This window comes from Pteronotus mesoamericanus, unplaced genomic scaffold (assembly GCF_021234165.1).
Source record: "Pteronotus mesoamericanus isolate MK-2021 breed Mesoamerican mustached bat unplaced genomic scaffold, CSHL_Meso_final scaffold_83, whole genome shotgun sequence".
Taxonomy (NCBI): Eukaryota; Metazoa; Chordata; class Mammalia; order Chiroptera; family Mormoopidae; genus Pteronotus; species Pteronotus mesoamericanus.
The window spans coordinates 1,869,530-1,989,331 of record NW_026555328.1 but is presented as its reverse complement, the minus strand read 5'-3'; the positions used below and the strand labels follow the sequence as shown (position 1 = coordinate 1,989,331).

At 41.3% G+C, this 119,802-nt stretch overlaps 3 protein-coding genes across 4 annotated transcripts; 2 read left to right on the top strand and 1 right to left on the bottom strand.

The window, feature by feature from the left end:
- Positions 1–6,288: 6,288 nt before the first annotated feature.
- LOC129062726 (glycine N-phenylacetyltransferase-like) lies at positions 6,289–57,013 on the top strand. Of its 2 annotated transcripts, none has more exons than XM_054563751.1 (6): positions 6,289–6,676; positions 38,334–38,429; positions 41,859–41,966; positions 53,709–53,835; positions 54,687–54,849; positions 56,519–57,013. In XM_054563751.1, the coding sequence occupies exons 2-6, from the start codon at positions 38,352–38,354 to the stop codon at positions 56,919–56,921; spliced, it is 879 nt and encodes a 292-aa protein (XP_054419726.1). In that variant the 5' UTR covers positions 6,289–6,676; positions 38,334–38,351; the 3' UTR covers positions 56,922–57,013. The 2 variants fall into 2 exon arrangements, with proteins under 2 accessions (XP_054419726.1, XP_054419727.1); XM_054563752.1 differs by lacking the exon at positions 6,289–6,676 and adding an exon at positions 36,659–36,836.
- Positions 57,014–60,398: 3,385 nt separating this feature from the next.
- GLYATL2 (glycine-N-acyltransferase like 2) lies at positions 60,399–66,918 on the bottom strand. Its single transcript, XM_054563635.1, has 5 exons — positions 66,841–66,918; positions 65,613–65,720; positions 63,749–63,875; positions 63,484–63,656; positions 60,399–60,797 (listed from the first exon to the last, which is right to left on the bottom strand). Exons 1-5 carry the CDS (start codon positions 66,916–66,918, stop codon positions 60,399–60,401), a joined length of 885 nt encoding a protein of 294 aa, XP_054419610.1.
- A 42,891-nt stretch (positions 66,919–109,809) lies between these two features.
- On the top strand, positions 109,810–115,382 carry LOC129062683 (serine protease FAM111B-like). Its single transcript, XM_054563709.1, is given in 6 exon segments — positions 109,810–109,850; positions 110,272–110,358; positions 110,625–110,752; positions 111,329–111,411; positions 111,413–111,499; positions 113,247–115,382. Coding segments are annotated over 6 exon segments (2,562 nt in total).
- Positions 115,383–119,802: the final 4,420 nt, after the last annotated feature.

Here is a 119,802-nt window from a genome sequence, read left to right as displayed (position 1 = left end):
GATAATACTGTATTGCGGGGCTGAAATTTGCTAAGAAACACAGAGAACATACGATCCAGTAGTCACAGTAACCATGATGTAGGTCATAAGCATTTTTACAAAAGAATAAAGTATGTTAGGTGATGGATATGTTAACTGAATTGTGGGACCCTTTTCCCCGTGAACGTGCACATCAAATTATCATATTGCACACTTTATATTTTACAACTTTGTCAATAGTATCTCAGTATAACTGAGATGAGGAAAAGGGATGGCAATGAAAAGAGACGGAGTAAGTTACACCACCCATAATACACCATCTTGAGAAACTGGCAAAATAGGCCCACTGGCGGCCTGTCCTGTGTGACATGCGTCCAAGAGAAGCAGTCCGGTGGCGTGCGGCCTGATAAAGAGTATCCCTGAGATCCAGGAGTGTAGGCGAGACAGAGGCTGGAGTTCACTCAAGCGATGTCTACACACGCCAGGGGTGCTGGACCCAAAGCCAAACCCACGAGTGACTTTCAAGCAGGGACAGCGTCAGTCCTGTTGACCATTCACGCTGCTTCCTCGGAGCCCAAATCAAATGAACTCCTTTAATGACGGTCATCATTTATTTTTAAACAACATACAGTGTTTATTATAGTTTTCCGTTACCGTTTAGTCTCCAGGTACTGCCCCCAACCCAGCAATCACCACACTGTTGTCCGTGTCCACGGGATTGATTTTTTTACCTCCCTCCACCCTTACGTTCCTCTTGCTACAGGACTGACTCCCCAACACTATCTTCTGTTCAGGGCTGCTTCAAAGAGACGCATGTTTCCACTGGTTCCAGCTCCAAGGCATGAGAATAAAAGGCAGATTATCACTGGCTTTTTGTGTGATTTTGTTGGCTCTGTTTGTATGCTATGATATGGGGAAGACGAGTTTCTCCAGAGCCCGAGTGCAGGCAAACACGATATGGGATATGGGGCCCTGGCCTGGGACACAGGCACGGTGGCTCCCGTCCGCGTCTCTTCTGTCTGATCCCTCAGGGCCCAGCACACGGGGTTTCCCTCAGGCCCCAGCAGGCAGAAGGTGGGGAAGTTCTGGATAGAGATTTAAATCACTATTCAATTTGTGATTAAGGAAAATTTGCTGAACTAGGTATTTGTATGTTGCATTACGATTTTGAATCAACCACACATGCACCGGTTTCGAAAGCAGATTCTATGTTCTGAAATCATCGGGAGAAAGAGTACTATTATCAAAGGAGAGCTAACTTCTTCCATCGCAAGAGTAAACCTTACTCTATTTTAAAGAGTCTCGGAAAAAATGATTTATGAACACGACAATACTGAAATCGACAAGGTAACCTTGTATTAGAGTTTTCACATATATATGATAATGCTATACAAGATGAAGGTACCCAGTGTGTTTGAAATAGGAAACACAATGCACTATTATTTAAAAATTCCAACACACCTGAAATGCAAAATTTCTTCAAAATGACCTTCTCAAAGTTAGTGCATCAGAGATGGGATTATTGGGAAATGAAGGAAGGAGTTAAAGAACAACCCAACAAGGGTAGATTAGCTGAAACGCGTTAAACGTGTTAAATGCAGTGATATTTAGCATCAATGCCACTGGCAATCACTGCATGGAAGGTCAATTAAGAAACAAAAAATTTTTCCCATTCTTAGATTTCGACATTGAAGTTAAATAGCTTAATTATGCTTTCTGTTTAGTTCACTACTTTCTAAAAAGTACTGTACACTTAAATTATATTTGTGTACCTCCGGTTCAGTAGGCCTCAGAGGTAGACGCGGTTTGCCACTTCACACAACCACAACAAAATTGCAGCTAAAAGATAGAAAGCCATCACTCAGAACTGACGGGAGTCAAACTGAATGGAAGTCTGACAACAGTGGAATAAAAGAAACCACATCCATCCGGACCGATCTGGCAAACTGGCGCCGTATCCAAGATTCCATCAACCTGGCTAACACTGTTTGACACATCTTGAGGATCCCCAGAGACATGGCCTCACCCATCTTATGGGCCCACCCCAGCTTATTTCCCACAGGAATGGCTGGCCTTGACTCATGCTTCACAACTTCCTCAATCCTTTCCAACAAGCAGCAGCTGGTCTCAGCGAGTCCCAGGCCCTGAACTCCCAGCCTCCATTCACAGTGTGGCTTCTCCTGGAAATCTCCAACCCCAACACAAGCAGCAGCGTCCATCTCAGATAGCTTTATAATTCAGACAGGGCGGCCCTGGGAAAAATATAGGTAGGGGCTGATCTTGGCCGGCCCCATCCAGGAAACCGCAGGGCTAGCCCACCCAGTGGACAGCTACAGACCAAATTGGAGCGCCATCACCCAGTCTCCACACAGCTGGTCCTCCACAGAGGGTGGACGTTGGTGGTAAGTAGTCACAGCAAATCCTTGCAGCTGACTGGCTTGGGTAAATCCTTCCCATTAATCTGCCAACAGCAACCAAATCTCAGCTACAAGGGGAGGGTGTCCTCAGCCCACATGAAGGACAAACCTCAAGTACCCAGCTTGGATGATATGGGAGGCTGTGCTACTGGACTCTGCAGAATACCTACCACATTAGACCATACTACCAAGACACGGGGTTGAAACAATCAAAATAAGAACAAAGCTCTAAGCAAAATTTGATGAAGTCTCACAAAAAGTAACAGGATCTGAACACAATCCCAATGTCCATCAACAGGGGACGAAAATGTAAAATATGATCTCTTGGGTTGATGCAACCCTAGGACATTAACAAAATAGATGTACATAACATGAAGTGATCAAATGCAATGAGAAAATGTAGAACATAGAATAGATCGTAGACCACACTGATCACCAGCCTTTAAAAAAGAACACTGAATATAATCATGGACAACAGTGTGGTGGTTGTGGGGGCAGAGAGGGGATATTAGGGATAAATGGTAATGGAAAAAATATGATTACAAAGTTTTAAAAATAAAAATGAGGGAGAAAAGAGAACACAGACAAGTAAAGAACTAGATTGTGGTAATAGCAGTAGAGGTAAAATCTTTAAAGTAAATTTGTTTATTATATGATTTAAATAAATTATAAGTTTGGTTTGTATTCTTGTCTTTTTTCATTTATGTATTTCCTCTTTGACTTTAATTACAGCAACCTTCTTATCATATAGTAGAAAAAGAACTTACAGAATTGTGTCACCTAATAGCTACATAATTTTATTAACCTTTGTCACCCCAATACATTCAATTAGAAATTAATAAATATCAGCAAAAATGTTGCTATGTGGGGTGTCTGAATTTTACTGCCTGTTTTCTTCTAAAATTTTTTTTGGTTTCATGACTTACATTTAAATATGTTATCCATTTTAAGTTTATTCTTGTGTACAGTGTGAGTTGGTAGTCCTTTTTTATTTTTTATTTTTTGACAACTACCATATGACTTCACCCACATTGGAATCTGAAAACAAAATAAAACATGTGAATAAAAAAAATAAACAGATGGTTGCCAGAGGGGGGTTGGAATGGGATTAATGCTGAAAAAAGTGAAGAGGACTAAGAGGTACAAACTTCCAGTTATAAAGTAAATGAGACACGGGGATATAATGTACAGCACAGAGAACATAGTCAATAGCATTACAACTTTGCCTATAACAAATGGTTACTAGACATGTCATAGTGATCACATCATAAGGTATACAAATGTAGAATCACTGTGTTGTACACCTGAAGCTAAAGGAATGTTATACGTCAACTGTCATTGAAAAAAAAGGAAAAGATCACGTATGCATTTTTTAATTTTGATTAGTGATTACTCATAATATTATTACTTTTCCTTAGGGTAATGACCAGCTTACCTGATCCTTAGCAATGTATTGGCTAATCCCCATCTTGGCCAAGAGAGCATATTATCAATTTGAGAGGATTTCTGTCAGTCTACTAGGTAAAACGATGTAAGAGTTATTATTTTTTTTGTTTCGAATTACACCCATTTATTATCTCACATTGTTTTAGGTCAGAAGTCCAAAGAAGCTTGACTGGATGCTCTGTTTAGTTAGGGTAAAATTAATGTGTTAGCCAGGAATGCACTTTTTATTTGGGTTTGTAGTCCACCTCCAAAGGCACTGATTGTGGAACAATTTTCTTCTCAGAATTCACAGGTGATCCTCTTTACTTTCCAGTGAACAACAGGAGTTCTAGTCTTCTCATGCTTTTAATTTCTCATTTGTCTTTGGCTACCAGCCAGAGAAAGATCTCTGCTTTTGAGGGTAATCCATAATCTCCCTGTTTTATAATCAGCAGATTATTAGTTTAAATTAGATCTCTTAAGTCTCTTTGTCCATACAACATATTTCCATTGGATTCCTGAGACTAACACCAGTGGGCAAAGGTCATGGAACTACCATAGTTTCTGTATATTTGTTTGGGGGTGGGAGGGAGCATGAACATGCAGGAATAAAAACCATTAATATATATTATAACCTAAGTTTAATTACATGAAAACCCTTTTATATGAGGAAAGTAAGCATCTAAGTATCATTTCCTTCACATATTTGACAAAAAATCCTTGAAAAACAAACAAAAATGTGACTTGACTTATTAGTGCTGAATAAAATTAAATTTATACAAAAGCTTGATATTATTTCACATTCCTCCTAATGAATATCACAGAATTTTGCAAACATTATTCACTAAATAAATTATTAAATTGCTATATCTGAAGGCCATAAAAAGGGCAACTCCATAGTAGATGATATTTTCATGGAACTTTATCAGTTTTAAAATTAAAAATTCATATGAGACTCGTTCTTTCCAGTAGCTTTCTTTTGCAAATTACAATGAAATTTCCAGAGGCATTAATGTCATGTATATTACTACATAATATAAAGAGCATTTGTATGTTTTTACTCACTGTATCAAATTGGAATTCTCAAAACTATCAGATCTAAACATGCTGACTAAAAATGGTGGTCCAGGGATCAACAAGCATTTTGCTTAAACTCAGTGAGATTTCAGGAGGGGGAGGCGCTACTTCCAAGGGAAGCTCACGCAAGGGAGGGTTCCTGCAGGAGGCTGCGCTAGAGCTGGCCATCGAGGCGAGGATGGCATTAGCCGCCACACTCCTGGGAAGCACTGGCTGACTCTGTCTGCTTGGAACTATGAGCAAGTCTTCTTGTGAGGCTGGATATTGTTAAAATTGGATGTGAAAAATCCTATTAATATCAGGAGAAAATCATTGTTGTCTAAGTTCATTTGCCTACCTACTTTCCCAACTGTTTTTTTTAAAGTTCACCTTTCTTCTGTTTTCGGTGTCTATAACCTTTTGTGACGTAGTATTTACTTATGGAGAAGTACTGGACACAATCTGTTTCTCTTTGGAAAGATAATTTACCGAAATAATTATCTATCATTTTTTTACTCCTCTAAAGCCCATTCACATGAAGTTATGATATGTATGGTGCTCTATGACAGAGTCTTTTTGAAAAAGGTACAAAAGTGATAGTTCAGTTGAAATTTTTAAAATTAATTTCTTTTGAATGGTTTCAGGTTAACAATCTCATCTGTATTGTACTAGAATCTACCTTGTCCTTTGGAAACTTTAAGCAGGAAACTTCCTTTTCCTAGTCATTATTTATCCAAAGACAAACAACTGACTGCCTTAGATGTTACTAAAGATTTAGTAAGGTAACATTTGCATAGTATATCTACTCACTGTGCTATATATAAATGTCTCCTGGACCAGTATATTCTGTTGCAGAGGCTGTTACATTTTGTCTTGCCTGCCTCCAATGATGAGCTCCCAAACCTTTTTACATTTATTTGCCAATTCAGAACAAGAGCCTGACTTTACCAGTCAAGAATTTCTCACAGAACTAAGGTACTGCCCTATACACAGTAGATTCCTGAGGCAGATTTCTCAAATGGAAGAGCTTTCTTTTCCTTGACAAAGTTCTCAGTACAAATGAGCTGAGAAATTTTTATCCACATCTAACAGTAGCACTGAGTCATTTTACTCCAGTGGGGAACCAAATGACAAGGGGTCCCAGTGAAATGATTCTCCTTTGTTCTCACCTGCAAAGCCATTCTCTTTCAGTATCTGCAGAGATCCTCAGGTAAAGACAATAGGCAGCAGATTATTCCAGAAGATGAAATATATTGTCTAGAGGTCTTAAAGAGTGTACTTTGATCTGCTTTCTCCCCACACAGATGAGCTGACATTCTTAATTGGACCCATGGAGCACATTGCGCAAACTTCTGGCAGCAGGGCGTGAGTCGGAGGACCTCCCCCTGGGTCCCATGCTCAAGGACGTGGCTCTGTCACCAGGTGGTGCCACCAGTCTGTTGACCCTTAAGCTTAAATTAACTTTCCTGTATTATCCTCAACATATCCCAGGACACAAGCAGGGTGAATTCTTCAAGAGAAGACAAAAACTCCAAGAACAGCTAGGCCTGCTGCCAGGACCCAGATAAGAAACCCAAGGACCACAACAGTGAAACTGGTTTGCACAGGGAAGATCCAAGATAACATCTGAAACCCCTTTTCCAAGAGACCTTTTGATGACCTTTCCTTCATAAGCATACTAAAGACACACTCAAAACAGTAGCCTTGGGCTCAGGCACTGGATTGTCCAGAGCTGAAGAGGTCCACAGAAGCCGTGGAACACAGGTCAGATTCTTCGGCAATTTCCAGGAGCTTGGGAGGTAAGTACTATGTATTTCATCATATTCTGGCGATGTGATCATACTATAAAAACCATACTCACTGTTCCCAGACTGATATGTGAAGGGCATACTCCTACTCATAACAACCTCTCTGGGTTACTGTGGTACCCAATCCAGAGGGTACCCAGAACTCATTGAACCCACCAGCCACTCAGCAAAATCTTGAGCTGCAGGCAAGGAGAACACAGAGCTTCAGCCCTGCTATGCGGAGATCCCAGAGTCAGCCTAGCTATTAATCCGAGCATGAAGGAGAAAAGGAAATGAAGGAAGGAAGAACAAATCAGGAAAGCTCAAGAGAGGATGAGAAAAAAGTAGGACCCAGATAAGAAAAAGCTAAAGGAGCTCATCACCACCAAACCAGTGAGACATTTTCAAATTATTTTCTTAGAGGCTATGTAATTATTAAAAATTTTTATAAGTTCATCTATGTTTTTTACAATTACCACTCCCTGGGACACTCCGCTTCCCCCAAGTTAAGGGCATGCTAAATGACTTTGCATTGAAGTAGCCCAATTACTCACAAACCACATTCATAGCGCCCCCTGGTGGACATGATGCTCTAATAGACCTTGTAAACTCTTGCACTTGGATGAATTAGAAATAGCATTCCCAGTCACGCTACTGTGGTTCTCACCCCATCTCTGCCCTCAGCCATCTTCTTAATTTTCTCTGCATTTTTATGTAGTTGTGTGTTTGTTTCTCACAAAGTGTTGGTGAAGCTATCAGAGAACACAGGATGGGGGCACAGGGGCCAGGACCCAGAAGTTTAAGAGTTTTACTCGAGGTTCTTTCTCAGACTCAGCGCAGGCCATGTCTGTTCTGCAGGTCTCTGTTCCTCTGCAGTCAAACAGGAGAGGTAGCTGATCTCCCAGGAGGCTTGCGGCAGTACAGTGCAGTGTGGTAAAGCTTGGACTCTGGGGCCAGGCCAGCTTGGATTTACATTTGAGCTTAGAACTTGAGGCCTTATTTCACATCCATGAACTTTAACTTTCTGATCTGTAAAATGGGGATAATGATGATAACGGCTGTTCTTGGGGTTGTGGTGAGGTCAAATAGGAGCATCTATGCAAAGCCCTGGCTCAGGGCTGGCACATTCATCAGCATGTTCAGTGTTCCGTTGGTGGCAGTGGCTATCTTCATTAGTGCCACGATGGTCCTCCAGTGACATGGTCCATGGCATGACTTTTGGTAAGAAGTAGCCGAGGGAACATTGCCTTCAGAGTCAATCTTTGTTCCTTCCTCCTCTTCATCATCTAATTTTTCCCATCCTTCCGGGTCTAGCTCCTGCCCCTATAAGACATTTTAAAGGGACTTTTTGAAGAAGGAAAAAGAAGAGGGAAGAGGGAGAAAAATCAAAATTATCAGTAAGAAAATGGCAATAACTATATACCTATCAATAATTAACTTTAAATGTAAATGGAGTAAATGCTCCAATCGAGACATAGGATGGCTGAATGGGCAAGAAAACAAGACCCATACATATGCTGCCTGCAAGAGACCCATTTCAGATTGAAAGATGCACAAAGACTCAATGGAAAGGGATACAAAAAGATATACAAACAGAACTTTTTTAAAAACTAGGATGGCAACACATATCAGACAAAATAGACTTTAAAACAAAGGCTATAAGAAGAGGGAAAAAAAGGACGTTACATATACCATAGCCAAGACATAGAAAGCAACTTAACTGTCCATTGGTAGATAATTGGATAAAAAAGAGGTGGTACATGTGAAGTATGAAATATTACTCAGCCATAAAAAAGGAAGAAATCTCACCGTTTATGAGAACATGGATGGACCTAGAGGGAATCAGGTTAAATGAAATGTCAGGCAGGAATAGACAATACCATATAATTTAATTTATACGTGGAATTTAAAAACTAAAATAAATGAACAAACAAAACAGAGTAAGACTCATAGATACAAAGAACAGATTACAGCCTGCCAGACAGGATGTAGTTGGTGTTGTTGAGTAAAAAAGGTGAAGATTAAGAAGTACAAATTGGTAGTTACAAAATAGTCACGGCAATGTAAAGTACAGCACAGAGAATATAGTCAATAACATTGTAATGACGATGTATGCTGCTAGGTGGGGACTAGGCTTAACAGAGGACTATTTTCTAAGTTATGGAAACATCTAGTTACTTTTCTGTACTCCTGAAACTTATATAATATTGAGTGTCAACTGGAAAACGTTTAAAAATGGTTTTAATAAAATAAAAATGTAAAAGGAAAATGAGAAAAGCAACAGTTTTTTAAAAATGGCAGGGGAGAAGGAAGAAAAAGAGAGGAAGGGAAGTCTTAATTTTCCTGAAGTTACTTGCAACAAATAACTCTATGATAATGGGCTGTATTATTCCCAAAAAGGGGGTAATATAATTCCAGGGACTATCAATTTTGGGCAGAAAGTAAGGAAATTTAGGAGGAACATACGCAGACGAGTTGGCCACAGTCTGCTGCTGCCGCTATGACAATGACCCCCAGGCACCTCCATATTCTGCAGACGAGTTCCCGCCCAGGTTCCAGGAAGGAGCCTCCGCGTGGCCTGGACCTCGTGCTCACTGCTTGGTGCACTTGGCCAGGATGATGGAAGACTGGCACCTTCAAAATCTAAACTGAGACCTGTGACCTCTAAAAAGAGTATTTAAACATGAATGCTAGTTCTGGCTGTAAATCCCACTGGGAATTCTCCTGCCTATGCTGGAGAGGAAAGCTTGATTTGCTAAAAGAGAAGGGCTTAGCAGTTTTCTTGGCTGGTTGCAGTGAACTCGTCTCAAACTGGAACAGAAATAAATAGCTTGACATTTCAAAAAAATATTTACTTATTTTTATTTATCAATCTTTATTTTCCAGGGTAAGGGTAGGAAGGTGGGACTGGAGGCACCTAGTCACCTGAGTCCCAATACAGCCCTTTGCGGGCTGGCCCCAGGCCCACTGGGCTTCTTGGAGGAGGCTGGCCGCGGGGATCTAAGTCGGAGGGCCGCGAGGAAGGGGGATGCTCAGGGGCCTGATCCACCCGCTCGCCCGCCCTCCAGCGCCGCAGCTGCTGCCCAAGTGCGGTCTCTTGGGGGTTTGGTGCACTTGAGACACCGCGCCCCAGCCTGCGAGCCGGTGACCATAATGGCGGAGGCTGCCCAGGCCCAGCCCGACCCAGGCTCACGTTTCTTTCTTTCTTTTAAAAATGTGGTTGTCGATGGTTTATTGATAATATCACAGCACAGCAGAAGGATTCAAACAGCTCCATGTGGTGTTTTGGAATTTATCCCAACCATAGGCTGAGAGGCCTGCAGTTTGGACAGACTGCCGAAGTCCAAGAGCTTCAACGTCTCCCTAATGTCAGGATCAACTGCAGCGATCTCCCGACCCAGGACTGAGACCTCAGGAACGCAATTCCCGCTCCCTCTCCTCTTCCTGAAGCTTGATGGAGATGTCTCTCACGGGGTCGCTCTGAATCTGTTTCATCATGCGGGACATAACCCGCCATCTTCTTTCGGAGCTTCTTGCTGGGCTAATGGCTCTTTCACCAAGGACCTCCCAAGATGGGCTGCGTTTGCACCAAGACTTTGCAGAAGGTGACCCAAATTATCATAGAGAAGTATTACACACACCCGGACAATGACTTCCACACCAACAAGCGCATGTGCAAGGAGACTGACCCAGCCTTGACCACTGGCTTCCGACCCCAGCCTGAAACCAGACTCCCAGCAGTACCTCAGCTCCACCTGTGGACCCCGCCTGTGACCTCTCACTCACCACAAGGCCTGTCTGCTGGCCTTGTGGCTGAAGGCCGGCCGGGGTCAGGGGGTGGAAACCGGGTGATCCAGGTGGCGCTGTTGGGGCCTGAATAAACAAATGGGACCTCATCAAAATAAAAACTCTGCACAGCTAAAGTAAACATAATCAAAATGAAAAGGGAATCAACAGTATGGGAAAATAGATTTTCCAATGATACCTCAGATGAAGGTTTGATCTCCAAAATATATAAAGAACTCACATGACTCCACTTCAGAAAGACCATCCAATTAAAAGATGATCAAAGGACCTGAACAGACACTTCTCCAAGGAAGACACACAGAAGGCCCATAGGCACATGAAAGGATGCTCAGCATCACTAGCCATCAGAGAGATGCAAATGAAAACCACAATGAGAGAAAAACCCACACTGATAAAAATGGCCATTGTAAACAAATCAACAAACAAAAAGTGCTGGCGAGTTTGTGGAGAAAAGAGAACCCTAGTACTTTGTTGGTGGGAATGCAGACTGGTACAGCCACTGTGGATGGAAAACAGTGTGGAATTTCCTCAAAAAACTACAAATGTAACTGCCTTTTGACCCAGCAATTTCACTGCTGGGATTATACCCTAAGAATCCTGAAACACCAACACAAAAGAACCTATGCACCCCAATGTTCAGAGCAGCATTATGTACAATAGCCAAGTGCTGGAAGTAACCCAGGTGCCCATCTGTAAAGGAGTGGATCAAAACACTCTGGTACATTTACACAATGGAATACTATGCAACAGAAACAAAAAAGGAGTTCCTACCTTTCAAGATAGCATAAACTGAACTGAAGAGCATTATGCTAAGAGAAATAAGCCAGGTGGTAAAAGACAGATGCCACATGATCTCACCTATCAGCGAAACCAAATCAACAAAACAAACAAGCAAGCAAAATACAACCAGGGACATTGAAATAAAGAACAAACTGAAAGTAACCATGGCAGGGAGGGGAATAATGGGGAAAAGAAAGGGCAGGGTCATCAAAGAATATGTACGAAGGACCCATGGACAAATCCAAAAGGGTAGGGCTGAGGGGGGGAAGTAGGGGAAAGTGGTGGCAGGAAAATGGAGACTACTATATTTGAACAACAATAAAAATAAAAGGAAAAAAATCTCAGCTGAACTGTCATTATTCTTTTTCACATTCATTTTAAACGTCTCCCATATAGCACCATACATATATATCATAAATTTCATGCGAATATGTTTCAAGTAGCAAAATAGTGATAGATCCTTATTTATGTAAGGTCTCTTTATAAAGAGAAACAGATTGTGTCCAATACTTTCTCGTAAGCTAATAGTACTTCACAAAAGTTCACGAACACCAAAAGTAGAACAAGGGTGAAATTTAACAGAACGGTCAGGAAAGTAGGTAGGTAAATGAACTTAGACAACAATGACTTTCTCCTCATGTTAACAGGGGTTTGTACATCCCAATTTAACACAATCTAGTCTCACAAGAAGACTTGCTCATAGTTCCAAGCAGACAGAGTCAGCCAGTGCTTCCCAGGAGTGTGGCGGCTAATGCCATCCTCGCCTCGATGGCCAGCTCTAGCGCAGCCTCCTGCAGGAACCCTACCTAGTGTGAGCTTCACGTGGAAGTAGCGCCTACCTCTCCTGAAATCTCATCGAGTTTAAGCAAAACACTTGATGATCCCTGGTCCACCGTTCTTAGTCAGCGTGTTACGATCCGATAATTTTGAGAATCCCATTTTGTACAGTGAGTCAAAATATAAATGCTCCATATATTATGTAGTAATATACACTGTATGCACCAGACTCTTAGGTTTAAGGAAGGGATAAGGCTCAAGAAGTGGTGAAGACTAAGGTTACGGTAAGGCAATCAGTTTTATTTGTATTTATTTTTATATTTTGGGGAAAAACCGTTTTAAATCACATTAATAAGAAAAATGATTTGTATTTTAGACTACATCAAAATGTCCCCTGTAAACATGGCTGCCTCAAAAATGTCACAAAATGCACAGTGTACATATGAAGTAAGTTAGTTCTTTCTATGGGGCTTCTTTTCATCATGCACATGTTTAACATCTTTTATTAGAGAATGAGTTTTTTGGTAACAGGAAATCTATGTAGTCTAGTCTATTCTAAGCTCACTGTTACTCAGACTATTGATCGGAGTTAAGTGTATCAGACAGGGTCCAGAGAGAGAAGCAATGGTAGATTTGTTACAGCACTCTGCACTTCTGTGGGCTAGTTAAGCTAGTTTCTGTAGGGCTGTTATTCCTGCCTGAAGCTGAACATTGAACTACACAGGAGAGGTAATTGAGAAAGAAAATGCTTTTAAAGTGGGAGAGGTCAAGAGCAATCTGAACCCACAGCAAAAGCTGGGACGTACTGGGACAGAAATCTTTTTAATTCTTGCTGACTTTGACCTTGGAGGATGGGGATCCTATAGAAGCCAGGTTCCTTCTTTAAGAGGCTAAGCATTCAGGCCCAGATGACAGAAGCTGAAGGCAAACCCAGGAGACAGTGAAGCCCTTGCCAGCCCAGCCATGGTCTCATGTCATGAATTTAGCTATGAAAAGTCTGCTGCTTCCACTCTGCCCTTCAAGTCTCCTGTAGGAACCCCATAGGACCGCCCTAACTGGAAACGTGCAGGGAAGGGAATCCCAGGAAACGTAGTACAGCTGAGTAAGGGGGCACCTTATATAGCCAACCGCAGTTGAGTGCTCAGTCAGCAGTTTGGTATATGGTGGTTATCGGAGGGGAGGGACCGTGTAGGGCAGGTGGTAGAGGGTTACGGGGGATAAAAGGAGACAGGAGATTAGACTTTGGATGGTGAGTGCGCAACACAATGTGCAGATGATGCACTGAAGAATTGTGCCCTTGAACCCTGTAAAACATTATGGACCAGTGTAACCCAAATAAATTCAATTTAAATATTCTCAATCAATATTTACTGAATGAATGAATAAATGAATAGACTGATACTTAGATTTCCAGGCTAGTCACAAAGTCCATTTACTTATATTTTTAAATAATATTTTATTGATTGTGCTATTATAGCTGTCCCGATTTTTCCCCTTTTTGTCCCCCCCACCCAGCACCCCTCAAACCCTCAGGCAATCCCCACACGATTGTTCCTGTCCATGGGTCATGTGTATAAATTCTTTGGTTACTCACTTTCTTATATTGTACTTTACATTCCCATGGCTATTCTGTAACTTCCTATTTGTAGTTCTTAACCCCCTAAACTTTCATCTTTTCTCCCACACCCATCCTCCCATCTTTTTATCTTTAACCTTTGGCATTTTAATTATGATGTGTCTTGGGGATGTGTCTGTTTGTGTCCATCTTGTTTGGGGCTCTCTGTGCTTCCTGGACTTGCATATCTATCTCCTTCACCAAATTAGGGAAGTTTTCTTTCATTATTTTTTCATATATATTTCTAATTTCTTGGTCTTTCTCTTCCCTTTTTGGCACCCCTATAAAGCGAATGTTGGATTGCTTAAATTTGTTCCACAATCTGCTTACACTATGCTTGTCATTGGATTCTCTTTTTTTCTTATTCTACTTGGTTGTTTTTTAACTTCCTCACGTTTCAAATCATTGATTTGATTCCTGGCTTCATCCACTCTATTGTCATTTCCCTGTAAATTGTTCTTTATTTAAATTAGTGTATCCTTCATTTCCGAGTGGGCTTTTTTGATGCTGTTAGGGTCCTCACTAAGTTCCTTGAGCATCCTTATAACCAGTGATTTGAGCTCTGCATCTGATAGATTCTTTATCTCAAATTTGTTTAGCTCTTTTTCTGGAGTTCTGATCTGTTCTTTCATTTGGGCCATGTTTCATTGTCTCGTCATTTTGGCAGTTTCCTCATGTTTCTTTCTATGTATTAGATAGAGCTGCTTTGACCCTGTGCCTTGGTAGTATGATCTAATGTGGTAGGTATTCTGCAGAGTCCAGTAGCACAGCCTCCCATATCATCCAAGCTGGGTACTTGAGGTTTGTCCTTCATGTGGGATGAGGACACCCTCCCCTTGTAGTTGAGATTTGGTTGCTGTTGGAAGATTAATGGGAGGGATTTACCCAAGCCAGTCAGCTGCAAGGATTTGCTGTGACTACTTACCACCAACGTCCACCCTCTGTGGAGGATCAGCTGTGTGGAGACTGGGTGATGGCGCTCCAATTTGGTCTGTAGCTGTCCACTGGGTGGGCTAGCCCTGCGGTTTCCTGGATGGGGCCGGCCAAGATCAGCCCCTACCTATATTTTTCCCAGGGCCGCCCTGTCTGAATTATAAAGCTATCTGAGATGGACGCTGCTGCTTGTGTTGGGGTTGGAGATTTCCAGGAGAAGCCACACTGTGAATGGAGGCTGGGAGTTCAGGGCCTGGGACTCGCTGAGACCAGCTGCTGCTTGTTGGAAAGGATTGAGGAAGTTGTGAAGCATGAGTCAAGGCCAGCCATTCCTGTGGGAAATAAGCTGGGGTGGGCCCATAAGATGGGTGAGGCCATGTCTCTGGGGATCCTCAAGATGTGTCAAACAGTGTTAGCCAGGTTGATGGAATCTTGGATACGGCGCCAGTTTGCCAGATCGGTCCGGATGGATGTGGTTTCTTTTATTCCACTGTTGTCAGACTTCCATTCAGCTTGACTCCCGTCAGTTCTGAGTGATGGCTTTCTATCTTTTAGCTGCAATTTTGTTGTGGTTGTGTGAAGTGGCAAACCGCGTCTACCTCTGAGGCCTACTGAACCGGAGGTACACAAATATAATTTAAGTGTACAGTACTTTTTAGAAAGTAGTGAACTAAACAGAAAGCATAATTAAGCTATTTAACTTCAATGTCGAAATCTAAGAATGGGAAAAATTTTTTGTTTCTTAATTGACCTTCCATGCAGTGATTGCCAGTGGCATTGATGCTAAATATCACTGCATTTAACACGTTTAACGCGTTTCAGCTAATCTACCCTTGTTGGGTTGTTCTTTAACTCCTTCCTTCATTTCCCAATAATCCCATCTCTGATGCACTAACTTTGAGAAGGTCATTTTGAAGAAATTTTGCATTTCAGGTGTGTTGGAATTTTTAAATAATAGTGCATTGTGTTTCCTATTTCAAACACACTGGGTACCTTCATCTTGTATAGCATTATCATATATATGTGAAAACTCTAATACAAGGTTACCTTGTCGATTTCAGTATTGTCGTGTTCATAAATCATTTTTTCCGAGACTCTTTAAAATAGAGTAAGGTTTACTCTTGCGATGGAAGAAGTTAGCTCTCCTTTGATAATAGTACTCTTTCTCCCGATGATTTCAGAACATAGAATCTGCTTTCGAAACCGGTGCATGTGTGGTTGATTCAAAATCGTAATGCAACATACAAATACCTAGTTCAGCAAATTTTCCTTAATCACAAATTGAATAGTGAATTAAATCTCTATCCAGAACTTCCCCACCTTCTGCCTGCTGGGGCCTGAGGGAAACCCCGTGTGCTGGGCCCTGAGGGATCAGACAGAAGAGACGCGGATGGGAGCCACCGTGCCTGTGTCCCAGGCCAGGGCCCCATATCCCATATCGTGTTTGCCTGCACTCGGGCTCTGGAGAAACTCGTCTTCCCCATATCATAGCATACAAACAGAGCCAACAAAATCACACAAAAAGCCAGTGATAATCTGCCTTTTATTCTCATGCCTTGGAGCTGGAACCAGTGGAAACGTGCGTCTCTTTGAAGCAGCCCTGAACAGAAGATAGTGTTGGGGAGTCAGTCCTGTAGCAAGAGGAACGTAAGGGTGGAGGGAGGTAAAAAAATCAATCCCGTGGACACGGACAACAGTGTGGTGATTGCTGGGTTGGGGGCAGTACCTGGAGACTAAACGGTAACGGAAAACTATAATAAACACTGTATGTTGTTAAAAAATAAATGATGACCATCATTAAAGGAGTGCATTTGATTTGGGCTCCGAGGAAGCAGCGTGAATGGTCAACAGGACTGACGCTGTCCCTGCTTGAAAGTCACTCGTGGGTTTGGCTTTGGGTCCAGCACCCCTGGCGTGTGTAGACATCGCTTGAGTGAACTCCAGCCTCTGTCTCGCCTACACTCCTGGATCTCAGGGATACTCTTTATCAGGCCGCACGCCACCGGACTGCTTCTCTTGGACGCATGTCACACAGGACAGGCCGCCAGTGGGCCTATTTTGCCAGTTTCTCACGATGGTGTATTATGGGTGGTGTAACTTACTCCGTCTCTTTTCATTGCCATCCCTTTTCCTCATCTCAGTTATACTGAGATACTATTGACAAAGTTGTAAAACATAAAGTGTGCAATGTGATAATTTGATGTGCACGTTCACGGGGAAAAGGGCCCCACAATTCAGTTAACATATCCATCACCTAACATACTTTATTCTTTTGTAAAAATGCTTATGACCTACATCATGGTTACTGTGACTACTGGATCGTATGTTCTCTGTGTTTCTTAGCAAATTTCAACCCCGCGATACAGTATTATCAACGGCAGCCACCATGTTCTACCTCAAATCCTCGGAACTTATTCATCTTAGGACTGAACGTTAGTACACTTCAACAAAACTTTTATGTCCTCCACATCTCACCCTGGCAGCCACCATTCTCCTCGTGTGTTAATGAGTTTGACTTTTCTGTTTTTAGATTCCACATGTGAGTGATGCCACGGAGCATTTGTATTTCTCTGTGTGGCTTGTTTCGCTGGTTTACCAGTATCTTTTACTACATATGGCGGTTAAGGAAAATATTCATAATTGACAAAGAATACCCAGAACCCATTATTCTAGTAGTGCCATTTGTTTTTCTTTCTAGCAGCTTATTTATCCTATTTTAGGCTATGTCTGTGGGATGCAGGGCTAGAGAATGAAGTACCATGTTATACTACAATACAAAGACAATTGAACATCTTGAGATTCAGAAACAATAGGCATGCGACACGAAAACTCTGCAATAGTTATTAGTCTATGGAGACAAAGTAGTTTAAATTTAAGGTAACTCAGGGAATTGTAAAATAAGGTAAGTTGTATATAATCTGTGAAATTTTGTTGCACACATTTGTATTCTGTGTACTAAATTAAACCAAGTTTTGCATATAACTTTTGCTAAGTGGACATGTTAAAACACTGGCATGTTATTGACTTGTTCCAAGTTGTAGCATGAACATGAATTAGACAAGACTACTCTGGGTAGAGAGGGCTCTTATCAATGGAGCTGTCTGTTGTGTGTGAGGAGGATATATTGTTAATAGCAGCGATTATTCTTATACCAATCTCAAGATATTTTCTACAATGTAATAACGGATATAATATGTTGAATATAACCTTCCAACTAACACTGCACGGTATGCGTTAATGTTTTGTGCAGTTCCAGAAAATTAAAGCCTCAGAAATGTTCAGGAGGGTGACTTTACACTCAATCTTCTCTTGTAACACAGCCCACCATTCTAAAACTTCAGGAAGTAAGCAGAAAGGATTTTGCATTGATGTCATATATAGGTTTAAACTGATAAACTTTTGTCTTCCTCACAAGGGAATTTGAGAATAGGATAATGCGTTAATTTATTAACATGTCCACAAGCGAAACAACAACAGAATTCTCACATCTTCCATGAACTGGTGGAACACAGGTATGCGTATCAGAGGAGATAGACACTGGGGATGTACAATGGTAGAGAAAAACACAGGATTCTCCAAGATGATGCATCCAGGAAAAAACAAGGTGACCTGAAACTCTGCTGGCCTAAGCTCTTCTATATAACATTTGTGATCGTCATTACAACACTGAAATTTTCTGAATACTGGGAACACAAAACAGCAGAGATGCCAGTGATAAATTTTACCCGTGGTTTATCTTATCTGAAAATGTCTTGAGAGGAGTTTTAAGATGGCAGCAGAGTGGGTGGATCTTTCTGGCACCTACTCACAGACCGAACTGGAAATAAAACTAAGGTGGGGAATAAACCCCCTGAATTACCCACGAAGGCCAGATGAAGGTTAAGACGTTTAACCAGGCTCTGGCAGAAGAGAATGCCACAAGGCTACACTTGTACAGCAGCTTGCATGCCGTGGCCGGGTTTGAGCCTCACAGCCAGCCTTGTCCCCATTGCTCACTGCCTTGTCCCCATCGCTCCAGTTACAGGTGTCCTGCCTTTTCCCCATTGCCCTGTCCCACCCCACAGTCTATTCCCCCACCACTGTCTGTGCCCATGAGCCCCTTTCTTCCCCCTCCCCTCTTCTTCCTCTGTTATCCCCCCCGTCCCCTCTGGTCCCGGTGCGTTTGTTCTTTATTTCCAAGTCTCTGGTGCTAGTTTGCTCACTTGTTTTGTTGATTAGGTTCCACTTGGAAGTGAGGTCATGTCTTTCTCCACCTGGCTTATTTCACTTGGCATAATGTTCTCCAGTTCCACTGATGCTGTTGCAAAGGGTAAGAGTTGCTATTTCTTTCTGCGGTGTAGTATTCTTTCATTGTGTAAATGTACCTCAGTTTTTCTTTAACCCACTCACTTACTGATGGACACTTAGGCGGTCTGCAGCACTTGGCCACTGTAAACAACGCCGCTATGAACATTGGGATGCATAGGTCCTTTTGGGTGGGTGTTCCAGGATTCTTAGGGGATCGTCCCTGCAGCGGGAGCGCTGGATTGAAAGGAGGCAAGCAAGTTACCAGAATCAGAGTTCAAAGTAATGATTTTGGGGATGCTCAATCACATGAAAATTAAGAATAACACATCAAGTAAAGAACACCCTGGAGGGAATAAACAGTTAGTCTGGATGAAGAAGTGGCTCCAATCAGCAATCTGGGAGACAAGGTGAACAAAACAATCAGAACAACAAAAAGAAAAGATAATTTAAAGAAACAAGCATAGTTTAAGACAACCTCAGTACAACATGAAATGTAACAGTATCCGCATCATCAGGGTACCAGAAGGAAGAGAACGTGAAAAAGACATAGAGAACGTGATTGAAGAAATAATGACAAAAAATTTCCCTATCCTGGCGGAAAAAGGTACATAAGTTCAGGAAGCGCAGTGAGTCCAAAAGAAGTTGATTCCAAAGAGGAACACACCAAGACACGTCATAATTAAATTGCCCAAGATTAAAGATCAGGAGAGAATCTTAAAAGCAGCAAGAGAAGAGGAGAGAATTACCTACAAAAGAGTTCCCCTGAGGCTGTCAGCTGATTTCTCAGAAGAAACCTTAGAGGCAACAAGGGGCTGGAAAGAAGTATTCAAAGTCATCAAAGGCAAGGACCTACAACCTAGCTTACTCTAGCCAGCACAGCTATCATTTAGAATGCAAGGGCAGATAAAGTGCTTCCCAGATAAGGTCAAGTTAAAGGAGTTCTTCATCTCCAAGCCCTTTTTATATGTAATACCATGGGTCCAATCTAAGAAAAAGAAGATCCAAACTATGAAAAGTAAAATGACAACCAACACAACAATACAACTGAAACTAAAAAACAAAAACAAACGGAGCCAACAACGAAAACAGGAACAGAATCACAGAAATGGAGATCACATGGAGGGTTATCAGTGGGGAGATGGTAAGGGGAGAATGCGGGGAAAAGTACAGGGAGTAAGAGGCGTACCTGTTGGGTACAGAATAGACAGGCAGAAGTTAAGAACAGCATAGGAAATGGAGAAGCCAAAGAACTCACATGCACGACTCATGGACATGAACTAAAGTGGGAGGGGAGGGGAAAAAAATGAGACAACTGTAACATCATAATCAATACAATATACTTAAAAATAAATAGAATAAGATATGTATTGAAAAAAGAAGTGCCCACACTGAGTCCTTGCTGGGGCGCTTAGCTGCAGCCTGAGAATGGGCAGGGGAGAGGGCACAGCTTATGCTGGAAAAGAAGGATCCAGCAGCTTCAGTCATGCCACACAGGTGACTTGCCGTCGTGCATGTGTGTGAGAACATAGGTCAGGCTCTGCACACCAGCTCTCCCCCATCTCTTCCCTCCCGCTTGCTCTTACTGCGGGAACAGGAGGAGGGGAAGGGAAGGAAGAAGGTACTGTCTGTACACTGACTCTCCTTCCAGTATCCAGCGGTTGGTTTCACACGTGTTGCAGAGCCTGTGCGGGCAAAGAGCGGCCTGGCTAACAGGTTGGGGGTGGGCTCAGGTGGCCCACTGTCAGCCTCTGAACCTTGCGCAGTCAGCCCCTTTACCATGGAAACCTGAGAGGAAGGGATGGACTTTACAAGAGCTGACACTGGAAGTTTTTGCTTTGTGCAAGGTCCACCTTACAAGCCTCAGCTCAGCAGTTCCTGGAAGGGACATACTTCAATGCACTGTGTAACGCCCAATTGAACCACATGCATTAGAAAGGAAGTTCACCATTGAAAACTCCGCCATTGTTATCTGTTCCTGGGGACACCTGCAAAGATCGGTGTGGAGACAGCTCCCCAGGTAAGGACTCATGCCCCTCTTATCGCCCCCAAAAGATAACCATTGCTTTGTCACACCCTCTCCACTTCAGTGACACAGATCACAACGTGCATGGTGTGCATGTTCAGTGTGGCCATATAGCTAAGTAAAAAACTAACTTCAACTTAAGAATCGAACATCTGGCACTGCTCTGTAACGGGCAGCTCGATAGGCGGTATGAGAGATCTCTTGCAGGTTTCTGATCTGAACTGATAAAGGCATGAGGAGAGGTCTGGGGGCTTTCTGGAAGCAGGTGGGTGAATGGAGCCTTCCTGCGCGGAGACACTGAAACACGACCGCATTCAATCCTTCTGGTTATACTACGTTGTTTGTTTGTTTGTTCAATGGCTTTTACTTGCATCATAAGTTACACAAAAAGAAAAATGTACTAATTGAACCTGTTTGGAGACGAAGGAAAAAGTTGACCCTTTTTTGCCTCAGGACATTTAACTTTAGGAAAAGTTCAAATACGCTCTAGTAAGGAGAAAAGCAAATATCCTCTCTTCGCCAACAAGATTCTGCGCTGTTTGCTTGAGCTCCCTGTACCTCTTTCCTCTGCTACCGTATTGTAAAGCAAATCTCAGACACGAGTACTACATATTTCAGTAGTCGTTGCTAACAAACTTAGAGTGCTCATGTGTCACGAAATGTCACTGTCCCCAAAACCAATATGAATGCATTTTTAAGTCTTTTCCCCCAAATAAAATGGGGATCGTTTTGTGAGGTTATTTCCGTGGCAGGCTGTCATGGCTGAGTGGTTCTCCTGTCACCGCCGACGAGTGATCTTCCATTTTAAGGGCTGTGATTCATTCCGAGTCAGGGCCTGGAGTGGACATGCCGTCCTGCACCCCTGGAATGCCACCCTGTAGCTCTGCGTAGCAGAGCAGAAACCTGCGTGTGTGGCCAGCGGTAGCTGTTTGCTGGAGTTTCCCTGTAAGATTGTGAGCTCCCAATCCTAATCAGAACATTTACCCTCAAAGGCAGTTCTGTACATTTCATTCCCAAATAATACCATACTATAGATGGGGGGGTGTTCTTAGTACATTAAAATGTAGTTTCAGAAAGGAGCTAACTTTTTTTGTGTGTTTATATTTATTTGTAGGGTCCTTTTAAATCATACCCTTTATTTATGTATTTATGTACTCATTGTTCATTTTATTCCACTTGTCCCAATTTTTCCCTTCTTCACCCCTGCACACAGCCCACGCCCACTCTACAGTCGACCTCCACCCCGCTGTCCCTGTCAGTGGGTCGTTCATACTTGTTCTCTAACGAGACCCTTTCCCTCTTTCCTCTCTTATCACCATCCCTCTCCCCTCTGGTCCCTGTCAGTCTGTTCCTTGTTTCCATGCCCCTGGTGATGTATTGCTTGCTTGTCCGTTTTCTTCATTAGATTCCTCTTACAGGTGAGAGAGTATGGTGTTTGTCTTCCCCCCTCCGGCTTATTTCACTGAGCATAATGCCCTCCAGCTCCATCCATCTGTCTCAAAAGGTAGGGGTTCCTTCTTTCTTTCTGCTGGGTACTATTCTATTGTGCACATGTACCACAGCTTTTTGGTGTACTCATTTTCTGATGGGCACTTAGGCTGTTTCCAGCACTTGGCTACTGTAAATAATGCTGCCAAGAACACTGGGGTGCATGGGTTCTTTTGATTTGATGTTTCAGGATTCTTAAAGTACAATCCTAGAAGTAGAATCTCTGGGTCAAAAGGAAGCTCCATTTTTAGTTTAGTTTTTAGTTTTTAGTTCCATACCGTATTCCATGGTTGCTGCACCAGTTTGCATTCCCACCAACAGTGCACTAGGGTTCCCTTTTCTCCACAACCTTGCCAGCACTGTTGTCTGTTGATTTATAAATGATGGCCATGCTGACTGCTGTGAGGTTGTCTCTCACTGCGGTCTTCGTTTGCATCTCTCTGATGGCTAGTGATGCTGAGCATCCTTCCATGTGCTACGGGCCCTCTGTAGGTCCTCCATGGAGAAGTGTCCATTCAGGTCCTTTGCCCATTTTTTAATTGAATTTGTTGTCTTCCTGGAGTACAGTTGTATGTGTTCTTTTGTATTTTGGAGATAGAACCTTTTTTGGAGTTGTCATTTGCAAATATGTTTTCCCATACAGTTGGTTCCCTTTTCATTTTGCTGATGTCTTCTTTAATCATGTAGAAGCCTTTTAATTTGATGTGGAAATGGGTTGAAGAGGTGGCAGACACTTGTTACTTGGTAAGAGGAGCATTTCTGCAGATAAGACTGCCTTCATGTTTTAGTTTGAGCTCAGACATGACTGTAAAATGGTCTTTTTTCTCTGTTGTTCCATTTTGGTAGCAGGATGACCTTACCTGTGTGGCTCTTCTATGAAAGTGTTATGTTTCCGGGGCAGGTTTTTCTTTCTTTCTTTCACAAATTCAAAAAAGAGCCAAAGTAAAATGAGGAGGTATCTTATTTTTTATTTTAAAAATTATTACAAACCCTTATATACAAATAGTATAATTAATATAGCATAACAATTTCTTTTTTTATTTTTTTAATTTAATTTTTTAAATTTATTTATTTATTTATTTATTTTTTAATTAATTTATTTACTTTTTAAATACATTTGTCTCTGCCTTCCCCCCACCTCTTTCCCTTGCCCCCTCCCACCTTCCCTCCCTCAGCTCTTCCCCTTTGGTTTTGTCCATGAGTCCTTGCTATATGTTCCTTGACTTTCCCCTCCCCTTCCCTTTCCCTGCCCCCCACCTTCCCTCTTGTCTCTGTTGATTTCTTTTCCTTTCAGTGTTGCTGGTCATATTTTCCTTGCTTCTTTGCATTGTTGGTTGGGACTATACCCTGAGAACACCAAAACGCCCATACAAAAGAACCTATGCACCCCAATGTTCATAGCAGCACAATTTACAATAGCCACGTGTTGGAAGCAACCTAAATGCCCATCAGTAGATGACTGGATCAAAAAATTATGGTACATATACACAATGGAATACTACGCAGCAGAAAGAAAAAAAGAAGTACTAAACTTTGCGACAGCATGGATGGAACTGGAGAGCATCATGCTAAGCGAAATAAGCCAGGGGGCGACAGACAAATACCATATGATCTCACCTATAAGCGGAACCTAACCAACAATGCAAAGAAGCAACAATTTCTAATAAAATGCAAATGTCCCTGACTTAATCTCTCCACACAGCTCTGCGATCTGTAACATCTATATAAAATAAGTTAGGTTTTGGTTCTCTGTTCCAAACTTTTTTTAAAAATTATACTTTACATACTATATTACATGAGTTTTAGATGTACAACATAGTCGACATTTACTTACCTATGAAGTGATCACAGCTGTAAATCCACTAAGCATCTAACTCTGTATAAAGTTATTATGATAAAATTGACTAAATCCCCATGACTTATTTATTTTATAACTGAAAGTTGTAACTCTTTTTCCCCTTTACTTTTTCACACATTCTCCCATACTTCTCTGTGGCAACCATCAGTTTGTTCTCTAATATCTATGATTCTGTTTCAGTTTCTGTGGCATATTTTGTGCACTTGTTTTGTTTTTTAAGCTCCACATATAGGTGAAATCATACTGTACTTGTCTTTCTCTGTCTGACTTATTTCACTTATCATAATACTCTCTAGGTCCATCCACACTGTTGCAAATAACAAGGTTACATTCTTTTTATGGCCAAGGAATTTTTCCTTGTATATATGCACCTCTTCTTCTCTGTCTTTCATCTATTAATGAACACTTAGGTTGCTTCCATACATTGGATATTGTAAATAAGGCTTCAATGAACATAAGGGATCATATAGCTTTTCAAATTAGTGGTTTTCTCTTCTTCAGAGAGATTCCCAGAAGTGGAATTGCTGTGTCATACCGTAGTTCTATTTAGAATTTTTCAGGAAAACTGCGTATTGTTTTCCATGGAGCCTACACCAGTTTGCAATTGCACCAGCAGTGCATGGGGGTTCCCCTTTGTCCACATATTTATCAATACTTGTTATTTCTTGAGGAGGGGGAAAGATGGCGGAGGAGTGAAAGGGAGTCACGCTGACCTCCTCCCAAAGCCAAACTGGAATTGCAACTAAATAATGGAGTAATCACCTGGAAAGCAGTGGAGCGATAGTGGGAGAGGAGCCTTGGTGCCGCGGACAGCGGATTCTACTCTCACACATCCCAACGGGTGAGAATTGCGGTGGAGGCTCGAGAGGGTGGGCTGGGTGCCCACGGGCACTGGCACCAGAGGGACATTGAAACGGCCAGTTAGCGTCCCCACGAGAAGAACGGGGTCTGAATCATAAACAGGAACCCCTAAACTACAGCAGCTAAAGCCGAGAAAATACAGACAAAACGCAACCCCAAAAAGCTTAGGGGTGCTCTCTGCCAGAGACAGGTGGCTGGGGATGCAAAAAGACATTTAAAGGGCAAATGCAAAAGTTGCAGCGGCAGCCACCCTCCTTGAACGCTGGGTACAGGCGGCAGCAGGGTGGGCTGGTGCCTGGGAAAAGACTGGTGAGGAAAACTTTGTGAAGAGAACTGACTCTGCGGCCGGTGGAGCCCGGGTGATAACGCACTTCCCACTCTGCAGCTACCATCTCGCTCAGGCATAAGGGAATCAATTAACCTGCCTTTTGTGCACTCCGCACACAGCTTGTACGCCTGTGAGCTACGGGGCTGAGTGCAGACTGGCTGGGAGAACCTTGAGGAGAGACTGGAGACGGAGGCGTTGGGGAAAGAACGGGAGGAGGAACCGGGGAGTCCCGACTCCCTCCCCATTCGGTAGTCTCCATTGTGGGCTGGAAAGGCGCGACCCCAAAGAGGCAGAAGCGGGGCGCGCAGGAACCAGACTGCCTGCGATTGAAACGCAGTCCGCACAGGGGTTGGATCCTCGGCCGAAGGGGTCACAGAACTGCCCAGAGGCCCCTGAGGGGAGACTAGAAACGGAGGCGTTGGGGAAAGAACGGGAGGAGGAACCAGGGAGTCCCGACTCCTTCTCCTTGCCGAAGTCTCCATTGCGCAGGAAGAGGCCACACCCCCAAAGAGCCAAAAGCCGAAAAGCAAACATAGACACCCACAAAACACCCAGAGCAGGCGCGCACACTTGCGCCAAGTGACCGGCGAGGGTTGGCGAGTGTGTGTGTGGCCCACGCGGGCTGGCGAACTCTTGCACCTGCCGGCAAGGCCTCACACACACTGGCGCCCATACGGCCTGCGAGGGATTGCACAGAGGGGCAAGGGCAGGCATAAATTGACCTACCCGCCGTGATTGCGGAGCGGCCCACAAAATAAGTAGAGCTGCCCAGAGTCCCTGGAGGAGAGACCAGAAACAGGATTAACCAGAGAGTCCTAGAGCTGATTTCCTCCCATTTCCGTAGTCCCCATTTGGCGAGGGCAAGCAACGCACCCAAAGAGCCAAAAGCGGGGAAAACACACAATAGAAGACCCTAAACTGACCAGTGCCGCGAAGCTCGCGTGCCAGGGAGGCCAGATGAGCACGGGAGGTCGCGAATAAGCCCCCTGGTCTGGGGCAAACACATGCGAGCCCAGGCAGGTGGGGGACCCTGCTGCGCTGGGAACGCGCTCAAGGAGCCCGCGTGAGAGCGCAGAAAGATCCCCAAAAATAGCTCAGCCATGACCGAAGGGGTCACAGAGCTGTCCCAAGCAGGAGTCAGACACCGGCATTAGACTCCTGAAAGGCTCAAACAAACATACCAAGGCCCTATAGAGTCAACAACTGACATCATCAGAGGCAAGCCCAGAATGAAAAGTAAAGGACAAAAATACTTAACAGACTCTCACAAAAATGGGAAGTAAGAGAAGTTCCCCTCAAATGAGTGGAAAAGGGGACTCCCCACAGAGAGAGCTCAATGAAATAGAGGCAAGGGAACTATCAGATATGGAATTCAAAACAATGGTTCTAAGGAAGCTCAATGAGCTCAGCCAGCTCAAAGAGAACTATGAGAAACTGCAGAGAAACTATCAGGATCTTACAGCAAACTATATCAGCCTGGAAAAGGACATAGAAACTATCAAGAAGACACAAGAGGATATGAAGAATACCATTTCTGAACTGAAGAACACAGTAGAAGGAATCTAAAGCAGGCACGATGAAGCCGAGGATCGAATCAGTGAGATGGAGGACAAGGTAGAAAAAAGCTCCCAGAAAGAACAAGAAATGGAAAAACGGCTCAAAAAGAATGAAGAAGCATTTAGGGAAATGCAGGACAACCTGAAACGCAATAATATCCATATAATAGGGATGCCAGAAGGAGAAGAAGAGGAGCAAGGAATAGAGAACCTCCTCGAAAAAGTAATGATGGAAAATTTCCCTAATTTGAGGAGAGAAAGCCTCTCATGGATCCAGGAGGCACAGAGGACCCCACTCAAGAGGGACCCAAGGAGGTCCACTCCAAGACACATCATCATTAAAATGGCAAATGTCAAAGACAAAGAGAGAATCCTCAAGGCAGCAAGGGAGAAGGAGAAAGTAACATACAAGGGGGCCCCGATACGCCTAGGAGCTGACTTCTCAACAGAAACACTACAAGCCAGAAGGGAATGGCACCAAATATTCCAAGCCATGAAAAGCAAGGGCCTACAGCCAAGGCTGCTCTACCCAGCTAGGCTCTCCATTAAAATAGAAGGAGAAATACGGAGTTTCCCAGACAAAAGAAAGCTAAAAGAATACATCTCTACCAAACCAGCACTCCAAGATCTGCTAAGGGGACTGGTTTAAGCAGATGAAGGAAAAGAATGAGACAGAGAGGAACACAAGTACAAAGAGAAAAGATGAGTAAGTTTCTATCAGTAATAACTCTCAATGTGAATGGACTAAATGCCCCAATCAAAAGACACAGGGTACCTGAATGGATAAGAAAACATGACCCACACATATGCTGCCTACAAGAGACCCACCTCAGAGCAAAAGACCTACACAGATTGAAAGTAAAGGGATGGAAAATAGTATTCCAAGCAAATGGACATGAGAAAAAGGCTGGTGTTGCCATACTTATATCAGACAAAGTAGATTTCAAAGCAAAGGCCATAAAGAGAGACCCAGATGGGCACTTTATCATACTTAAAGGAAGAATCTATCAAGAAGACATCAACATTGTAAACTTATATGCTCCCAATATAGGAACCCCCAAGTTTATAAGGAAAGTGTTGGATGACTTCAAAAAAGATATAGACAGCAACACACTGATAGTAGGGGATTTCAACACCCCACTGTCAAAAATGGACAGATCTTCCAAACAAAACATTAATAAACATATCGTGGCGCTGAATGACACACTGAATCAAAGAGACTTAACTGACATATATAGAACCTTACATCCCAAAGAAGAAAAATACACATTCTTTTCAAATGCTCATGGCAGTTTTTCAAAGATAGACCACATGATAGGACACAAAGCAAGCCTCAGCAAACTCAGGAAAATTGAAATAATACCAAACTTTTTCTCAGACCACAAGGCCTTGAAACTCCAAATCAACCTCAAAGAGAAACTTCAAAAACTTGCAAACTCATGGAGACTGAACAGTACACTATTAAACAATGAATGGGTCAATAATGAGATAAGAGAAGAAATCAAAAAATTTCTGGAAACAAATGAAAATGAACAGACAACAGTCCAAAACCTATGGGACACAGCAAAGGCGGTCCTGAAAGGGAGTTCATAGCAATACAGGCTTGCCTAAAAAAGATAGAAACATTTCAAATAAAAGACCTAACACTACAACTTCAAGAACTGGAGAAACAACAACAAATAAATCCCAGAGCAAGTAGAAGGAAGGAAATAGTCAAGATTAGAGCAGAACTGAATGACATAGAGACAAAAAGGACAATTCAGAGGCTCAACCAATCCAGAAGCTGGTTCTTTGAAAAGATTCATAAAGTTGACAAGCCTTTAAGCAGACTCATCAAGAAAAAAAGGGAGAGGACCCAAATTAATAATATCAGAAATGAAAGAGGAGAAATAACAACTGATACCACAGAAATACAAAGGATCATCAGAAACTATTATGAACAATTATATGCCAAGAAATTTGAAAATCTTGATGAAATGGACAAATTTTTAGAAAAGTATAATCTTCCAACACTGAAGGAGGAAGAAACAGAAAGCTTGAACAGACCGATAAAGCTGGGGAAATTGAAGCAGTCATCAAGAAACTCCTGGCACACAAAAGCCCAGGGCCGGACGGTTTCCCAGGAGAATTTTACAAAACATTTAAGGAAGAGCTAACCCCTGTCCTTCTCAGACTATTCCAAAAAATCCAAGAGGAGGGAAGACTCCCAGACTCCTTCTATGAGGCCAGCATCACCCTGCTCCCAAAACCAGATAAAGACCCTACAAAGAAAGAAAACTACAGGCCAATTTCGCTGATGAACATAGATGCTAAAATCCTCAACAAAATATTGGCAAACCGCATCCAGCAATACATTCAAAAGATTATCCATCACGATCAAGTGGGATTCATCCCAGGGATGCAGGGATGGTTCAATATACGCAAATCAGTAAACGTGATACACCACATAAATCAAAGAAAAGACAAAAACCACATGATCATCTCGATAGTTGCAGAAAAAGCATTTGACAAGGTACAGCACCCATTTATGATCAAAACACTCAGCAAAATGGGAATCAATGGGGCATTCCTCAACGTAATAAAGGCCATATATGAAAAACCGACAGCCAATATCATACTCAATGGGCAAAAAGTGAAAGCGTTCCCACTAAGGTCGGGAACACGCCAAGGATGTCCGCGCTCACCGCTTCTTTTCAACATCGTATTGGAAGTCCTAGCCACAGCAGTCAGACAAGAGAAAGAGATAAAAGGCATCCAAATAGGAAAGGAGGAAGTAAAGCTATCCTTGTTTGCAGATGACATGATAATGTACATAGAGAACCCTGTAGACTCTACCAAAAAACTCCTCAACCTAATAAGTGAATTTGGCAAAACAGCAGGATACAAAGTCAACATTCAGAAATCAAAGGCGTTTTTGTACACCAGCAATGCAATAGAAGAAGAAGAAATCAGGAAAAATATACCATTCGATATAGCACGAAAAAAGATAAAGTACCTAGGGAGAAATTTAACCAAAGACACAAAAGACCTGTATGCAGAAAACTATACAACATTGAAAAAAGAAATTAAGGAAGACACAAATAAATGGAAGCATATACCGTGCTCATGGATTGGAAGAATTAATATCCTCAAAATGTCCATACTACCCAAAGCAATTTATAGATTCAACGCAATCCCTATTAAGATACCAATGACATATTTCACAGAAATAGAACAGACATTTCAAAAATTTATGTGGAACCATAAACGACCTCGAATAGCCACAGCAATTCTGAGAAAGAAACACAAAGTAGGAGGGATCACAATACCGGACATCAAACTCTACTACAAAGCCACCATACTCAAAACAATCTGGTACTGGCACAAGAACAGACCCATAGACCAGTGGAACAGAATAGAAAGCCCAGAAATAAGCCCAGGTCTCTATGGACATCTAATATTCGACAAAGGGGACAGAGGCATAAAATGGAGCAATAAGAGCCTCTTCAACAAATGGTGTTGGGAGAGCTGGACGGCTACATGCAAAAAATTGAAATTGGATCATCAGCTGACACCATACACAAAAATAAACTCAAGATGGATCAAAGACTTAAATATAAGTCACAACACCATCAAAGTCCTCGAGGAGAACATTGGCAGGAAACTCTCAGATATCCCACGCAGCAATTTTTTCACTGATATGTCTCCTACAGCAAGGGACATAAAGGAAAGAATAAACAAGTGGGACCTCATAAAAATAAGAAGCTTCTGCACGGCTAAAGAAAACATCAGCAAAATGAAAAGGGAGCCAACCCTATGGGAAAATATATTTGCTAATGATACATCAGATAGAGGTTTGATCTCCAAGATATACAAAGAACTCACTCGACTCTACTCCAAGAAGACAAACGATCCAATCAAAAAATGGGCAAAGGATCTGGGCAGATGCTTTTCTAAGGAGGAGATACAGAAGGCCCAGAGGCATTTGAAAGGATGCTCTGCATCACTAGCCATCAGAGAAATGCAGATCAAAACCACCATGAGGTACCACCTCACACCGGTCAGAATGGCCATCATAAACAGATCCACAAACAACAGGTGCTGGCGAGGCTGTGGAGAAAAGGGAACCCTAGTCCACTGTTGGTGGGAATGCAGACTGGTGCAGCCACTATGGAAAGCAGTGTGGAATTTCCTCAGAAAGCTGAAAATTGAACTGCCTTTTGATCCAGCGATTCCCCTGCTGGGACTATACCCTGAGAACACCAAAACGCCCATACAAAAGAACCTATGCACCCCAATGTTCATAGCAGCACAATTTACAATAGCCACGTGTTGGAAGCAACCTAAATGCCCATCAGTAGATGACTGGATCAAAAAATTATGGTACATATACACAATGGAATACTACGCAGCAGAAAGAAAAAAAGAAGTACTAAACTTTGCGACAGCATGGATGGAACTGGAGAGCATCATGCTAAGCGAAATAAGCCAGGGGGCGAAAGACAAATACCATATGATCTCACCTATAAGCGGAACCTAACCAACAATGCAAAGAAGCAAGTAAAATATGACCAGCAACACTGAAAGGAAAAGAAATCAACAGAGACAAGAGGGAATGGGGAGGGGCAGGGAAAGGGAAGGGAAGGGGAAAGTCAAGGAACATATAGCAAGGACTCATGGACAAAACCAAAGGGGAAGAGCTGAGGGAGGGAAGGTGGGAGGGGGCAAGGGAAAGAGGTGGGGGGAAGGCAGAGACAAATGTATTTAAAAAGTAAATAAATTAATAAAAAAAATAAGCATTCAAAAAAAAATACTTGTTATTTCTTGCCTTCTTGAAAATAGCCCATCTGACTGGTGTGAAGTGATGTGTCATTGTGGTTTTGATTTGCATTTTCCTGATGATTAGTGATGTTGAACATCTTTTCATGTTTCTCCTAGCCATCCATTGTCTTAGTAAAAGTGTCTCTCAGGTTCCCATTTTTAATTAACTGGATTGCTTGTTTTTGTTGATGTTCACTTGTAGGAGTTCTTTATATATTTAAATATTGATGCTTTATTGGATATGTCATTTGTTGATAATTTTCTTCACTGTGCAAAAACTTTTTATTTTGATGTAATACCATCTTTTATTTTTGCTCTTGTTGTCCTTGCCTGTAAAGACATATCCAACAAGATATTACCTAGGCCAATGTTAAAACGTTTACTGCCTGCATTTTCTTCTAGGAGTGTTATGGTTTCTGGTCCTACATTTATGTCTTTAATCTATTTTGAGGTTATCCCTGTACATGGTATAAAAAAGTCATCCTGCTTTACTATTTTGCATGTACCTGTCCAGTTTTCCCAACACCATTTATTGGAGAAAGTATCTTTCATTGCCTCCTGTGTCATAGATTAATTGACCACGTAAGTGTGGGTTTAGTTCTGTGTTCTCTACTTTTTCTTTTTCTTTTCTTCTAGAATGTCAAATTCCTACTGTTGTCTTCCGCTGTAAAAATTTGGGTCTTTCAACTCCAACTTTGAAAGGTTACAGGCAGGAAGTTGTCATTTCTGAATTTTGCTTTTTATACTATTAAATATAATGGGGTGACATTGGTTAATAAGATCATATAGGTTTCGAGGGTACATTTCTATGACACATGATCTGTATATTGCATTGTGTGTGCACTGCCCACAGTCAAATCATTTTCTGTCACCATTTATTTGGCCCCTTTTATTCTTTCCTACCTCTCCCCCCTCCCTCTATTAACCACCATACTGTTGCCTGTTTCTTTGAATTTCAGTTTATGTCACACATATTTGAGGGAAATTATATGGTTCATAGATTTTTCTGACTGACTGACTTCGTTCAGCAGAATATTGTCAAGGTCCCTCAATGTTGTCACAAAAGGCAGTATTTCATCTTTGCTTATGTCTGGGTAGTATTCCATAGTCTATATGTACCCTGTTTTCTTGATCTAGTTCTCTCCTGATGGAGACTTCAGTTATTTCCGCATCTTGGCCACAATGAAAAATGCTGCAATGAATGTAGAGGTGCGTGTATCTTTGCAAATAAATGTTTTTGAGTTTTTCAGGTAGATACTCCAAAAAAGAATTACTGGATCACATGATAATTCTATTCTTAATTTTTTGAAGAAGCACCTTTTAAACACCAAATTTTTAAAAGGATTTTATTCATTGATTTTTAGAGAGAAAGGAAGGGAGGGACAAAGTGAGGTAGAGAAACATCAATCTGTGGTTGCCTCTCACACACCCTCTACTGGGACCTGGCCTGCAACTCAGGTATGTTCCCAGACTGGGAATCAAACTAGTGACCCTTTGCTTTGCAGTCCAGTGCTCAGTCCACTGAGCTACACCAACCAGGGCCCCCTGCCCAGTTTTAATTGGACTCTTTGTTTCTTTGGTGTTTAGTAGTATGAGATCTTTATATATTTTGGATACTAACCCTTTCTTCAGAGCCATTGTTTGCAAATATCATGTCTTGTTGGTTGTTGTCTCTTTGTTTTGTGGGCATTATCTTTTGCTGTGCATAACCTTTTCAGTTTGATATAGTTTCATGTATTTATTTTTGCCTTTAACATAAAATATTCTCTATGACCAAGGTCCTTAAGTTTAGTACCTGCGTTTCCTTCTATGTAATTTACTGTTTCCAGTCTTATAGTTAAGTCTTTGATGGATTTTGAATTAATGTTTGAGCATGGGAACAAATAGTAATGTACTTTCATCTCTTTGCATATGGCTTTCCCACTTTCCTTGCACTATTTATTAAAGAGGCTGTCTTTTCTCCGTTGCATGTCTGTGGCTTTGTCAAAAATTACTTGTCCATATGCCTGTGATTTTCTTTCTCAGCTGTCAATTTTGCTTTGTTGGTCCATGTGTCTGTTTTTACGCCATTATTCTGTTCTGACTATTGTAGATCTGTCATATAATTTGAAGTCAAGTACTGTGATACCTCTGGCTTCATTTTTGTTCACAAGGTTGCTTTGACTATTTGGGGTATTTTGTGGTTTCATACAAATCTGGTAACATTTTGTTCTATTTCTAAAGTCAGGTTCTTATTCTGAATTGGTAAATAAACGTAAAAAGGTTTGGTAAAAGGAGAAAGATTTCTACGATCTGAAGAGAAACCAGAGTATATTAAAAAGGTTTGGGAACTCACCATTGGAGGTAGGCAGCAAAGAATGTGACAGCCTCTGGAATGGAATATGCTGGTCCAGGTGACATTTATATAGCACAGTTTATAGACATACAATGCAAATTTTATCTCAACCCTTAATCACATCTAGGTGATCAGGTACTTTTCCTTGGATACACAATGACTAGGAAAATGAAGTTCCCTGTTTAACTTTTCAAAAGAACAAGATATGTTCTAGAACAAGGACTACAATACACATCAGATTAATTGTTAACTTGAAACTATATTTTTTTTTCCTTTTTTGTTTGTTCCGATCAGAACGAAACAAATGTAATTTTAAAAATATAATAAGAAGTGTAATTTTTCTATCTTTTTCACGTTCATTTTAAACGTCTCCCATATAGCACCATATATATATATATCATAAATTTCATGCGAATAGGTTTCAAGTAGCAAAATAGTGATAGATCCTTATTTATGTAAGGTCTCTTTATAAAGAGAAACAGATTGTGTCCAATACTTTCTCGTAAGCTAATAGTACTTCACAAAAGTTCACGAACACCAAAAAGTAGAACAAGGGTGAAATTTAACAGAACGGTCAGGAAAGTAGGTAGGTAAATGAACTTAGACAACAATGACTTTCTCCTCATGTTAATAGGGGTTTGTACATCCCAATTTAACACAATCTAGTCTCACAAGAAGACTTGCTCATAGTTCCAAGCAGACAGAGTCAGCCAGTGCTTCCCAGGAGTGTGGCGGCTAATGCCATCCTCGCCTCGATGGCCAGCTCTAGCGCAGCCTCCTGCAGGAACCCTACCTAGTGTGAGCTTCACGTGGAAGTAGCGCCTACCTCTCCTGAAATCTCATCGAGTTTAAGCAAAACACTTGATGATCCCTGGTCCACCGTTCTTAGTCAGCGTGTTACGATCCGATAATTTTGAGAATCCCATTTTGTACAGTGAGTCAAAATATAAATGCTCCATATATTATGTAGTAATATACACTGTATGCACCAGACTCTTAGGTTTAAGGAAGGGATAAGGCTCAAGAAGTGGTGAAGACTAAGGTTACGGTAAGGCAATCAGTTTTATTTGTATTTATTTTTATATTTTGGGGAAAAACGGTTTTAAATCACATTAATAAGAAAAATGATTTGTATTTTAGACTACATCAAAATGTCCCCTGTAAACATGGCTGCCTCAAAAATGTCACAAAATGCACAGTGTACATATGAAGTAAGTTAGTTCTTTCTATGGGGCTTCTTTTCATCATGCACATGTTTAACATCTTTTATTAGAGAATGAGTTTTTTGGTAACAGGAAATCTATGTAGTCTAGTCTATTCTAAGCTCACTGTTACTCAGACTATTGATCGGAGTTAAGTGTATCAGACAGGGTCCAGAGAGAGAAGCAATGGTAGATTTGTTACAGCATTCTGCACTTCTGTGGGCTAGTTAAGCTAGTTTCTGTAGGGCTGTTATTCCTGCCTGAAGCTGAACATTGAACTACACAGGAGAGGTAATTGAGAAAGAAAATGCTTTTAAAGTGGGAGAGGTCAAGAGCAATCTGAACCCACAGCAAAAGCTGGGACGTACTGGGACAGAAATCTTTTTAATTCTTGCTGACTTTGACCTTGGAGGATGGGGATCCTATAGAAGCCAGGTTCCTTCTTTAAGAGGCTAAGCATTCAGGCCCAGATGACAGAAGCTGAAGGCAAACCCAGGAGACAGTGAAGCCCTTGCCAGCCCAGCCATGGTCTCATGTCATGAATTTAGCAATGAAAAGTCTGCTGCTTCCACTCTGCCCTTCAAGTCTCCTGTAGGAACCCCATAGGACCGCCCTAACTGGAAACGTGCAGGGAAGGGAATCCCAGGAAACGTAGTACAGCTGAGTAAGGGGGCACCTTACATAGCCAACCGCAGTTGAGTGCTCAGTCAGCAGTTTGGTATATGGTGGTTATCGGAGGGGAGGGACCGTGTAGGGCAGGTGGTAGAGGGTTACGGGGGATAAAAGGAGACAGGAGATTAGACTTTGGATGGTGGGTGTGCAACACAATGTGCAGATGATGCACTGAAGAATTGTGCCCTTGAACCCTGTAAAACATTATGGACCAGTGTAACCCAAATAAATTCAATTTAAATATTCTCAATCAATATTTACTGAATGAATGAATAAATGAATAGACTGATACTTAGATTTCCAGGCTAGTCACATAGTCCATTTACTCATAATGAAGCTACACCAAAGTATTGCTAAGTAGAAAACAACTCCAGACATGGGTGAGGAGAGAATTTATTTGAAAGGATGATTGCAAGGCATGGGAAAAAGGCTGTTATGATAGGGAGAGGGGACTATTTCAACAAGGAGAAGCCCAGAGCACCTGAAACATCAGGTAGAAATGACTATTCTTTTGTAAAGAGGAGTAAGCAAGGTACAGGGAGTGTCTTTCTGCTAAGGATGGCCTTTCTGCTGCATCACTGGCCCTGACTGCGTGTGGGTCAAAGTTCAGTCCTGTGCAGAGGAGGGAAGCTTAAAGATTGGTCATGTCCACAAACATTTTGTTAACATGCCAGAAGTTTGTTCTGGTGGAATGGTGGAGTTAAAGGGTCAGGTTAACCATTTATGAGGGAAGAGGAAACAGGGCTCTAGAGAATTCAGGGGTAGGGGGAGAAGAGTGGAATGAAGGAGAGGCAGCGTGCCAGCAACTCAGAGAATGTTTTACCCTGGGTTCAGCCTCTTCCTGGTAGAGGTAAGAGGGGGGTTTCATGCTGACTCAACACACGGGAAGGAGAGAAACTTAACTCAAGTTTGGTTAACAAGCACTTTGTGCTGAAATGTCACTGGCGAGCCACAGTTCGGTTACTCAGTTAGAGGCAAAGGCCGGGACTTTGGAACATCAAGTCTGATTTTTGTAGAAGTAAAGAAGGAGAACATCCATCAGATGGGGGAAGGCTGGTTCTCTGCAGTGAACCATTTCAGGAACACAATGACAGTGGAAGACTTTCTTTAACCATTCACATTGTCCAGGACAATGGGACATGGGTCAAATTCAATGTAGTCCACCCACCAGAGAACTGCATCTGTTAAAGTACACTTTGATCATAGCATTTTGGCCTGCTTTGAGAAATAGCCCTACAGATCTTGTTTTGCTGAGTTGGAGGGTATTGTTGAGGGTTTTAACTACTACATCAATGGTTCTGAATATGGCTGCACAAGAGAATCTTCTGGAGAGCTTTTGGAGAGAATGTGGAGCACAGGGGTGCTCCTCCACTGCTATGGGACATAAATGTTAAGAAAACACTGGCAATTTCTTTTATGAAGTTCAACATTTGCTTACTGTGTAACCATGAAACTGCACTTCTATGCATTTACCTGCAAGGAATAAAAGCATATGTTCTAATAGTTGTACACAAACGTCCACAGCAGTGTTAGTCATAATTATCATCAACCAGAAACAAGAAAAGATATCCTATGTTTAAGTTATAGTGATAGCAATGATTAAAAAATGGCTGACATGTACTGGTGACCACTCCATTCCAGGCACTCAGCTAAATATTTAAAATTCATGATCTCATTTACCATGTGCCAGATTATATGAATTACGCCCCCCCGCCCTGCATTTAGTCTTCACCACTAATTATAGTGCAGAAGAAGAGTCACTGAGTGGACTTTTTGGGAGGACACTGGGGGTTAATTGTTGCTTCTACTAGTGAAAATAAAAAATGATAATCATTAATTGAGTGCTTACTCTGTCCCAGACACTGTTCTGAAAACCTTACATGTATTGAACTATAGTCATTGTCATTTGTATTAGATGAGAAAACCAAGGCACAGAGCATAAGTAACTTGCCCAGTGTCACCTAGCTTCTAATTGGCAAAGTCAGGCTTGTCATGAATGGAAGCTCAATTTCGAAGGATGCTCATTCAGGCTGAGAGCATATATTTGTTAATCTCAGTGAATCTTGAAATACTAGAATGCTGGATGATGTGAAAGTCAAAATGAAAATTTCAGAAATATTTTTTAAAGTTTGAAAAATATTAAAACTAATTTCAGAATGAGGCATCTGTGATTTCAGCCTGACTGATCCTTCCTTGGAGGTAATGAGGGGCTGAGTGGATGAGGCGCCAACGCAAAGGCTAGAATAAAGGCCAGTCCATTGGCTACAACCGCCTCCTGGGTCTGTTTGGTGGTGTTGTACATCTCCCAGGACTTCTCTTTCCTTGATGTTTCTCAATTCCTCTTTAGGCTGAGGTACCTGCCAAGATGTTCCGGTTACAAGACCCACAAGTGCTGCAGATGCTTGAGAAATCCTTGAGGAAGTTCCTTCCCGAGTCCTTAAAGGTGAGAGTGGAGCCTTCTTAGGGGAGAAAAAGGACTAGCAACTGCCTATGAAAAAGAGAATTAGCATTCACTGAACACCTGTTCTGTGCCAGACACTCACTCATCTTGCATCTCATTTACTTCGCACTGTCTTGCTGCAAGGCAGGTATATTACATCCATGTAAGGAAAGAGGAGCTGGATGGAGGGTCAGTTCTATGACTTGACCCAGATCACACCAGTAGCGAGTGGCCATGCTATGTCTTGAATCCACTATGATCTTTGCCATGTAATGACCCAAAATCATTCCCTTGTGCCCTTCTAAGAATTACATCAGATAATAATGAAAGTTTTTCCAGAATGGCAAAGTTAACTGAAACTAACACATTAGTGTTTATATTATTCCTTCTAAACAATCAAGTTGCTGATGAAAGGTTAACCATTATGATTCTTTTCTGTAATTAATAACAAGTCAACTTCTCTTTTGTCAAATGTGAATGGATTATGTTTAATTTGGGGTGAGGCAGAAATTTAGGTTTAGAAATGCATCGGTGACATTTTGCAATAGCAAGGTTCTTTTTTATCTTTTTCACCATTGCTCTTTTTTTTTTTTGTAATAATATATGTTTCAAAAGGACTTGAATATTACCAGGGATAAACAGTGCCATTGTCTCTTGACCAAGTTATCAGTTCACAAAAAAGACCAAAAAATGCAAAAATCTAAACACCTAACAACTGAGGCTCAAAGTACATGAAGTAGAAACTGATAGAACCAGAAGAGGAAATAGGTGAGCTTACAGATATAATTCAAGACTTCAACAATTTTTTCTCAATAATTTACAGAGTAGACATATAACCTGTAAGTCTATAGAGGCATTGCACAATACCATGAACCAAATCCGCCAATACATATTATATTTAAATACACATTGAAGATTTACCAGGATAGACCATTTTTTCAATAATTTCAAGAGAATTAAATTCATATTGAGTATGTTATTGATCAATATGGAATTAAACTTAAAAATTTTAAGAACTGGAGAAGTATCTTGAAAATACCCAGATGTTTAGCAATTATTCAACACACTTTACATAAACCATACTTTAAAGTGAAAGAAAAATTAGGAAATATTTTAGTTTATTGAAAATGGAAGTACAACATATCAAAAGTTTTGGGGTACAACGATAGCAGTGATAAGCAAGAAATACATAACATTACATGCTTGTACTATAGAAGGAAAATGGTCAGTCTCAAGTCAATGCTTTAAGTTTACACCTTAAAAACTGAAAAAAAAGAGTAAATTAATCCTGAAAAAAACAGAATTAAAGACATTATAAAAGGGAAGAGCAGAAACAATAAATTTGAAAGAACAATTAAGAAAATCAATGAGTTCATTATCTTGTTTTTTTAATAAGATTAATAACCAAAATAAACATCTGTCTATATTAAAACACTTAACTGTCTTCAGCCTACAATCTTATGTAGTGAATTAACACATCATACAGTCGATGAACTTTTTTTTTTTTTTAAGGAGGAGAGGTAGTTAATCAGTTAGGTGTTCTTCAGACTAGAACATTTTGTCTTGAGTGGTTTCCATGAAAGTTTTCCAGGTTAAATTTTTTCCTTCATGCTGTGTAGGGCAGATGTCTGGTGTTTGAATTGTTCTTGTGTTAAGTGGGTCTTAACGTTTTGGGGAAAATCTGTGACACTACCTTTAGACCAACTCTAATGTGAGGGAAAATCAGCTTCAGTATTAGATCCCAGCTTAGTGATACTATCATATTCAGAGAAAAAGAGCGATTTCACTTATTTTTAATCTAGTACATGTATATGAGTATCTCTGGTTTCAAATGCCAATGTTTGAAAAATTTACCCTCTTTATTTGTCCTAAAACTGCATTTAATATTTATATTGAGCCCTTCTTGATGGCAGAAATTTAACTTCATAGAAACTTAGTAAAGTCAGCTTTTGCCTCCTCCTCTTTCTCCTGAGCCTGGCACAAACATTTCATGGCAACAGCAGGAAAGCACAGGGAGAGCTGTGGTCTTCCGTTATTGAATTGTTCATTACTCTATTAGTCCAGGCCTTTGGCATCTTTCCACATTATGTGCAAAGGCTCATGTTTCAGCTGCACTGAGGTCCTGAGGTTGTCCCTGGTGTGTACTGCTGTTTCAACTGTCCCCTCAGCCACAGGGCCCCTTCCAGCTTAGAGGGTCTTTCTTAGCCTCTTCAATGCCCTTCCTGATAGCACCAATGATTCAACACCTGCCTGTGAAAAGTCTAAACAGATGTCCCAATGGGTTATGTTCTTGGACTTTGTTCACCAAACATTATGTTCTGCCTTGTTAAATAGCAAGTGTTTATTGAACCTTTCTTTTTTTAAAAAAAAAAAAAAAATCTTCTATATACATTTTTTTCATTTTTTAAATTTATTTACTTTTTAAATACATTTGTCTCTGCCTCCCCCCCACCTCTTTCCCTTGCCCCCTCCCTCCTTCCCTCCCTCAGCTCTTCCCCTTTGGTTTTGTCCATGAGTCCATGCTATATGTTCCTTGACTTTCCCCTTCCCTAACCTTTCATGAAACTAATTTGGAGATACATGTAATTAAAAAATCGTTAAATAACAGTTGATCTTTGTCTCAGAAATTTCCCTTCAAAAATGTGTAATAATAGGCATATTTGTAAAGATTTTTGCAAAATAAATGTTCCTTGAAGAACAAATGTTCCTACTGTTAACTGATAGGAAGAGAGAAGATGACAACAATGGAGGGGGCAAGCAAAGAGAAAAAGGACTCGTGGTATGGACAACAGCATGCTGACTGCAGGTGGCGGAGGGTTTAAGGGGCTTAATGGAAAATACAATAACAATTTTTAAAAAGAATAAGCTATAAACTATAAATATTAGGGAAAAAGTAAAATGAGCAACGATAGGGGATAGAAAAAGTAAATTAGAATTTTTCCATGTAATGGATATTATGCAGTCATTAAAAATGATTTTTTAGATGTGTTTATTGACAAGAAAATATGCTTATTGTATAGCATGTGTGTGTGGAAGGGGTGATTATTAAACCAATATATATAGGTAATTTGGAGATATTATTTAAAAATTATGCATGACTATGTAAGTAGAATTAAATAGAAGGACATATCACTAAATTCTACAATGTGATACTGAATGATTTTTAGTTAATTTATTTTATTTCTCTGGATATTTAACTACATCCAGAGAATATATAATATAATATATATATTTATATAATGTTGTCATGGTTTGACCTAATAATTTATTTACATTTGGAGGACTAAAGTCATACCTGGAGACTATTGTAAGTAGATGCCTTACCAGTTACTTACTGTGATTTCATTGAAATAATCCTTGTCCTGATCAAACAAAGTGCTGGGCCACCTCTTCCTAATAAGCTAACCCTTTCACTTTCTCGTGATGCTATAGGTTTATGGGACTGTCTTCCACATGAACCAGGGAAACCCATTCAACCTAAAGGCCTTGGTGGACAAGTGGCCAGATTTTAATGTAGTGGTTACCCGTCCTCAGGAGGAGGTAAGGTGCCAGATATAGAAATCATAATAAATGAGTAATTAAGGTTAACTTGCCCATAGTTGCACAGTTATTTCTATGGAGAGTCAGGATTATGACACATGGATGATTCTAAAGCTCATGTTCTTTTCACTTTTTAAAAATAGGTACTTCCAGAGGGGAGGTGGGAGGGCATAACAGGGGAAAGAAGGAGAAGGGTCATCAAGGAACACGTATAAAGGACCCATGGACAAAAACAAGGCAAGGGGGTGGTAAGGATTGAATGTGGGAGGTGAGGGTCGGTACGGTGGGGGAAAGCAATGGGGGGAAAATGGGGACCACTGTAATTGAATAATAAAATGATTTTTTTAAAGATAAAAAGAAAGAAAGCATACACTTCTCTCTGCTCTATATGCCTACCTTGCACCCAGCAATGGAGAGCCATGGGACACAGACGTGTATGTCAGTGATGATGAACAAGTTCTTGTCCTCAAGGAGTTCACAGCCTGGAGGAAAAGATACTTAAGCAAATAAATTAACACATAGTATGAAAATGTGCACAAACATACAAGAACTTACAAGCTTCAGAAGCAGCACTGGCCAGGGGGTGATTAAAACTATAGATGTCATATAGATGGATATACAGGGAAAGGATCAGAGAAACTTCCTGGTAAATAATTCACCTAAACTGGATTTTGAAGATAAATAGGTTTTTGATACATTGACAACAACAGAGGATGCATTCAAAGCAGAGAAAATAACACCTAAAATATGTAAAGTTATATATGAAGAATGTTAGGGAAATATAAAGAATGAATTGCACTGCCTGCATTTGGGAATATATTTTCAGTACCAAACTTTTAAAAATCACTCAAACTCATATATGACAAACCCACAGGAACAAGACAGAAATGTCTACTTTTACCACTATTACTTATCATAGTATTGGAAGTCGTAACCACAGCATTCAGACAAAGAGAAGAAATAAAGTTTCCAAATTGTAAAAGAAGGGGTATAATTGTCATTATTTCCAATGACATTATACTTTATATAGAAAACCCTAAAGGTTTCATGGAAAAAAAAAAGACCCTATTAAAACTGATAAATGGACTGAGTAAAGTAATGGGATACTAACTAAATATCCAGAAATTGGTTGCACTTTTAGATGTCAATCATGAATTACCATAAGAGAAAACTAAAAATTTTCCATTTATGATGGCATAAAAATAACCTAGAAATAGCAATTTATAGATTCAACACAATTCTTATTAAAATACCAGTGACACATTTCACAGATATAGAACAAACTTTTCAAAAATTTATATGGAACCATAAACAACCCTGAATAGCAGCAGCAATTTTGATAAAGAAAAACAGAGGAAGAGAGATCACAATACCTGATATCAAACTGTATTACAAGGCCACTGTAATTAAAAAGTCTGGTACTGGCATAAGAATAGACACATAGATCAATGGAACAGAATAGAGAGCCCAGAAATAAACCCATGTCTCTATGGTTAATCAATATTCGACAAAGGGGCAGGAGCATAAAATGGAGTAAAAACAGCCTCTTCAACAATGGTGTTGGGAGAGCTCACAGCTACATGCAAAAAATGAAACTCTACCACCAACTTATAGCATACATAAAAATAAACTCAAGATGGATAAAAGACCTAACTATAAGTCATGACACCATAAAAGTCCTAGAGGAGAACATAGGCAGAAAATCTCAGATATCTGTACAGCAATATTTTCACCAATATGTCCCCTAGAACAAGGGACATAAAGGAAAGAATAAACACATGGGACTTCATCAAATTAAAAAGCTTCTGCACAGCTAAAGAAAACATCAGCAAAATGGAAAGGGGACAAACCATATGGGAAAATATATTTGCCAATGATACCTCCGACAAAGGTTTAATCTCCAGAATATGTAAAGAACTTATATGACTCCACACCAGAAAGACAAACAATCCAATTAAAAAAATGGGCAAAGGACCTAAACAGACACTTGTCCAAGGAGGACATACAGAGGGTCCAGAGACATATGAAAGGATGCTCAGCATCACTAGCCATCAGAGAGATGCAAATTAAAATCACAATGAGATATCACTTTACAACAGTCAGAGTGGCCATCATAAACAAATAATATGTGCTGGTGAGGTTGTGGAGAAAAGGGAACACTGGTACACTGTGGGAATGCATGCTGTTGCAGCCACTGTGGAAAACAGTGTGTAATTTCCTCATATAAATATACTACCAGACTCTAATAATAAAAAAAAAGCATGGTGGAGGCATAAAGGCAAATAAATAGATCAATGGAAATGAATAGAGAGCCCAGAAATACACCCGTGCCTCTATTGTCAATTAACATGTGACAAATGGAGCAAGAACATATAATCAAGTAAAGAAAATCTAGTCAATAAATGGTTTAGGAAAATTGGACAGGTACATGCAAAAAAATTAAACTATACCACTCTCTTACAACATATACAAGAATAAATTCAAAATGTATTAAAAACTTTAATGTAAGACTCAAAATGATAAAAATCATAGAAGAAAACATAGGCAGTAAAATCTCTGACATTTCTCTTAGCAATATTTTTGCTGCTATGTCTCCTTGGTAAAAAGAAAAAAGAAAAATAAAAAATATGTACAAATGGGGCAAAATTAAACTAAAAACATTTTGCACAGCAAAGAAAACCATCAACAATATGAGAAGACAACCTACTGAATGGGAAAAGATATTTGCCAATCATACATCTGATAAGGGGTTAATAGCCAAGTTATATTGTATAAAGAACTCATAAAACTCAACACCAAAAAAAATTTAGTTTAAAAATAGGCAGAGGACCTGAATACATACTTCTCCAAAGAGGACATACAGATGGCCAATAGACATATGAAAAGTTGCTCAACTTCAGTAATCATCAGAGAAATACAATTAAAGCCACAATGAGACGTGGATACATGGAACAGACTGACAGCTGTCAGAGGGCAGGGGAGAACAGAATGAAAGAAGGTTAAGGGATTAGCCAAAGAACATGTTTACATAACCAATAGACACAGGTAACCGTGTGGGGATGGCCAGAGGGAAGGTGGGGGTGCAGGCTGGGTGGAGGAGGTGGAAAGAAGAGAGAAATGGAGGCTCTTGTAATAGTGTCAACAATACAAATAAGAAACCAACAGAGACGAGGGAAGGAGGGAGGGGTGGGCGGGGGAAAAGGAAGGGAAGGGGCAAGTCAAGGAACATATAGCAAGGACTCATGGACAAAACCAAAGGGGAAGGATTGAGGGAGGGTGGGGGGGGAAGGGACAAGGGAAAGTGGTGGGGGGAAGGCAGAGACAAATGTATTTGAAAAAATAAATAAATTTAAAAAAAGAAAAACAAAAAAAATACAAATAAAGGAAAAAAAGACAATGAGATGTCACCTTCAGCTATCAGAATCATAATCATCAATAAATCAACAAACACCTAGCATTGACCGGGATGTGTAGCAAAGCAAACCTTAAGTAGGAATTTATATTGGTGCTGCCACTATGGAAAACAGTATGGAGTTTCCTCAAAAAACTAAAAGTAAAACTGCCTTATGATCCAGCGAGTTCACTTATGAGTATACAACTGAAGGAGCTGTACATGTGTACAATGGAATGTTACTCTGCCATAAAAAAAGAATGAAATCTTGTCATTCGTGTCAGTGTAGAAGGACCAACAAGGCATTATGCTAGGTGAAAATCAGTCAGTCAGAGAAAAAAAGTTACTGTAAGATTTCACTATAGATACAGAGAAGACTGAGGGTTGCCAGAGGGGAGGGGAGCTAGCATACAGGGTGAAAAAAAGTGAAGGCATTGAGGAGCACAGATTAACAGTCACAAGGATGTAAAGTGAAGCATAGAGAATGCATTCAATGATATTGTAATGACTATGTATAGTGCCGGTAGGTACTGAAAGCGGTAGGTACCACTTTGCAAAGGATGTGATTGTCTAACCCCTAATGCTGTACACCTGAAACTAATACAAAATAACATTACTTGTAAACTTTAATTAAAAAATAAAATTAAAAAAGAAAAAATAAAATTACATTAAGCAGCTCATTTCAGATACATGTTATAAGCATATTAGAAAATACATGTCTACGGCCATACCACCCTGAACATGCCCGATCTCGTCTGATCTCGGAAGCTAAGCAGGGTCGGGCCTGGTTAGTACTTGGATGGGAGAAAATATAAAGAAAAATGTATGCCTGTAAGACAGTGTAGCCGTATATCATTTTAATATAAAGTATTTACAAACAAAATGTAAATTTATAGTGTTTTTTAAGAAAATATCTACAGAGGCATGGATACATGGAACACACTGACAGCTGTCAAAGGGAAGATGGAGGGAGGAACTTAATGGAGGAAGGTAAAAGGATTAGTCAAAGAACATATATGCATAACACACAGGCACGTGATGGCCTGAGGGAAGGGCAGGGCCACAGGCTGGGTGGAGGTAGGCAAAGAAGGAAACAATAGGGATATCTGAAACAGTGTAAACAATAAAATTAAAGTTAAAAAAAATACCAAACTAAAGAGAATACAAAACAAAGATATTCAACTTAAAGTTTGAAATCTAAAAATGGAAATTTTTTGTCTGTTTAAATAGATATTAAAAGCAGTGATTGCCAGTGATATTAATTTTGAGTATTAGTGCATTTCTGTGTGAAAATTTTCAGCTATTTTACCCTGGTTGGATTGTTATTCTCCAATTCTTTCCTTCATTTTCCAATAATCCCATCTCTGGTATATTAACTTTGAGAAGATATTTTTGAAGAAATTTTATGTTTCAATTTTGTTGGAAAGGCAAATTACTTTTAAAATAATAGTGCATTGTGGTTTACATTTGAAAAAGATTAGGTGTCTTTATTTTGTATAACATTATCATATATATGTAAAACAAATTTTAGGGAACTTATTATACTTATTTTATTTCTTTTTTTTTAATGTTGTGAAATTCAGTTGCCCCCATTTTCCACCTATTACTCTCCCCTGTCCTACCTCCCCCATTGTCTTTATCCATGAGTCCTTCATACATGTTCCTTGATGACTTTCCTCTCCTTTGCCCCATTATCCTCCTCTCCCCTGCCTTCTGGTTACTATCAGTTTGTTCTTTATCCCTGTGTCTCCAGTTAAATTTGCTCACTTGTTTTATTGATTAGGTCACTTATAGGTATGATCATATGGTATTTGTCTTTCACCATCTGGCTTATTTCACTTAGCATAATGCTCTCCAGTTCCATCCATGCTGTCGCTAAGAGTAGGAGTTCCTCTTCTTTCTGCTGCGTAGTATTCCATGTATAAATTCACCACTGTTTTTTGATCCACTCAAATTCTAATATAAGGTTACTTGTTGATTTTAATATTGCCATGTTCATAATCCATTTGTTCTGAGACTCTACGATAGAGTAAGATTTACTTTTGCAATGGAAGCTAGCTTTCCTTTCATAATAATACTCTTTTTCTCCTAAGGATTTCAGAATTATATAAGAATGCTTTCTAAATGAGTGCATGTGTGGTTGATTCAAAATTACAGTGCAACATATATCTAGTTCAGCAAGTTTTCTTTTTTTAGTATATTTTATTGGCTATGTTATTACAGTTGCCCTATATTTTCTCCTTTATCCCCCTCCTCCCTGTATCCCCCTCCCTCCAGCATTCCCACCTTAGTTCATGTCCATGGGTCATACATATAAGTTCTTTGGATTCTCCATTTCCTATACTATTCTTAACATCCCCCGTCTATTCTGTACCTGCCAATTATGCTTCTTATTCCCTGCACCATTTCTCCCATTCTCCCCTTCCCCCTCCCCCCGATACCCATCCATGTGATCTCCATTTCTGTGATTCTGTTCCTGTTCTAGTTGTTAGCTTAGTTTGCTTTTGTTTTTAGGTTCAGTTGTTGATAGTTGTGAGTTTGTTGTCATTTTACTGCTCATCGTTTTTATCTTCTTTTTCTTAGATAAGACCCTTTAGCATTTCATGTAATAAGAGCTTGGTGATGAACTCCTTTAACTTGACCTTATCTGGGAAGCACTTTGTCTGCCCTTGCATTCTAAATGATAGCTGTGCTGGATAGAGTAATCTTGGTTGTAAGTCTTTGCCTTTCATGACTTTGAATACTTCTTTCCAACCCCTTCTTTCCTGCAAGTTTTCTTTTGAGAAATCAGTTGATAGTCTTATGGGAACTCCTTTGCAGGTCACTGTCTCCTTTTCTCTTGCTGCTTTTAACATTTTCTCCTTACCTTTAATCTTGGGCAGTTGAATTATGATGTGTCTCGGTGTGTTCCTCCTTGGGTCCTGTTGGGAAATGCCCGGTCTGGTTTCAGAAGCTGTAAACCTGCCAACAGGCTGGAGGGCCCAAGGCTGGAAATACTCAGGAGGCCTTGGAGAAACAGGCTCCTGAGGAGACCTGACCTATCCCCCCAGGTGAGCTTTGCCTTGGGGTGGTCTCTGCCAATGACAGGTAAGACCCCTTGGGAGAGGGACAACCTAAGACAGGCATTGACTGATAAAGGCAGCAGACAAGAAATTGGGGGACTTGGAGAAGGGGCAAAAAGGCCCCCACACCTCTCGGATTGGCTTGGACATGGCCAGAGTCCTCACTGCAGCCGAGAAGCAGTCTCCTTATCTCTTGGTGGTTCCCTTCCCACACCTAGCTCAGGCTTGAAGCAGGGTAGGAATCAACCCTAAATCAGGCCTGGTGGTTGCCAGGGAAATCAGGCCTAAAAGTAATTTCTTTAAAGTGTGCTTGGTTTTTTCCTCAGATCTCTGGCCAGCCCATACTGTGAAGGACCTTCACATTATTTACACTGCTTACCCTATATCATTAAGGCACTTGCCCTTATCTTCATTCTCTTTTGTTTATACTGGTCTCCTCTCAGACCCATGTAAATCAGTGAATTCCTGTCACTTGTTTTCTTAAAAGTATCTATTCTCTGTGAAACTTAACATGCTAATGTAACGAGTGTATGTATGCATTCCTGTTACCTAGCCCACTGATAAGTTTTTCAATAAAAGCCTTGGAACAAAGGGCGATGGGACCTTCCCCACTGGAGGGATGTGCCGCGGCCTTCTCTGGTAAGAGGGAAGTGCCCCCGTCAGCTCTCTCGGCAAACAGAGAAATGTTTGCGATGTTTTGTGTTTACTCCCCTTCATCTGTAAACCCCGGGACCGGCTCTGTGGATTTCAGAGCCCTGCTCCCACCTCAGCTGGTCCCAGCTGGTTTCCCTCAGGTTCAGGGAGCGCTGTGCTCTCTGCGGCGCTCCCCTGTGGCAGAGTGCCCCCTATAGCCGCAGCGCAGTGCGACAGGGTCCAACTTCTTTGAGGCTTTCTGAGCTTTCTGAACTTGCATGTCTATTTCCTTCACCGGATTGGGGAAGTTTTTCCTTCATTATTTTTCAAATAAGTTTTCAATTCTTGCTCTTTTCTTTTCCTTCTGACACCCTTGTGATTTGGATGTTGGAAGGTTTAAACTTGTCCCAGAAGTTCCTAAGCCTGTCCTCATTTTTTGGAATACTTGTGTCTTCATTTTGTTCTGGTTGAATGTTTATTTCTTCCTTCTGCGCCAAATCATTGATTTGAGTCCCAGTTTCCATCCCTTCACTGTCGGTACTCTATATATTTTTCTTTATTTCACTTTGTACAGCCTTCACTTCTTCCTTTATATTGCGACCATACTCACATTTCTGTGACAATCCTGATTACTAGCATTTTGAACTCTGCATCTGATAGGTTGGTTATCTTCTTGTCACTTCTTTTTCTGGAGTTTTGATTTGTTCTTTCATTTGGACCATATTCCTTTGTCTCGGCACACCTGTTATGCTATAAGGGGCAGAGCCTTATGTATTCACCAGAGTAGAGGAACTTATTTTGCTGCAATGTGGCACTGTATGTGGGGGAGGTGTTAGATGGGGAACAGTACCACTTGCATGGCTCTCGCCCTGCTTTCAGTCACTTCCCCAGCAATACAAAAGCAAATTGAACCGTTCTTGTGCTGATATTGGGTGGGTGAGTTTGTGTACATTCTAGGACACTGTGAGTTCCCCCAATGGACTCTCCTGTGAGACTGGGCATTTCTCCTGCCACTACAACCCTTACAGATTTTTACAGCCAGGGGTTTTGAGGCTTTATTTCCCTGTGATGAAACCTTGGGTTGGTCTCGCTCCCCGGTTGTTCCTCCTGGTTTATCTGCAGGTGAATGTGGGACCTCCCAGTCCATTAGCTGCCACATTGCCTTCCCAGTGTGCCAGTCACCGCCTTGCTGCACATCCTCGCTGCCCCAGCTGCTCATCACCTGTGTTGCAACAGTTTGGGGCTGGACAGCTTCATGGGATTGATGCATATGGAAGAACATGCAGGGAGCTGTTGGGATATGTGACATGCCTTTATGCAAGGATGGATGATCCATGCATGCTGCAAGCTGCGTGTCACACTGCATGTCACCTGTCCCCTCTGCTTGGCACCCACTGTGGACCCTTGCATTCTCCCTGTGTGTCTATATCTGTGCTCCCAGTGAGATGCTCCTACCTTCTTAAGTACTAAAACAAACAAAGCAGGCAGGGTGCCAACAGACCTTATGCAACAGAGCTTCATAGTATGCATGTGAGCCCACTCAAAGCTATCGGACCCATACTCAAGACTATGAAACCCAGCCTCAAGGCTATAAGAACACTACTTCCTCAGACCCCTTCAAGGTTGTGAGAAACTGCTTCCTTTAATTACCCAGACACCTGGGTGAGGAAGCCAGACTGCCTCCATTTACCCTACAGCGCCCATCCTGCCAGGCTGGATGAATGTTTCTTCTTTAACTCCTTGGTTGTCGGACTTCCATACAGTTCAGATTCGCTGGCTGTTCTGTTTGGTTTTTGTTTTTAAATTGCTGTTGTCCTTCCTTTGTTTGTGCAGGGGAGCAAAGCATATCTACCCATGCTTCCACCTTGGCTGGAAGTCAGGCTTAATAGTAAATTCAATCCATGAGGTGGTCCCATGATGTAAATCAGCGATCCCCAACCTTTTTGGCACCAAGGACTGCTTTCATGGAAGCCATTTTTTCCATTGATGTGGTTGGGGGAAGATGGTTTCAGGTTGATTCAAGTGCATTACATTTATTGTGTACTTTATTTCTATCATTACTACATTGTACATTGTAATATAAAATTAAATAATTATACAACTCATGATAATGCAAAATAAGTGGGAGCCCTGAGCTTGTTTTTCTGCAACTAGATGGTCCCATCTGGGCATGATGGGAGGCAGTGAAACCTGAAGCATGTTGTGTATGTCCAGTCTACTCTGTAATCTCATTTTGGTTGCTGTCACTGCAGAAAACCCTGCTTGACAAAGATAGAATGTTGGAAATGTAAGCAGGCTCTTCAATGCCTTTGCAGCAATCTCAGGATGTTCTGTTTTGACTTTAATCCAGAATGTATGGAGATTTGAAGTTGTCTCGAACATACTTTTAAGGCCTCTTTCATTGATGATCTCAAGCAGCTGATCCTCTTTAGCACGGACAAAGTCAATTCACCTAGCTTATTCACAAGTGGGTCATGGATCCATTCCTTCCCTATTCGGGGGTCTTTCATGGTCAGAAAGTAACGCTCAAACTCCTGAAAGCTGAGATAAATGGTCATGTACCAGCTGGGAAAAAGAAGGCCCTGGCTCGGTTTCTTTCAAAACCTCTGCTAATGTTTGAAACATCAAAAATGCCAGCGTTCACTTGTCGTCCCCATAATTCCAGTTTAGTTTTGAATGCAGTCACTTTATCTGTGACTTGAACACAGCTGTTTTTCCCCCTGAAGTGGCAAATTGATTTCATTGAGCAGGTTGAGTATGTCACACAAATAAGCAAATTTTGCGACCCGTTCTGTGTCACTGAAACGTGCTGCCAGTGGTGACTGTTTTTCTAAAAGAAATCTCTGGAGCAGCTCTCCTAATTCAAAAACTCTGGCCAGTGGTCTAACTTTAGAAAACCATCTCACTTCTGTGTTTGAGAGGAGACGTGTGTGCTCTGCATGAACAGATGAGCGTTAAGGGCAGGTATTTTAATGTGTTTGATCATTTTAATCACATCCTGCAAAACGTTGTGAAGTTCAGGTACATTTTTCAGCTAGCCAGCATTTTTCTATGGATGACACAGTACATTGACTCACATTCAGAAGCGACTTCTTTGACCTGAATAGCAAAACCATATGGCCACCCAGTCATGGCAATCGCTCCATATGTGCATATACTGACACCAAATGGCCATTTCAGTTTTCCTGATATGTAATCATTCAAAGACTTGAATAGTTCTGCAGCTGTGGTGTTGGTTGGCAACAAAAGTGCACATAACATAACCTCATGCAAATCCTCCTGAAAAATCTATCACACAAAAACAAGTATTGCTGCCTTGTTGTCAACATTGGTAAACTCATCAACCTGGATTGCATATCACAGTGACTCATTAATCCTCTCTAAAAATTGTACCTCAATATCCTCTGCTATTTCTTCAATTCATCTAGTTGCGGTGCTAGCTGAAAGAGGGGGAAATGTTATCTTTGAACTGCAGCCTCTCCTAAAATGTCATGACAAACGTCCTTAGCAGCAGGCAGCATCAGCTCTTCACCAACAGTAAAAGGCTTCTTAGCTTTGGCAATGCAATTAGCCACTAAGAATGATGCTCTCAGTGCAGACACATTTGACAAAGTGGCGGCCTTCAATAATTGCTTCTGTTTTTTGTGTTCACATTTTTTTCTTTGGAAAAACTCCAGGGTCTTGTCTTTTAACTCACGGTGCTTGGTCTCCATGTGGATAAGCAGTTTTGAAGTTTTCTTGGCTTTACTGAATAGCTTGTTCACCACATATTCTAAAACGCGGGCTTGAAGAATGCCAATCACCTGTTGCAATGAACCTGTAATTAAAGTAGGACTCTTGGTATTTTATTTAAATTCAGCTTAATTTTGTTGGCAGTCTTAGACTATCCCACTGTCTCATCAATGGGTCTTTCCCCCTTTTCAAAGAGGCTTTCCAATAATGTTGGTTTTTCACTCATTTTGGCAAGGGTTAGCATGTGGGCTTACCAAAACTGTGAGAGGCTAGTGTGCAGTGCAAGAAAGAGGTGTGGATGGAAGAGGTAAATAAAATAATGGTCAGGCCATGCATGGACTAAACTAATGTTGGATTCTGACTTAATGCCTGCTTCTAGGTGCAGCTGTGCAATCGAAGTACATCAACTCACTTGCCACTTTAAAGCTTGCCAGCAGGTGCAGTTTAATTATCACTTGCCACTCACTGATAGGGTCTTGATATGAGTCAGCACTAGCACCACCACCTTAGCTGCACCTCAGGTCATCAGGCATTAGATTCTCATAAGGAGCACACAGCCTAGAGCCCTTGCATGTACAGTTCACAGTAGGGTTCACACTCCTATGAGTATGTAATGCAACCACTGATCTGACAGGAGGTGGAGCTCAGGTGGTAATTTGAATGATGGGGAGCTGCTGTAAATACAGATGAAGCTTCACTCTCTCACCCACTGCCCACCTCCTGTTGTGTGGCCTGGTCCTAACAGATCCATGGCCCAGGGACTCTGGACCCCTGACAAAGATGACTCAGGAATAGTGATAATGTTTTAAAAAAATCAATACTTAAGTTTGTAAAAGAGTAAAGTGTACTGAAATTCTTAAACTCAAGTATTCCAATCACTTGATCTAATCAGTTTGATTTATTCCACATTATTCAACGAAACAGGACATGAGAGATGATTTTGATCATTACACCAACACCTACCAAATCTATTCTAAGGATCCCAAGAACTGTCAAGAAATCCTTGGCAGGTCAGATGTCATCAACTGGAAACAACATTTACAGATCCAAAGTAAGTAACATCTGGGAGGTGTGTCAGTGGCTGGAATTGCTCGCGTCTATACCTGCCGGGTCACTTTTCATCCCAAGCACACGCTCCTGTTACCTTTACTTCCTTCCACAAAAACCCAGACACTCAAATTGATGTTCATTCCTTGCAGCTGGTGCTACCACCTCTTTTTTTAGTGGAGTAGAATTCAGACATTGCACTTTATGGAGTTAATATGAAAAACTGTGAGTGATATAATTTCTTGCTATCTCGTTATATTTTGCAGTCGTATTCAGGATCTCTTAGGTGATGAAGTGTAAGAGCAGAGCTCACCCTGTGGCCTTCAATTCCAAGGATACGAACAACTCCTCCTTGTGCCCTAAAGCACCTCCCAGGTCACAGGGACCTGGGACCGCCATGGTTATGAGCATGCCCTCCAGAGTCAGCCTCCCTAGGGGGGCATCCTTACTCTGCCAGTTACTTGCATTGTGATCTTGAACAAATGATATAACTTAACCATTATTCAGTTTCCTCATATTAAAGAAAGAGGAAATAAAAGTACGTAACACACAGGGTCAATGTAAGGATCAAATGTGGTATTAGACCAATACCTGGGCATGTCTAATGGGCCCATGTAAGTTTGGCTGCGGTTCTTTGAATTGCACTTCTCCCGTGATTTCACAGTGATATGGTCAGGATTTCTAGTAGTATCTCTGATTTGCATAAAAGAAAACATGCTCAGGCAGTGACACAGCCAAGGTCACGTGCTCATCGACAACACGGGAAACAACATTGCCTGGCTTTAAATCCTGCAAACTTCTACTGGGAAGCTTCTTGTAGCATCTCACTTTTCTCCTTACTTTACCCCTTTCTAGGTTCACAGTCCAGCCTGAATGAAGCCATACAAAAACTTGCAGTTATTAAACAGGTCCAGGTCAAGCAAACACAATGCATCCTCTACATGGAGTCCAAGACGGCAAGAAGACTGCTCCCTTCTCTGCCAGAGACAAACATTAAATTTAGCAAAGTCAAAGCCCTGTGAGTCTGAAAAAAGATGCTCTCACTACTCACATCTTTCACTACTTCCCTCCCTACATTCATTCTTGCCTCCCTGCAATCCATTTCCAGAGTGATTCTTTTATTGTAATAGGTAACCTGGACCATATCCGTTCATCCACTGGAAAGCTATTGCTGTTTCTCAGCTGGACTTTCAAGGTCCTGCAAGGCCCGGCATTTATCACCTCTCAAACTTCATCTTGTCTGTCCTGCTTACTCCAACCAGTGGCTCTGTTCTTTCTGCAACTTCATCTCATAGACTCACACATGCCTTTGGGCCATTGCATTTGTTCTTTGTCTACCTAAATGCCCCTCCCTATAATCTTCACATATTTGCCTTTTTTTTTTTACATTTATACCCTTAAATGTCATTTTCTTAGAGAATTCTCAGAGCACCATGTCTAAAACCACCTTCTGACATATTCTTCATCACATAATCCAATTTTTATTTTCTTTGTTGGACTTATCATAATCTGAAATAGCTTTCTTTGTGTATTTACATGCCTGTTGCTTCATCCTCTTCTGTGATATTTCAAACTTCACAAGAGCAGGTGCCCTTTTTATGTTGTTCATTGGTAGATCATCAGTAGTGAGAACACAGCACATACTAGATGCTTGATAAACACTCATGTGATGAATTCACAGTGCATAAGTTTTCCATTCATGATAACTTAAGCAAATTCTGACTTTCAGTCCAACACTGAGTATAACTGAGCAGTGATGGTGGAGATCTCATCTGGAGATGCCCAATTGCATGGCTGCCCTTCTGTGTGTCAATAAGCATAGAAAAGCTTTATTCACATTGCATCACATATTACACCTGAAAGACATCTCCAAATGTATAATCTCATTGGATTGTCTTGTTTTTCCCATGAGATACACAAGGTAGGAGATATTATCTGTCTTTATCTGACAGAAAATAGGGTCAGATGTGGAAATAGCTTGTTCAGGTCACCTGAAACCATAACTGGGGATTGAGTCTCAATTTCCAGTTCTATATTGTGGGCTCTTTCCAGGACACTTACTGAAGCCCCTTTACACCACAGCAGACGCCTTCAGGCTTTGATGACCTGTACCTGGGGTGCCGCCTGCACTCCATATCACTGTCCCTCTGTGGACTGGGGCCTCCCCGCAGTGACCAAGGGCCCCCTCCCACCAACATTCAAAGAGTCCATGATTGTCAGCTCTGGTTTTGCACATTGCTAGCATGTGCTTTGGGACCCTTGTTTATTTTCTGTTTACCTGTTTTTCTTATCTGCAAAACAGGGGTGATAGCAATTACCTCATCTTAAGTGGAATGTCACAGCAATGTCCAGAAGAACAATACTTAATTTTTATGTAATTCTTATTGTTCATGGGACATAAGTCCTATACTTAAGCAATATCTCATGTAATATTCATAACCTGCCATTCAATGAGGATGCTATTAATATTCCTGTTCTACAAAGGTAAAAATGGAGGCAGAGAGACAGTGTGTTGCCTGCTCAGGATTGCACAGCTAGTCAGATTATGCTTCCAGGACTGCTGGCTGCAGGGTCTATACCTTTACCTCTGCTCTTATTCGCATTGTCTAAACACAATTTGAGGGAAAATAAACGTAGTACTCCAAATGCATGTGATATAATTGGCTCTTCTCCCTTGTTTCCAACAGCAACAAAGACATGTTTCAAATCTCATCCCTCAATGTTGCCCATGCTGCTCTGGTGAATGAATTCTGGCATTTTGGTGGCAATGAGAGGAGCCAGAGATTCATCGAGCGCTGCATCCAGAACTTCCCCACGTCTTGTCTGCTGGGGCCTGAGGGGAACCCTGTGTCCTGGGGCCTAATGGACCAGACGGGAGAGATGCGGATGGGAGCCACCATACCTGAGTACCGAGGCCAGGGTCTCATTTTCTATGCCATGTCTGCTGTTTTTGAGATTCTGGGGAAACGAGGCTTCCCAATATATTACCATACAGACAAAGCCAACAATATCATACAGAAAGTCAGTGATAATCTGTCCTGTATCCTCATGCCTTGTGACTGGAACCAGTGGAAATGTGTGCCTCTGTGAAGCACCCCTGAATACAAGACAATGTTGGGTGGGCTGGTCATTTAGCAAGAGGAACATTAGGGTGGAAGGAGAGAAAAAAATAAATGATGACCATCATTAAAGCAGTTCATTTTATTTGGGCTCTTGGGGAGTGTGTACGGTCATAGGACTGACAATGCCCCTGCTAGCAAATGGAGTACAACAGTATGTTAAAAATCATCACAGTCAAGTGGGGTTTATTCCAGGGACACAAGGATGCATCAACATGCACAAATCAATCAAGGTAATACACCAAATTAACAAAACAAAAGATAAAAACCATATGATCTTATCAATAGATGCAGAAAAATCATTTGATAATTATATCCATTTATGATTAAAAACTCAATAAAATGTGCATAGAAGGGAAGTATCTCAACATAATAAAGACCATATATGAAAACCCCTCGGTCAATATCGTACTCAATGGTGAAAAATGGAAAGCTTTTCCTCTAAAGTCAGGAACAAGACAAGGAGGCCCACTCTCACCACTCTTGTTCAACAAAGTTCTGGAAGTCCTAACCAGAGCAGTCGGGCAAGAGAAAGAAATAAAAGACATCTAGATTGGGAAAGAAGAAGGAAAAGTATCAATTTTTGCAGATGATATGATTCTGTATATATAAGAAACCCTAAAGACTGCACCAAAAAACTATTAGAAACAATTTTAAAAATATAGTAAAGGTGCAGGATACAAAATTCATGTACAAAAATCCTCTGCTTTCCTGTATACCAACAATGAAAATTCATAAAAATAAATGAAAAAACAATTCCTTTTGCACTTGCAACCAACCAACCAAACAAACAAACAAAAAAATCCCCTAGGAATAAACTTAACAAATGATGTGAAGGACCTGTATACTGAAAACTACAAAGTATTAATAAAGGGATTTAAAAAGACAGAGTGAACTGGAACAATATTGTGCATTCATGAATTCTAAGAATCAAGATGGTTAAAATGGCCAAATTACTCAAAGTCATATACAAATCTAATGTACTCCTAATCAAATTTCCAAAATCAGTTTTTAAAGAAATAGAACAAAAAATCACCAGATTTGTATAGAATCACAAAAGACCTCGAATAGCCAAAGCAATACTGAGAAAAAAGAACAAAGCCAGATGTATCACTACCTGACTTCAAATTATACTACAAAGCTACAATAATCAAAATATTATAGTACTGGCAGAAAAACAGACACACAGACAAATGGAACAGAACTGACAGACCAGAAATAAAACTACAAGAATATAAGCAAATAACTTTTGACAAAGGAGCCAAAAACACACAATGGAGAAAAAAGTCCTCTTCAAAAAATGGTACTGGGAGATTTGAAATACCACATGAAAGATAATGAAACTAGATTACAGTTTGTCCCCTTGTACAAGAATTAATGCAAAATGGATCAAAGACCTAAATATAATACCTAAAACAATAAAGCACATATGAGAAAACATAGGCACTAACTTACAGACCTTGGTTAGAGAGAGCATTTTATGAATTTGACCTCAAAGGCAAGAAAAGTAAAGGAAAAAAAAATGAACAAGAGAAGATAATTGCAAACAAATGCTCTGACAATGCGTTAATACCCAAAATATATAAAGAGCTCATACAACTCAACATCAAACAAACAAACAATCCAATTAAAAAATGGGCTGAGGACCTGAACACTGTTGGACCCTCATTCACTGCTGGTAGGAATACAAACTAGTACAGCCACTATGAAAAACAGTACAGCATTTCCTCAAAAAATTAATAATAGGGTTATCATATGACCCAGCAATCCTCTTCTGGGTGTCTACCTGAAAAACTCAGAAGCATTTATTCATGCAGATATATGCAGTAATATGTTTGTTGCAACATTATTCACAGTGGCCAAGACATAGAGACAACAAAAGTGTCTTTCAATAGAGAGATGAATAAAGAAGACTTAGTACCTCTATATTATGGAATATTACTCAGCTATAAGAAAAGATGAAATACTACCATTTGAGACAACATGAATGGGCCTGAGAATATTAGGCTAAGCAAAATAAGTCAGGCAGAAAGAGCTAAGAACTATATGATTCCACTCGTATGTGGGATATAAAACTGAAACTCATGGACAACAGCATGGTGATTACCAGAGGGAAGGGGGTGGGGGGTAGCAAGGGCAAAATACACGAGGACAGAAGATGATTTGACTTAGGCTGATGGGTATACAATGTCATATAAAGATCATGTATCATAGAAATGTACACTTGAAACCTATATGATCCTATTAACCAATGTCACCCCAATAAATTTAATAAATAACAATAAAAGAAATGCTAGTTAGTCTCAAACGGGAAGCATGAGGTTACTCTCCTCATGGAGAAACATGAACTTGATGCTCATATGTGGTTAAGCTAAATAATGACTCCCAGTGATATCCAGGTGCCAATCCTTAGAAGCTCTGATTGTTAAATTATATGACTTTACAGCGGTGACTAAGTTAGGCATTTTGACATGAGGAGGTTATCCTGGATTGTAAGTAACCCAAGTGGGCCCTAAGTGTGATCACAAGTGTCCTAGGAAGAGGGAGGAAGGAAGACCTGAATACAGAAAAGAAGGGTAAGTGAAGTGGATGGAAATAGAGGGAGAAAAGGTCGTGTGACGCAGGACCCCCGGTCAGGGCATGAGGACAGCCTGTACACGCTGGAGAAGATGAGGAAACGGATTCTTCCTGAAGAACCTCCAGAAAAAACAGGCTGTGCTGGCACTTTGATTTTTATCCCATAAGACTTTTTTTTAGATTTCAGACTACTATAAATATAAGGCAATACATTTGTGTTGCTTTAAGCCACCAAGTGTATGGTAATGTTTTACAACAACAGGAAAATAATACCACATAGATATGAAAACAATATTGAAAATATGAAGTCACACAACTCAAACTACCAAACCCTGTGATAAAGAGCTAGTCAGAAAACCAAACTGTCACTGACAGCCACATACATTAATTCAGGAGAGCGTCTTAAAGCTCTTTAGAAGACACCCAGGACCAAAAGAAATGATGCTGAGTGAAAGACACACCTTTGAAAGATCCTTTGCAAAACTTTGTAAGAGGAAAGGGAGGATACCAGAGGAGACACTTTTCAGAGCGACTTTTTATTGTCAAACACAGAAGCATAAAAAAAGCAGGATTCCTTTCACAAAAGACATCCTCTTCAAAGAAGAAAATATTGCTTTTAAAAGGTTCTCTTGGCACTAATGATTGACATGGGGCAGTTTTAATTCTGAAATGTCTGTCACCACAGAGGAAAAGTATGGCATCAAAGGGTCAAGTTTCTAATTTTCTATAATATGAATGAGAAGGAAAACTAAAGTATTACATAAGGATGGGCTAAAGCAATGCATGCACCCCAGATAATTGGATGCTTTTTTGTGTTTGTACTGGTGTATTTTCACTGATAAGAAAGGCTTGAAATGGACAATGGCACCAATCAGCAATATTTCTTGGGGATGCACTTCCACTGATGCCAACCACAAGGATGACTCTTAAGTCCAAAATTTATCCATTTCTGTACAATAACTTCATACATACTTGCCACATGAAAATAACATGGATTTTTTTTCTGAGTAAGATACTCTGCCACTTGGACATAAATTTGCCACATGTTGCCTTTTTTGCGATATTCGGGGGCCGTATAGCCCATCCTCAGCTCACAGGACTGTTCCATCACAATCCAAGAAATAGGGAGCCCCTCTGGACACAGCAGACCAAATGATGGGAAATTCTGGAGGCAGCGTTCAACGTATTTCAAGCTCCTCTCATTTTTTCCAAAGTTCCACTTCTCATTCACAAGCCTTGCATATGAAGTATCCAAGATGATGTTTGAAAACTTTCCCTCCCTGTCAAAAAAAAAAAAAAAAAAAGAAGAAGAACATTCATTCAGCCAACTCTTACCAAACACTAGAGTTGCAGAAAATGAATATGACACCATTCCTTTTCTTGAGGCTCCCACAGCCTGGAGGGGGAAACAGATGCACCCCCAAAAGTGTTATATTTATGTCTGCTTTAAAATCTCCCCAAATAATCAAGAAGGAGGAAATCCTAATAGCTTTATGATGCAGAAAGTACATCCCCCCCCCCCAAAAAAAAGCAGTCCAAGGAAATACCCCAAGGAAGAGAAGATGTGCTGAGTTTTCTTTGAAGGTCCACATGTGAAACACATGGGCTCTAAATTCTACTCCACAAAGTATCTAAATACACAAGATATGTCTTTTAACAGATATTTCAATAAAATATATGTGACAGGAAGATGAGAGCAATGTTAGTCTTACAGCTTCACGTATCCTAAAACCCATCACCACACGCCTCTAGGGAAGTACCAAAAGGGCTATTTAAGAAGCACTGATACACGTAGGAAAATTGGATTTCGTGGTGGGAACAATCAGGATTTTAATCCTCATTCCGCCCTTGGATAAATTGTCTGAGACTGAGTTTTCTCATCTGCAAAATCAGAATAACACCCTCTATGGGTAGGGGAGGTTGGGGCAGGTGGAAGATCCCAAAGAAGTTTTTGCTCCTCCCCAGAGAGAAAACATTCTCAGGAACTTGCCAGTTTTGAAGTTGCTCTCTGTTTGCTAGTGGGTGAGGTCACTGAGCACTAACTTCTGTGCACGCGGATGAGGCTTTCTTTTGCTCTCTTCCATGCCTGACCCCGTCCTAGTCCTTCCTCAACAGTCTCATGCATTGTCACCTGCCCTCCCCCGGTGGGATAGCTGTGCATTTAGGCTCAGAGGAAAGAAACATCTTAGGACAAGTTCTTCAGTCCAGATCGCCAGCGTTATAATATTAAGTATATTCACTCTTCATTTACCATTTTCCCCTGTTTATCTTAAGATTCTCATGGAAATACAGCTGGTCCAAAGCACGATTTGAATGTTGTTTGCTCTGAGCTACATCAATTGCATGTGTGAGTGGGTGTTTAGATTTTAGTTATTCTTTTGAATTAGTAATACACAACTGTAAAGCATAAATTGATATTAACCAAGAATAATTACGTCGTTCTCTGACCCCCTATTACCCAATTATCTTCTCTAGCAGCAACTGGTGATGCAATATATTTATGTAATCTTCTAGAGGAACTCTGTGCAATTCTAGATGGGTACATGCTGTGATAGCATACAATGTACAGTGTTCTGTCTATCTTATTTGTTTCTTTTTTTTTGCTTAGCAATATATTTTGGAATTTTTATCAATTCATATAGAGTTGCTTCTTTCTTGCTAATGGTTGCATATCATTCCATTGTTTGGATTATACCTTAATGAATTTATCCATGCCCCTACTCATGGACACTTAGGTTGTTTCATATGTTATGCTATCACATATTATATTAATCAAAGTTTCTTACCATCTAATTTGGTGATATTTTCACTTAATATACATATTTTTGACCCTACTATTTAAATTCTAGGAATCAATCTTTCAGAAATATTTATACAAATTGTGCCATGATCTACTTATGAAGACATTTATAACAGAATTTTTGTGTTAATAAGGGAATATATAAGTATGTATCTCCCTATTATAGAAATCTATGCAGCTACCAAAATAAATGCAAAGTATCCATGTGAGCTTACATAAAAAAATGTATATATAACATATTGCTGAGTGAAAAAAGCAAGCTGCAGTACAGTATGCATGTATGTTATTTAAAAAAAGAACAAAAATGAGGGAGCCGTGAGAGCAGGGTCAAAGCTGAGGATAAGGGAGGAACTAATACCAAGAAAAACATATCAGGGTGCAGCCCCCATGCAGCTGGGCCAGAGTCGACAAGAATGAGGAGGAGGCATAGGGCAACGGTTGAGCCTTGCCTCAGATAAACATCCTGACCAGAGAAAGACAGAAGAGGGGGGGCCCAGTAACAGCCTTGAACCCAATCAGCAGAAAAGAAGCTGCCTAAAGTAGCCTATCGCTAACTGCCACTTCTCGCCCTTGTACCCTGCTTGCTTGCTCCGCTTATGTATAAAAACCCTAGTGCCTTAGCAGCGGCGCGCCCTTCGTAGGTGGAGGGTCTGCTCCTGCGCAGGTAAAATTTGGCCAAACAATAAAGTGTGTGTGATAAAACTCTGAATTCTGAGCTCTTACTTGCTGGGATTGTAACAAAAAACACACATAGTACTAAAAGCATATACACCAATATTAAGAATATTTATACCTAGACAGGAAAATTGTGGGTAATCGAAGTGTGCAAACTTTTACCTCTTACTTTGAATATTTGTATATTGTATATAGCATTGTAGCATTTTTGCAAAATTCAGTAAAGATTTTTCAGTGCCACCATGAAGTCCAGTGCCTTCTCAGGAATTCTCTTGTGAGACCTGAGTAAGTTAATATATGTAAATTACCTCATCCAATGAAAGCCCTAGCCATGCTCAGTAAACAAAGTTCTCTTCTTTTATCCATGCAACCATGTACCTCATCATAATTTAGTCTTAAATCCTGTATTTCCAAGTCTGGCCCTTATGGCAACTTAATGATTCTGTTTGAGAAGAATAAAAGTAAAACCTCACCTTCTAGCTCCATTCTCTTTGGATTGTTTAAATATCTGTGTCATATCCTCCTTGCCATCACTTGACGTCTCGCGTTTCCCTGGTATTTGTAGTGAAAAGAGTATGGTCTTCGTGTAATCCACCTGCACTGATTTTGAAGCTGAAATCTTTCTTATTGCCTCACCCAGGTTCTCTTGGCAACCTGGAGGGAGGAGAAAGACAGGCTCTGTATCACCGTCCATGTCTGCTGTGAATAAACTAGGGGGTCTTTGCCTTTTAACTCAAACCAATTACCTTGGATCTGGAAGACTTGTTCCCAGTTGATAACCTGGGGGCATGCCAGGACTTCCTCTAAGTTGTCAGGAGCTTTGGTGAAGATGTGGTAAGTATTGGTATAATGATCCAGATCATTGTTCATCTCCTGACATAACAAACATCAATCACATTTACATTGCACTATAATTTACCAAATGTTCTTGCATATGTCTGCAGTGCTAGACTCGATTGTTTGATATGCTCTTTTTCTGAGAGAGGTACATAAAATGGCTTTGCCATTCTTTGACACACTGAAGGTGTTTCCTCTCTGATGATGCGCTAAAGTCAGCTGTCCTGGGGAGAGTGAGTAAATAGCTCCATTCTCTGGGATGGAAGGGGCACCAGGACTCATTAAGGATCTAAAAGAGAGAGTGCTTCCAGCATAGAAAGTAGTATGAGGAACAGGGTTGGGGGGTCAACATTCTGGGACTGTGAAGAGGTGATGACTAAGCTAATTCTGACCCACCACTCTGGGGTGACTGACTCTTGATGTAAATGTGAATAAAGAGGACTTTGAGAAAGATCCATCATGCTAGAGCACACAAAATCACCTGGAGTTCAAGGCCAAGACTGTCACTTCCTACCTGCTATCTTTCTGCTATTGACACTCTCCTGGGGATCCTGCGTGTTAATCGTAGGTGCTATTGTTTTCTAATTCCCCTGATTACTATGTAAATAGAGGGAGGGTAAAATATACCTACTCTGGGATGAAAAAGATTCACTGCTTATACCTCCTAAACTTGGAAGATGGGGAAGACATTCTTATTAAATATACATGATTTGTCTATTGTTTAACAATTCTCTCACATGCGAGGGGAACCCAAAAAAACAGAATTGTCTTCTGGAGGACAAGCCTCTTCTAGTACAGGCTTCCCCTGCTAGGTGAGTATTCTAGGAACCCATCTATATCAGTGTACCCACTGGCGTTGTTGAGAGAGGCTGTGTTCACCTTTAGTGAATTTTTCTGAAGACTCTTTCAACACATTTGCCCATTTCATGATGGATGATTTATGAGCGCACCTGCCTACCCCATGCTGAGTGTTCAGCAGTTTTTAACCAAAAAGTGAATGACCCCCCATGCCCCACCCTTCCTATTCACCTGATCTTGCCCTGAGCAACTTTTTTTGTTTGTTACCCCAGATGGAAAAAGTCCTCAAAGGGAAACATTTTGCTGATGTGGAGGAAGTGAAACAAAAAATGACAGAAACTCTAAAAGGCATCAAAACTGATGAGTTCAAAAACTGTTTTCGAGCAGTGGAAAAAATGTTTCAATAGGTGTATTGCATGAAATGGAGAGTGCTGGTATTTTGAAGGGGACTGAAGTTTAAACATGTAAGGATAAATACACATTTTTTAATAAATAAATTCTGGGGTTTTGGGGTCCCCCCTTGTAGTAATTTTATCAATCTCACTTTTCATAGCTAAGAGAGCAGTCACCTTCCCAAGGTCACACAACTAGTCACTTGGCAGGTTCAGATCTCAAACCCAACACTGACTCAAATATTATTGGATTATGTTCAATTAGTCATAGAGAAAGAAAGACATTTTCTAACCACGTCTAGTCATAGGTGTCTGTGCTGAGGTGTATGCCTGTGACCAGAAGCTTAATGGAAAAGAATTGACTAGATGGGATCCTCATGTTATTTACAAGGCATGGACTATTAGCTATTTGGGTTACTCCCATGCCTTATCTCACCATCCTACCTTCTCCCCCAAGCAGTCTTTCCAAAACCTATATGAATCAGGGGTGCCACGGTTCTTCTCCCCAGCCCCCACTTTCAGTTCCTTGATTCCCACACAGAGAATATCCGGAGCATGACTGGCCTTGTATTGGAGGTCTCACCTCTTTCTTAGGCCGAGTAATAACTATCTGATAATCTGGCCAGGCATCCACGAGCACCTCCAGGTTGAATGGGTTTTTATTTATAATGTGGAAAATGGCACCATACACCTACAAGGGCAACAGAACAAAACAGGAGAGGATGAAGTGTGTCTTCAAGATGAGGTCTTGGATGTGGTATGGGAAATAAAACCAGGAGGAGGTAGGAAGATTGGACAGGCTAGAACTAGGGCTCCCAGAATGGTTCATTGGACCATTTATTGGAAAGTATGCTGTGAAATGGTCCAGCGAGGGTCCACAAAAAATCCAAGCCAATAGCTGAATCATTAGGAGCTACGTCCCATGACATTCATTCATTCATTTTTTAAAAATTCATACCATTTTTCCCATTTTAAAATGTTATAACATATCATCTATTTGGCATCTATTATATATCAGTTGTATTTCAAGTATAGAGAATTCAAAGGTGAATTCAAAAGCAAATTCTAGAAGGATAGAGAAATACACAGTCTGATCATAACGGGACACACGTTCTGATGAATGTATGCGTGTGGTTGTGTGGAGGAAGTGGTGGGTGACTGACAGGAGGCATCACATTTGAACTGGTGATTCTTGTAGGATAAGTAAAGTTTTTCCCTGGCAAAATAGAGAGAAGCAGGGCAAGTAATTTCAGGTAGGAAAAAAAGCATGAATAAATGCTTGAATGAGTAACAGATTGTATCATACATCATACCTGCTGAACTGTGAGGGGCTCAATAATTGTAGCATGTAGCACATGGCAGAGGAATGTTGGGAGATGGAGTAGAAGGGGCTGGGATGTTTTTAATAAGCCTTTGTATCCCCAGTTAAGTGTTGTCGACTTTATGCTGTGGACCTCTACTGCACTTTTAAAACAAGGGAGTAATATAATTATATTTTTTCTGATAAATGACTCTGGTCACCAAGTTGCAGGTGGGATGGTAATATTGAAAACAGGGAGATATTGCAATAGCTTAGAGCAAACAAAGGAATTTCATTAGAGATAGCATAGAGTGGAGTCAAAAGATGTTTAAAAGGAAAAAAAAAAAAAGAAGTGAAGGAGGCCAGTAGATATGGGTATTGATGTCATCCCTGGAGGAGTAATCCCACTTTAAACTTGTGCTTCCATCTGCCCTGGAAAGGTTCTGAGCCCTGAAGCTATCCTCCTCACTCAGAAGCCCTCTCTCTCCCCATATCACCCTTCCTCCCTCACCTTATAGGACTCAGGGATGTTTTTTTCCAAAGATTCATACAAATGCTGCAGCTTCTGGGGCTCTTTGATCACAAACATTCCGTGTAGCACCTTGGTCCCCTTCACTCAGGAAGATGATCTAAGGAAATAAACATATTAACAAAAATACCTGGAGAGATGTGATAGGGGTCCAGGAAGAAGAAGTCACCTAGGAGACCATACGCTGTCAGAGGTAAAGGGCTTAAGAAATTATCTAGCCCAAACCTTCATTTTACAAGTGAGAAACTAAAGCCCAGAGCTGCAACTGGACCCCAGGGCCCCTTGGTGATTTCTCTACAATTCCAAAATAAGAAGTACCATTAACATATCTCGTGACACAAATCTCCACAAGCCCATTTGATTCAAATCAGGACAAGAACCTGAGAGGTGAATGTCTTGAGCTGTTCAGATGCAAATGAAGAATAATGCATCTCTTCAGAAGCTGTCCCTAAGGATCCCCAAGTCCCCTAGGCATTGAAACACCCATGCTCCAACATTGCTATAGCATCAGTAATATTTTTCAGCCATCATGAAATAATAAGATCTTCTGGAAAAGATCCTGAAGAGCATATTGTGTGTAGTCCTTTTTTCCCAAGGAACAAAATCATAGGAGGGAAAATTGTTGATTAGTGATGATACTATCCAAGTATAAATTGGCAAAATCTACAAATTATATCCTAGCAACCTTAAAAACAAAGCAAACACTTCTAATCAATAATTCCACTTCTAGAAACTCATCCCAAGAAAGAAAATGATAGATATTGATAAAGGTATAAACACAAAGAAAAGAAACCAACAGAGACAAAAGGGAAGGAGGGAGAGGTGGGCCGGGGAAAAGGAAAGGGAAGAGGAAAGTCAAGGAACATAAAGCAAGGATTCATGGGCAGAACCAAAGGGGAAGGATGGAGGGAGGGAGAGGGGGGAGGGGTCAAGGGAAAGTGGTGGGGGGAAGGCAGAGACAAATGTATTTGAAATAATAAATAAATTTTTAAAAATTAAACAATAAAAAATGGTATATTCCAGAGAAAACCCACAAGGAAATCCATTGTAGTGTTAACGACATAGTAAGTTTACAAATAATACAACATTTATCATAAAGAAATGGTTAAGTTAATGACAGTATAACTAAATAATGGGTTACCTTGTTGCCATTAAAATGGTGTCTTCAAAGTGTGTTAATGACATAGGAAAAGTCCAAGTTATAAAGTCAAGAAAATATATGATATAATCCCAAATTAGTAATATAAAAATGGATAGATGAATAGTTATCTGTGTATATGTATGTGTTTGTACAATTAATTCAAATTTTTTCTGAAGCAAAGTAGTATATACTTTTTTCTAACATTATACACATAAATATATGACTATATATAATTATATTATATATTTATATTACATATAATGATCAAGGTATATATGATACTTAAAGACCTTACATAATAGTAACTATATCTTTAAAACCCCACAAATACAAAAAACTCAAAGCAATTCTGATGGCTTCATTTTTTTTCAATCATGATAATCCTGGAAAATCCAGCATCAGTGCACATGTCTGCATAAGTGTGTATGTGTATGTATAGCCAAACCATAGGTCCAGAGCAAGCCAATACGTTTCCTGAGTATGCTAACCAAATGGTAGATAATTCTCCTCATTCTTCAGGCCCTTTGTAGCATATTTTCCAAGAAGAGTATCATTTACTGAGAAAGTAGGATCATGTCTTATTCTTCTTTATAGCTCAAGCATCAAGCCTTGGCATAAGATAGATAGACATTAATGAACTTCTGTTCAGTGAATGAATGAATGGAATCAGTGAAGCATAGAGAGGGAGCCCTTGGGATATTTTCTTTGTTTTGATTCCAGACTTAGTCAAGTTTGTAAGGAAACTGTGGCTGCTGATAGAAACTTTCAGATAAGAAAATGTCTACCTGTAGGTTGTTCTGAGCACCTACTGGTATGAGATATATAAGATGTAGAGGGATGCATTGAAAAAGGATGGGAGCAAGGCTGTGCATAGCTTTTGTTTTCCGCTGCCATGGGCCAATATCCATAGCAATGCTCTTCCCCCTCTCTGCCATATTATAGACACTACCCTCCATGGCAGGACCCTGGCTCAGCTCCCACCAATTAGGATAATTTATTTCTAACTCAACCTGGAGCCTTCTGGGAGAATTTTTCTGGACTAATCTGATCCAATAAACACTGTGTTCCGATCATACATAAACACAAGTTGAAGACTATAAATGTTTAACAATATCAGAGAGGAAGAGGGGCCAACAGAGGAGATTGAGGAAAAAATGGTCAAAGAACAGTGTGAAAAATAAGATAAGAATCTCAGAAGTCAAAATAAGAGAAGTTTCATTTTAAAGGAGAGTGACTAGAGGAGTCAAATGCTGTGGGGAAGCTAAGAGAGATGAGTACTAAAAATGTCAATGCATTTTGGAGTTAGGAACTGATTTCTAATTTGGTGAGATATAAGTCATAGACTGATGGAGGAAGAAATCCAAGTTAAGGGAATTAGAGAATAAATGAAATGTGAGGAAATGAAGATAAGCCTTCCAAAGAGCTTCACCAGGAAAGGAAGGAGAAAAATATGAGTGTATGAAGAAGGGATAGAGGGTATAGGTGCTCAAAGGAAGTTTCTTATTAGATGAGAGAATTAGGCATATTTATGCTAACTACAGGAAGCAGTTAAGATGAACCATAATTGATGGGCCAGTGGATATAAGAGATGGAAAGTGGAAAGAAAAATAGCTAAATCCATGGACTAGATCCTGTTTCAAATCCTCTATATTTATTCATTTAATTTTCAATCACATTCCTAAGTGTAAGTGTTGGGATTAGTTTTGGACAGAAAGAAAACCTCTTCTACATAATGGAAAAGAGTTTAGTTTAGCTGTGTATGCAAGTATATGTACATGAGCATTTGGGGTTAGAAGAAAGATCAGTAAATTGACATGTTATCTTTTAATATCTGTTTACTGGAAAAAATAGAATGGGAAGTCATCTTTTGGAAGTGAGTAGGGTGAGAAAGTGCACCAGAAGAGTGTGTAGAAAAAAGAACAGGGTTTTAATGGAAACAATTAAGATTTAAATGGCTTCTGATGTTAGTTGGAGAAAATGCAGACTAGGATTACATAAAGGGATTGCCAGGCATTGCTTAGGACCAGGTGCAGGTGGAAAACCATCATCTGAAAATGGTAGCCATCCACATGTATGAGTTCAGCACCCAGAGGCCAGAAGGAAAGACAAATTGAAATGAACCAGAATTCATTTTTTCCAGGCTCAGACCAGCAAATAAGATAAGAGGCAAAGTTTTCAAAAATGAGGAAATGAGATCCTTTAAACTGAATTAAAATTTTGTGATCTAAGAGAGAGGAGGGAGTAAATTAGCATGGAGGTCAATCAAGAGGGAAAAGATGAAGAGAGCAAGGGATGAAAGCACTTTATGAAGTCAAAGAATAGCAATGGTGTTAGACAAGGGGAATGTATTCAGAGACTAGGAGACTGGGATTAGAAATTGGGCTATTAGAGGTATTTCAGAAGTAAATCAGTTCTGGATATATGGCTGTTGACTTCAAGTCAATAAAGAAGAAGTCAACAAGGGGATGGGTGTTGCCGGTGTCATAGACATCACCAGGATGTGACAGGAATTTAATGAAGAGAAACGTCTGTAAGCTGGGTGCCAAATACATCAAGGTAGCATTTCATCTTAACCATATGGTACAGCATTCAAAGACAGGACAGTTTTTCTATGTAAATGGACAAGCAATACGTTAGAATCATAGATTGAAGGCCAGGAGAATGCCTTTGTTTACTCACTGTGTTATTTTGAGTGTCTGGAGGATAACAGGAAAAGGTACATACATATCAACAACTTATAGTTCAAGGATAGGATTTGGGCAACTTATCAATTCAAAATAACACACACTGGTTCTGTAGATTTTTTAAAGTATTTTCCTCCTCCAGGGACCTACAATGTTCTGAGGAATTGGTTCTTAATATTGAACTCTGGCGAGTGCTCCTTCCAATGGTTTGCAGGGAGAAAAAAAAATGAATTAACAAATACAAATTTTTGGTGGGGGAGGGGATTTCTACAGACTTTTATTTATTTTTTCTCTTTTGACTTTAAATTACTTTTTGTTTTTCAATTGCATTTGACATACAATATTTTATTAGTTTCAGATGTACAACCCAGTGATTAGACATTATATAACCTAAAAGATCATCACAATAAATCTCATACCCATCTGACACCATACATGGTTATTACAATATAGACTGTTTAGAATCAAAGGACATATAAAGAGCTTCCCAAATAAGAAGAAACTAAAAGAGTTCATCCCCAACAACCAGTATTAGATGAAATATTAAAGAGAATTCTTTAAGAAGAAGAAGGAAAAAAGATAAAAGATATGAATAATAAAATAACAGTAAGTACATACCTATCAACACCTGAATTTAAAAAACAAAATAAACAAACAAGTAGAACAGAAACAGACTCAAAGATACAGAAGATATTTTGACAGTTGTCAGATGAAAGAGGGTTTGGGGGCAGGTGGGTGAAAAAGGCGGAGAGATTAAGGAGTACAAATTGGTAGTAATAGAATAGTCACAGGGACGTAAAATACAAATGCAAATTCTTTAGAATCAGGATCCTAATTAATTGAAAGGCTGAAAAACACAAGAGACTGGCTGTAGAAAACAGTTCTGCTTACCTGAAGTTTTCTTGTAGACCTGTATGCACACCACCTTCTGTAATCACTCAGTGTGGTAATGAAGAAGCTTCTGTGGATACCACCTTATAGACTCAACCACACTAAACTGGAACTGTCACTGTTTAACATAAATCTCTAAGAAGTTCTAGGTTCCCAAAGAGCAAACTAGAGGAACTTTCCATTGACATGAAATCAGAGACTTTGTGGACTGGAAAGATAGGATAGGTGCTCAATATTGGGAAACTTCTACAATTATAAAACATTTCCCACTGAAGTTTTTAATTTATACACTGTCCTTGTAACAGACTGGCTATTCGAAATCAATAATAATGAGACAATGTTATGTAGTTGGCAGAAATCGTCCAGCTTCAGGGCTATTTAAATGATATCATTAGGTATATTTAAATGATATCAAACAAAAGATTGAAAATTTTGGCTTCCCTTCATAGTGCCAGGTCAAAAGCCCTCAACCATGTTAGCTGGGAAAAGACAAGAAATACTCAGGGAAGTTGCTGTTAATATAAGAACTGAGCATTGTACATGTTGCCCTTTGTGTAGTTTAAAGTGAATGGGGACAAATAAGAGAGCAGGGATTGCAAACACACACACACACACACACACACACACACACACACACACACACACATAGTTATTGGACAAAAGTTTGGAAGGGATTGGAATTCATTTGGAGAAAAACAGAAGTAAAAATTTATTTCTTAAAAGTGTGTTCTTAAGACCATCCATATCAAGATCATCTGGGCTGGCTTGTTAGAAATGCAGGAACTTCTGCCCTGGCTGGTGTGGCTCAGTGGATTGAATGCTGGCCTGCAAACCAAAGTGTTGCTGGTTCAATTTCTAATCAGGACACATGCCTGGGTTGTGGGCATGTGAGAGGCAACCACACCTTGTTTCACTCCCTCTCTTTCTCCCTCCCTTCCCTTCTCTGAAAATAAATAAATAAAATCTTTAAAAAGAAATGGTAAATACAATAGAGAGCCCAAAACCACTCAATGCAGGCGTGCACACTTGCACCAAGTGGCTGGCGAGGGTTGGCGAGTGTGAGTGTGGACCCGCACGGGCTGGCGAGGCCTCCCACAGGTTGGCACCAATGGGGCCTGCGAGGGAGTGCGCAAATCGACCCGCGCGGGCCCGCGAGTGCAGAGCAGCCTGCAGAAATAGTGGATCCCGGGCCGAAGCGGTTGCAGAGCTGCCCAGAGTCCCTGGAGGAGAGACTGGAGACAGGATTGACCGGAGAGTCCTGGAGCTGACTTCCTCCCATTTCCGTAGGCTCCATTTGGCAAGGGTAGGCAACGCATCCAAAGAGCCAAAAGTGGGGAAAGCACACAATAGAAGACCCTAAACGGACCAGTGCCCGGGTGCCCGCCGGCCTGGGGGTCCAGATGAGTAAGCGGGGCCTCGAAGAAGCCCCCTGGGCTGGGGCAAGCTTGCACGAGCCCAGGCGGGCAGGGGGATCCTGCTTGGCCGCGGAGCACGATCAAAGAGCAGGCATGAGAGTGCAGAGCGATCCACAGAAATACTGGATCCCTGGCCGAAGGGGTCACAGAGCTGTCCAAAGCAGGAGTCAGACACAGACGGTAGACTCTTGGAAGGCTCAAACAAATGACCCAAGGTCATATAGGGTCAACAACGGACATCATCAGAGGCAGGCCCAGAAAGAAAAGTAAAGGAAAAAAATAAATAAATAAACAAACAAACAAACAAACAAATAAATAAAAAGACCTGCCTACTACCATAGAAGTTTAATCCACAAAGTCAGGAAATCTAGACAGCCCAATTGAAGCAGAAGCAAAAATAAATAAATAAATAAGTAAATTACTTAACAGACTCTCACAAAAATGGGAAGAAAAAGAAGTTCCCCTCAAATGAGTGGAAAAGGGGACTCCCCACAGAGAGAGCTCAATGAAATAGAGGCAAGGGAGCTATCAGATATTGAATTCAAAACAATGGTTCTAAGGAAGCTCAATGAGCTCAGCCAGCTCAAAGAGAACTATGAGAAACTGCAGAGAAACTATCAGGATCTTACAGCAAACTATATCAGCCTGGAAAAGGACATAGAAACTATCAAGAAGACACAAGAGGATATAAAGAATATCATTTCTGAATTGAAGAACACAGTAAAAGGAATCCAAAGCAGGCTGGATGAAGACGAGGATCGAATCAGTGAGATGGAGGATAAGGTAGAAAAAAGCTCCCAGAAAGAACAAGAAATGAAAAAAAGACTCAAAAAGAATGAAGAAGCATTTAGGGAAATGCAGGAAACCTGAAACGCAATAATATCCATATAATAGGGATACCAGAAGGAGAAAAAGGGGAGCAAGGGATAGAGAACCTCCTCGAAAAAGTAATGATGGAAAATTTCCCTAATTTGAGGAGAGAAAGGGTCTCATGGATCCAGGAGACACAGAGGACCCCACTCAAGAGGGACTCAAGAAGGTCCACTCTAAGACACATCATCATTAAAATGGCAACTATCAAAGACAAAGAGAGAATCCTCAAGGCAGCAAGGGAGAAGGAGAAAGTAACATACAAGGGGGCCTAGGAGCTGACTTCTCAACAGAAACACTACCAGCCAGAAGGAAATGGCAACAAATATTCCAAGCCATGAAAAGCAAGGGCCTACAACCAAGGTTGCTCTACCCAGCAAGGCTCTCAATTAAAATAGAAGGGGAAATAAGGAATTTCCCAGACAAAAGAAGGCTAAAAGAATACATCTCTACCAAACCAGCACTCCAAGATATGCTCAAAGTACTGGTTTAAGAAGATGAAGGAAAAGAGTGAGAAAAATAAAAACACAGGTACAAAGAGAAAAACATGAATAATTTTCTATCAGTAATAACTCTCAGTGTAAATGGACTAAATGCCCCAATCAAAAGACACAGGGTAGCTGAATGAATAAGAAAAGATGACCCACACATATGCTGCTTACAAGAAACCCACCTCAGAGCAAAAGACCTACACAGATTGAAAGTAAAGGGATGGAAAACAATATTCCAAGCAAATGGGCAAGAGAAAAAAGCTGGGGTTGCCATACTTGTATCAGACAAAGTAGATTTCAAAACAAAGGCCATAAAAAGAGACCCAGAGGGGCACTTTATAATACTTAAAGGAAGAATCTATCAAGAAGACATCAACATTGTAAACTTATATGCTCCCAATATAGGAGCCCCCAAGTATATAAGGAAATTGTTGGATGACTTCAAAAAAGATATAGACAGTAGCACACTGATAGTAGGGGATTTCAACACCCCACTGTCAAAAATGGACAGATCTTCCAAACAAAACATTAATAAAGATATTGTGCAGCTGAATGACACACTGAATCAAATAGACTTAACTGACATATATAGAACCTTACATCCCAAAGAAGAAAAATACACATTCTTTTCAAATGCTCATGGCAGTTTCTCAAGATAGACCACATTATAGGACATAAAGCAAACCTCAGCAAATTCAGGAAAATTGAAATACTACCAAACTTTCTCTCGGACTACAAGGGATTGAAACTGGAAATCAACCTCAAAGAGAAACTTCAAAAACTTGTAAACTCATGGAGACTGAACACTACACTATTAAACAATGAACGGGTCAATAATGAGATAAGAGAAGAAATCAAAAAATTTCTGGAAACAAATGAAAATGAACAGACAACAGTCCAAAACCTATGGGAGACAGCAAAGGCGGTCCTGAGAGGGAGGTTCATAGCAATACAGGCTTACCTAAAAAGGATAGAAACATTTCAAATAAAAGACCTAACACTACAACCTCAAGAACTGGAGAAACAACAACAAATAAATCCCAGAGCAAGTAGAAGGAAGGAAATAGTCAAGATCAGAGCAGAACTGAATGACATAGAGACGAAAAGAACAATTCAGAGGATCAACCAATCCAGAAGCTGGTTCTTTGAAAAGATTCATAAAATTGACAAGCCTTTAAGCAGACTTGTCAAGACAAAAAGGGAGAGGACCCAAATTAATAATATCAGAAATGAAAGAGGAGAAATAACAACTGATACCACAGAAATACAAAGGATTGTTAGAAACTACTATGAACAATTATATGCCAAGAAATTTGAAAACCTTGATGAAATGGACAAATTTTTAGAAAAGTATAATCTTCCAACACTGAAGGAGGAAGAAACAGAAAGCTTGAACAGACCGAAAACAGCTGGGGAAATTGAAGCAGTCATCAAGAAACTCCCGGCACGCAAAAGCCCAGGGCCGGACAGTTCCATAAGAGAATAGTTTCATAGTTACTTTTAATACGATGGTTACATTGAGAAGGTGACTTTTAATTTACTGATGTTCAGTTTCAGTTGTCCGGCCATTTTCCTCATCGCTCACTGCCACCCCAGGCCCTGCCACTCCCACACTCAAGCCCCCCCATAGTCCATACCCATGAGTCTTCTACTCGTCTTCCTTTGCTTGCCCCTCCCTCTTCTTCCCCCTGTCATTCCCCTTTCCCCTCCCCCCGCCCCTCTGGTCACTGTCCATTTGTTCTTTATTCCCATGTCTCTGGTTCTATTTTGCTCACTTGTTTGTTCTGTTGATTAGGCTCCACTTATACGTGAGATCTTATGGTATTTGTCTTTTACCCCCTGGTTTATTTCACTTAGCATCATGCTCTCCAGTTCCATCCATGCTGTTGTGAAGGGCAGGAGCTCCTTCTTTCTTTCTGCTCCATAATATTCCATTGTGTAAATGTACCACAGTTATTTGATCCACTCATTTACTGATGGGCACTTAGGTTGCTTCCAGCACTTGGCTATTGTAAATTGTGCCTCTATGAACATTGGAATGCATAGGTTCTTTTGGATTGGCGTTTCAGGATTCTTAGGGTATAACCCCAACAGTAGAATTGACAAGCCATAGCCATACCACCCTGAAAGCATGTGATCTCATCTGATCTCCGAAGCTAAGCAGGATTGAGCCTGGTTAGTACTTGGATGGGAGGAAATGCCTTTTGATCTCGTGATTCCACTGCTGGGATTATAACCTAAGAATCCCGAAACACCCACTCAAAAGTACCTATGCACCCCTATGTTCATGACAGCATCATTTACAATAACCAAGTGCTAGAAACAGCCTAAGTGCCCATTAGTAAATGAGTGGATCAAAAAACTGTGGTACATTTACACAATAGAACACTACACAGCAGAAAGAAAGAAGGAGCTCCTACCCTTCACAACAGTATGGATGGAACTGGAGAGCATTATGTTAAGTGAAAGAAGTCAGGCAGTGAAAGACAAATTATGACCAATTTTTTTAAAATCAAATCAGTTTTTATACATCCATGAAATTTTCTTTCAAAGTACAGGGCACATAGAAAATCACTTGAATACTCTGTTATTGTTACTACCTTGAACTCTAAGTTTCAATCCCACATTGTATTTTATATTGGGCCATCGTCCTCTACTCGCCTAACCAAATTCCACATCACTTTGTGATGTTACAAAATTTAAATTTACTGTTTAAACAATGCTTTGAGGAAACTCCACAGTGTTTTCCACAGTGGCTGCACCAGTCTGCTTTCCCACTAACAGTGCGTGAGGGCTCCCTTTTCTCCACATTGTCTCCAGCCCTTTGTTGTTTGTTGGTTCATTGACGAAAGCCATTCTGGCAGGTGAGAGGTAACATCTCATTGTCGTTATAACTTGCTTCTCTCTGGTGATTACGGATGTTGGGCATATTTTCATATGTCAATTTGCATTCTGCATGCCCTCTTTAGAGCGGTGTGTATTCAGATCATTTCCTTCTTTTTAGCTGGATTGTTTCTCTTCCTGGTGTTGAGTTCTGTATGTTCTTTAAATATTTTGGAAATTAATCCCTTATCAGATGTATCATTGGCGAATATGTTCTCCCATACAGTGTGTTCTCTTTTCATTTTGTTGATGACTTATTTTGCATTGCAGAAGTTTTTTCATTTGATGTAGTCCCATTTGTTTTCTTTTGTTTCCCTTGCCTGAGGACATACATGGGCAAAAATATTGTTATTAGAGACATGTGAGATTTTACTGCCTATGTTTTCTTCTAGGACTTTTACGGTTTTGAGACTTACGTTTAAGTTTTTATCTATTTTGAGTTTATTCTTGTGTATGGTGTAAATTGGTGGTCTGCTTTCATCTTTCTGCATGTACATGTCCAATTTTCCCAGCACCATTTATTGAAGAGACTTTACTCAATTATATGCCCGTGCCTCTTTTGTCAAATATTAATTGACCGTAAAGGTGTAGGTTGGTTTCTGGACTCTCTGTTCTGTTCCATTGATCTCTATACATGTTCTTAAGCCAGTACCAAGATTTTTTTATTACAATGGCCTTGTAGTATAGTTTGATGTCAGGTACTGTGGTACCTCAAACTTTGTTCTTTTCTCACAAGATTGCTGTGACTTTTGGGATTATTATTTTTTTTTTGGCCCTATATAAATTTTTGGAATATTTGTTCTAGATCTGTGAACTATGCCATTAGTATTTTAATATCAATTGTGCTGAACCTATAAATTGCTTATGGTAGTATGGACATTTTAGTGATGTTAATTCTTCCAACCTATGAACAAGTTACATGCTTCCACTTAATTTATATCTTCCTCAATTTCTTTTTTCAATGTCCTATAGTTTCTCGAGGACAGGTCTTTTACCTTCTTAGTTAAATTTATTCCTAGGTACCTTATGTTTTTGTTGCAGTAGTAAATGAGATGGTTTTCTTAGATTCTCTGTCTGATAGCTCATTATTGGTGTATACTCCCTTTTAACCCAGCAATGCTACTTCTGGGAATATATCCTAAGAATCCCAAAACACAATTCAAAAGCATGCACGTACCCCTATGTTAATAGCAGTGTTTGTTACAATAACCAAGATCTGGACGTAGCCCAAGTGCCCATTAGCAGATGAATGGAAAAAAAATCTGTCGTACATATATACAATGGAATACTACACAACCATAAAAAAGAATTGTACCTTTTACAACAGCATGGATGGACCTGGAGATTATTATGCTAAGTGAAATAAGTCAATCAGAGAAAGACTAATACCATATGATCTCACTACATGTGGAATCTAAGAACAAAATAAAGTGACAAACAAATTGGGAACACAAGTATAGATCCATGGAACAGCCTGATAGCTGTCGAGGGGAGGCGGAAGAGAGGGGCTGGATGAAAGGAGGTGAAGGGTTTAACTAAAGAACATACATGTGTAATCCATAGACACAGACAACAGTGTAGTGATGGCCAAAGGGTGGGCCAGGGCTGACTGGAGGTTGGCAAAGAGTGGGGGGAAATGAGAACATCTGCAATCGTGTTGACAATAAAAATAAAGTCGAAAAATTCAAATTTACATGCAGAAACTTTACTCAGAGACTATCTAAATAAGTTTCCCACAAACAGGGATGTTATTTTTTTTCTAAAAAAAAGTCAAAATGCTATTGACAGCTGCGGTATTTAAAGAGGAAATAACCCATCAGTGGGTAAAACTGAAACAAGATTGATCATGTGTTGATAATCATTGAAATTGAGTCATGGGTATATTGGGATTAATTATACTTTTCTATTTTTGTGTAACTTAAACATGTTTTATTATAAAATGTTTAAAACAAAATAAAAAATTAAAACAACCAAAAGTTCTGTTAACTTTTTCATCACTTTGGAGCAGTTCCAGGAAGAGTAGAACTAACACCAGGCTAGTCCCGTATGGAACTTGGCCACTTACTAGTAGACCTTGGAAAGGGACAATCTTTCTACTGAACTTCAGTTCTCTCATTGGAAAAACAGGGCGTTCGCCCTGCGTCCAAGTTCAATGGGATCATCCTTTAAACCACAGGTTCTAAGTTCTTACCCAGATGCAATAATACGGATCTTTAGGGATGAGGATCTAGACAAGGTTTAAATTTTTTCTTTGTTAATTTTTGATCATCTGGGTAATATACTCTGATATGCAAATAAAACAATCCAATATTGTTTTAAGAAGTTAATAACCTTTCACTTCCCCTTCTCTCCCCTATTCCCACCCCTTGAGATAAGTAAGGTCCTAGCAAATACTAACATACTAACAAATACACGGGTGTTTGTTTTCTGTTTTTTCATAACTTTTTTTTGAAGACCTAATTGGCTTTATTAAGCATTTCATGAATTGGGCCGTATCCTACCTAGTAACTGGAAGAAAACTCCCTTCCTTTATAACTTTTTGATTTGCCTTTGACACAGCATGGACATCTCTTTAGGTCAATCAATACAGCACCAATTCATTCTTTTTAATATTGGTGTAACAGTCCATAGAGTGACTTCGGGTGGATGCACTGTCATCGAGTCAGCCATTTTTTTATTGTTCGATTCAAGTTGCTCACAATTCTTTGCCACTCTAAATAATACTTCAATAAAAGTCCTTGTAATTGAAGAACAATAAAAAGAATAATAATTTAAAAATAAAAAAAAAGAAAAAAATCCTTGTAGGCATATGTTTACATCCAGAAACATATCTCAATAGGACTGATTCCTAAAAGTATATTACCAAGTCAAAGGACAAGTGTATTTTTAAATCTAGTAGTTACTGCCAGATTACATTTCAAAGAAATTGCTCCAATTGTATTTGTTAGCAGTAAATGGAAAAACTGTTTTCCTCACATTCTCACCAGCCCTGAATAGTATATACCTCTTCTTAATTGATGCCAAACTCATGGATGAAAAATGGCATCTTATCATAGCATTCAATTTGCATTTCCCTGACTAATGAGATTGAACATATTTTCATATATTTATCAGTCATCTGTTCATATCTCTTGATCACTTTTACACAGGGTTTTGGCATCATTATTAAAATTCTCTAAGAGTATTTTAAATACTAGGGCTATGAACATGTATGATGTATGCTAAAAATTTATTTTCCAAATTGTAATTATTTTTATTCTATAGATGTAGCTTTTTAAAAAAATATTTTATTTTTTAATTATAGTTGACATACAGCATTACATTAGTTTCAGGTATACAACATAGTAATTAGACATTTATATAACTTATGAAATGACCACCCTGATAAGCCTAGTACCATAGATGGAGATGGTGATATGCAAAATATTTTAATTTTCATGTAATCAAATACGTTATCTTTTTCACTGGGACTTCAGCATTTGTTTTTTCCTTGTTAGGAAGTTTTTTCTTACTCCAAGGTCATACAAACATTTCCTCTTTTTTCTTACAATAGGCTAATTTTTACTTTTTACATTTCAATTTTCATTTCATCTGGAATGTATTTTTAAATAGCATTGATTAAGATTCTTTTCTACCTTTCTTCCATATGGCTAGCTAATTATGCCGGTACTACTTGTTAAAGAAGTCATTCTGCTGAAACATTTTTTATGTTTCTGTATTTATTTCTCTGCTTGTTTCTAGTCTTTTCTTACGATATTTCTGGGGTTTTAGAGTAAGTGTCAAAATCTCATAAAGGAAGCCTTCCTCCACTATTGACTTGTTCGATTTCCTTTTTGTTCTGAAGGACTCATGAGCTGTATAAACTTAAACTAAGTTTTTCAGTTTCCCATCAACAACCCCAACTACCTGTTGCAACTGTGACTAGAAATGGATTACCTTTTTAAAACAACTGTGGAAGGATTAATATTTTCAAGGTACTCAATCTTTTGATTGAAAAGCAGAGCCCTGACCTGCGTAGCCCCGTTGGTTGCATGTTGTCCTGACCTGGTCTCAGAACAGCTCGTGGAGGAGGTAACAACACGGAGAGGACTGAAGAGTGAGCGGGAATGTGCCGGGAAAAAAAAGTGGTGGGAAATTCCAGAGGGAAGAGGGAACACGTGCCAGGCCCTGTTAAGAAGCCTCCTATAGGCCAGCATCACCCTGATCCCAAAACCAGATAAAGACCCTACAAAGAAAGAAAACTACAGGCCAATTTCGCTGATGAACATAGATGCTAAAATCCTCAACAAAATATTGGCAAACCGCATCCGGCAATACGTTCGAAAGATTATCCACCACGATCAAGTGGGGTTCATCTCAGGGACGCAGGGATGGTTCCATATACGCAAATCAGTAAACGTGATACATCACATAAATAAAAGACAAGACAAAAACCACATGAGCATCTCGATAGATGCAGAAAAAGCATTTGACAAGGTACAGCACCCATTTATGATCAAAACACTCAGCAAAATGGGAATAAATGGGGCATTCCTCAACGTAATAAAGGCCATATATGAAAATCCGACAGCCAATATCATACTCAATGGGCAAAAACTGAAAGCTTTCCCACTAAGGTCGGGAACACGCCAAGGATGTCCGCGCTCACCGCTTCTTTTCAACATCGTATTGGAAGTCCTAGCCACAGCGGTCAGACAAGAGAAAGAGATAAAAGGCATCCAAATAGGAAAGGAGGAAGTAAAGCTATCCTTGTTTGCAGATGACATGATAGTGTACATAGAGAACCCTGTAGACTCCACCAAAAAACTCCTCAACCTAATAAGTGAATTTGGCAAAACAGCAGGATACAAAGTCAACATTCAGAAATCAAAGGCGTTTTTGTACACCAGCAATGCAATAGAAGAAGAAGAAATCAGAAAAAAAAAATACCATTCGATATAGCAAGAAGAAAAATAAAGTACCTAGGCATAAATTTAACCAAAGACGTGAAAGACCCGTATGCAGAAAACAATACAGCAATGAAGAAAGAAATTAAGGAAGACACAAATAAATGGAAGCATATACCATGCTCATGGATTGAAAGAATTAATATCATCAAAATGTCCATATTACCCAAAGCAATTTATAGATTCAACGCAATCCCTATTAAGATACCAATGACATATTTCACAGAAATAGAACAGACATTTCAAAAATTTATATGGAATCATACATGACCCCGAATAGCCGCAGCAATTTTGAGAAAGAAACACAAAGTAGGAGGGATCACAATACCGGACATCAAACGCTACTACAAAGCCATGGAGCAATAATAGCCTCTTCAACAAATGGTGTTGGGAGAGCTGGATGGCTACATGCAAAAAATTGAAGTTGGATCATCAGCTGACACCATACACGAAATTAAACTCAAGATGGATAAAGGACTTAAATATAAGTCGCAACACCATCAAAGTCCTAGAGGAGAACATTGGCAGGAAACTCTCAGATATCCCACGCAGCCATTTTTTCCCTGATATGTCTCCTAAAGCAAGGGACGTAAAGGAAAGAATAAACAAGTGGGACCTCATCAAAATAAGAAGCTTCTGCATGGCTAAAGAAAACATCAGCAAAATGAAAAGGGAGCCAACCCTATGGGAAAATATATTCGCTAATGATACATCAGATAGAGGTTTGATCTCCAAGATATATAAAGAACTCACTCAACTCCACTCCAAGAAGACAAACGATCCAATCCAAAAATGGGCAAAGGACCTGGGCAGATGCTTTTCCAAGGAGGAGATACAGAGGGCCCAGAGGCATTTGTCAGACAAATAAAGGAATGGCAATAAATGGATTATTGTATCTAACCGTGATTCAAGGAAGTTTATCCTATTTATCAACAATGTCAAAAGGACACAAATTATGTGAAAAATGTTTATGAAAATATATTTTGTAATTTTGAAGTCTTATTGCCATAGTAAATGCAAAGAGAACTTTTTCCAATTTGCATATAGAAGATATTCTCAATCATGATTTTAAAAAAAGATAGTAACGCAAAAAAGTTCTGGAAGCAATACACAAAAAATTTCAACAGTTACTTAGGGCTTGAAAATTTTGCGCATGCATTAAGGTGCCTTGGGTTATTAAAAAAAAACTTTTTTTTTTTACAGTGTAAAGAAAAGAGAAAATATTTGGGAAGAAATCGTTAAGTTTGGAAGCAATTTCAGAACCCAAGCACACCCAGCCCCGCTGTGGAATCCCAGCCTGTAAATCTGACTGGATAAATCTAAGATATACTTTCCCTGTGTCTCCTCCCAGCTTCATTCTTCATGACTTTTATTTCTCATTTTTATATTTGTTTTCTCTGTTAGTCTGGAAACTCCCACCTCCCACCCTCATATGGCAGCCCCTTTGATCTATACCTGCAACTGTGACCACAGGTCCACCCAGAATCCTACTTTAAATCCCTGAGATGCAGCTCTGTTTGGCCCAGCTCGGATTAAGTGTTCACTGTCTGTGCAGGTAATAGCAGCCAGAGTAGTAAGGAAATATGGTACAAAGTACTGTGGCTGCTGGACTGAGCACAGTTGTGGCTGAAAGAAATCACTGCAGGAAGAGGGTGTGGGGAGCCCACAAACAACCCCCTGTCCTCCTGAGTGGTACATTATTCTACAGTGTATCTTTTATCCTGCTTTCTGTTTCTATGCTCTTCTGTGTTATGTGGTGACTAAGAACATGGAATTAAGAGCCGGATTTTCCGGTTTGATTCCTGGCTCGTTTATTTATTGGATGTGTAATTTGGGACAAGAAGCATAACCTCTTGCATGACATGACCTGATCCACTCTAAGCACAGTGATGGCAGCCTTAGTAGCCATTTCCTTATTTGTAGATGGTAATAGTACCTACAATTCATAGGCTCATGTTAGGGACTAAGATTTAAGATACGAAAAGCAACTTACAACAGTGCCGGACACATTGTCAGTGCATGATAAATATTAGCTACTGTTTCTGTGGATTACCTGTAATGCATAAGTGTATTGATTAAAGTAATAACTTAAAATATTACTTTTTCTATCACCATGGGCAATATAGATTGTATCAAGTATGAAGCATAAAGCATTTATAAAATTAAATTCAAGAATGCCTAGAAATAGTAAGGCATAGAACTTAGCCTAATTATAAAGAAAATTAAAATTTTTAGATAAAAGACTATAGTCCTTTATATTAAGTTATATTATGTTTAAAAAGTAAAAGTGCTATCTTCTGAAGAAGACATTAGCCAACATAAAGACGCTTTGAATTCTGTGGGAAGAATAGAACTGGATATGAGGAAAATTGAGATAATATGCGACTGGTCATTCATGTACGGAAGATGACTTTAGAGGAATATCCTTGGAACAAAGTTCATGGCCCTCTGTGGAAATCAATCTGGGCATTTTCTCGAGAAAAAGCAATCGATGATTAGTGTGAATGTTTGGGTAATACATCGTGCTGTTGATGGTTAATGGTGAACACGCATTCACTTCCCTTTATTTCCTTACATCCAAGCAGAGAGTGATCCCGGAATGTTAGACTCCTTCGATGTTCTAATCTGATCTTACTGTTTTACAGCTGAACAAGCTGAGGAGAAATGGCAGGAAAGCACCTTATACAGTACAAAGGGCCCTGCCAGTGTGAGTTACTGGGCTCATTGCCCATGGCCAGGTGACCTGCCAGTGGTTGAGTTCAGAGACACAGCCTACAGTGAAGGTGTGAAGGTGCGAACCTGGGCGCAGGGTAGTGGGAGTGGAGTCTGCAGAACTGGCTGGTTGTGGGAGCAGCAGGTAAAAAATAAACAAACAAAAATTAAAACACCACTCTTCTTACCTTTTCTGCATGTTCCTTAGCCTAATTGGCTAAGACCTAAATTAGGTATGCAACGGAACAGCACACCGTCATAAAAAAAAGGAGGAAATAGAAAGAGATTCATAGATATAGAGAACAGGCTGACATCTATCAGAGGGGAGGGGAGGAGGGTATTTAATGAAAGAAGGTGAAGGGATTTGCTAAAGAATATATATATGTACATGACCCATAGACATAGACAGCTGTGTGCTCATGGCCGGACAGAAAGGGTTTGAGGGCAGGGGGTGGAGGTGAGCAGAGGGGTCGGGGCGGGGGCGGGGAGAATGGGGAACATCTGTAACAAGGTTAGAAATAAAAATGAGAAAAGAACCACACTGGTCCCAGAGAGCCTGGAGACAATGATACGTATAGATAAGCCTTTCTGATTTGACCCACAGGCTGCATGCATGAAGGAAGTTGATTTGAAGTCCTTCAGAGTCCTTCATCTCTATCCGATGGCAGATGTTCCTGAGGAAGGACGGACACGGGTCTGGGTTGAGCGCGAGCTCTCTGCTCTCCGTGAACCTGGGCTGAGCTCTGGAGAGACTCCGGAGGTGATCATAATGGCTATTGTAAAGGAAGTTGGTCTGGCTAAGTAGTCAAAAGAACTGGCAAGCTCACCAGCCCTAGAAATTGGAGGAGAGCCCACAACAAAATTTATCTTGTGGCCAATATTCTGAGATAGTGTGTGCAAGAAATCCAGGCAGACCTGAGGCAGACTGGAGTCGGCTCTAGAACCAGAATTCGACAAGGAAGTGCACGTCTCCTGCCTGCCACTGTCCTAGCTGAGTGACCTTAAGTAGATCACCTTTTGAGCCTTGATTTCATCATGAGCATATGAGGAAATAACGAAAATAACTTGAGCTATTGAGCATATTAAATAAGATATTGTATGTGAAGGTAGCTATCACATAGTAGAGGCTTAATAAAGGCTGGCTCTTACATGTTTCTGGAACAAAATTTGTAATTCTCAATTTTAATTTTTGAAATACAACATAAGGAAATAACCGTGCCTGTTTGCAAAGATGTAAAAACATGCAAAATTAGTCACAGAGATTTGAAAAATGAAACGTCAGAAAAACATTTAAATGATTAATCATAGGGAAGTGGTTAAATAAATTATTGTGTACCCACTCAGTGGTATCAATAAAAAATGCTCGATGTCAAGTAGGGGAGCAGCTGTTACTTTTAATAAGATGGTTACATTGAGAAGGTGACTTTTAATTTACTGTTGTTCAGTTTCAGTTGTCCGGCCATTTTCCTCATCGCTCACTGCCACCCCAGGCCCTGCCACTCCCACACTCAAGCCCCCCCATTGTCCATACCCATGAGTCTTCTACTCGTCTTCCTTTGCTTGCCCCTCCCTCTTCTTCCCCCTGTCATTCCCCTTTCCCCTCCCCCCGCCCCTCTGGTCACTGTCCATTTGTTCTTTATTCCCATGTCTCTGGTTCTATTTTGCTCACTTGTTTGTTCTGTTGATTAGGCTCCACTTATACGTGAGATCTTATGGTATTTGTCTTTTACCTCCTGGTTTATTTCACTTAGCATCATGCTCTCCAGTTCCATCCATGCTGTTGTGAAGGGCAGGAGCTCCTTCTTTCTTTCTGCTCCATAATATTCCATTGTGTAAATGTACCACAGTTATTTGATCCACTCATTTACTGATGGGCACTTAGGTTGCTTCCAGCACTTGGCTATTGTAAATTGTGCCTCTATGAACATTGGAATGCATAGGTTCTTTTGGATTGGCGTTTCAGGATTCTTAGGGTATAACCCCAACAGTAGAATTGACAAGTCATAGCCATACCACCCTGAAAGCATGCGATCTCATCTGATCTCCGAAGCTAAGCAGGATTGAGCCTGGTTAGTACTTGGATGGGAGGAAATGCCTTTTGATCTCGTGATTCCACTGCTGGGATTATAACCTAAGAATCCCGAAACACCCACTCAAAAGTACCTATGCACCCCTATGTTCATGACAGCATCATTTACAATAACCAAGTGCTAGAAACAGCCTAAGTGCCCATTAGTAAATGAGTGGATCAAAAAACTGTGGTACATTTACACAATAGAACACTACACAGCAGAAAGAAAGAAGGAGCTCCTACCCTTCACAACAGTATGGATGGAACTGGAGAGCATTATGTTAAGTGAAAGAAGTCAGGCAGTGAAAGACAAATTACGACCAATTTTTAAAATCCAAATCAGTTTTTATACATCCATGAAATTTTCTTTCAAAGTACAGGGCACATAGAAAATCACTTGAATACTCTGTTATTGTTACTACCTTGAACTCTAAGTTTCAATCCCACATTGTATTTTATATTGGGCCATCGTCCTCTACTCGCCTAACCAAATTCCACATCACTTTGTGATGTTACAAAATTTAAATTTACTGTTTAAACAATGCTTTGAGGAAACTCCACAGTGTTTTCCACAGTGGCTGCACCAGTCTGCATTCCCACTAACAGTGCGTGAGGGCTCCCTTTTCTCCACATTGTCTCCAGCCCTTTGTTGTTTGTTGGTTCATTGACGAAAACCATTCTGGCAGGTGAGAGGTAACAATGAGAGGTATCTCATTGTCGTTATAACTTGCTTCTCTCTGGTGATTACGGATGTTGGGCATATTTTCATATGTCAATTTGCATTCTGCATGCCCTCTTTAGAGCGGTGTGTATTCAGATCATTTCCTTCTTTTTAGCTGGATTGTTTCTCTTCCTGGTGTTGAGTTCTGTATGTTCTTTAAATATTTTGGAAATTAATCCCTTATCAGATGTATCATTGGCGAATATGTTCTCCCATACAGTGTGTTCTCTTTTCATTTTGTTGATGACTTATTTTGCATTGCAGAAGTTTTTTCATTTGATGTAGTCCCATTTGCTTTCTTTTGTTTCCCTTGCCTGAGGACATATACGGGCAAAAATATTGTTATTAGAGACATGTGAGATTTTACTGCCTATGTTTTCTTCTAGGACTTTTACGGTTTTGAGACTTACGTTTAAGTTTTTATCTATTTTGAGTTTATTCTTGTGTATGGTGCAAATTGGTGGTCTGCTTTCATCTTTCTGCATGTACATGTCCAATTTTCCCAGCACCATTTATTGAAGAGACTTTACTCAATTATATACCCGTGCCTCATTTGTCAAATATTAATTGACCGTAAAGGTGTAGGTTGGTTTCTGGACTCTCTGTTCTGTTCCATTGATCTCTATACATGTTCTTAAGCCAGTACCAAGATTTTTTTATTACAATGGCCTTGTAGTATAGTTTGATGTCAGGTACTGTGGTACCTCAAACTTTGTTCTTTTCTCACAAGATTGCTGTGACTTTTGGGATTATTATTTTTTTTTTGGCCCTATATAAATTTTTGGAATATTTGTTCTAGATCTGTGAACTATGCCATTAGTATTTTAATATCAATTGTGCTGAACCTATAAATTGCTTATGGTAGTATGGACATTTTAGTGATGTTAATTCTTCCAACCTATGAACAAGTTACATGCTTCCACTTAATTTATATCTTCCTCAATTTCTTTTTTCAATGTCCTATAGTTTTTCGAGGACAGGTCTTTTACCTTCTTAGTTAAATTTATTCCTAGGTACCTTATGTTTTTGTTGCAGTAGTAAATGAGATGGTTTTCTTAGATTCTCTGTCTGATAGCTCATTATTGGTGTATACTCCCTTTTAACCCAGCAATGCTACTTCTGGGAATATATCCTAAGAATCCCAAAACACAATTCAAAAGCATGCACGTACCCCTATGTTAATAGCAGTGTTTGTTACAATAACCAAGATCTGGACGTAGCCCAAGTGCCCATTAGCAGATGAATGGAAAAAAAATCTGTCGTACATATATACAATGGAATACTACACAACCATAAAAAAGAATTGTACCTTTTACAACAGCATGGATGGACCTGGAGATTATTATGCTAAGTGAAATAAGTCAATCAGAGAAAGACTAATACCATATGATCTCACTACATGTGGAATCTAAGAACAAAATAAAGTGACAAACAAATTGGGAACACAAGTATAGATCCATGGAACAGCCTGATAGCTGTCGAGGGGAGGCGGAAGAGAGGGGCTGGATGAAAGGAGGTGAAGGGTTTAACTAAAGAACATACATGTGTAATCCATAGACACAGACAACAGTGTAGTGATGGCCAAAGGGTGGGCCAGGGCTGACTGGAGGTTGGCAAAGAGTGGGGGAAATGAGAACATCTGCAATCGTGTTGACAATAAAAATAAAGTCGAAAAATTCAAATTTACATGCAGAAACTTTACTCAGAGACTATCTAAATAAGTTTCCCACAAACAGGGATGTTATTTTTTTTCTAAAAAAAAGTCAAAATGCTATTGACAGCTGCGGTATTTAAAGAGGAAATAACCCATCAGTGGGTAAAACTGAAACAAGATTGATCATGTGTTGATAATCATTGAAATTTAGTCATGGGTATATTGGAATTAATTATACTTTTCTATTTTTGTGTAACTTAAACATGTTTTATTATAAAATGTTTAAAACAAAATAAAAAATTAAAACAACCAAAAGTTCTGTTAACTTTTTCATCACTTTGGAGCAGTTCCAGGAAGAGTAGAACTAACACCAGGCTAGTCCCGTATGGAACTTGGCCACTTACTAGTAGACCTTGGAAAGGGACAATCTTTCTACTGAACTTCAGTTCTCTCATTGGAAAAACAGGGCGTTCGCCCTGCGTCCAAGTTCAATGGGATCATCCTTTAAACCACAGGTTCTAAGTTCTTACCCAGATGCAATAATACGGATCTTTAGGGATGAGGATCTAGACAAGGTTTAAATTTTTTCTTTGTTAATTTTTGATCATCTGGGTAATATACTCTGATATGCAAATAAAACAATCCAATATTGTTTTAAGAAGTTAATAACCTTTCACTTCCCCTTCTCTCCCCTATTCCCACCCCTTGAGATAAGTAAGGTCCTAGCAAATACTAACATACTAACAAATACACGGGTGTTTGTTTTCTGTTTTTTCATAACTTTTTTTTGAAGACCTAATTGGCTTTATTAAGCATTTCATGAATTGGGCCGTATCCTACCTAGTAACTGGAAGAAAACTCCCTTCCTTTATAACTTTTTGATTTGCCTTTGACACAGCATGGACATCTCTTTAGGTCAATCAATACAGCACCAATTCATTCTTTTTAATATTGGTGTAACAGTCCATAGAGTGACTTCGGGTGGATGCACTGTCATCGAGTCAGCCATTTTTTTATTGTTCGATTCAAATTGCTCACAATTCTTTGCCACTCTAAATAATACTTCAATAAAAGTCCTTGTAATTGAAGAACAATAAAAAGAATAATAATTTAAAAATAAAAAAAAAGAAAAAAATCCTTGTAGGCATATGTTTACATCCAGAAACATATCTCAATAGGACTGATTCCTAAAAGTATATTACCAAGTCAAAGGACAAGTGTATTTTTAAATCTAGTAGTTACTGCCAGATTACATTTCAAAGAAATTGCTCCAATTGTATTTGTTAGCAGTAAATGGAAAAACTGTTTTCCTCACATTCTCACCAGCCCTGAATAGTATATACCTCTTCTTAATTGATGCCAAACTCATGGATGAAAAATGGCATCTTATCATAGCATTCAATTTGCATTTCCCTGACTAATGAGATTGAACATATTTTCATATATTTATCAGTCATCTGTTCATATCTCTTGATCACTTTTACACAGGGTTTTGGCATCATTATTAAAATTCTCTAAGAGTATTTTAAATACTAGGGCTATGAACATGTATGATGTATGCTAAAAATTTATTTTCCAAATTGTAATTATTTTTATTCTATAGATGTAGCTTTTTAAAAAAATATTTTATTTTTTAATTATAGTTGACATACAGCATTACATTAGTTTCAGGTATACAACATAGTAATTAGACATTTATATAACTTATGAAATGACCACCCTGATAAGCCTAGTACCATAGATGGAGATGGTGATATGCAAAATATTTTAATTTTCATGTAATCAAATACGTTATCTTTTTCACTGGGACTTCAGCATTTGTTTTTTCCTTGTTAGGAAGTTTTTTCTTACTCCAAGGTCATACAAACATTTCCTCTTTTTTCTTACAATAGGCTAATTTTTACTTTTTACATTTCAATTTTCATTTCATCTGGAATGTATTTTTAAATAGCATTGATTAAGATTCTTTTCTACCTTTCTTCCATATGGCTAGCTAATTATGCCGGTACTACTTGTTAAAGAAGTCATTCTGCTGAAACATTTTTTATGTTTCTGTATTTATTTCTCTGCTTGTTTCTAGTCTTTTCTTACGATATTTCTGGGGTTTTAGAGTAAGTGTCAAAATCTCATAAAGGAAGCCTTCCTCCACTATTGACTTGTTCGATTTCCTTTTTGTTCTGAAGGACTCATGAGCTGTATAAACTTAAACTAAGTTTTTCAGTTTCCCATCAACAACCCCAACTACCTGTTGCAACTGTGACTAGAAATGGATTACCTTTTTAAAACAACTGTGGAAGGATTAATATTTTCAAGGTACTCAATCTTTTGATTGAAAAGCAGAGCCCTGACCTGCGTAGCCCCGTTGGTTGCATGTTGTCCTGACCTGGTCTCAGAACAGCTCGTGGAGGAGGTAACAACACGGAGAGGACTGAAGAGTGAGCGGGAATGTGCCGGGAAAAAAAAGTGGTGGGAAATTCCAGAGGGAAGAGGGAACACGTGCCAGGCCCTGTTAAGAAGCCTCCTATAGGCCAGCATCACCCTGATCCCAAAACCAGATAAAGACCCTACAAAGAAAGAAAACTACAGGCCAATTTCGCTGATGAACATAGATGCTAAAATCCTCAACAAAATATTGGCAAACCGCATCCGGCAATACGTTCGAAAGATTATCCACCACGATCAAGTGGGGTTCATCTCAGGGACGCAGGGATGGTTCCATATACGCAAATCAGTAAACGTGATACATCACATAAATAAAAGACAAGACAAAAACCACATGAGCATCTCGATAGATGCAGAAAAAGCATTTGACAAGGTACAGCACCCATTTATGATCAAAACACTCAGCAAAATGGGAATAAATGGGGCATTCCTCAACGTAATAAAGGCCATATATGAAAAACCTACAGCCAATATCATACTCAATGGGCAAAAACTGAAAGCTTTCCCACTAAGGTCGGGAACACGCCAAGGATGTCCGCGCTCACCGCTTCTTTTCAACATCGTATTGGAAGTCCTAGCCACAGCGGTCAGACAAGAGAAAGAGATAAAAGGCATCCAAATAGGAAAGGAGGAAGTAAAGCTATCCTTGTAGGCAGATGACATGATAGTGTACATAGAGAACCCTGTAGACTCCACCAAAAAACTCCTCAACCTAATAAGTGAATTTGGCAAAACAGCAGGATACAAAGTCAACATTCAGAAATCAAAGGCGTTTTTGTACACCAGCAATGCAATAGAAGAAGAAGAAATCAGAAAAAAAAAATACCATTCGATATAGCAAGAAGAAAAATAAAGTACCTAGGCATAAATTTTTTTTTTTTTTTTTTTTTTTTTTATGCTTTTATTTTTTTATTTTATTTTTTTTTAACATTTTATTTTATTTTATTTTATTTTTTTTTTTTTATTAATTTATTTACTTTTTAAATACATTTGTCTCTGCCCCCCCCCCTTTCCCTTGCCCCCTCCCACCTTCCCTCCCTCAGCTCTTCCCCTTTGGTTTTGTCCATGAGTCCTTGCTATATGTTCCTTGACTTTCCCCTTCCCTTCCCTTTCCCTGCCCCCCCCTTCCCTCTTGTCTCTGTTGATTCCTAGGCATAAATTTAACCAAAGACGTGAAAGACCCGTATGCAGAAAACTATACAACATTGAAGAAAGAAATTAAGGAAGACACAAATAAATAGAAGCATATACCGTGCTTATGGACTGGAAGAATTAATATCATCAAAATGTCCATATTACCCAAAGCAATTTATAGATTCAACGCAATCCCTATTAAGATACCAATGACATATTTCACAGAAATAGAACAGACATTTCAAAAATTTATATGGAACCATAAACGACCCTGAATAGCTTCAGCAATTTTGAGAAAGAAAAACAAAGTAGGAGGGATCACAATACCGGACATCAAACTCTACTACAGAGCCACTATACTCAAAACAAGCTGATACTGGCACAAGAACAGACCCATAGACCAGTGGAACAGAATAGAAAGCCCAGAAATAAGCCCAGGTCTCTATGGGCATCTAATATTTGACAAAGGGGGCAGAAGCATAAAATGGAGCAATAATAGCCTCTTCAACAAATGGTGTTGGGAGAGCTGGACGACTACATGCAAAATATTGAAGTTAGATCATCAGCTGACACCATACACAAAAATAAACTCAAGATGGATAAAAGACTTAAATATAAGTCGCAACACCATCAAAGTCCTAGAGGAGAACATTGGCAGGAAACTCTCAGATATCCCACGCAGCCATTTTTTCACTGATATGTCTCCTAAAGCAAGGGACATAAAGGAAAGAATAAACAAGTGGGACCTCATCAAAATAAGAAGCTTCTGCACAGCTAAAGAAAACATCAGCAAAATGAAAAGGGAGCCAACCCTATGGGAAAATATATTCGCTAATGATACATCAGATAGGGGTTTGATCTCCAAGATATATAAAGAACTCACTCGACTCCACTCCAAGAAGACAAATGATGCAATCCAAAAATGGGCAAAGGACCTGGGCTGGCGCTTTTCCAAGGAGGAGATACAGAGGGCCCAGAGACATTTGAAAGGATGCTCAGCATCACTAGCCATCAGAGAAATGCAGATCAAAACCACCATGAGGTACCACCTCACACCGGTCAGAATGGCCATCATAAACAGATCCACAAACAACAGGTGCTGGCGAGGCTGTGGAGAAAAGGGAACCCTAGTCCACTGTTGGTGGGAATGCAGACTGGTGCAGCCACTGTAGAAAGCAGTGTGGAATTTCCTCAAAAAGCTGAAAATGGAACTGCCTTTTGATCCAGTGATTCCCCTGCTGGACTATACCCTAAGAACACCAAAACGCCAATACAAAAGAACCTATGCACCCCAATGTTCATAGCAGCACAATTCACAATAGCCAAGTGTTGGAAGCAACCTAAATGCCCATCAGTAGATGATTGGATAAAAAAATTATGGTACATTTACACAATGGAATACTATGCAGCAGAAAGAAAAAAGGAACTACTAAACTTTGCGACAGCATGGATGGAACTGGAGAGCATCATGCTAAGAGAAATAAGCCAGGGGGCAAAAGACAAATACCATATGATCTCACCTATAAGTGGAACCTAACCAACAATACAAAGATGCAAGGAAAATAAGACCAGCAACACCGAAAGGAAAAGAAATCAACAGAGACAAGAGGGAAGGAGGGAGGGCGGCGGGGAAAAGGAAGGGAAGGGGCAAGTCAAGGAACATATAGCAAGGACTCATGGACAAAACCAAAGGGGAAGAGCTGAGGGAGGGGAGGAGGGAGGGGGCAAGGGAAAATAGGGGGGGGTAGGCAGAGACAAATGTGTTTGAAAAAATAAATTAAAATAAAGTTTTTTTAAAAAGCCTCTTATAGTTGAAAATTTATGTATTACCAATTCGGAATCCCTGATTTAAAAAGTAAACACACTTCGGGAACGACACAGACAGAACAATGTGTTCTTTCGCACTGCCCAGCAATCCTGCCACTGGCTGGAGCCCAGGCTGTCGTGGACACTGCAGCTTGTGCAAGAAAAAAGAAAAACAATCATAGTAATGGCTTTGGGTAATGAACCAATACCAGCCCTTTCTCTTCATAAAAAGTTAAACCTCCACAGAACATAATGCTAATATTTTATACAATTTTAAGTAATGAAAGTCCACCAATTACAGAATTATATATATAAGTTAATATTTTTAAGAATTCCAGTTCATCTTAGAAGACTGTGGTAGGTTTGTCACTTTCCCTTTAGTATGAATCAGTCCGATCAGATTGTTAAACTGCTAAGATCTGGCTGAAGTTATAGGGACTAAACGAAAGTGTGGTCTGAGGACGAAAAGGAAGGTTATTTTGAATTTCGAAGGGCAGGAAAGTCTCAGCTAAAAAAATAAAATCTAGAGCTTAGGGTTATATGAGAATATTGTAATGATATTCTGGCACTCAAAATGTAGAGATAAATAAAAAGGTGAAAAAAGGGAAAACAAATAAAATTTGCCAGTTAAAAATGGTGCCTCAGGCAGGTCCAGAAGAGGATATGCACCCAGGGTTTGGGGCTCAGGCCACCTTAGCACAGTCTACCTGGCAGCTTCCTCCACCGGACCCCGCGTGGCTCCATTAAGATACTGATCCTCAGACATCATCATGCACCTCGATTAAAGAAACAACGAGAAAGCGCAGGAAATAGAAAGGAGATCTTCTAAATATGACAAAAGTAAGTGCCCAAATATCAAGAATCACAATAAAAGTGAATGGATTCATTTTCCTGTTAAAATATTGCTCTCTCATGAATTGACTTAAACACAAAGTCCAGGAAGCAGGCACTGGTTAATTCAGACTGCCATAACAAAATACCACAGACTGAGTGGTTTATAGAAATTTATTTCTCACTGCTCTGGAGGCTATAAAGTACAAGATCAAAGTGCCAGCAAGGTTTGTGTCATTCTGAGGTTTCTTCTCTTGGCTTGTAGGTGGCTGCCATCTCTCTACGTCCTCACATGTGGACACAGAGTGAGCTGTGGTCTCTCTTCCCTGCCTGGGACACCAGTCCCAGTGTGGAGGCTGCATCCCCATGACCTTGTCTGAACTTCACCAGCTCCCAAAGGCCCCACCCACACTGGAGTTTAGAGCTTCAATATGCATTTGGAAGGGACACAAACATTGACTCTACATCTGAAATAAACAATATGAGAGGGTTAAAAATTGGGGAAAAAAATACTACACCAATGATTTTCAACCTTTATCATCTCATGGCACACACAAAGTAATTACTAAAATTTTATAGTACACCAAAAAATAGGTACCTAAAAATACCTAAAAAAATAGGTATAATTTTGACATTCACACCAGACAGTTGTCATTGTGTTGACTGTTGTCATTTTTTTATTTGACAGTCTAAAGGAAAACATGTCAGGGCCCTTGACTACATAGTCAGGTATTGCATGTTTTTTTTAAAAAAATAATACTGTGCTAGACTAATGTTGAACTGAAAACAAGGTAATAACATCAATATGTAACAAAATGGAATTTAATCTGATAAATACAAAAGACTTCCACAAGGTAAGTCATGAATCTCCCTAACAAAAATGCAGCTATAAAATATATAGACATTCAAGGGGAGATTAGTAAATACCAGTGGGAGAATTCAGGATACTTTCCTTACAAAGTAACAGATCAAGTAGATTTAAAAACAAAACAAAACAAAACAAAAAGAGAAGACGACCATTTGGATTACACAGTACCATTATACCTTGGTATTTTGGTGATTTTTTGGTTATCTACTTATTTTGTGTTTGAGAACTGTTCATCAGTTTGTCTATCATAGCTGACGTACAGGGACTATGAGGGAGAAGGGAGATAAGTCGCCACCGGGGAGTGTACGTACTAGTTTTTCAGTCTAGATGCTCCTCGCTGTGATCATCCACTATCTATTGGACAGACTTTGCATCTCTAGCCCCAGTGCCAACAGTCACCTCTTTAGCCTGTGAATAAATACCATAGTTGTCACACAGCTTAGGTCAAATGAGAGCATGAGAATGGAAGACAGACAGGGTTGACTAGAAGGGTGACAGAAAAAGCACAACCTAAGCCACCTCCCACCCACTTCTTATTCTGTCATCCCCAAACTTGAAGGATTTTTACAGTTCCCATCTCCACAGGTGTCTGCACTCTGTACATGTTTCTTCCTGGCTTATCCATCTGCTCAAAATTTCTGGTCCAATAACAGTACTTTTTTTAGTTTTTTGGTTTTCTTTCTTTCTTTCTTTCTTTCTTTCTTTCTTTCTTTCTTTCTTTCTTTCTTTCTTTCTTTTTTCTTCTTTCTTTCTTTCTTTCTTTCTTTCTTTTTGCTTTGCTGTTGCGTATTTCCTCTGTTTTTATTTCTTTTTTTTTTTCCATCTCTTCATATTATGGTTGGTGTGAAGAAAGCAGACACATGTTTGGGTCATCACCTTGATCCCACCCTGCATTATATCAGTTCCCTCTTATTTGCCTCAAACACTTGCCACTGCAGTCAGATGAACCTGGGCTGATCCTACTTTATCATGGACACCAGCTCCTCTAAAATACTACCTCAGTCTCAGGCTTTACATAGGAACCTTCCCATAACACAGAAGGACTCTTTTCTTTTACCTTCACTGAAGGCCTCAGTTCAGGAGTACTGGTAACACCAAAGTGAATCCCACTGGACTGTTTCTGAAGGTGAACTTGCTGTGCCTTTTTAGGGCACAGGGAAGAGACAGTAGGTTAAAGGAGCAATTTCCTCTTTCCTTACCCTGAAGGAGCTCTTGTTACTATAGGGAAATATTAGGGACAGTCAAACAAAAGTTTTTTGCAGCCAAGCCTAGTGTTGTCACCATTGGCAGAATAACCTGTGTGCCCAGAGTTGAGACTTTTTTTTGTAATTTAACAATGATGCTCAGGAATGATAATGAAAATGTTTAAATACCAGTAAGGGCACCAATCGTTCAGAACACTTTATCTTCCCAAGGGCCTACTTGGGGACCTGGAGAGTGTGGGAATGCTAGCTGCCCAGCAGCTCCCTCCCCGACACAGACACAGACACAGACACACACACACACACACACACACACACACACTCTCTCTCTCTCTCTCTCTCTCTCTCTCTCTCTCTCTCCTCTTTGGCTCCTGATCTCATCTATACTTAGTCCAAATCTTTACCTCCCTCTGCCCAAATTCATGTGTTGTAAGGCTTTTGTAAATCCCCTTTTGAGCATGCTCACTGACCTCCCAAAAACTATTCATGAGAAATATATTTGATGTTACACTCTCCATTTCAGGTCAGATCATCCAATCTTATGCACAAACACTGAACTGCTTAGTTGCTATGAAAAAATACTGAAAAGGGGTTAATGCTTGTGTGTTGTTGGTATGTGGCATTATTAAGTTGGCTCCAGCTCCTGATGACCCAATGAATGAATGATGTCCACTCATTCAATGACTATACAACAGGACTATACAACATGCTTATAAAGTCATAGATTATCTCTGGAAAGGCTAAGTGTCTAGACAATGTACTGAAATTTATTTATTATCCCTGTGTATACTTTTCCTTCTTTTGAAAAGTATACTTTGTCTATTCAAAAGATAATGTTTTTTAAAAGGGATATTGCCTCCACTAACATCTTATGAATTCACTTACCTATCATATTCCCTTATTAACTTGTTATTAAATCAATGGAATTTTTCCTAGTGCTCATAGTTGAACTCAAATTTCTCTACTATTATACGAAATGGAGTACTAGCTATTCTCCCTCTGCTTCCTCCTGCATCCCAATAAGATGATTCTTTTTTCAAAAAAGTCATGCCTCTATTCTTCTCCCTCCTCGAACCCAGAAAGATGAGTGGATGAGTGACAAAATGCCTCTACACCTCCACCCCTCTACTCTTCTCCCTTTGAGCCTCAGTCCTGGATGTGTCAATTCCATTATCATAGAATTCCTCTTTCAGTGAGTCACTTCTATTTAAAGAATCCTTCTTTAGCCAATAGACATATGAAAAAACAGTCCAACATCACTAATTATCCAATAAAAGCAAATTAAAACCACAATGATACATCACCTCATATCTGTTGGAATGTCTACCATCAATAAATCAACTAATGGGACTTCTGCACAGGAAGACACACTTCACCTTCTTGCACAACCACAAAAAGAATTACCACTAAATCTCAAAACAAGTAACACCTGGAACTATCAGAAAAGTGAGCTGTGTGGGAGTCCAACAACCAAGGACATAAAGAAGCCACATTCATGCAGACGGGTAGAAGTGGTGGAGTCGCAGAGATAGGAAGAGACACGAGAAGATGCAGTGTGGTAGAGATGCAGCAGTGGCCGGCATGTGTGGACATGGGCAGTCCCACATTCGTGTGTGGTGGATAGAAATCAGGAGGGATACCTTGGGAGCGAGTGATCCCAGCTGCAGGCCGGACCACGCAGTCCAGGGTTCCAGTGCTGAAGAAATAAATCCCCATAACTTTTGTCTGTAAAAGCAGTAGGAGTTGAGGTGACAGAAGAAACTGCCAGATTTTCAGGAAACTCTACTTAAAGGGCCCTCACAGTCTTTAAGTGTACGCAAACCAAACCACTCTGGGATTCAACACCAGGGAAACAGATGGAAGGGCACGGTTGCACATGGAGAGTGGGTGAAGTGACTGGAAATGAAGCAAGTGTCCAGTAAACCTCTAGAAGACAGGCAGTGGCACCGTGACCTTTCTGAACCATCCCCCCACACAGAGTCACAAAGTGGTGAAGTGGATTGCGCCATCCTAGCAACTGCCTAAGGCCCTGCTCCACACAATTTACAGGTGCCTTTTCTATAGTAGGACACACTACTAAGACAGGTAGTCAAAGGAGCTCTGCCTGATACACAGAAACAAACACAAGGAGGCTGCCAAATTATGGAAACAAAAAAATATGGCCCAAATAAAAGAACAGAACAAAACCCCATAAAAAGAACTAAACAAAATGGAGATGATTGACCTATCAGACACAGAGTTCAAAACAGTGATGATTAGGATGCTCAAAGAATTCAATGAATATGAAAAAAACATAAAAGGAGAAATGAGGGTTACACTAAGTGAAATAAAGAAAAATCTACAGGGAACCAACAGTGAAGGTAAAGAAGCCAGGATTCAAATCAATGATTTGGAACATAGGAAGAAATAAACATTCAACCAGAACAGAAAGAAGAAACAAGAATTCAAAAATAAAATGAGGATGGTATAAGAAGGCTCTGGGATATCTCCAAACATGCAAACATCCAAATCATAGGGATGCCAGAAGGCAAAGAGGAAGAACAAGAAATTAAAAACTTATCTGAATAAATAATGAAAGAAAATTTCCCAAATTTGGCAAAAGAAATAAACATACAAGGCCAGCAAGCACAGAGAGTCCCAAGCAAGTTGGACCCAAAGAGGAACACATCAAGACACATCATAATTAAAATGCCAAAGATTAAAGAGAGAATTTTAAGAGCAGCAAGAGAAAAGCAGAGAGTTACTTACAAAGGAATACCCATAAGACTATCCGCTGAATCTCAAAAGAAACTTTGCAAGCAGGAAGGGATTGGCAAGAAATATTCAAAGTCCTGAAAAGCAAGGACCTACAACCTAGATTACTCTTTCCAGCAAAGCTATCATTTAGAATAGAAGGTCAGATAAAGTGCTTCCCAGACAAGATAAAGCTAAAGGAGTTCATCATCACCAAGCCCTTATTACATGAAATGTTAAAGGGACTTATTTAAGAAAAAGAAGATCAAAACTATGAACATTAAAAAGACAACAAATTCACAACTATTAACAACTGAATCTTTTTTAAAAAATCAAATTAAGCAAACAACCAGAACAGATCATAGGTATGGAGATCATTTGGAGGGTTATCAGCAGGAAGGGGGAAGGGAAATGATGGGGGGAAAGGGATTAAGAAACATAATTGGTAGGCACAAAACAGATGGGGGATGTTAAGAATAGTATACAAAATAGAGAAGCCAAAGAACTTATATGCACAACCCATGGACATGAACTAAGGTGGGGACTGCTGGAGGGAGGGTGATACTGGGTGGAGGGGGCAAAGGGGCAAAAATTGTGACAACTGTAGTAATATGATGAACAAAATATACTTAAAAAAACAAATCCACAAATGACAAGTGCTGATGAGGAAGTGGAGAAAAGGGAACCCTAGTGCACTGCGGGTGGGAATGCAGACTGGTGCAGCCACTGTGAAAAACTGTATGGAGTTCCCTCAAAAAATTAAAAATGGATCTGTCTATGACTCAGTGATTTCATTTCTAGGGATTTATCCAAGCAAATCTGAAACACTAATTTGAGAGAATATATGCACCCTTATGTTTATTTGTGCGTTGATAACAATGGCCAAGCTATGGAAGCAACCCAAGTGACCATCAATAGACAAGTGGATAAAAAAAGCTGTGATATATTTACACAATGGAATAGTACTTGGCTATAGAAAAGAATAAAATCTTACCATTTGCAACAGCATGGATGGAACTAGATAGAGGGTATTATGCTCAGTGAAATAAGTCAGTTAGAGAAAGCAAATACCATGTGATTTCACTTATATGTGGAATCTAAAAACAAAATAAATGAGCAAACAAAATTGAAACAGACTCATAGATATAGAGAAAGAACTGATGGTTGCCAAAAAGGAGGGGTACTGGAGCACTGGGTGCAAGAGGTGAAGGGATTAGGAAGCACAAATGGATAGTTTCAAAATAGTCATGGGAAAGTAAGTAAAGCCTAAGAATATAGCCAGTATATTGTGATAACTGTGTATGGTCCCAGTTGGGATACTGGCAATATTGAGGGGGGACACTATATAAAGTACATGATTGTTTAACCACTAAGCTGTACATCTGAAAGTAATGCATAATAATTTTTTTTTAAAGAATCCTTCTTTAAAACTTTTAATTACACTTTCCCAGAGGGTCTATCGCTGCCCATTTAGATGGAACAACATACATAAAACTTGCCAGATCTTTTTCTCAACTGTTTCCTCTCTGTTTTATCTGCTCTCATGTCAGGCCTCTGCTCTTGTTTACATGATGTTTGGTTCGACTTCTTGCTCCAGGATTTTCACAATGTATGTTAGTGATATGATTTCTGAAGTCTTCCAAATCCACGACTGCCTTTTGTTGACCCTCAGGGAACCCATGTTTTAGGCTGGCTGAATTTTATTGTCTCTGTTTTACACATGAGGACACTGAGACTCAAAGAAAGAAGATCATCTGTTCAAAGTCATGCAGCTAGGCGAGAATGGGTGACCAGCAGTGGGGGTTTGGGGCTGGAATTAACAATCCAAATCATAGGCTATAAAATAGGACTTAACTCAACTTCAAGTATAAAAATCTATGTAAGACTGAAAAGAGCTGGCAGAGCATATGTCTCCTCATCAGGAGAACTGGAACAACCTAGGTGAGCTTTCAGGCCCAGCCACAATGAGGAGACGCTTGGCTGCCAGGTGCCTGGCTGCTGGGCGCAGGGCTAGCATGGGTGTGCACCATCTCAGTACAGAGAAGCTAGTGCATGTCTGCACACTCAACTTGACACCTTGCTGGTCACACTAGCTCTTTGGGGCAGGGAGGCGGGAGGTTGTGACTGGTTCCCATCCACAGTACAGCTGGGGCTCATGGATTATAAATCCTATAATCTATGGATTATAGATCATAAATAATCTCTATATTATATTATAAATAATATAATAAAATAACTTCTCTGTGTAGGTTTCTCAGGATGTTCTCCTTACATTACACAGAAATTGCAACCAGAGAAGCTTCCTCATTTACCATCAGTTCAGGACACAATTTTGGCAAGAAGTTCAATCCAGAGTCAATTCTTAGGTGTCGATGAATCCGATATATGGGAAGGGCATTGGACAGTGTGGGGACAGGGTGTTCAACCATTTCATTCACTGCTTTCTTTGGAGGCAAACCCAGGTGTGGAGAGTAGGTCTTTGGGCTCCCAGCCCAGGACACTTTCTACAACCTCACAAACACCTAAAGTGAGAAGATGCTGAGAGAGACAAACAGCATTTTTCTCTGAACTATAACTGAGTCTTACTGGAGGTTTTTGCATGTCAGAGCTTTGCTACCTGTGGTGGTGGGGACTGAAAATGTGCTATTCCTTACTAAAGTCAGAGAGAAGAGCGTGGGAATGCAGATAACTGGGGTAGAGGGAAGGGCTGGGCGTCCCTGGTCCTGAGGATTGCAAGAATGTAAGAACCAGGAGAAACATGACCCATCTTCCCTCTGCTCCCAGCCCAGCCCCAGGGGACGTTGGGAGACCCTAGACAAGACTTTCTCTCTCCATCCCCAATCCTTTTGGCTTTATTGCTTTCCTCTCACAGATACCAGTCTCGAAAACCTCCCTGACCCACTTGAGGTTTACATTTTGATGCTATAAGACAAAACCTAAAGCAATCATCACATTAACTATACTTCAAAATGTAGTATATAGAATATAAATTAGCCCTGGCTGGTGTGGCTCAGTGGATTGAGCACTGGCCTGAGAACCAAAAGATTGCCGGTTTGATTCCCAGTCAGGACACATGCCTGGGTTGCAGGCCAGGTCCCCAGTAGCGGGTGCGTGAGAGGCAACCACACATAGATGTTACTTTCCCTCTCTATCTCCCTTCCTTTCTCTCTCTAAAAAAGTAAATAAATAAAATATTAAAAAAATAAAATTAGGACAAGGGGACAGAAGATGGCAGAGGGGGAGAAGGTAATATGTTACAGAAGGTGGTCAGGGAGGGCCTTGCTGTAAACCTGTTATCTGGCAGAGACCTCAGTAAAGCAGGGAGTCAAGCACATGCCTGAGGTCCAGGGTCCCAAACTGAGGGACCCTCCAAGAAGGACCCAAGATGATCACTGGGTTGAACAAAGGAAATACTTGGAACTCCATTAATATTTTTATCTGAAAATAAGAAATAAAGTGTGTCTGACATTTATTAATTTTAAAAGAAAAATATAATTTATATAAGGCTCAATAAGGGTAGATACTCAATTTGTTAAAAAATTATAGGGGTGGGAAATGAAAAGTTTGAAAGGCAAGGGTAAATTTTATCCATGTCTATATCTTCAGACGCCCCAGGTATTTTGATGCCCCTGCTTGTTAAAAGGTGCAGATTACTGGGTCTCACTCCAGACTTATTGAACTTAAATATATAGGGAGTAATTCCCAGTCTTTAAAAAAAAAATACTACCCAAGTAATAAATCCGAACAAAAATGAACAGGGAATCACAAAGGGATGGGCTTCTTTAATTTACAAATAGGAAATGGAGACCCTCAAGATGGGGGACAACTTGCCCAAGATGTTCCTGCAGGATCCAAAGGAAAAAAAATAGGTGTCAATATCCAGTGTATATCTTTTTAATCTCCCCAACTTTACAGCAGAGTCCCTATTTTTTTGTATTTTTTTAACAACCAGACCCATGCCTTGCAGACGGGTCCTCCATAATGAACAGGTGAATGCATGGGCGGAAGGAAGCTCGGTGTGGGGAGCAGCGCTTCACCTGCCTACGGTACGAAAATGCCACAAAGACCGCCTTGGCACAATAAAGGACTCTGGGCTTTGGCGTCTGACATGCGTTAAAATCACCCTTGGGAAGCCCTGCCCTTGGACAATTTATTTACCTTGTTTCTTAACCAGTGAAACAGAAATTGAATTCAATAGAAAGCAGATAAAAACGGGACAATCCTATGGATGATGCCAGAGCACAGTGCCTGGTATTCGGTGAACCCTCCCCACAAGGTACCCCCCGCTCTACTCTCTTCACCCCCACTCCCACATCGTGCCAGAAATGACAAGCATCAGGGTGGCTTTGCCCCCACGAAGGCTTTTACAAAAATTCCAAGGACCCAGAGTGAAGGCAAGTTTACCCAAAGACAGATGAGGTGGGCCTTAACTGAGAGGAGGGTAAATTGGAAACAAACCAACCAACCAACCCATGAGCTATATAGCAACGTTGGACTGATATGTGCACATTCAGGGAGCACAAAACACAGCATCTCCCACCCCCACCTTTCCAGGCCAAGCCCACAAGTGCAGTCCCCCAAAATGGGTGGGAAGCTCTAGGGCATCAGATAATCGACAAGTGGGCAAACCAACACGGTGCTGCCATTGGCCACCATGTGTCAATCCTCACGCCGCTTTTCCCCGCCTCCTCGGCTCTCCCAGTTCTATCAGGCTTATCCTCTAGTGCCATCTGCTGGCCGAGTCCAGAACTCCAACCGTCCTGAAGCTTTTGGCCACAGCGAGTACCACTGACCAAGGGCTGGGCGTGATTATTAGAGGCTCTGTTCGCAATGGTCCTTGAAGCTGCAAATGCGAGAGCTGAGGCGCTGAGGTACGCTCACAGAGGGATGGGTGGGCGCAGCGGGGAGCGGTACTGGAAGGGAGCAGGGCAAGAAGTGGGCTGGGGTCTTGCAGACTAATTGTAACAATAGAGGAGAAAGCAGTGCCTTGGAGTTAAGGTCACCGTGCCTGACTGGGTTTGATCTTGGTTCTGCTAATAGCTCTGTGTGTTGAGGCCAATCGCTTGCTGTCTCTATGGCCACAGTTTCCTTTGAAATGAGGATAACGGTAGCTGCCTCCTATAGTTGTTATGAGGATAAAATGAGTAAATATTTGTAACATACTTAGTTTTTGTCCGATGAAATTAAGAATTGGTATTCAAGATGGTGGGTCACCAGCAGCACTCGCCTCGCCTCTTGAGAAATGCCAGCTCTGGGCCACATTCTGGCCCTGCTGAATCAGATGCCTGCAGAAGGAGCCCAGGACTGCATTGCAACAAGCTGGCCAAAGGACTCTGCAGCATCAGGAGCTCTGAGAAGCACTGGTCTGTTTCTCAGGCAGGTATTTTGATGCCCCTGCTTGTTAAAAGGTGCAGATTACTGGGTCTCACTCCAGACTTATTGAACTTAAATATATAGGGAGTAATTCCCAGTCTTTAAAAAAAAAAATACTACCCAAGTAATAAGTCTGAACAAAAATGAACAGGGAATCACAAAGGGATGGGCTTCTTTAGTTTACAAATAGGGAATGGAGACCCCCAAGATGGGAGACAACTTACCCAAGGTGTTCCTGCAGGATCCAAATAAACTGAGAGTCTCTAAGATTACACTCCTCCCGGACACCCCTGCCTTCTACTCCAAATAGTCCCATCGCCCTGAGCAAACTATCTTGTTTCTTAATCTGAAAAATGGGGACAAATGTCACACCTAACTCACGGGCTGACTGTGAAGGTCAAATGAGACCAAAATGAGTTAACTACCAGACATCACCCCAGTGGGAATAGGAGCTGAACTCAAGTGTGTCTATCCAACTCCAGGACCCAGAACATGAAATGCCTTCAGGCTCCTGAAATCCCATAGGGCAGGTTTCCCTCTAGGAAGTTCTTGATAAAATAAGGCATTTTGGACAAAGGAGTCAACAGGAGAGGGGATTCTGGGAGAGAACCCAAACTCCGGGCCTCTTGGTTTGTCCTGAGTCCTTCCTAGCTGACTCCTGAGTGATCCTTAGAGGTGGGAATGTCTACACGCTGCCTTGGAGTTTCTCGGTCCCACTATATGAGCACAGAGGGAAAACCTCCCTTCTCCCCAGTGTCTTGGCCCCAGGCAACATCCAGTGGGGGTCTGGTGGATATTTCTCTTACCAGAGAAACACAACTCCTGGCTGCTGGAGGCCTCCTTCTTGAAGCCTCTGGAGTCCAGGTAAGGTAGGGGTTACCCTCCCGTGCGTGCTTTGTTTTCTTAGAACAGGTGAGCCAGGGGTCTGTATGGGAAGGTTTGCCTGTTGAGGCTTCCGGGCTGCCCCAAAGCTGGTTGCTGGAGGTTTAGAGACCCCACTCCAGTCCTCTCTCAAATAGGGGGCAGCTTCTAAGACAAAGTGGGGTAACCCTTCTGAACAAACCATGGGTGTGTATCAATAATTCTACTTTTGACACGTCGAACAAAAGATGCTAACCCACTCCAACTGGAAAATAAGGAATGAAGCAGAGGGCTGCACTTAATGGTGGAAGCCCAGGAAGAGTCAAGAAGAGACAGGGACTGAACGTGGGAGGGAAGCGTACAGACCAAAAGAAAGCCAGAGAGAGGAGCTTAGGCTCATGATGATAGTGATGCTAGCCATTAACTGAGAAGTATATTTGAAGTAAAGTGAAAATTAAAAGAAAATCAGTTCACAGAAAGATATTATCTCAGCAGAGCATAAAAATGACTGCCTTGCCTTGCAGATCCCCTGTCTCTTAGGTGATGTGTATATTTTTAGTGCCTACTAGACCACTTTTGTCTGTTTGTAATGACCTTCCAAAGAGCACATCCTTTCTGCTAATCCCAGAGTTTCCTAGCTCCTTGAACCTAGCTAATGTCGAAAGCTCCTCCTCCCTCTTCATTACCAGTCAATGTCGCTTGGACTAGTTAGCAAGATGCCATTTGAGGTGGCATCTCCCATTTCGGCCTTAAGTGTAAAGCGGACCGGCAATAAAGGAACCAGTCGCCTCGAGCCGGCTGGGTCAGGACCTATAGGGACAGAGTAGAGCAGCTGTTGTGGCTGTGCCTTGAGAGCTCTGACGCAAACCCACGACAACTTGGCAGTGGTGACAGAATAGGGAGGGTTCGAGGAGTCGGTGGAGCCACCAAGGAAACTTCACCTTCAGCTGATGCTTATGCGGTGCAGTTGGAATTGTTCAACACACCACCCCCCGCCCCGGGAACACAGTGTTTACCCTGAAAGGCAGCCACTGCACATCCCCTTGGAACTAGGGACTTTGCTGGATGTATACAGTAAGTCATCTGCATTTTATTATAATGCAGCAGGAATACTTTTGGCCAAGAGGCAGGTGGGGGAGGGCAATTTTACAATTGTCAATCCTATAAACTGGTAAAGACCATTCACGTGGTCGGGAGAGGCGGGAATGAGTCAGGGACAAGCCAGTGCCTTCGGGTAGAGACCTCTTCGTGAACCCCTGGAAAGTCAACGTATCAAAAGGACAATTACTGATACACACACTCACATGAGCACACACGCACCATCATGTAAAACACAGCAGCCCCTCCCTCAGGTTTCCCCACAGGAGCTAATATAGACTTTATCTTTTCATTGCCCAAGTCAAAGCACAGGAGTCATCAACGAGGTCTCCCTCCCTCTCATTTCTGGACCACCACACCCATAAACAAACCAGGTGGGCTTGCCCTTCGGAATAAACACAGAGTGCGTTTACCACTTCCCACAGTTCCACCTCTTTGAAATGCGCCCCCCCCCCGCACCCCCTCAACCTTCCTCTGCACCCACCCTTCTTCCCCCATGGCTTACTGTCCATGCAACTGCCAATAACAGTTGTCAAAGTATAAAATAAAACCGATATTTGTAACATCTATGGATTCTACAAGGAAAGACAATCAGCAAACCCCTTGTACAACGATTTCTTCTGACCTCCGTCTGAGTGAATAATCCATTCTATGACCACTTGAGGATGATTTAAGGGATAAACACTTTGAAAACTATAACTTTTCCCATTATTTCTAACTTTTTTCATACTATTTTTACAATTAAGCTCTTAAGGTGTGCTCTCCGCAAACCCCACCCAGCACCAGGAATGGAGCGCGGACTGTAGTTCTCAGTGTATCATTTACAATAGGTCAAGTTAGGAAAAGCGTTCCCGTTTATTCCACTTACGCCATCAACTTTCACGTAAACATCTATTTTTCCGGGAGTTACAAAAACAGTAGTCACCATCACCCCCTGGCAACTATATTGATCAACTTTTCAAGCACAGCACCCAATGCTTGAAGGGATCTGTCCCTGTCCAGGTTCTTAAACCCCAAGATGCTTTCTCGAGCCCCTTCAGGGCACGCCTGTGATCATCCGTTGGGAGACGCCGGACTCTGGAGTCCTGCCTCCGGACCTTCAAGTTCTAAACGCGCCTGCTGGACACCTGGCGCACGGGTGCTGGCCTCCTCCTCCTGCGCCCGGAGTCTGATGGGCACCAGCCCCCCGCACAAGCTGGCTCACTTGCCTGCGGGGAAATGGGCAGGTGAGGCGGCTGACACCAAGTCCCAGTAGTTTCCACCGCAGGAGAGGGCTGCTCGCTGCCCGCTGTGGGGCCATTTGGTCCCTTGGAAGCAGATGGAGCGCAGAGAACGGACGGAAGCACATGGGATCCGGGCAGCTGCCTCCGTGGAGCGCGGGCGGTTTTCCGCAGCGGTCACCACGTCGAGCGCGGGATGCTCGCCCCACAGCCGTCGCCCACCCCGGAGCAGCTGGAGGGCAGCGAGCGCCGCGCACGAAGCACCCGGGGGCGGCGGGGACCGGCCGTTGGCCGGGCATCTCCTCCGGTTGGGCCCGCGCCGCCCCGCGCAGTCACAGCCCGGGAAAATCACGGGTCATCCGGCTCCTCCCACACCCGCCCCGCGCTCGCCCAACTCGGCGGGCGGCGGCCCCGGCCCGGGAGGCGCGGGAAGGGATGGCGGGTCGCGACCCCGGAAGGCGGGAACCGGCTGGGGACCCAGGGCCCGAGAGAGTCGGTGGGTGGGATCAAGCGGCAATGCCCTGACCGCCAGGGCGGCTGGGCGGGCTCGTCCTCGGACCCCGCCACCCCACTCGCCGGCCGGCCAATCCTTTGCCGCCGAGCCACTTGGCGGCCGCAAACCTCGCCGATCACTGGCCAGAAACGGCGCGCCGTCTAGAGCGCGGGACTTTCCACTTTGCTGGGCTATAAATTCACGAGACAGCCCCGCTGAGCGCCATCCTCGAAGCTCCTGCCCCTCCCAGCGCGGCGGCCACGGGCGCGATTGAGAGCAGATTCTCGGCTTCGGTGAGTCGTTCTTCTGCGTTTGAGTGGGACCTGGAGTTCTTAGGGGCTGCTTGGCATCGGGGTGTGGGCGAGGGAGGGAGAGGAAGCTTCCCCTTGCAGGGAGCTCCCCACACCTGCGATGTCGCTTGGAGACAGGGCTGCTGTTTCAATCGATACTTTGTGAGTTGCTGCGGGGTGGGGGTGGGGTGGAGGTGTATGTTAAAAGTACAAACTCCAGGACTGCTCTCTAGACTTACTGGATGGTGATCTTGGAGGGTGAGAGCCTGTAATTTCCTTTGTCACAAGTCCACAGCAGGAAGGTAATTCACAGAGTCAATCGCAGTGTAGTCTGAGCCAAGCTCCTGCATTTACAAATGAGAAGGCTGAGAGGCCTCCCTGGGGAGGAGGGACACAGTGTGGGGTTAGATGTCCCCTGACCGTTTTTTTGCTGTTGAGGAGTGGAGGATTCTTTTCTGCCCTTAGGTAGTTTCCACCATTGCTGCCTGTCCCTTAGCTGAATACTTGACCAGGGCTCCCTGCCTGTGACCCAGAGTTCTCTCTCCTCTCTCTTTGACATCTCAGCTCTTTCTCCTCTGAACAGGAATTCCAAGACGCTCTGCCTTACGGCCGCTCCTCCTTGCACCCTGGCCTGGAACATCTCAGGGCAGTTGCCCCCAGTCACCACAAGGTGCGTGTCATCTGGGACTGTCCCGAACTGCATGATGTCCACTCCCTTGCCAACCACAGGTTCCTATATTTTGCCTATTTGTCTCCCCCCCCCCCCACAAGAGGGTGAATCCAGTCCTTCTCACTCCATTTGACCAGAACTCCAAGGTGACTTCTGTTTAATGTTCTTCTGTCGCAGGAGTCACTTCTGGGCTTGTTTCTGTTCATTGACTCATTGCTCTCCGCCTTATGGGCTGTGTTTTCCTGCTTCTTATCATGCCCGATCAGTTTTGATTGGATAGCAAGGTTAGTTACTTTCGTATTTGGAGGTATTGCTGGGGATGCTTCTAGTTCTCTGAGTATGCCTCGGATTTCTTCTCTGCACAGTTACTGTCCTCAGCAACACTTGTGTCCTTGCAAGTCTTACTCTTCGGGTTTGTCAGGTGACGCCAGAGCAGCCTCTCGTGGAGGGCTGTTTTTGTCCTGCTGTGAAGGCAACGCCTTTCTGAATACTCTGCCTGGTAGTGCATGAACGATGAAGGCTTCTGGTGTGACCTTAAGGCACCGAAACTATTCTCAATCCTGTATGAGCCTAGAATTGTTTTGTCTTTCCCTCTGGTGACACTATTGGAAAACACCTGGCTTCCAGTTGTGTCCCGCACTGAAGGAGACTTGACTGGAAATTCTTGGGGCGCCCAACACGGGCCTCCAAGTCTCCATCTCCCTGTCTGGGGAGACGCTGCTCTCCTCTCCCTAGTTCTCTTCTAATCAAGCCACCCGACCCTCCCACAACTCTCAGCTTGTCTTCTCAACTCAGGGAAGCTGCCAGGCGCTGTTTTGCAACCCCTTCCTGCCACGACACGTGGACTGGAAACTCTCCACAAAGTAATCTAGTCGTCCGTAGGGCTTAGCTCAGTTGACTTCCCTTTCTTGGTGATCAGACATCATGGTTCTGTGATGCCTGATGCCCTGTCTTGTGTTGTCTCTTCTAGTCACTTCCAGTGGGAGGATAGACCCAATCCCTGTTTGTTCATCTTAGCCAGTAGTGGAAGTGAGTGGGATTCTCTTGGAACTAACTCATCATGAATCCTGTGAAATGCGAAGAGGACACGTCACTCAGTGCTACTGAGAATAACCAGTCTACAAGACCTGAAGTTGTAAAGGTATGCCTGCACACTACAGCTCTTGTCTGGAATAGCAGTCTAACCGCAGTTCTGCCCAAGGGTCCTGGGAGGGGATAGTTCCTACAGAATGGCGGTTTTAGCCCTGGCTGATGTGGTTAGTGGATTGAGTGCCGGCCTGCGAACCCAGAGGTCGACAGTTTGATTCCTCCTCAGGGCACATGACTGGGTTGCCAGCCAGGTCCCCCGTAGGGGGCACGCAAGAGGCAACCACACATTGATGTTTCTTTCCCTCTCTTTCTCCCTCCCTTCCCCTCTCTCTAAAAATAAATAGATAAAGTCTTTAAAAAGAAAAGAATGGCAGTTTTAATCCCTTCTTGTGCTGTACCAAACACTTGAGGAAATCATCCACATAAGTGCTTGTATAAAAGGAAATGATAGTGTATGAATTAACTGTGCAAAAATAAAATACCTTGTTAGACAAGGCAGCTGCTCAACAGAATATACATTTAATATCATTGGGATCAGAGGCATACTTAAATAGTAACAGCACTAATATTTACTGAGATGCCTGTCTACCTGGAATTATGCCTATCACTTTCTATGGAGTCTCTGTACACTTAATACAACTCTCTGCAATAAATATCATTACCATCCCCCTTTGACAAATGAAGAAAGTGAATTCCAACTTTCTGAAAGTAACAAAAGTAACAGGCTTCAGACAAGGATTTTTGAACCCAGTCAATCAGGGCCCAATTTTTGACGAGCACACTCTTACTCAAAAATAGGCACACTGGCAATACTAAATCGAGATAGACACGAGTAGTTTTAGAGTGCAGAGTGAACACTGCTTGTTTGTTTCTCCATGAATATGCATGTCTGTTTGCATTTGAGTATGTTTACCTGTTTGTCTGTCTAGCCAATCTTGTGATTTATCGTGCATTTAATTCTACTCCCTCATTCCTATTGAAACTCTGTACACACAGAAATGAAACAGATACTTAGGGGAATTTTTGAAAGGGGATGGCTCAAATGTCCAGAAGATGTATTAAGTATATCCAGCTTTACTAGTAAGGGAACAAAATGTAGACAGATTTTTAAAACCGTCAAATTGGATGACATTCGATCCATCAGTTGGCCAACATTTATACTACTTGAGAAATGCTTGAGAGAGGCAGCCACACAGTTGATCTTATTTGACAGTGGGGCGAATTGATGTGGCTCATCTGGAAAGCAACTGGGCAGTGGTTTTGTTGTGAAATATGTTTATAATCTTTGTCTCAGTATTCCCACTGCTGGGAATCTGGCTGAAGGAAATAATCAGATGGACAGACAGAAATGTTTTCAGCATAGAAGTGTTTGTCATAGCTACAGTAGTTCAACATTGGATGTAGTCTAAATACCCAGCAATGGAAGAATAGATTAAAAATTATTGTACACTTAAATAAAATATGGCCTGTCGAATTCTGCTCTCAAAGTTTCTCTAATGACATGTGAAAGCACTGGAGGCTTGCTTAGCAAAGGGAAAAAAAACCCACTTAGAAAGCATAGTATAATTTAAGTACCTTAAGGTTTATATCTGCATATCAAACCTTAGAAGTAAAAAGAAAAATGCAGAATGATTATTTCTGGTGATGGACGAATGGTTAATACTTTTCTCCAATATTCATTATCCATCATATTATCTAACTTTTATCCAGAACATCTATTAGTTTTCCAATGATAGAAACACGAAACATCATTATGAAGGGGGATTCTTACTGAAAGCTTCATTTTTTTCTTTCTTAAGGATGCTGTCGAGAGGCAGACGTGCTCCGGCACAAATGTGGGTCACTCTCCATCTGACACAAGCGAGTGTAGTGGCACTGTGGCACTTAAACGTGAAGTCAGTGGGTGTGAAGCATCCCTAGGAAGTCGGCAACCAAATCTGAGAAGTAGTGACAAACGTTACTTCAACTTTACTTTCAAAGAAGTCTCCAGGAGATCAGACCGTAGTGTGTTTACAGCACGTGGTGAACTCAATGAGAGTGTCTTCTCAGCTCTGAAATCTCATGACAGTTTCCGCAAAAGAATGGAGAATCATTTCAATAATAAGGACATTTTCGTCCGTGGACAGAAAGCAATAGAAGGATATATCAATTTAGGAATGCCTCTCAAGTGCCTACCAAAAGGTTCTCACCTTGAAATATCAGTTCATCAGAGAAAGGGGAACCAGAACGTAGATGACCAGATATTACGCCCCTATGAAAATCCTAGCATCGAATGCATTCTTTTTCATGTTGTGGCTGTTGGGAGGACGATAAAGAAGATTGTTAAGAACATGGCCCTTCATGAAAAGGGAAGTACGCTCTGTATCTATGCCTTGAAGGGTGAGACTGTCAAGGAAGCCCTGTGCAAAGACGGCCGGTTTCGATCTGACCTGGATGAAATTGACTGGGAACTCCGAGAAACTCATACAAACATTCATGTAAAACAGTCCACGGTGGAGGAAGTAGCTGGAAAAGTCTTAGAGGTGGACATTTCTGTGAAGCCATCAGCCAGGAAACATAACCTTAAGAAAATTGAACAGAGGACTGAAAATGCCACTGGTGACATCAGTCCCTACGATGTGATGCCATCTCAGAGCCAGGCCCACGAACCAGAGAAAGACGAAGAGTCTGAAGATGTACAACATGACCGAGAAAAAGTTCTACCACCTCAACATCCAAGGCATGATATTCAAGGTAAGATACACCGTACAATTTCCAGAATTAAAAGTTATTACAGGAACAGTCTCAACAGAAAGTACAGGACACAAAGATCATGCAATCAGCAAAGGCCGCGTCTGGGTATGGAATGTGCTCTGATTCAGCACATCCAGGGATCGGCAACTAACCCCTGGCCTAAAAACTGCAAAATGTTGGACAGTGGTATAATGCAGCACTATCCAAATTTCAGTGAAGACGCACGTTGGATGAGAAATTATTTTTGGAAAGAACGGAGGAAAACCAAACTGTCACTGTGTCAACAATTCAGAATATATGAAAAGTGCTTTGCAAAAGTAACTAAAGATTCTACTTCAGTTGCAACCTATGAACATCGTGTTCACCTTAGTAAGTCAGTTGGGTTCCTGAGATGGGACAATAATGGAAACAAAGGCAATGCTACTTGCTTTGTCTTCAGTGATGGTTATATTTTCACCTGTCGACATGTTGTGCACTTGATGGTGGGAAAAGACACAGATACAAGTTTGTGGCCAGATATAATAAGCAAATGTGCAAAAGTGACCTTCACTTATAAAGAGTTCTACCCCTTAGATGAGGAATGGTTTTCCCTTGAGCCAGGCTTTGTAGTGTCTTATGGAGGTCTAGATTATGCCATTTTGAAACTAAGAGAAAATGGAAATGGATTTCCTCCAGGCCTAGTTGGACAAATTTCCTCTTTGCCTTCCAGTGGTTTGATTTATTTAATCGGTCACCCAGAAGGCCGGACGAAGGAAATAGATGAGTGTGCTGTGATTACTCAAATAGAACGCTTAAAGAGGTACTCGGAGCACCATCAACAGGAGGTGGGAGGGCTGCACGCTGCCACTTACGGTGTTTGCTCTATGTTTACCCCAAGAACTTTCCCCCCAGAGGCTTACAGCACTAACACACTTAGTTACGATACCTGCTTTACGAGTGGGTCCTCTGGGTCCCCAGTGTTTAACGCAGAGGGCAAAGTGGTGGCTCTGCACGCCTTCGGGAAGTTTTATAAACGTGGAGGTAAGGAGTATGCCTTAATTGAATTTGGCTATTCTATGGTTTCAATCCTTTGTGATCTTGAGCAGAGGAATGAGTCCTTTTATAAACTGTTAACCGGAGAGAATGCGAGAACCTCAATCAAGAGAAAAATAACAAACAAGTCGTTACTTCAAGCGGCCCACGTGGAGCCCATGGAACACTAGGGAAAAAAATGAGCCTCGGTGAGGTGCCTTAGTGGGTTGAAGTGCCGTCCTGCACATCAAAACTCTGTGTTTGATCCCTGGTCAGGCCACATACTTAAGTTGTGTGTTCAGTTCCCGGTTGGGGAACGTATGGAACAGAACCAATCGATGTTTCTCAAATCAGTGTCTCCTCCATCCCTGCCCCGCCCCACCCCCCTCTCTCAAATTCATAAACATAACCTTGGGTGGGGATTTGTAAAAGAAGGAAAATAGGTAATAATTTAGAGCACTAAGAGCTGCTTCTTTAACGTATAATGGATGTGCCTTCTTGTTTAGGACACCTTTAGAGCATTGTGTCGATGTGCAGAATATGTATTACAGCTAAAATAAACATTATTTTCCTCATTGGTTCATTTTTTATTTTGAACAATCTCACATCTCACTCTAAAGACTTAGCTTCCTTCTTTGCATACACCGAATTTGGTATTTGCCATCCTAAACGCTTGGGATGGTACCTCCTCCATCCCGTCTGTGACTGGTGAAGCGATTCTTGTTCTCTGACAAGATAATGGGAAAAACAGACCTTTAGAGTTAAGGAGAAAGATGTATAGTTCTTCTCAACAGCCAAATTCTCTGGTAATCTCCATCATTTCCCTCCCATGCCACCTGTGGCATCAGCTTCTCTCATAAGTGCCAATAGAAAATCCCATCATTTCGGTTCTGGCTTCTAATTCTGCCCTCCTCCGGCAGACCTAAAGAGTGGCTTCCTTTGTCCCAGCCCAACCCTTCCATGTTCAGTCTAGAAAACCAAAAGCTAAATGAGTAATTCTGGATGTAAATCGGATTCCTCCCAAGGATACGTTTGCGTGCCATTTGCACGCTGTCTTTCTTCTGCTGCCCCAGCTGCTTGCAAACTAAGTCACAGAAAAGCAAGTGTGTAGAAATTAGAGGGTCGGCCACATTTGGCGTCAGGTCTAGTTGCCAGCTTCACCTTGGGCATCCAGTCTCCGCACTATGGCCACAAGGAGCTTACCGCCAGTGGCACATGCAAGCACTTCTTAGAGTACGTTTCATTTCCAGGGCACGCTTGCTGTTCCCAGAGAGGCCAGGCAACCTCCATGGCCCCTTCTCTACAACCTCTGGCCCCTCCTTACTTTTTACCACCTGTGAACTCTACAAGGACAGATAGCAAGTCCCGTTGTATAAGAATTTTTTCACCACCTCTGTAGGTGTGTGTGTTGGTACCATTCAGCTCTACCACTTGAGGATGGTTTAAGGAATAGCTGGGCCTTGATAAAACTATGAGTTTTTCCTTTTTTTCTAACTTTTTCCCACTCTTTTTACAATTGACCTTCTTAAGGTGTGCTCTCTGCAAACCCTAACCAGCACCTGGAATGGAGCAGTGATTTTTGTTCTCAGGGTCTAATTCCCATGAGGTCAAGTTAGGAAACGCTTTGCGTTTGATGCCACCTATACCATCCACATTCACGTAAACACCTATTTGTCTGAGAGTTACCAAAAAAAAAAAAAAAGTTGTTACCATCACCACCTGGCAATTATATTCTCCGCTTTTGACCAACTTTTCAAGCGTAGCACCCAATGCTTGGCGGGATCTGCCCCTGTGCAGGTTCTTAAACCCCAAGATGCTTTCTCAAGCCCCTTCAGAGCACGCCTGTGATCATCCGATGAGAGGCGCCTGACTCTGGATCCTGCCTCCCCGGACCTTGAAGTTTTAAACGCGCCTCCTGGACACCAGGCGCAGGAGAGCTGGCCTCCTCCTCCAGCTGCCAGAGTCTGAAGTGCATCAGCCTCCAGGACAAGCTGGCTCATTTGCCTGCGGGGATGTGGGGCAGTGAAGTGGGGGTCCCCAAGTCCCAGTAGATCCCACCTGCTTTCTGCCTGCTGTGAGGCCATTTGGTCCCCTGACAACTGGTGAAGGGCTCCGAGCAGACAGCACCCCAGGATCCTGGCCACAGGCTCTGAGAGGTCTCTGTAGACAGAGCTCCTAAGCGGACGCCAGGTCCCGTCCGAGATGCTCGTCCCATCGCCATCGCCCACCCCGCAGGGGCTGAAAGGCAGCGACGGCCCCCCACGAAGCACCCGGAGCGCGGGCGCCGGGCTGTCAGCTCAGCCTCCCCGGACGCCCGACGCGCTGTTTCGGCTCCGCGCAGCCGCCGCGCCCTCAGTCCTGGAAAAGTGCGAATCCTCCGGCTCCTCCCACACCCGCCCGGGATCGCGCGGCTCCCCCGACGACCACCGCGGATCCGGGGAGCGGGGAGGGGGTGGCGGGTCCCGATTGGTCAGCCTCCGTCCCGGAAGGCGGAAGGCGGCTGAGGATCCAGCGTGGGAGCCAGTGGCTGGGTGGGACGCAGGGAGATCGTCGGGACTTCGGGGCCGCTCGGCGGGCTCGTGCTCGGACCCCGCCTCCCCACTCGCCAACCATCCAGTCCTTTCTCGCTACGTCTCTCGGTGGCTGCAACCTCGCGAACTGCTGGCCAGAAGCGGTGCCCCGTCTGAAGCGCGGGGATTTTCCACTTCGTCTCTCGGTGCTAAACTCAGCAGACAGCCCTCCGGGCGCCGTGTCCGAAGCTCCCACCGCTGCCGGAGCGGCGGCCACGGGCCCGGTTGGGGCAGAACCTCAGCTTCTGGGGTGGTTCTTCTGCTTTTGGGTCGGACCTGGAGTTCTGAGAAGGTGATTGGCATGGAGGTTTGGGGAGTTGGTGGGGGGGGAGGGAGAGGCAGTTTCCCATTGTGTGAACCCCTTTCTGGCTTCCCGCCTCTAAAGATCAAGATAGCTGCGGGCAGCCGGGGCAGCTGCTAAGCCTAGAAGGTCTTGGTAAATAGGAAAGCGAAAATAGCCCTGCTGCCGGCAGAGAGGAAGCTCCCACAGGCGGGCAAGCTTCTAGAACCTCAGCCCCGCCCGCTGCCTGCCCCGCTGGTCCGATCTAACGTGGGCGCGCTCCCCTTCGCAGCTCCTACAAGAACCGACCTCGGTTTGGCTCTGGGCTCGAGCCCACGGTGCTGGCGGCCGGCGAGGCGCGCCGTGGGCTGGGTGAGCGCGGGGTTGCTGGGATTCGAGTTCACGGTTCTGTGCCGGGCGGGTGCTCGGGAGTCGACGTGAGCAAGGAGCTGGGCCTCGCTCCTACGGACTGTGTTGGACAGCGCTGCCCACCTGCCGGTCCAAGGCTGCACAGGTTTTATTTCAGTGGCTACTTGACAGGCGCTGTGTACAGGGGCGGGGGCGGGGATCCGAGGGCGCGGTGGAGGGCTCGGGGGAGGCCTACGGTCGGCAAGGATGGGATCCCTGCCTTCTACAGCCCGGCTCAGCTCTAGCCGGCCCGGCCAGAGCAGAGAGGAGTGAGGAGAGGCCCTGGGGAGGTGCGGGAGCCGGAGAGAATGGGGCAGGAAGGGAGAGAGAGGCTGGGGTGCGCGTGGGTGGGAAGAAGGGAGAAGAGTGCACACTGAGGAAGAGCCAGAGGGAGGAGGCAGTGGGGGCGGGAAGAGAGAAGGCAGAGGGAGGGAACAGATGACGGGGATGATGAAGTCCAAGGGGAAGCCCTTGGGTGGGGTGGAAATGGACCCCGGACAGGCTGGTGTTTCTCTTTCCCGGAGGACACAGGGCCAGCCCTGTAGGTCAGCAGAGCCTTGCCTTCTCCAAGGATAACGCTGGGCTTGGAGTAGGATAGCTTAGGGCACCGCACATTTTGTTATAATGTGGTTCAGTCTGGCTACCAGAAACCATGTTGAGGAAGGGATGTGGGGGGTTTTCCTAACCTTTTCCCTTCTTCACTGTGATTGCTCAAGTTCATTCCAGGGGAGTGCAAACTCACGTTTGTCTCCGCCCACTTGATAGTTCTTTTTTGGTCCATGTGTAGTAATCACTCCTAAAGCACCTAGGTCTTCTCTCAAATTCCATGAGATGAGTCAGCAGCAGCAGACCCAGCAAAACCCCTGATCCTCTTCGTTTTAGGGCAATAAACTCCTGCCTTTAAGGGCCTTATACAACATAGCCCATCTCCTCCATTATAGGCATCTTGTTTTTGTGTTCCCAGGGTCTCTGCTGTTTACGAAGTCTCCCTGTGGTAAGTTTGCTGATGATCATAATAATACTAACTGTAGTGCTATTTACTGGGCAGCCTATTATGTGCCAGGCACTGTCGTAATGACTTTACATTCATTATATTCTTTAATCTTCACCACAATGTTGGAGGCTGATCTCGCTACAGCTTCAGTCTTAGCGGAGTGGAGAGTAAGGTGCAGGATTAATGCAAATGCCCAAGGTCAAGCAGCTAGTAAATGGTAACCTGAAATGTGAAGCCAGGTGGAGTTACAAAAACTAACATTGACATAGCGCTTTCATATTCACTATCTCATGCAGAATCATTGCCTCAGTTTACCAACAGAAAACTGAGGCTGAGAGAAGCTGAAGGGAGCTTCCTGA

Bases quoted from the DNA above. Each gene is read 5' to 3' on its own strand.
- LOC129062726 (XM_054563752.1), top strand. From the start codon at position 36,801: ATGTTTTACCCTGGGTTCAGCCTCTTCCTGGTAGAG. The intron at 38,430-41,858 runs GTGAGAGTGGAG...GTGATGCTATAG, and splicing joins TCCTTCCCGAGTCCTTAAAG to GTTTATGGGACTGTCTTCCA. The intron at 41,967-53,708 runs GTAAGGTGCCAG...TCAACGAAACAG, and splicing joins TTACCCGTCCTCAGGAGGAG to GACATGAGAGATGATTTTGA.
- GLYATL2 (XM_054563635.1), bottom strand. From the start codon at position 66,918: ATGTTTGTGATCAAAGAGCCCCAGAAGCTGCAGCATTTGTATGAATCT. The intron at 65,721-66,840 runs GTGAGGGAGGAA...TTGCCCTTGTAG, and splicing joins ACATCCCTGAGTCCTATAAG to GTGTATGGTGCCATTTTCCA. The intron at 63,876-65,612 runs GTGAGACCTCCA...TTGTTATGTCAG, and splicing joins TTACTCGGCCTAAGAAAGAG to GAGATGAACAATGATCTGGA.